At 42.1% G+C, this 144,179-nt stretch overlaps 4 protein-coding genes across 10 annotated transcripts; 3 read left to right on the top strand and 1 right to left on the bottom strand.

Annotated features, from left to right (window-relative positions):
* Positions 1-728: 728 nt before the first annotated feature.
* VLDLR (very low density lipoprotein receptor) lies at positions 729-15,373 on the top strand. Of its 2 annotated transcripts, XM_066568993.1 has the most exons (19): positions 729-945; positions 4,971-5,090; positions 6,047-6,169; positions 7,035-7,157; positions 8,480-8,851; positions 8,958-9,080; positions 9,166-9,288; positions 9,747-9,866; positions 9,944-10,069; positions 10,444-10,615; positions 10,940-11,164; positions 11,319-11,437; positions 11,811-11,950; positions 12,054-12,195; positions 12,508-12,654; positions 13,582-13,671; positions 14,057-14,134; positions 14,244-14,413; positions 14,727-15,373. In XM_066568993.1, the coding sequence occupies exons 1-19, from the start codon at positions 729-731 to the stop codon at positions 14,760-14,762; spliced, it is 2,766 nt and encodes a 921-aa protein (XP_066425090.1). In that variant the 3' UTR covers positions 14,763-15,373. The 2 variants fall into 2 exon arrangements, with proteins under 2 accessions (XP_066425090.1, XP_066425091.1); XM_066568994.1 differs by lacking the exon at positions 13,582-13,671 and having other exon boundaries at positions 810-945.
* A 34,510-nt stretch (positions 15,374-49,883) lies between these two features.
* KCNV2 (potassium voltage-gated channel modifier subfamily V member 2) lies at positions 49,884-54,968 on the top strand. Its single transcript, XM_066569709.1, has 2 exons — positions 49,884-51,323; positions 54,693-54,968. Exons 1-2 carry the CDS (start codon positions 49,884-49,886, stop codon positions 54,966-54,968), a joined length of 1,716 nt encoding a protein of 571 aa, XP_066425806.1.
* An 11,631-nt stretch (positions 54,969-66,599) lies between these two features.
* PUM3 (pumilio RNA binding family member 3) lies at positions 66,600-141,243 on the bottom strand. Of its 6 annotated transcripts, none has more exons than XM_066569108.1 (18): positions 141,159-141,243; positions 91,882-91,988; positions 89,863-90,045; positions 88,045-88,180; positions 87,220-87,295; positions 86,422-86,515; positions 86,145-86,211; positions 85,434-85,608; positions 83,715-83,818; positions 83,138-83,216; positions 81,317-81,415; positions 80,186-80,239; positions 78,542-78,622; positions 76,515-76,657; positions 75,621-75,843; positions 74,497-74,584; positions 72,539-72,629; positions 66,600-66,852 (listed from the first exon to the last, which is right to left on the bottom strand). In XM_066569108.1, exons 2-18 carry the CDS (start codon positions 91,976-91,978, stop codon positions 66,723-66,725), a joined length of 1,920 nt encoding a protein of 639 aa, XP_066425205.1. In that variant the 5' UTR covers positions 91,979-91,988; positions 141,159-141,243; the 3' UTR covers positions 66,600-66,722. The 6 variants fall into 6 exon arrangements, with proteins under 6 accessions (XP_066425205.1, XP_066425203.1, XP_066425202.1 ...); XM_066569106.1 differs by lacking the exon at positions 141,159-141,243 and adding an exon at positions 92,317-92,391; XM_066569105.1 differs by lacking the exon at positions 141,159-141,243 and adding an exon at positions 92,345-92,387.
* Positions 113,125-115,963, top strand: LOC136569361 (acrosin-like). Its single transcript, XM_066569757.1, has 5 exons — positions 113,125-113,228; positions 113,868-114,110; positions 114,443-114,708; positions 114,999-115,144; positions 115,610-115,963. The coding sequence occupies exons 1-5, from the start codon at positions 113,125-113,127 to the stop codon at positions 115,961-115,963; spliced, it is 1,113 nt and encodes a 370-aa protein (XP_066425854.1).
* Positions 141,244-144,179: the final 2,936 nt, after the last annotated feature.

The raw sequence follows: 144,179 nt of genomic DNA, 5'->3' as shown, positions 1-144,179 counted from the left end.
TAAAAGGTTAAGCTTGTAATTACACGATTTTGACATATCGTTTTGTAAAATTACTGATTAACTACGATCCTTCAATCGGATTAAGCAGAAGTAGTGCTTTTCTTCCTCTACAGCCGCGTCTGCTTCGTTGTAAATCAAGTTCCGCTACAGAGGGAGGGGAAAACCGCACAAACACGCGAGCATGTGCGCATGGGGCGGTGAGCACCGCGTGGAAGAAAAGCTTCTTCGGAGGCAGCCCGGGCGCAGCGCGGGTTCCGGCACGCCCGGACCGGGGGAGCCGCATCCCCCCTTCCCGCGGCCGGCAGCAGCGGCTCTGGGGAGACGCCGAGGAAACAAAGCCGTCGCTGCCGCCGCGCCTCCCGACCCTCTCCCGCCGGGACTGCGCGCTCCGCCGCCCCGGTGCAGGGTCTGGCAGCAGGGTCGCACCGTGCCCGTCCCCGCCCTGCGGAAGGAGGGCCGGGCGGGGGGGCGCGGGGGCTCAGCCCGCAGCACCTCACCGCTCCGCGCCGCCGCAGCGCCACTCACCGCGCCGCCCGTGCCCCGCCGAGCCGCGCCGAGCGGTGTGCGGGCGCGCCGCGGCGGCAGCAGGTGCCGCGGAGGAGGCAGCGGGGGCGGGCGGTGCTGGCGAACCAACCGGGGCCCGGCGCCGCGCCGTGAGTCACTAGCGGGCGCGCAGGGCGGCCGGGCGGCTGCTATAAGAGCGCCGCGGGGACGGCCTCCCCCCGTGCATGTCTCCGGCTGCCGCCTCTACTCCTCGGCTCCCCGCCCGCAGCGCCTGCCTGCCCGCGCACCCCGTCCCCGGCGCGGCGATGTGGCTGGACCGGCAGCGCGGAGAGCCCAGCGCCTCGGCCGGCGGCAGGCGCGGCGCGGAGCGGAGGGGGGTCCCGCGCTGCTGGGCGCTGCTGCTGCTGCTCGCCCTTGGCTGCCTGCGCGCCGCCGCCGACGGTGAGTGCGGGGCCGGGGGAGTGGGCTGGGGCCCGCACCGCCGGGGCGGCTCCCGCCGCTGCCTCCGCGGCGATGCCGTCTCCCACCGCCTTTTACTTTTGCCTCGCTCTCGTTATTTTCTCCCGGTCTTTCGGACTGCCTGCCCGCTGCCCCGGGGGGAGCGGGGCGGGCCCAGGTGAACAGGGGGGCGCTGCCGCCGCGTCGGCCCCGCCGCCCCCCGTGCCGGGCGAGGCGCCGCCTTCCCCCCGGGGCCCCGGGCGGCGGGAGCGGTGAGGGGGGACCGAGCCCCGGGAGCCCCCCGGCCGCTGCGGGAGGGGCCCGCCTTCCTGATCGATACTAAGGAGGAGGGTCTGAGGGGCTGAGGATAACGCGAGAGGGTCGGGGAGGATTGGGGCTCTATTGTGGAGGGCGAAAGAGGAGCGCTTGGGAAGCTCGCGGCGTTAAAGGTGCTGTCAAACTGCGGTGCAACTTAGGCTTTGTGTTATCCAGCGGTGTTGGCATGGCTCTAGTTCAGGGTCCGGGGTAACCACCGTGAGGGTTCTCCACCTGGTGGCAAGGCTGGGTCCTGCCGGCGCCGGGTCCAGGCTCTCGGCGCTGGGCGTTCGCCAGTAGTGCTGCTCGTGGCCAGCTCCTGGGCTACCGCCCGGCGTAGAAGCTGTTTGCCCGTATTGGCAGGGGTCCTGCACAATGAGCCAGTTGGATGGTCGTTTAAAAGTATTTTACTCTTAAATGGAGGTAGTAATCATTTGGCTGACTCTTTTCTTCCCTGAGGAGCTGAGCTTCAGCCTGCTCTCCTAGGTAGGAGGTGGGCAGTTGGAAGTCTGCATTGTCGTATTGCTCTTAAATCTCCTGACTGTTGTCCTAAAGTAGGCCTAAGTGTCTGATCTTGGTAGTGTTTCCTATAACAGCGCGTGGTAGTTCAGACACCAGGTATGTTGGGTAGAGCCCTGCCAGCATGTTGTTGTATCCAGTATTCATACAAAGAGAGGGAGGAGAAATGTCTGCCTAGTCACCTCTTGTCTCCCAGTCCTGTAGGTTGCTCACATGCCTGGTCACAACAGACATGGTTAAATAGTTGTAGAATGAAAGATCAAGCTGGCTGTCACTGAAAGTGCTACTTCAGTGTGCTCAGAAGTCATCACAAGAGATACACAGTGATGGTAATTAGTAGGCTAGCTAACCAAGTTATTCTGATTGTTCTTTCAGTTTGAGTTAGTGGCCCCATCAGCTTTCTTCTGCTACTAGTTGTAATTGCCAGGGTCTGGGAAAAGTCTAAGCTGGTTCCTATATGAGCTCTTACAAGGTTTCCCAATCACGGTTGGAAGCTTTTCTGGGACTTGGTGTCAGATGACAGTACACAAGTGTCACATGTTTGAAGCTGCCCAGACAAGTAATCTGGCAACTTGCTTAAGGGGCTGAGACTAACAGTGATAGCAGAGATATGGAGAAAGGTAGTTTAACTTGGGTAGCCAGTGTAACTGTGCTCCTTCACCCTACACCCATTGCTGCTTCTAGTAAGTAGTTATCTGGGGAACAGTAAAATAGTATGTGTTAGCAATCACAGGCTCTGATGTTACCGTTCTCAACGTTTTTCAGCCTAAGATGTATTCCAGTGACGAGAAAATGTGTGAAGGTGCTTCTACTGTAAGAAGAGCACATAAAGAGAAGCTTTACATTAGTGGCTAATTGATGCTGATCCAAAAATCATTAGGTGTCTAGTGAATGAAGCTGCAGCTGAGGTATGACTCCATTGCTTCAAATAACAGTGGATTAGACTGGTAGTATCTAACTAAATTGGTTACCTGGCATTGTAGAATGGTGCTTGTTGTAGGACAGGGGATCAGAGTTACTGGCTGTAACTAACCATCTTAGCTGGAGCTCATTTCAGGTAGCTGTTAGAGTCTGACAGACATCTTCAGAAGCAGTAGCAGATGCTGACCTCTACCTTTGTGCACCTGTGTAGATGTTAGGTCTTGTCGATTTTTTTTACTTGTTTGTGGGCTAAAAGTAGTTGCTCTGACATTTCACTTGGTATCAGCTGCAGAAGCAATGATATATTCTTGGAACAGTTTGTTGCTAGGATTGTAATTGTAAAGTTACAGCTGTTGCTTCAAGCTCAGCTCTGGTTTCTGTTAGCCTTGTGTGTAGCTTCCCTGTAGCATTTGATCAAAAATGGTGTTACATTTGTAAGTCACAATGTACTAGGCAGCCTTAGCAATCCTTTTCTGGTTATTCTAGCTTGAAACAGAGTAACTAAGGGCCATGGAGTTATTTTGGGATCTCCTTAGTGGCAGGCTTAGTCTAATATCTCTGTATGCTATTTTGGGAAAGGTTGACTGTTCCCACTCTGAACGCCTGGATGAGGAAGTCCTGAAACTAGCAGGAGTCAGTTGTTGCATATTTTATTTCATGCAGTAGTACAGTAAAACCTGAAATATGTCACCAGGGCCCACAACTCTAAACTTCTTTTAGAGGTTGCTGGACAACAAGGTATCAGGCTTACAACAAGCTTCTAATTGTGGCATCTACTCCCACTCTTAGGTGGCTGGGTGTGCTGTCTAGCACAAGGCAAGCTAATTGACTGGCAGCTCATGACCAAGTAGTAGTAGCAGCTTTACAAAGCCACGCTATTAGAAAGCACATGCTGGTGTAATTCCCAACCAGAAAAGGAAACAAGGGAATGGAAACAGTATACACAATAACTGATGTTCTGATTTTTGGTACTTTTTAAACACAGTTCCCATAAATAAAGTTGTTAACTTTGTTCTTACAACTGGCTTACTGCTCTACTCCCCCAATAAGACTACTAAAACATTAGCAGAACTCAGTAAGGTGCTTTTTCACATCCTTGCTCATGGATTTACATGAGACATTCAGCAGATAGAATTGCTCATGTTCTTGCTTGTCCTGTCCAGCATTTGAGTACCTCACACCTCATGGCTAGCCAATATAATGTACAATGGCTGAGTACCTTCCTTCTGCTTGGAAACTGTCTTGCATTTTGCATGTCATACTGAGAGGATATAAAAATAGTAAATAATACTCTACTAAAATTTGATGCCCTTTGAATGCCAGGACAAAGCACCCTCACTAAATGATGCAATAAACCAAGAAGGATCAGGAGTCTTGCATCATGCTCTGGGCAGCCAATACTGATGCACAATCTTACACACTTGCCTGTGTGCATTAAGTGGAACAGCTCTGGCTTAGCTGCTGAAGATGCAGGCTGCTGCTTTTAGTGACAGTTATAACAGGACTTCCAAGACAAAGCACATTCCCTTGAGGGATGGGGTCATACAGTTGTAGAGCTGAAGATACACTGGAAAATGCATTCTAAGGATCTTGCAGAAAGCAGTACCTTACTCAAACATACTAGCAAACCAAGACTTACCAGTTGTGAGACAATGGACTTCATTCCAGAAGGAAGTGATGAATTACCTTGCTCTTTTAGCATCACACTTCTTTTGATGTATACCAAGGAATGTCTCTGGATGCCACTTTTTGAGGGGTAACATAAAGCATGAAAACTTGCTCAGCTACAAAGCAGTTATCTAAGCTACCTTTACAGATGTCTTGGGGATTCTGCTGTAATGTGTTAGCAGCAGAGCATTGAAATGCTAATCTGGCTTGACATGAATCAAATTTAAACCCAGTTTGCTTAAAGTTTGAAGAGTTTTGAGAATGTGATGCTAGTTGCGAGGCAGCAAAAGTAATTGTGGGCACGCATTTTTGTAAGCTTGACCCTGCCTTCCAGAGGAAAGCTGAGTGAGAATAACACTGAGACTGTTTGCTGCTGTTTGGCAGGTGAACGGCTGTGGTGCTTAAACTCTGCTCTTGTACTGTGAAGGAAAGCTTTTGGCTTTACTTTCATGATTGAATAAGGTGATTGCAGAAATTTGGAGCTCAGATCTGGTTTTGTGTTGATGTTATGCTCTTGATTAGGCTGGGTAGCTTCTTGATCAGTGGGGAAAGCAAGAAGGAATTGCTTAACAGTATTGAGGTGTAGGTTCCTTTTTTCATTGAAGGTGCGAGAGCAAAATGTGAAGAATCCCAGTTTGCATGTGGTAATGGACGCTGTATTCCTCAAATCTGGAAATGTGATGGTGATGAAGACTGTTCAGATGGCAGTGATGAGAGTGCTTGTGGTAAGTAATCAGAATAATACCTCTGTAGTAGTACTTGCTAGTTGGAAGTGGGGACTTAACAGTAGATAGCTGGAGAGATACTTTCCTGCCCAGTACTTCAGGCAGTTGGAACACAAGGACAAATTTCTTAGAATAACCACTATTGATTCCTTGTACCCATCTGTGGCAATTGAATTTTCCTGAGTGTTATCTAACTCTCCTGAAATTGGCAACTGAGACAAAGCTTGTGACCAAAATTCTTCACTTGTGAGAGTGATGACTGACAGGAACAGAATATAAGCCTGTTCTCATTTGTTTCTTGAATACATAATAGAAAATGTTTGCTATTAGCACTCTGCTGTTGGCTATTCCATGTCTAAAAGCCCTGTTTTATATGTGGAAGTGATTCTGCTGTGTCTCCTATAAACATTAAGTCTAGCTTTGGCTGCCAACCCTTGCTTTAAGCAGGCATAGAAGCCAAGATAGATGACTAGATTTACTTGGAGACCAGGCAAAGCATACTCTATATCCATCACTGATGTGGTTGAACTGCCAGTCTCCTCAGGCAGGCCTAAACTATTACCCTAGAGTTACATAGTACCATGCTTTGGTAATGACAAATCAAATGCCTTGACTATAAACTCAGAGTTCAAAACCTAAATATTAATATCAGCAGACCTTATTTTAACTTAGGTCTGTTCAAAGCAGCGGCTAATATAAACTAACCTGCTTAGTCTCCTTAGCAATAGTGGTCCTTCAGTGCCTGATTAGATGAATGTAAATGCTTCTCTGTACACAGAGAAATATTTGACCACTTCCTACTCAACAGCACTGTTTACTAGGTTGGTGGGGGGCAACACCAGGCATCCACAAACCAAGGACATTGAATAACTTTCTAGGGCAGCAAAGCTGATCCCTGTTAGCAATAAATAAGCTAAGCTCTGGTACCTAAACAAGTGTCTTTTTCTCCCTTGCAGTGAAGAAGACGTGTGCCGAATCTGACTTTGTGTGCCTCAGTGGTCAATGTGTGCCTAACAGATGGCAGTGTGATGGGGATCCCGACTGTGAGGATGGGTCTGATGAGAGTTCCGAACTGTGCCGTAAGTGAACCTGGCATGGTGTGTAGCCAGGCCTCTGGGGAGGAGCATTTTGACTTCCTGCCTGCTTGCAGTCTGGCTTTCCTCCTGAAGCAGGGATGAACTTGTCTTGGGGAGCACCTTCCTAAGTGCTTGGCCTTGTCGGGGTCCTGAGGAGACTTTTTACTGCTTAAAAAGATGCAGAACTGAGTGGGCACTCTTGCACTTGCACTGGTAAGAGATAGCAAGTACCAGGTTTTCCCCACAGTCAGAAGCAGCAAGGAGGACACGATAGGCCTGTCACTGTGGCTTGTCCACCAAGTGATTGCTGTTCTCCAAGGCAGCTGCTTTGCAAGTGCAGCCCCAGTACTATAGAGCTAATGTAGGGACTGGGTATCTGACTACCTGTTGGGTGTGGGAAGCAGTAGTGCAGAGGCTTGACTGTGAGGTCTCAGGATTAAGGCTCTGGTCTGAAGTATCATAACTCATCAAGCAGTATAGATCTATAGTATAGCAAGTGTCATTTTCCTGTATCAGTAGGATCCACAGTGGGGAATATTTCAGCCCAAGTTCTAGTGCACTTTGGCATTACTCCTCCCTACTACTACTTGTTGTAGCTCAAGGTGCTACAGTGTAATCAGCATGCAGTCACAAAGCTACACCACTACAAAGGTACCCTTAAAATATTAATCTCTTAGGAATTAGAAATATCTTTTTTAACTGAACATTACAGAATAGTATAGCCTTTTCCATCAATTTATATAGATGTTGGCATCTAAATAATTGCAACTTTGTCCAGACCTGAAGCCTTTCAGTCTCAATTTTCAGCACAAATGCTGATACCCAAGATCAGTGGCTCCTAGATTGAACTAAAACTTTTTTTCAATAGACACAAGAACATGCCGGGTAAATGAAATAAGCTGTGGTCCTCAGTCAACTCAGTGTATCCCAGTGTCCTGGAAATGTGATGGTGAAAAAGACTGTGACAGTGAAGAAGATGAACAGAATTGTGGTAAGGAGAGAAATGGCGGTTGCATAACTCTATTTGAAATTGACTTGTCTGGAAAAGAGCTACCTGGGCAGTACATCTGGGAAGATAAATATTTGATAATATCAATATCTCTCCTACATTAATCTTGTTTTGCAGCTAGTTAAAGCAAACTTTTTGTAACAATCCTTTATCCTGCCAAATTAAGAGCTACAATAATGTAAGCTTTTTAATGTGTGTTTTTTTTCTCTGCTAATTTTGGCAGTAGCCATAGGTATGTTTAGTCACTTGGCAAGCCAACTGTCAGAACTTGTTTTCTGGAGAGTTCCTGAAATTGCTGCTTATATTAACAAATTGTCTCCTAAAAGTGTAGTAGCAACTTTTAGCAAAGAGCGTGGCTAATCTACCTTATAGTCCTAACCTGAAATATCTGTGGAGCTGGATTTCTGATGTTTGGGTGGCTGGGGTGGTGGAGACAGAACTTCAGGCTGGTATGCAAGTAAAGCTGCCATTGCAGCATTGGAGCCAGCATTCCTGGCTTATTCAAAAGAATTTGCATACATATGAGTTTTCTGAGGTGTCCTGAGACATACTAGCTGTAACCAAAGCCACAGGGCTGGCTTCCATCAGAACCACCTTGCGTGGATGACCTAATGAGACACAGATCTCCAGAATTTTGCTATGTGTCTGTGGAGTTGCCATCTTACTCAACAAACTAATGCCTTAATCTACAAGTAAATCTACAGTGTTTCTAATGAAGCTGATAAAACTATGAACCTAGGCGTACTGAGCTATTAGCTACATTGCTATTAAACCAGCATAATTTGTACTGACATAAATTGCATGGGTGTGCTTAACCACAGGATCAACTCATGCAAGATCTTGGTCTGTTATCCCTACTGGTCCAAGCAAATGGGGCACTGCTCTCCTGGGGACCAGTACAAAACACTTTAATTTCAAATTACAGTACATGCTGACCATCAGACTACCTTAATCTTAGTCCATACTCTTGAGTTAGCATTTCTTTTACCTTCTGTCTTTGGTTCACAGGGTTAGACCCTGTTTTCTGAAAGACTTGCAATCTGAAGTGCAGGACAGCCTAGCTACTTCAGAAGGTTATTTTCACTCAGTAGTTCTAATCTGATGCCTATCACTTACAATGCCCAAAGGCAATGAGGATGGTCTGTGCAACTCAAGTGTCCTGTAGGTGGTCATTTAGGCGTCCCTATTGCCTTATACAGGATGCTGATATTGAGTCAGCTAGCAGCTGAAAGACAAAGTATCTTCACACAAAAGTCAGCCTTCTTGTGACAATGTACTAATCTCTCTTACTCCCATTACCCCAGGCAATGTGACTTGTAGTCCAGCAGACTTCACATGCAGCAGTGGGCAATGTATTTCCAAGAGCTTTGTCTGCAATGGTCAAGATGACTGCAGTGATGGTAGTGATGAGCTGGAGTGTGCACCTCCTACCTGTGGAGTTCATGAGTTCCAGTGCAAGAGCTCGACTTGCATTCCCCTCAGCTGGGTGTGTGATGATGATGCTGACTGCTCTGACCACTCAGATGAGTCTCTAGAGCAATGTGGCCGCCAGCCTGCACCTTCTGTGAAGTGCTCTGCCAGTGAGGTGCAGTGTGGCTCAGGTGAATGTATCCACAAAAAGTGGCGCTGTGATGGAGATCCTGACTGCAAGGATGGAAGTGATGAAATCAACTGCCGTAAGTTCACTTGGTCCTTCTCTAGGAGGTACTGCTTGACTCCTCTTTTATTTCCTTTGCTTCAGTAAACCTCAGGAGTAAAAGTCTGTAATGACTGTGTCCTCAGCTTCTCGGACCTGCAGACCAGACCAGTTCAGATGTGAAGATGGGAACTGCATCCATGGGACTAGGCAGTGCAATGGTGTGAGAGATTGTCTGGATGGCACAGATGAAGCAAATTGTAACAATGGTAAGTGTGGAACTGAGCAAGAATAAAGTCTTTGCAGAATATCTGTTGAAGTTGGGAGTCACCCTCACAATCTTCTTTATGTCAGTTATTCAGTGCTCTGGACCTGGCAAATTCAAGTGCAGAAGTGGAGAATGCATAGATATCAATAAAGTGTGTAACCAACAGAGAGACTGCAAGGACTGGAGTGATGAGCCCCTCAAGGAGTGTAGTAAGTGAATAAACTCTTTGCACAATGCTGATTACTAGATATGCTTAGATATAGCCTCTGAGTTGTCAGATGTCAGCTGGAATGCCCATTGGCACTTCTTGGTGGCAAATTTGCAACTGAGACCAACCTAGTTAATAGGCTAGTTTTATCTTAGCCAAACTGGCTGATAGGATGATTTCTTTGTAGTCAGGAAAGCACTTGAATGCATTAGAAACACTGAAGCTTCAGGAACCTCAATCTTTATTGCTGCCTGCTTGTAACACAGAGAAAGTGCTGGTAGCTGAGTGAACGTGAATTTGAGGGGGTTCTCTTGTATATGACTTTGGGTGCCAGAACAGTTTATCAGGTGTGACAGGCATTGTTAGAAAGTGGATGTGTACCTGGAGAAGTGCTCCATGGCTAAGACTATAAAACTAAACAAGAATGCCTTCTCAGAAGTGGCCAATTCTCTCTTCTAGACATCAATGAATGTCTGGTGAACAACGGCGGATGCTCTCATATCTGCAGAGATCTCATTATTGGCTATGAATGTGACTGTCCAGCTGGGTTTGAGCTTCTGGACAGGAGAACCTGTGGAGGTACGTATCTAGTAGTTTAACATGGACTCTACTGGTGATATTGGAAGTGAGCATAAATTAAATTTTTGTTTTTACAGATATTGATGAATGTCAGAACCCTGGCATATGTAGTCAGATCTGTATCAACCTGAAAGGGGGCTACAAATGTGAATGTAGCCGTGGCTATCAGATGGATCTTGCTACTGGGGTGTGCAAGGCAGTTGGTGAGTGTTGACACGACTTTCATATCCCCACTTTAAAATGAGTCAGCAAATGATGCACTGTTTATACTACTGTGGATTTTACCCTAGCTATTATGGTGTTACTGATCACTACTAACACTTCAAATGATGCCATGATACAGTACTTAAAGCTACCTGACATAAACTGCTTGTGTCTGCTCCCTGGGCAGGAGGATCCTCCCCATCAAGTTGTGGAGGGAGAAAAGGATGAGGTATGGTACAGCCAAGACCTCTGTCAGCATCTGCTAGCAAGTGTGGAATGGCAAATACTAAACATGATGACTCTTAAAACTTTTTGTAAAAGAAAAGTATGTGACTGAATATCCAGAAATACAGATAACAAACTCTTTTCACAGGGAAAGAACCAAGTCTAATTTTCACCAACCGCCGGGACATAAGGAAGATTGGCCTTGAGAGAAAAGAATACATTCAGCTTGTAGAGCAGCTAAGAAACTCTATAGCTCTAGATGCTGATATTGCTGAGCAAAAGCTTTACTGGGCAGACTTCAGCCAGAAAGCAATCTTCAGGTAAATGGACTTAGCTTCTGAACCTAGTGTACTTCCCTAAAGCATCCCATGGTTTTACCCAAGCTCTTTCTCTAGTCTCTGGTAATGAAAACTAGATTCCTGGTGTCCTAAAGACAAAGTTCAGTTGATGCAAACTCCCACAGCTACCAATGTGTATGCCTGTTGCACTTCCTAGTAACTGCTGCTACATTTGTACAAAAGGCACTCTGTGGAAAGTCCCACAGGCATCTTCTGCCTGAAATCTTGTGCAGTATTTGCTGAGGTGTGCCAAGGGATAGTATCTGCAGTGGAAGTGGTTAAAAGCAAGTAATTCTTGTCTTCCAGTGCCTCTATTGATACCCGTGATAAAGTTGGAACACACATCAGAATCCTGGACAACATACACAGCCCTGCAGGAATTGCTGTTGACTGGGTTTATAAGAACATCTACTGGTCAGACTCAACTGCAAAGACCATTTCAGTGGCTAGCCTAGATGGCACAAAAAGAAAGGTTTTGTTTCTCTCTGAGCTGAGAGAGCCAGCTTCTATTGCTGTAGATCCTATTTCTGGGTGAGTATTTGTCCAGGTTCTTTTAAAAGAGTGCACCTACCAACTACATGTTCTGATAACTGACTTAGGTAGCCTTTGTTAGTTATTGGTCATAATAAAGAGTGATACTACACAGTACTATAGTGCATCATACAACATAAATTCTGCTTCACAGCTTTATGTACTGGTCAGACTGGGGTGAGCCAGCAAAAATTGAAAAAGCAGGAATGAATGGATTTGACAGACAGCAGCTTGTGACAACAGAAATCCAATGGCCTAATGGAATTGCTCTAGGTATGTGAACTTGTCTCTGCCAGAGGTATTCTGGAGGTTAAGCAATTTTTTTGCTACAAAAGCCAAGGTCATTCTTCAGAGAAGTATTTTCAGCTTCTAAGAAAGGGAAGCTTCTGTATGCCTGAAGACACTGCAACAGGCATCAACACTTCTCAGATACTGAAATACTAACTTTTCCTGAACTGCTGTATATTATAGTTGAGGCACAGGCCACATAGGCATCACTGCAGCAGCTCTCTCTATGCTGGAATGGTAAGAAACTAGGGCAACACTGCCACCATTCTCAAACCTGTGCGTGTTTCAATTCTTGCAGCAAGCTTTGGAGGTTTCCTCCATGTGGACACTAAATGTATTGGTGTTTTCCCCCTCCTAGATCTTGTAAAAAGCCGCCTGTACTGGCTTGATTCCAAACTACACATGCTGTCAAGTGTGGACTTGAATGGCCAGGATCGTAGAATAGTGCTGAAGTCACATATGTTCCTTCCTCATCCTCTTGCTCTAACCATTTTTGAGGTAAGAATGACTTCCTATAGTCATTGTCAAAGATCCTCTTCTTGCTGGTATGGGGCTGATAAGCATCATGGAGGTAATGGGATGCAATGACATTGTCTTCTAGGACCGTGTGTACTGGATTGACGGAGAGAATGAGGCAGTCTATGGTGCGAACAAATTTACTGGAACTGATTTGGTTACCCTTGTGAACAACCTCAATGATGCACAGGACATCATTGTGTATCATGAACTTGTTCAGCCTTCAGGTAATTTCAATACAGTTTATAGTTCAGTGAGTGCATACTTGTAAGAAGCCTGCCCTGCCTGGATGGTGGCAAATGGTATCCCTTCACTGTACAGCTGTCCATTCCTACTCCTGCTCTTGGAGCTTCTGATATAGGCAGCCACATGGGGGTTGAGAGGTCTAGTTGCAATTGGTCTTTCTTGGGCAGAGCAGATATAAATCTATAACCAGCTGAGACATGTAATTTTACTAAAACAATTACTGAGCAAATACTTCTGCACACCTGGAGCATGAAGGCTTACTCTTGTTCACTCCTGAATTGCTGTACCAACAGGTAGGAACTGGTGTGAAGAGCACATGGCAAATGGAGGCTGTAGCTACCTGTGCCTGCCTGCTCCTCAGATAAATGAACATTCTCCAAAGTACACCTGTGCATGTCCTGCTGGGTACTTCTTGCAGGAGGATGGTCTGAGATGTACAGGTACTGTAACACAACTGAGATCTTTCCTAGGATGAATGGGGAAGGAGTATGAGAGTATTGAACCATTAGGGGGAAGGAAATACAGTGCTATAGGCTACAGCTTTGCTAAAATTAATCTGATGTAATTAATCCTGGAGGGGAGGTCCTTATGCATTAATATGGCCCTTAGAGTCTGTAGGTGCTGTTCAAAGTCCATGCTTTGCTTCTGCGTCATCATCATCATTTGCAACAAGATCTTGTACCTCCATGGCTTTCTGCAGACAGCAAGCACAAGGACAAAACATACTCAGCCTCTTCCAAAACAGGGGTATAAACTAACATGGCTGTACCTATTAATACACAGATCAAAAGGTGATTGGCTAATGTTGCTGCTCGAGGAAGCTTGTACCTCCCTTTCTGTCCAGATGAGCATGCTGCTGTACTAGAGTTGTCACTACTGACTATGCAGCAGGCTTGCTTTGTCCTGTGGAGTGGAACTAGAAACTCCAAGGTGCCACTGACTGTATTGCATATTGATTCTGACTGCCACAGAGTGCTAAATCCCAGGATGCTGGCCTCCCTTGGCTGCTCTAAAAGGCTGCTATGGGTATCAAAGGCTGTACCTAACCAGTAAACTTGTAAAACTAAAATCTTATTCAGAAAACCTTATGGGAGGGGTGGGATGGCTTGTGACTGTTGTGACTTTAAATGCCTGTAATTCATTCCTGATTAACTGCCTGGCCTTGTTCTTGGAACTACTTTTCATCAAAAACTCTCTGCTGAGGGTGTGCTAGTGAAATAGTTAAAGTCAGTGTTCCCAGTTAAGCTAACAACCTGCATGATCATTTTTGCCATCTGCTGAACCTTCACTACCATGGCTCTCATAGCAAAGCCATTGCAGAACTTCAGGATTAACTGATCTATAATTAGTTCTTGATCTATAATTAGTTTCAGGTACTGGAACAACTGTGGCTTACACTGAGGCTAAAGATACCAGCACAACAGAAAAATCTCCAACTGTTGGACTAGTTCCTGGAGGTACTGGTCCCAATAACTCACACTGCTAAACATTAGAGAAATTAAATGCAAACTGACCAACTAGCCCACATGGAAGCTTTTTCCTTTGCATGCAAGTAGAGAACAGAGGCCAGATCACTTGTGTAGTGTAGCAGCTGGAGCATGTGTTAAACAGATTTAGTTCGCATAGGACAGTGTGGAATCTGTAGGTTCCATGAAATCCCAGGAGTGCTCAGAAAAGGCAAGCAATAAAGAAAGCTTCCAGCTAATACAGGATGAAGCATGTTAGGCTGTTCTAGCAGAGAAGCTAATCAAATAGGAGCTTCTGGGTTTGGGAAATGCTTGCATATGACACTATCTGCCAGCCTGTCAGTATGCAAGCTCACTGCGTCAAATTCTCATGCAGCATTCAACACTAGTGGTACAACCTCTGAAGTAACTGCAGCTGGAAGAACATCAGCAGTTTGGATCATTCTTCCTGCTGGTGAGTAGAGCATTTACTAGCCTTTTGGACCCCATGTCATGGGACAAGCCACTCTTAGGAGCTTGACCTGACTCTGCTCCATGTTTGCAATCTCTTTATCTCCTTGCAGTATTGCTGATGATGGCTGCAGCAGCTGGCTACTTCATGTGGCGTAACTGGCAGCGCAAGAACATGAAAAGCATGAATTTTGATAATCCAGTTTACCTAAAAACCACAGAAGAGGACCTCACAATTGATATTGGAAGACACAGTGGTTCAGTAGGACACACCTACCCTGCAGTAAGTAAACCTATTATGTCTGAGACTCCAGGTTTAATAATTGGAGTAGGAAGACTGCCAAATGATACCTGAATTGAATTTAGGAGAGGTCTCTGCTTTTGATAGCTGCTGGCTGCAGGCACTACTGGGCTGAATCAACTGACAACTTTACCCTATAATTAAGGTTAAAGTTCTGGTAGGTAGCTAATGTCTGTACCTAGGATGGAGTAATCTGTGCTGAATGTGGTCACTAGCCTGCAGAATTAGCAATGATGTGTGTTGCTTTGTCTTCTATTAGTGCAGCTGTAGCTAACTTGTACTTACTTTTTTACAGATATCTGTTGTCAGCACAGATGATGATATGGCGTGAGCACTGGATCAGCAATCACTTTCAGTTTACTTGTGTCTTACACTCTTTGGGGATAGTAACCAGGTTTGTGGCTGAAGGACTTCCTCCATTCTTGGAAGAAAGAAGATACTTTCTGTATTTATGGAACACTTGTGTAAATAGTTATTTTCTACAGCTTAACAACTCTGTAAATACCTGTCCATAACAATTCAGCTGTTAGTGGTTACAGTTTTATCAGTAACCCTTGGGTTGGTTAGTCAGTAACATCACTGACCAAATATAAAGCACTTTCCATAGAAAGCCATATTCCAGCCACAACTTGTAACACCTGTACATATGTCTATAGGCCACTTGTAAATAATTATTGGAAAATCACTATCAAGCACTTTGAAATACTACAGATGTAAATTATTGTACACTCTCTTTTTCAATGATTGGGGCAATGGCAATAGGATAAAACGGGTTATTATGATTGCCAAAAATTTGTAAACATAAGTAATTTTATATGTACAATTGCTGCAGTCTTGTCTGTTACCTCCTAGAGGTCTACAAGAAGGAATAATCTTTAAGAAACCACTGTAAAACTCAAATGCAGCCAAGGGGATAAAAATAAAATGAGTCAAGCAGTTAAAGTATTGTTCTTGATTATTATGTTAGCACTGAAGTAAAATGATGTATCTCCTAAGCTGAAAGCTTTAGTAGGCTGCACTACCACTGCCAGCCAGATCATGAAGTATTTCTTCAATTATTTCAGCAGCATTATAGGCAGCTAAGACACTTGTCAGGTAACATGTTTTTCTTGAGAGTAATAGTCTACACAGAGTAATGGACAGTGTGGGTTTCCTGTCGGAGAAGCCCAGCTGATCTCCTAAATTAGGACTGACACAAGCTAAAATGACACAACTACTGCTGCAATATTTTGAGAGGCAGCACTGGCAGACGTGCAAGATGGAGACAGGTCAGAGCTCTCCTCTGCCAGGTGAGTGTGAGGTCCTTGCAGTGTCAGGCTATTGGCAGTTACTCCCCATAACTTTTGTAGTATGAGGTGCTACTTGACTGTTGCTAATCCTTCCCCCTTCAAGGTAAGAAAAAAATTGCTTATGGTGGGAGGGATGCAATTTCAAGGCTAAAACATAATTTGGAAGCAGTAATAATCTCTTGGTTATGCTTTAGTGATGACATATTAAATCATTCTCAATCAATCCTGTCTCTAAAATAGTAACAAAAAAAAAATCATTGAGTCAGAACTTGGATCACTTCCTAGGCTTGCTTCTAATGCCTGTTCTCATTGCAGTTACAGCTGGGGTCTGTTCTCTTAATGGTCTTCTTGTTTTGTGGACTCCTTTATTAACAGAGGAGGACAGCTGCCAACTTGTGCAGATTTAAAATAAGTTGTTTCTAGCAACTTCACAACTCTTTGGGGAGTTGAAGCTTCTAACCAGCTATCTCTGGCAACTCTTGACTGCAGGCATTTAAGATATCTGGAACTCATGTGGACAAAATTGTCTTGCAAAGATTAGGATGTAAGGAGGCCTCTATAATTTCTGGCTAGCAATACTGTCTATTTTACCAAGTACCTTTTGGGATAAAGTGCCTTTCATAGCTGCGTAATATGTGAGGTTCATTAATTATGGGGTAGAATTCAGCTTTTTCAGTTAAACTGCTAACTCTGAATACTCTGAAGTTATAAAATAAAACATAATTCTCAGTCAGATGGTTAATTATAAATTCACATGGCAGCTACTTACAGGCAAAATGCTCTGCCTTCCCAGTCTTTGTACAGAACAGCTCTACTTTTTTTGATTAAGTTCATTGCTCTTACCAGTATCATACCAAATGGTATAAGGAGAGACCAGCAAGACCAATAAAGACGTTTCTTCCTGAGGTTAATATTTATTTGATGTAGCAACTCAAGCCTATTTTGGGAACCTGAGGTAGTTTTTACAGGTGCTGTGGACTCTAGGAATTTGTTTTCTGACTTTACTCCAATGTGCTGAACAAAGAATAGTGTGCCTTGAGAAACAAAATTTATTCCTATAGTCTACAGGGGACTTTACCAGATAAAATTTACATGGCTTCATATAGCAGAGGGAGGAGTGGGAAGTTTAGGATAGTAGCAGGAGATGATACAAGATGGCTTGTACTTATTTGCAAATGTTGTTTGGTTTTCAGTCTCACTAGGTTTATTCTTTCCTGCCCCTCTTCATTTTTGTGTTATGAAATCATTGTTTACTTCCACAGCAGGCTTGGATAGTGGTCAGAGATTCCTTCTGTAAAAAGAGATCCAGCTTGCATTGACAAATACCTTCCTCTCTTTTTTAACAGTTTTTTTCCCCTGCCATCTCCAAGTGTTTGATTCTGTTTTACTCCTTGTTCTATGACTCCTTTGGCATCTAGTGAAGGTGGTATAGCCATACTGAGCACTCCTACAGCAGCACCCTGTGGCTGTGCTGGTGTCCACTGAAGGAATTCTCAGTCATCATCCCAGTCTCAGCTCCTCTGCTGCAGTCTTGTCCCAGAGCAATGGGACATTAATAACCTCTTTGGTCAGATTTTATTGTTAGGTTGGTTTTATATTCCTCCTGAAGAATTTTCTACTTATAGATACAAAAATATGACTGTAGGTGGTTGTTCAGGTAGTATCAAGGTAATGGTATAGTATTTGCTTCCCAGAAAAATAAATAAGCCCTCTGGTTCTAAATACTGCCTATTTCTGTTCAGTGTCTGCTGGCCAGTGTGACTGCAAAGCTAAATTTAAATCTTGTAAACATGCAAATTTCTCTTAAAACACTTCCTCTACCCCTACGTTATTTTCTGCCTCCTATTTGATCTGCCTTTGTTTTTATAGCACTGTAAATATTTTACATTATTGCTCAGAGGGAAATTAACATAAAGGGAATTGATGCTGCGCATGTGATTTTCTTCCTCTTCTGCACCTTGTTCCTCTACAGCTAACTACAATATGACTTTTCCAACCCAACTTGTATTTGCCTACACTTTTAATGGACATACCTTTTCCAATCAGATCTTTCCTGAAACAGCAAAGATGTATTTATCTATTTTTACGTAGGTGCTGAATCTTGCTAGATAAGAGAAGTACAAAAACAAAAACTTAGGCTGGAAGAAATAGTGTGAGAGTCCTCAGATAAAGGAAAAAAGCATACAGCTGCGGAACTTCGCTTCATTTCACAACCTGGATATAAGTGGAGGTCTGCCAGTACTTTCTGTAGGTGTGGCACAGCGTGTCTGGGAAGAAATGTGCTCGTGTTCCTTCTTTGAGCTGCCTCACAACAGTGGTTGGTATTGTCACTTACTGGAAGAAGGTGTTTGGAGAGGTTGGTCTGCTCTGTTGAAGCCAACTTAATACATTCCTTGCTTCCTGGTTTTTTGCTTTTCCTCTCCTGAAAGAGCTTTGAAATTTGCCCATATTGATGAAAAATTCTTCAGAGCAGGGGAGGGACAGACAGGCTGTGCAATCAGGCTGCTGACTATCCAGGCTGTTAAACATCTAAAATAAAGACTGCCTGTGGAAAGAATGACTGTCTTAATTCTCCTTGCACAACCCTGCTCAGGACACTTCCACACCACTGTCAAGCAGGGGAAAATGCTTCATATCATACATTAAACTTCCCCCCACCCCAAAAACCTAAACATGTAACTGAAAGCTAACTTCACTAACATACTCTTTGCTATGTAATAAATTGCTTGAAATTAGGAAACACTAAGCATTAAATCAAAACAAATGATTGTGAAAAACACATTTCACAGAAATGGATTTTTGCTGTGCAAATTGTCCTTTGTAGAAAAACTAGATGTTTTTAAGGTAATTTTTTACCTCCTTCCTAAGAAGATCTTTTCCTAGATCCTTTCCTAGAGTCAAACTTCAAAATACATGGAAATGTTTTATCATAATGTCAGTGCATATACTTGAAGCTGATAGGTGGATAGCAATGTAAAAAGTTTAACTTAACATTCAAAACACTTGTTTCTTTCCAGTGAAAGTATTTTTGAAAGGCTGATCATTAAATACAGTCAATGCCACAACCATCTGGAAACAGTGCTGTATGTTCTAATGTCCTCTTTGTGGATGTGTGCAGCTGAGAAGTGTGATTTGGTTTAGACAGCTTATTCCTTTTTTGGACCCTTAAATATGAGAGGTTATATGTGCATTTAAATGAAGACTTTCTTAAAAGTTAGATTATAATTCCATAGTGTGTTGTGGCTGCTACTGTCTAAGTTAGAAATGCTGTTAGAAACTAACTTTTTGGCTGGTGCCTCTAGTGGTAAAAAAAATTCATCCTATTAAATTTATACAAATAATGATCCTTAATGAAGCCTCAGTACAAAATTCAAGTTACATGTGCTATATTCATACAGGAGCAATGTGGTCATTCTGGTTTTACTAGAAGGTTTTACTGATTACTCTTTAATTAGACAGCATTCAACTCACTGCCCCTCTTCCCCCCACTTTTTTTTGGTGGAGGAATAAGTAAAAGTCATTTAGGGGCAGAGGGTGGATGGTGTCTGTTGAATTTATGTGTAAGTTTTTGGTTATGATCCACACACATTATCAAATTTCTGGTGCCAGGTAAAACCTGGCGATTTTGTAATTGTAGCATACATATATCTTGTCTCAGAAATAGTTTGAAGAATTGCTTGGACAGAAGTGAGTAGCTGGCAGATTGTAGCATATAAAGAGCTATTTCTTCATAACCCTTTGTCTTTTTGGCAGCCTCCACTGCTAGTTTAATTTATGTAAGTGAATGCAGAGAAAGAAAAGTTGTAAAACTTCTTGCTTACAGAGAGCATAATTCAAATGGTGTCATGAGAACTGCAGTTCAGTTTTTGATGTAGTGCATCCATCTGAGAGAAAAACCACTCAAAAAAGCCATTTTTCACCATCTTATGTTTCAGATGCAAATACCCCCTGACTGCTGAGAACTAATGTTTTGTTAGCTGTCTTTGTAATTTGAATGTCACAGGCAAGCAGTGGATGGTCCCAATTACATGATATCACATAAGGGTCCCTTGCTGACCATCAAGAATCTCTGTCAGAAGGCTGTTTAGTGCTCCCTGTATTAGCATAACAGACATGATTTTCACTAGGAGCTACCCCAATGCTTTCTTTCTGTGCTCAGCAGTTAAAAGGATCCACTCCAGAGTAGGCCTCTGCAAATGGCTGTGACGTATAGCTTTAATAATTAGACCTGACATTCATTTTGTTCTTCTCATCTGACACTTCAGTAGCAGTTAGTTAATTTAACACTAAGTAGCAGTTTTTTTACATGGTACTGTAGGGGCAACTGAGAAAATGAAACTGCCTTTAAATTACCTCAGAATAGAAGGAAGTCACACAGCCAGCCTGCTCATTAGGAGCCTAACAATCACATTAATGAATCAGTGAAGAATTGAAATAATCACAACTTATGTAAATCAGTTATCTCCAGAGCCTGTTGGCCTGTAGGGAAGAAGTGAAGCTTCACTATCTGCCTCAAGAGACAGGGCTGAGCTAGGGGTCTACTGTGAGAAGCTCAATCCTCATCAGAGACTATTCAAGTACCTCTGGTGTGCTTAAATATGTGACAGCTTCCCCTTTGCCTGCACTTCCTCTTTCACTTGTTTTTGAGAAGACCTTTGATGCTGTAAAACAAGGTCTTTAGTGTTAGCCATAGTTCACAGGAAGGAATCTGGCCCAAATTCATAACAATCAGAAGCAATCACATGGGTAAATCCAGGAACAAACGCAAGATATGCAGAAGCCCCACTGCTCACGTGTCAAAATGTAGGGCAACCGAAAAAGCAGACCAAGTCTGGGAGGCCTCCATTAGGCCTGCAGCAACATCCCTAGGCGCTCCTTGAAGGAGGAGTCACTGTCAGCAAGTCTGGGTCTTATGTAAAGTCTCCAGTCCTCTTCTGAGGGCAGCATGCAATGCCTCATCCATCTGTTGAAACAAAGGATCAAGGACTGATAATCAGGCAGAAGGACATGCTATGATATTTAAGATTTTCAGAAATTAATACTAAAAGTGGAGAAATACATTGAAGATGAGAGCATAAAATCAGTTTAAGTCAAAGGAGAAGCTGCCATATTAATTCTTCTTGCAGGGAATCATTCTCAGTACAAGCCATTAATGTATGAGCTGCATTAAATACCGTTTTCAAGTTTGACTATAAATGAAAGTCCAGAAGACCAGCTAGGTACAGATCAGCTCTTAAAATGATAAGGATTAAAAGGGCCATTACCAGGCAGTAGAAAAGTATACACATTACCAGTGATTTAATTTTGTTTCTTTGTATTTGTTACAAATAGGGAGGAAATCGAATCAATGTCTTTTCATCTTGGCAAATTTGTAGCTTGATTTGCTAGGAACTTACTGTTTGCTTTTAGAAGCAGTACACAGAGAAGTGTACTGAAAAAGTGCCCAGTTCACTGGAGAGAGGAAACAAAACTCAGAGAATCCTCAGCCTGGCACAGAAGAAAATGCCTTGTTCAGCAATTTATCTTAAGCACACAAGCTGACACAGTTAGCTATGAAGAGGAATTGTCACGGGATTCCTTGGCACTCTGGAGTTTCTGTGTGCTGGTCCATCATGTTTGATTTTTTAAGCTTCATGGACCTTAGAAGTATAGACAATACAGTCCTGTGCTTTGTAAGGAGTCACAGCTGCCTTCAGATTAGGTATGTATGAAAGGCTATTAAACAGCTCACGTGGTACGTAAGTGGAAAGTGTGTTGCACTCATTCTGCTATTTGTTTCCTCATCTAAGGCAAATCTCTTCTATGCCTCAGCATTCCCACTTGTACCAAGTCATGGGGCTATTACAAATATAAACCAGAGCTTGTAAAGCTCTAGTGGAATGATGGGTGCATGTGCTTAGTGGTATTTATATGCAGAAGCATACTTGTATGAGCAGATTTCACTCAAAGATGCCCAATGCAATGATTTAACCAAATTTTAGCAGAGACCTGAGGTGAGTTGTTCTGGTGTTCTGCCTCTGTTTTTTTTCTGGTGGGCAGTGTAGGTGATAGTGCTGGTTTTGGCCAAGGACAGGGTAAATCTTTGGCAACAGCCGAGAGTGGGGGTGGCCAGACCCTGATGTTACACCATATCACCTCAGATCACTGCCAGGGACAGGCTAAGGGACTCTCTCTTCCAAGAAGACTGAGATTTCTGGATGGGAGAAAGCATGGTGGGGAAGAGCTGGTTGAGACTCCTTGTAGCCTTTCCATGTAAATGATTTCTATGTCTTACACATTTTGTTGTTAATATGGGTTTTGTTACTGTTAATTTTCTTATCGCTTTGCTGTTTCCAGTAAATTGTTCTTACCTCAACCTGATTTTAACCTTTTGTGGCTCTGATTCTCCTCTCCATCCTGCTGGAGTGGGAAGCATTAGGGGAAGGGGGGCAGTGAATGACAATTTGGTTTGGGAGAGTCTTGGTGGGGGCATTGAACTGGGAAGCACCATTCCTAAACCACAGATGTGTACCATAAGGATGTTTACTTCTCTGTTAGTTGTAAGATTTTGCATTAAACATGCAGTTCTAAAGGAGAGAGAAAACAGAAATTACATATATATGAAGTTTAATCCAACCACATAAATTGTGTATATGTTCATTCTGCTAGACTTACTGTATTAGTAAGATGCATGTTTGAAAGAAATAGAAAGAGTAAGCACAGAATATTATGTCATTAACTGGATTTCAAATAGCCATGGAAAAATTCTTGGAGGTAATTTTGTACAGCCTACTGCTCAGAGCAGGGCTCCTTTCAAAGCTAAATCAGGCTGCTGGGCTGGGCAAGTTTTGAGTTTACAACTTAGATCAGACTTTATTACTGAGATTTGATTAACATATCTTTATGATTCTAGTTTCTTCTAGCAATGAGTTGACAAGGCTTTCTGGTACAAGGACACAAAACAAGGTATTATTCTTTGAAAAGAGAAATGGACTCAAATGCAGATGTCAGTCATCAGAGTAGTAAGAATGAGTTCTTTGGCACAATTAGCATAATGCTTTCAATGAAAAGAAATGCATTTCAGGACCTGACTCCTGAAGAAAGTTTATATGTTGACATGCTTAAGGCTGATTTTTTTGGTTAACTCTCAACCTCAGTCAGTAGCTCCAAGACTCATATTGTGCATATATTCAGGTTACATGGGAAGTTCAATAATAATCTGGATTTACTTTATGTTGTTTGGAAGTCTCATACACATGCCTTAATTAGCAGCATACATTTCATACATTAACATTAACAGCATAAAATCATTTTCAAAAGCTTCAAGCTAATAGTGTAAGAAAAGACCTTAAGGACATAGTGTTGCCGACTTTCAAATGTTTCTATTCAGTTTTATAGGACTATACCACTAAGAATATTTTTTAAATCAAGATTTCTCTTAAACTTAACAAAATTATGATACATTGCTGTGATTGTGACATTTACATCATGATAGTGCTAAACCATCTATGTCCCAAAGAAGTGGAGAATTTTTCAAAATCGTAAGTAAAAGGAGAGACAAAGGAAAGTGTGTGGGGCTGATAAGTTTCTTCATCCCAAAGACAAAAAGTAAAAATCAACTTAACACAGCTTGTATCAGTATACCATTCTGTCTTCAGGACAGAGGACTGGCACAGAAGCTGAATGTACTGTGTCAATCTGCCCATCCTTTGCTGTGTTAAAGGAGGACAGTCAATAAAATGTGGTATTAGAAAACTTCCTAGTGGCATTAAAAAAAAATCAGTAATCTTTTAGCTCCTTGATAAAGCTGGAGTACTGATCATGTAAATGGTTCCCTGACTTTGCCTGTTTTGGTTCCAATCCTGCACTGCCTTCTCCCTGGAAGTAGGCATTTTTCCACTGCAATTTGTCTTTTTTATAACAGTCATGAGGAAAAGTTTCATTTCTGGGTTAATATTGCCACGTGATGCTTTCATTTTTAATTTCTACAGTGCTGATCTTCCCTCTCAACAGACTCCTGAAGTCATTAGCAAACACAAGCAGTCTGGGATGATCAGTTACATAGGAAGCAAGACATCTGAGTCAGTATTATAGGACAAGACATCTTTCTGCTGGAAGCTATGTCACCCCTGTATTGTTGATGACATCAAAACAATCAAAGGGGTTTTTTTTCTCTGCTGAGTTCTCAAGTTTGTGCTTGAAGTGCTGAGCATTCAAGTTCGCATGCTGAAGAAATAAATTTCACTGCTAAGTTGGCAGACCACTCTCCCACCTGGCTTCTCTCCCCTTGCCCTTCTGCAGAAACACAAACGGCTCAGAGAGATGTGCCTGCAGGAGAACTGAACAATTTGGAGTGTGGTGTGGCAGGAGTGTGGTGTGGCACACTTGGCTGGAGCACTGCTGCAGCCTGGCAAACCCTTTGCAGAGTGGTCCCCTGTGGGACTGATCCTGCTGGTGCTGGGGGACTGACACAGCCCTGAAGAAGCCAAGAAACACAAAGGCTGTACGGTTGCTCAGTTCCTTCCCTTTCATCTGGGACCTGTGCCAAGCACAGGGAGCCCTGAGGATGTGTGCTGTCTCTCCCCCTCCTCCCTGCAGCAGCTGTGCACTCCAGCACCCAAATAAGTCTTAATCACTCCATGGTGGCTCTTTTGTTCAACTGTTTTTAAACTTGGAGACGCCTTTATGCAGTCAAGTTAACACAAGATTCGGGGCTTGAATCTGCATTGTTGTCTGCTTTGTGCAGTAATTTAATGGGCATGCCAAATGGTAGCTGAACAGCACTAAACCCTTGGCCAGGTTTTTTTTATCTTTTGTGTACAGACAATCGATTATACAAGAGGCAAAATAGAATAGCTTGTTTGGTGTAAAACAAGCTGCAAATTTTGTCATATTGTCATTGCATCCTTACTACAATTAATTAAAATTCACTTCGTGCAAATAAAGAAGGAGAGGCCCATACTGAGATACATTCATGACCTGGACCCAGGCATAACAATTGACATTAGGTGTAGCATTGTACACACTTACGATGGAACAATTTTTTTCCTGTATGTTCATGAATGTTTGCCCTGTTTTCAACAAAATCAAAGCAAAATTATTAGCTTTAGATAAAGGGGGAGAAAGAATGGCACAGATTACAAAAAGTACTATGTATTAGGAAGGTTTCTTAATTGGTTACTGCTTCAGTGTTAGATATAATTTCCTTTTTCACAGTAAAAGAATATAATTTTCTGTGTCTGAGATATGATCATGTGGAGTCTGAAGCACAGTGCTTCCTCAAACATCCACACAAAGCTGGAACCCTGGAACTGAAACCTGGTTTCTTCAAAGTAGCAGCTTCACAGCCAAAGCAATAGTGTGAAAGTAACAGTCAACTAAGTTCAGTAGGACACATTTTACAGAAGAAAAACCTCCAGGATCAAAATAGCCTAAATGGTACTGGTAATGAAGATATTACTGGGATTAATTGGTTAAATTTACAGCAAAACTTTTCTATCTCAATTTTCAGCTATCTTGTTGACTGCTCTGTGCAGGAAACAGCAGTCTTTGTGCAAGGGGAAAATGTCTGTGATGCTGTAAAAGTCTGGAGTGTATATTTATTGCAAAGCAATTTAATCTGCTTGAATTGATAGGGTTTGCCACAATTATACCAGCTTAAGAAACCAATGAAACTTTAAGGACACACTCTGAGTTTAGAATATCCCTTCTCTTGTAGGATAATTTTGATCTGCCTTTAAAAGACAAAAGAGAGTTTTCTTCAATTTTTTGGGTTGAGAAATCTATTTTTACCACATGGTGTTAAATGCCAGAAGGAATTCTCTTACTTGAAATTATGCAAAGAAAACATATATGACATATTTCAATAGTGACATTCTAAAATTCAAACTGCCTTGGCTGATAAAGGACATCTTCATAGGTTTAAATATTTAAATGGGTAGAATTATCTGTGTTACTTTAAAAAAGAAAAAAAAAACCTAAAAAAATCATTAGAAGAAAAATTTTATCTTCTGATGTACGCAAATGCACATGTAAATCCAGCACTGTTGTGAGACATGAACTGATTTGGGTGGTATGTCTATTTAACAAGCAGAAAGAGCCATGTTATTTCAGGGCTTACAGAAAAAAAAATGCCTGTACTTGAATATGAAGACTTATGAGGCAGAGCAAATGATTGTTTTTAAGGAAAGAATATTTTTTAATTTTTTTGGTATGTAATAGTGTTATGTGTTTTAATGGAAGAAAATTAATAAATATAACAATGTCAGCCACCAGCAGGAGCAAGAGAATTCGCACAGAGAAATAGCCTTTTCTAAAATAGCTGTTTTATAGCCTTTATTTTTTGTGCTATTTTGTGTGTACATCCACCAGAGGCTAAAACTATGATGTCATGGATACTTTCCTCATGACACGTTGTTGTGTCCACCACGGAGGGCAGCATGATAAATTTTCATCAGGCAGTCTGTCACCCAGCTGGCAGACAGTGAAATACAATACTGTCAAAGGGCAAGCCAATAAAGAAAAGAAGACAGAGACACAATGGTTTTCTGTCCTATGACCACCATTTTAGTTATGCTAATCCAACAAATTAAATGCAAGAAAATCTACTTAAAACGCAATGTTACGCTCCAGCTGCCAAAAAAATTGAGAAATTGCAGTGTGATGCTGCTTCCAAAATGTGCCTTCTGCACGTGCACATGCACACGTACACACACACACACAGAGTGTTGGCTGTGTCATGCTCAAAAGTAATGCTGAATGTTCCCTTTACCGGGAGCCAAGCAGACAAGTGAGTAGATTAGTATTGTTAGAACAGCTGGAAATGGGGTTTTCTGTCTGGCCCTTTTCAATTTGTTCTCATATATTACATTAATAGTCTGTTTTCTGCTGTAAGAAAGGGGGGAAAAAAAAGCAGCAGATAATAAATTCCTAGTTTAGCATTTCCATCGTCTTTCATGTTAATGGGTTTTCCCAGGCTCAGGGCTGTACCTTACACTATGGGGCAGTCTGTAATAATTCCTCTGAACAACTGGCTGTTATGCTTGAGTATTAATCTGTAGGCTTAATTCTGCATCAGAGGATAGTTCCTTATTAGACCATTTTCTACTCCCTTTTCACCACAGGCCATCTGTACTAACATATTTTCTTTCCTGTGATTTAAACAAACACTTGTTTCTATGGCATGGGATTCACCAAGAGTTTCCTGTAATAAGGAGACAATCTTATTTTGGTTTCTACTATTTTAATTTTAGATTATGTTTTAAAGATAATAAGTAGTTGTTTTATTGAATTAAAATAGGACTATTGTTCCTATATTTGTAGATTCTTTCCCAAGAGCTTCTTCTGTACCAGCTCAATTCTCTTGTGATTATATGTCTTAGATAAGATGAAATGTTACTAAACGGAGATTTTACTTTTTAAACAAAAGGGGTTTGGGTCCTGTAATTGGTAGCTGAGGCCAAACATTGTACTATGAAGCTGAATAAAAACCAGGCTCTCCAGGCAGTTTCCTGCTCAAGGAATTCAAAGATGGTTAATCGGACCTTGAAGCAGAAAACCTATGAGCTGTTTTGCTACTGCAAATCTGAATTTCTCAGGAAGACAGTTGGTGTACTTTCCTCCTCAGAGGGCAGGGTGGGTATCCCCTGACTGTTGGGAAAGAGTGTGAAGGGTTTCCACATACAAAACTATTTATCCACCCAATTACGGACAGAAAGAACCAAATAGACAGAAAGAATCCAGTAAACCATCATAAGAGAAGGATTATAGAGAACACATAGATTTTTGGCTCATCACAGTATGATTACAGACAATTCGTTTTGGGGCTTCAGTGGCCCTCAGCCATTCAACAGCAGCCTGGGAAAGGTCTGAAAAGGAATTGCAAGTCTTATTGAACTCACGAGCCATAAATCTTCCAGAATTAATATTTCGTAATTGCCAAGACACCTGGTGAAAAATTGCAGCTCCAGAACAATGGTCCAAGCATGCCACTAAAGACGCAAGCATGATGGCAGCATTGGCTGTGTTAGCATCACACACTGCAACTTGGTGCCCAAGAAGGTGTGAAACACAGATCCCCATGGCTGACTCCACATAGAAAGTGCAATTTCAAGTGATTTTTTAGGTTCCCCTAAACCAACCCTGTAATATCAGGCAGGTGCAGTAAGGGCTTGGAGCTTGGCACACTTCGAGGAAGAGGCAGGAGAATGCTCCGTCCACGGGGCTTAGGGCTCTCTATGCTGCTTCCCAGCAGAGGGCCTGGGAATGGCACTTTGGTTTCTCACTTCTGCCTGGTGAAAAGCAGCAGTCCCCAGAGGTTACCTGAGAAAGCACAGTACAAGGGGAAGACTTAAAACTTCTACCATGGCTCTTTCAGTGAGACCCTGAGAATGCTACTGTTAGCAGGAGGATGTAACACACCTGCCTTTGGTGTCTTTCTATCTGGCAGGCAGATAGAACAGGAGAAAATTGCACACTTGTACACTCAGGATAGCTTTAAGTAGCTTGTGTCTTAATGAATTAAAATTCCTTGGGTTACTAAGCATGAAGAACCTCCAAATTTTTTGGCCTATTTATACACCATGGCTTGTTCCAGACCTGTAAATCCAGACCTGTCAAAAACCTTTACTACCATCAATTATATCAACCATCTATTATATCCCCCAGCCTTTCAGCCATGCTTTCTATATTCTCTCAGTTCCAGTCTGACTGACACAACAGTTGCTTTCAGGGAATGTAATCTTTAATTAATCAACTTACTAGCAGATGTTTTCTGCAGGCTATAATTTCTCATCTAAAAAGATATTTTTTTACAAAGAAAATATAAGGCTGGTAAAAAAAAAACCAAATTGTAGCTGTAAAAAGTACTCATTTCCTCTGCTGTAAACTTCATCTCATCGCTCCAGTGATGAGATTTGGCAGCCAAATCTTCAGGGTCTTTGCTGTCAGTGCCCATTATTACACCTTCTGGTGAATGCTAGAGTGTTGAAGCACCATCACAAATAAAAGAAATTATGCTGCTTGTTTTTGCACAGTGATGGCTGAACCACAATAGTAGCAATAATAACCAATTTTACTCCGCAATTGACTGTAGTGAAAACTGGAGAAAAAAATAGGAGAAGAGGTTCCAAATCTTATATCAAGTAATCTAAATTGCTCATCCTCCTCTGCAAGTCTTAGTTTTACAGCAATTTACATACAGAACTGAAAAGTGTTGATGTATCCCTAATCAAATGCTTATAAATGTTAAAGCACAGCAAGCCCTTATTCCTTAGCTGAGTTTCATGTAGCTGCTATCACAGAAGGAAAACTGATCATTAACAATTTTTCCAGTCTTGAAACTTAATTTTATGGATGCATCACATGCAAGAACATCTAGGGTCCCAGAGAATGTTATGACCTTGACTTTCAATCTGTCACAGCCTGTGGCTGTCAAAGAAAACAAAGAAAGACTATACAGTATGTGTGCAGATCTATTATTAGAGTTATTGAGCTATTTTGCCTACCACATATTCATTTAGCTAAAGTCAATATCTATCTTTCTTACAAAACTCAATTAATCCAATTTATCTATATAGCTATCGGACTTTCTTGTGTAGCATTGCGAGTTTAGCCTTTTGTTTCCTTGTAAATATAATAATAAATAATATTTGGTAATCTGTGCCACATCTCCAGCACCTGTAGCCTCAGATAGGCAAGGCCCAGTGCCTTCACACACTCTTGTCTGTCTGCAAAGGGCAGCAGAATTGGGCAGCAGGAATGGGGGTTGAACTGCATGCTTCAAACTGTGGAAACAGCAGCCAGCGTCTGAGCACCAGTGGTTGCATGAAATTGTAGGTCGTAATGTCATGAGTCAGCACAGATCTGCTTTAGTGACACAGCCTAAAACAGAACATGTGGGTAGTGAAGTCTCTCTGTTTGGGGTACTGTCTAATCACTGAACAGCCAGGTGCCATTTGCATTCCTACTAGCCGCTAACAGAGAGCTGGAAAACACAGGATGTACATTTTCCTCTCATTCATTTCCCTGTCTTTCAGTCCTTTTATGCTCTGATTAGACTCAATAACATGTCCAAACAGCTCCTGAATGGGAGATCTCACATGAGAAATTCACATATGACAAAGTTATGCAGAGGGCAAGCCCTCAGGTAGCTCCTGTTGCAGTGACCAGAGTCAGAGTACTTTTACTCCCACAGGAAATGTAGAAAGTCTCAGTCTGAACTGAGAAATCACACTGGAATTCCTCTTAACAAAATGAAGCTATATCACTGAGAATTTTGTAGCAGGACACAGTTGCTTTTCCTATCTAATTCAGCACTAATAATTTCAATCCATCTCAATAAAAATGATTGGTGTTTTGTCACATCCTATCACTTTAATGTTGCTGTGTGGCCACTGTGTGGCCACATTTTTATTTGGGGCACATCTGAAGTCTGAAATTTGAAAAAGCTCGCTCTAGAGCCAGAGAGCAGCAATTAGGTAGTTAGGACATGTTGAAATCTGAGTGTGCAGCTCATTGCACAATAACAGGGAAAATTAATATAAGATTATCATCTTTATTTTAATGTTATTGACATTTAGGCATAACCCAAATCCACTATAAAAGTAGGGGCTGCACTGTACTCAATAATGAACAGAAACAGGCAAAGTGATCCTACCCTAAAGGATTTCCACTCCATTGGGAACAGAGGGTAATATAAAAAATAACATCCAGGCAAAATATACAATCATATCATTCTTGAAAAAAATGGTTTTTTCATTGTCATAATATTCATGTTTTCCATACTCAGGACTAGATCTATTAACTGAGCTGCCTATCACAATCCTCAGAGCCACAAAGTGAAGCCTTCAGGCATCATTCCAAACACCAGAGCCCTGCACAGTATTAAAATTCTTCCTCCCAAAATAGGAGGGGGAGGGGGATCTGGGCATCCATATTAGGATTTCCCCAAGCTGCTTTCCCCCCAAAAAGAACATGACAATAGTTTTCTTGAAGTTTTGTAGATTTCTTGTAATTTTAAAAGAGTCCACAGGTTAGCATAGTTTTGGTAAACAGGCAGCAGGCGAAATGGGAGCCAAAGCAACCACAGAATTGAAGGAAGCATCAGAAACTAAAGCTGGAAAAACATTTTTCAGCACCAGACCAAAAGAGTCCATAGCACAATCCAATAATGGATTTTCTATATTTGTATTGATGCAGCTGTATTTTAATGAACAGAACTGGTGTTGAGCTAACGACTTAAGAATGTGTCTTGCAATCATCTGCTGTTCAAGCAGGGAATCTGCCTGCAGGTGCAACAAGATCATCTCTTTCCTTTTGTAATGGAACCTCTGGAGCTTAGAATAGATTTGCCTCTTGAGGACAGTCCACCTACTGGTGTTAGACTTAAGAACCTAAGATTTGCTGTTAATCTCCCTGGGGATATACCAAGGTCACCGATGCTGTATGCCACATAGTATTTTCTTAATGGATTATTTTTATTGCATTATTCCTTGTAAGTTTTCTGTCTTCCCTGCTACCTTCATCTCTAAAGTTCTTCTAGCCCCTCTGTCGAAAACCTTGGTTTTGTACATACAAACCACTTCACTTTTCATAGTTTGAACAAAGAGCTGCCTAGTAGGAGCTCCACACATAGATCTGTCTTACACCCCACCCCACTCCTTTGTCAGGATTCACCTTTTCATCCACTCACAAATCTCAGCCTTCGAAACTCTTCAAAAATTAGATAGCTTTTTGTTGTTGTTGTTCCCTTTAAAAAAAAAAAGAGGGAAATAAATAGTTCTTTCCTCCTCACAGCCTGAACCTTTCTTCATTCTCTTAACTAACTTCACAATAGTTGGGAGACATATATATTCCTTGTAACCAATGGCAGGGCATGGCAGAAGAGGCTCAGTTTGTTCATTTTTTTACTTGCTTAGGGTGCCTACTGCCCAGATAGTATCCCTCTGTTGTCACAGATGAGTGAAGCAGCAGACACCAGTCCTTCTGGAAAGGTGAGATGGGTACAGAAGTACCAACAGCTCAGGTTTCAGCAGAGTAGAAGAAAACCACAAATTTTTGATTGGCCAATATGTACATTTGTATTCTTTCACAGATGTTTGAATGGTCTATACAAAGATTTCTAAATTCCATTAAGGATTTATCCTTCAGGGTAGTGCTACTGATCTTTAAAAGCAGGAGCCCCACTAAAGGATAGAAAGTAGAAAAATTTACTATCTAAGGTAGAAATGCCCTAATTCAGTAGAAAAAATTGTTGTTTATATAAATTTGTTTCTCTTGTTTCTCTTCTGAGCTCAACTAAATTACTCTGAAAAAGCTTCAGGAGAACAAAAAGCCCAATGAGAAATGTTTTCTCATTCAACTGCAGTTTTAATATGATCCTTTGTTTCAAGTTTACAACAGCCAGAAATGTTGCCATATTGCATTTTAAAATCTTTTAAAGGCTATATTAAACTTCTGACAGATTTCAAATACTGCACAAATGGACTAGCATAGGATCTACACTGTCCTATAGCTATGTTAGATATATCATTACATTATATATAATTTATGGTCCTGCAGAGATTTCAATCTCTTTTATCCTATCCCCGAGCACAGTGGCTGAATCATGAGCACCGTGACCTAAGTCCATATGATGTTCAGAAAATATACATACACCATACAGTCCCACAAGGGCTTCATGTTCTTATCCATTTCCTGCTTTACTGTGCTTTATTGTTCAGTGTTAAGGATCTGAATAGGTGCTGTCTGCCAGCTGGAGATATCTGTGATTCTGTGATGAATGAAGCAACCCATACACTGCAGGAGCCTGTTTACAGCAAAATGCCCTCAGTTTGTGTAAATTAGCTGGAGCCCTTTAAACTTAATGGAGTAGTGCTGATTTACTGCCTGGGAAAATGGAGATGTGCTTACTGTGGAGTGTGGCTCTCAGCGGCTCATTAACGAGATCTAATGGCATCATATTTTTATACCTCACAGAAACCAGATTGAACAACTCTCAGCCTTAGCTGTCCTGAGAGAAAAAGGCTGTAAAGTGTTTTGTAATTCCTGTACTAACCTCTTGTCTATGGAACTGGTGATTCAAACTTGCATGCTGCAGGATAAAGAAAGCCTGGTAATGTCAAATTCTACATATCCATTCAGTTCTCAAGGGAGTTAAAAAAATGTACACACTTCCAAGAACTTTTGATCTGCTTTTCCAATTGAAAAGGTGATGATCAGTCAAAGTTTAGATGTGACCTTAGAGGTCTTTTCCAATCTAAATGATTCTGTGACTCACAGCCAAAAAAATCCTTTCTCAAATGACAGGTTAGTTGAGATGTCAGCTAAACTCCTCTGACTGATCCATCAACATTTACTGGAATCCTTGTTCTCTTCAACCTGTTTATCATTCATCTTTAATAATTTGTCTGAAGATTGCTCAGCGCTGTCCCAGCCATAAGGATTCTTCAGGTTATGTTATGCCCTGCAGGCCCCTCATCATCCAGTCTCCTGATTCCAAATTACATTGGGAACATCCCATTTTGGCCAAAGCAAATGAATTGTTCATGACACATTTTACCTCAAGAATTACTGCATTTGAAATCCTGTGCCAAACAGGTAATTGTAGAAGGGTATTCTGAGTACACTGCTAGGATGAGTGGTGTATTGTTCTCTTCTCCAAATCCTTCATTAATGCAAATCCAAAATCTGACATACTTCCAGCGTCACAGTTAGAGTCCCTGAACAGATTGTTACTCTCACAAGTGAAATCAAATACAGTAAATTGAAAGCACTTCTGACTCCCTCTTACCCTGAGGCACACAAATGACAAGTGTGCACCTGCAGTGGGAGGCACTGATCACTCTACTTTTTTCAGTTTTGCTTTTTGAAATGCCTTCTGCCTTTTCTCCTATATCTCATCAGCTGAAAAATCTGAACCTTATTTTGATCTTTAATAGCATTCAGTGGATAAAGATGACCCTATGGCAGGAGGGAAGGCTGATAAACTGTCTCTTTCCAAAAATGAAAATTTCTTTCCTGAAGAGTAGTCTGTTATTTTTAAGGTGTAGTATGATGAAGGCACACCCTCCTGTGAATTACGTGTTTCATACCACAAGACAAGCTGAAATAAGACCTTTTTTTTTTTTGAGAGAGAGAGAGAGAGCCTGGAATTCAGAAGGGAACATTATGCAAAAGTCCCCAAATTGCCTTTTGTTTCCACAGCAATTGTGTCACTCTAGTAACAGAGATTCTCAGTGTGATGGTGAATGAATTGTTACATATTTAGGTTATGGGCTGCAAGAAGGAGGAAGGGCCATATGGAGTCCCAAGATAGCCAGCTCCTATGAGGGTACTTCAGCTGTTGAATTGATGGTACACATTGCAACTGACAGGATGGCACAGTAGGATAATGCAAGACATTGGGCTTCATTGTTCTGGACTGCTGCATGGTTTAGATTTTACATACCTGGAGATGTTTTACCTAGTCACTTAAGTGTTTTAAACCATTTGGGAGAGCTGTGTTCTCAATGCAACAAGTAAAAAATGCCATAAGAAGGACAAGTTGCATTATCATAATTACATTCAGTAGTTCTGGTTCCAGATGTGCATGCAAAACATCCCCTCTGAGCCAGGGAGCAACCCTTGCACAGAGCAACCCTATAAATCAGCTTTATCTGGCAAAGGCAAAGGTTTTCCCTTACCATTTCTCAACCAGTAGCAGCAGCAGATTACCAGCTCTAGGAGAAAAATTATATTGTGCAGGCTTAGAAGAGGAATACACACTGCTTTCTGTTTAAACTAACCCTTTAAAACACTTCATGCAACACCTTTCCTGAATATGGCATCACAGCCTACTGTACATTCGAAAGTCATTTAGGCAGAAATAGAACTGGCACCACTGTACAAGCACCAACTACAGAGGAATGTGCTGCAACACTGAGATACTTATCATTTCTCTCAACATTGTTATTTGTATTGTCTCATGGCTAGGAATACAAAATATTTCATCAAATTCCCTTGATTTTATAAATACAGAATACCAAGGCTGTGCTTCCCTCATAACTTCCTGTCAGTGGGCACATTACAGACAATAGTTACAGCAGATGGACAAGGTCATCACATGAGGAGAAAATACCAGTTGTGCCAGGGCATTTCAGAGGTCTATCTCACCCACTGTCTGCTCCCTGGCAGCAGCCATCTGTGGGTGCCTAGGGAGAATTTAAGGACACCATACAGTGATACTTTGACAGAATACATTGACAGAATGCTTTGTCACTTAATGCAGTTGTCTTCCTTCACAACTGTCCTTCATGTTTTATTCTAAGAATTCATCTAGACTCATTTGTGAGCTAGGAAAACTTTAACACACACATTGTCTTTGGGTGAGGGGCATCACAGATGATCTGGTTTTGGATGGAGTGAAGTTGATTTTCTTAGTAGGCAGTATGGGCCTGTGCTTTGAATTTTTGCTGAAAACAGTGTTGATAACATGGAGATGTTCTCATTATTGCTGAGCAGCACTTACACACTATCACAGCCTTTTCTGCCCCTCGCCCCACGCCATCAGAGAGCAGGCTGGCATGCAGGAGGACAGCTGACCCCAGCTGAGCACAGGAATACCCTCTACCATATGGTGTCATGCTCAGCACACAGAGCCAGGGAAGGTTAGCCAGGGAAGACCACAGCTTTGGGCCATGCATTTCTCCACAGAAGCTGACAGGAGGGGATTGGTAGCAGAGCAATCAAAAATGAATTTCTGACCTCAGTGTACTAGGACACCTTCAGCCTTGCACCTGGTGACCTGGCTCAGCCTTTGCTCATCTGCATCACCGACACACAGACCTGTCCACCACTGAACCCTGCCAAGTCATGCCCAAAGCTCTCTGTTTCCTGGCTATCCACACCTACAGCTGCACTTTCACATACTGCTCCCAGCTGGGGAGACTGCAAGGTCTTGCATTTTAACCATATTGCTGAATTCACTAAGGCAGGGAGAAAGGCTGTGTCTGGTCTCATCAGCATACTGAATATTACACTTTTCATGCAGAGAGCAGCAATAACTCCAGGGTAATTAATTACTTAAGGTACTCCAGCTCTCACAAACACAGTAAACAATTAGTATAATTTAACTTTACAGGTAACACAACAAATTAAAACAGAGAAAGAAATCCCTTTTTTTGGGGGGGGGTTCATTAGACAGGACATAAACTCTTATGTGAACAGGCCTGATAAATGAAATTTGCCTTTAGGGCATTACTGATGAAAAATGACAAGTGTAATATTTTTATCTAGCACTTTGCTGAGATTCTGTCAGAAAATCCCCAAACCTTGCAGTTCCAAACTACTCTAAGGAAGATTTTATTCCCTAAGTCTCTTAGAAGATCCTTCCTTCCCAAAATATGTTGGTGTTCTGACATTATGGTGTTGTCCCAGGAAATGCTTTAAAACCCCAAAGTATTGCTTCTCTCAGGAGATAAAGACTGGTTCCTAAAAAGTAATTTTGATCTCATGGGTTGATAAATGTGCTGTGCAAACATTATGCTGAAGTGCAGAGAATTTTTCAGCTAAACTGGTATTTTATACCATAAAGACCCAATGTTTCTATCCATCTAAACCATCTGCCTATTTATACTTCCAATCACTATGGCATCCAGTCACAACAAATGGAAAAAAACTCACAAAAAACCCTTTTCATTTGTTAGTCATCATTATCAGCACGTACAAGCCATCAGATCCTGTTTTCATTGCTCATGCAAGTACCCTCTACAGCTCTCAGGGTGCTGCATCTGCAGTCTGAACGTGCAGTACTCACTTCAAGCTAGAGACAGCATGCAATGCTGAATGCTTAAATGCTTTCTCCACTGGAATTTTTTTTGATCACTAGCTTTTGGAACACTACTGGAAGCTTGCATTAAAAAAAGGCTAAAAAGGGATTCTCTGTCAGTGACCTATTAACGTCTGTTAATACATGTCTTAGTATGCATGTCTTAAGTCGTACACTGTCTTGAGTTTGAAGGCATCGGTTTATCTCAAATGGGCTAAAAATCCATCATCCCATAACTTGTTAGAACTGCAGCTAAAGCAGCATTCCCTTCTGGCATGCACAATATCATGATAACTTAAATTGATTTCTTCAGACAGAGGATCAAGCTTGCAGAAGATTTGCTTCTTCTAGCACTGCTGAGCATGTGTGGGTGCAGATTTAGCTTGCCTAATCAAGTCAAGAATGGACTCTATACTCCTGAAATTCAGCTGAGTTTCAAGGGCCAGTTTAAGCTGCCTGCTTTCCATTACGACCTAACAGACCAACTAAATTATTTAGCTCATTCCAGCATTCTGACCAGACTCATGCTTCTATGGTCCTCCCCTGCACCAAGATAGGGAGTAAGATATCCCTGCCCATCCCAAGGGATACCTGAGGGTACAGGCACCCAGGCTCCCAAAAAAACCTGAGAACAACATTCCGGGCAGGGTATGGGTTGGATTTACCATGGGAAGCAGAAGGTTGCAGTCCAGTGCTGCTGCTGCTGGAGGGAGATAGTGGTGGCAGTGTGAGGCAGGTTCCCCTCTGTCCATGCCACAGGCCCTAGCACTCCAAACTCCCCCCTCAGTGCCCTGCAACTTGGACATTTAAATTAAATTGACTGATTTATGCCATCTGTAGTTAAATGTATTATGATTCTATGTTTCTTCAATTTATAAATAAGGCTGCAATCAAGTAAACTATATTCCTTGTGTGCTGCTTCACTTACCAAATGGGCTATATTATCTTTTCTGTGCTCATTACACTTTAGTCCCACCAGCCTAGGATGGGTATGCAATTGCTCACATTTGAGAAGAAAAAAGAAAATCAGAAAAAAATAATAAAAAGGGAAATCCAGGAACCAAAGATATATTGCTGAGTCAATTTAAGTTCAGGATTTAGCTTAAAGCATAGTTCATGCCAAAACATAACTAACTGCAGTTCATAATTCTGAGCACCAGGAAAACAACCTAGGACATTGTAATGTATGCCAGGTCCCTCCTATTCTCAGGTAACAAATATTCCCCCAAAATGTATGCAAATCAATATTGCAATAGAGCACCATAGGCTTCAAGACAGGCTGTGGTCACCAGCAGCAGACAGGAGCAAGAAGGCTGAAGTGAGGAAAACTAGTGGGAACATCTGAACTGCCAGTGCCTCAGCTTACAGTTCTAAATGGTGATCTAATTCTAAGAAAAATACTTTACACGATGTCCCATGCATATGTGGCAAGTTCAGAGCTGCCCTGTGATGCTTCGTGACTACCATGCACTGTCTTGCCTCCAGCAGACTCTGTGTGAACATGTTGGTTCATCTCAATGGGGAGACATGGAGGAAGAGCCAGGAAAATAGAAATAGCTCTGGCAGCCACCTCTGTGAAGGTTCAGAAAAACAAATGCTAGGAAAACAGTACAGAGAGAAACCTTCTCTTTAACATCTCTCATCTTTTAAAAATTAGGCTTTCTTCTCAAGGTCTGCAAAACCCACCAGACTTAGAAAAGGTGAAGTAACTGATGAGCTGTGGCTACTGGTTATCAAAGGATCACAACAATTTCACTCCCACTGTAAGCCTTCTCCTACATGTGCATTACTTATTTTACCTCTTGCTGTAAGCTCCAGTCTTAATTAATTTTGGATGAACCACATTGCTTTTTGTATTTCCTGGGGTTCTTCAGTGAGGATGGGTTTTGGTGCTTCTTCATCATCTTCCTTGTTATTCAGTGTTCAGTACCTCAGTATCCCTCAGCCATAAACTATCATTCCTGTGCTGATGCCCTCCACTACTGTGCCCCTGGTGCACAGAAATGAAGCAGCTTCTTGTTACTAGGTGTAGGCTTCCTTACTGTTTCCAACCAGAAAAGAAAGCAGACCAAGGTTTCTTCCTAGTCTTGTCCTCCACTGAAGAGGCCACTGGTGGTGATGTGCTTGTGTTAGTGGTCGTAGGCTTGCTTACACTGCCCCCAGCAATAGCTAAAATCCTGAGTGCAACCTGTTGCCTTTACACCGTAGAGAAGTAAAGTATCACAAAGTGGATAATTTATTTTTTCATCGCAGAAGGGAAAGTAAGGAAAAGAATGCCCTCTTTAAGCACCCTCTTTATCACTCCATGGAATCTGAGCAATTTGGTATGGTATCTCCTGTCTCCTTGCCTGCCTGACTTCCTGTTAAATTTTTATACAGGAATACCTCTGTATGTGTTGTTTTACATCAAGTCTCCTTCTTTCCTTGCTTCCTCTGGTCCTTCTGATCTGCAATCACTGCTCCCTACCATTCCACCCTCACACTTACCTCCCTCTACAATGGCATCCCACACTTTTCATAGCTAAATTATGTCTGGCAGATTATTGAACCCCTTGACCCCATGCAGACAAGTTTTGCTGTGAAGATACATGTAAAAAGTACAGTGATGAGCCAGTGGAGAATTAAACTGGTAACTAAATAAAACATTGGATGGCGGACAGTTAATGAAGTAAGACATAACCTAATGCAGCTAGTGAAGCAGAAAGGTGACAGAGAATTGTCCTTCAGAACCCACTTGTCCTAGCAGGGGATTTTAGCAAGTTACTGAGAAAGAAATCTGTATAGAACATATTAAGGAAATCACTGAGTGACAGGATATGAAAATGACTATTGGACCATATGGTCTCTGAGCAGGAAAATATCACACAGGCATGTGTGCCTGACCCATTACAAATGACTGACTAATCATAAGGTAAGGATCATGCTGGAAGGGACCTCCTGGCCATTAACTCCATACCCTTGGTCCTGTAAGTGGTACAAAAACCCATATAAAAAAATTTAACTTGGAGCATAATTACACTTGTACTGTGCTTTCCAGCTCCTCAAATAGATTTCAAACAGAGGTGCTGACAATTTAGGCAAATCCCTGTTAGCTACACTGCCAAGAACCTACATTAGATATTATTAGTTATGTATGGATTGTTTCTCCCAAAACCCCTCATTTGTGAATGAACTGTATACTGCCCTGACTGCATTTATTCTTCCTCTTATTGCTGCCTCAGATCACTCAGTGCCAACTTAGAAAATGTTTTCCTTCCTTCCTTCCTTCCTTCCTTCCTTCCTTCCTTCCTTCCTTCCTTCCTTCCTTCCTTCCTTCCTTCCTTCCTTCCTTCCTTCCTTCCTTCCTTCCTTCCTTCCTTCCTTCCTTCCTTCCTTCCTTCCTTCCTTCCTTCCTTCCTTCCTTCCTTCCTTCCTTCCTTCCTTCCTTCCTTCCTTCCTTCCTTCCTTCCTTCCTTCCTTCCTTCCTTCCTTCCTTCCTTCCTTCCTTCCTTCCTTCCTTCCCCCCTTCCTCCCTGCCTTCATGTCTCCCTGCCTCCCTGCCAATAGCTTACTGCTAAGCCATCCTCACACAGGGTGAATAAGATGCTCTCACACTTTGGACATTAGCTTCAGCATGCCCAGTTTGAGCTGCAATGAACCCACATAACTTCAGCAACCATGTCTCACCACTTATGCCACTCACTTGCACTTGCATGAGGGAAAAGCTCACTTATGCCTGACTTTTTCTTCTGATTACCTGAGGTCACTCATGATCAAATTAAAGTTACTGTGAATCACCTTTCATTATATCTTTTACCTTCCTAAGGCTACTTAGAGAGATAAAATGCAAGTCTGCTGATACTTTTTTTTAAGCTATCTAGATCCTTCATTTGTGCAATGGTTATTCACAATAGCAATGACATCATGATTTTGCAGAGTATTTTCTAAATACTCTCTTCCAAGCAAATTTCAAGAGACCATCTTTTGTACAGAGGTCTGCAACTCCAGTTTGGCAGAAAACATCTTGCAATTAACCTGTCAGTACAGCAAAATTAACATTCATAATTACAAAATAGGGATTTATGACCTTTTTTAAAAACAGCAGAACACAGTGTATTTTCTAAAAGAACAAATTTTCAGGACCATTTTTAAGCAGTATTTGACAAAGGTAGTGATTAGCTTAAACAGGAGCTTGTTATTCTGTCACATTTGAAAACCTTCTGCAGTTTTGCAGCTCTACCTATTTTTTTTTCTCTTGACAGACTTTGAGGATAGGGTAAGGAATTACTTGTTTTTTACCAGAAGTCAATATCAAAAGAATACTTTCAAGGGCATATTCATTATATCTTCAGAGACAATATCAGCTAAAGATCTTTTCTTGGTCTTGTTCACTCTCCAAACAATGGCAATTTCTGAAAACAACAACAAAAAAAAAGTTTGGAGTATTACATTGCATTGAGCAAGAGAAGTACAGAGTTGAGAATTGAAATCATCTCTAGAAAAGTTTAGCCTGCAAATCAAGCCAGTGCAGTGCAGTGTATGGCCACAGCAAGAAAATAAAAGATAACCTGTTCAAATCACTAAAATATATTTTCATGAATGCCCAAAATGCTCACTGCATCAAAGTGGTTTGCAAATGGCACATGGTTAAGATAAGGATAGCAATCTTGCTGACAGATTTGCATACATATGCATAAAATATGTGTGTATGCAAACATCCATACACAAAAACTGGCTAAAATCCAGGCTTGCAAAAGCTTTTTTTGCCCCTGAACTGATTTGTTCTTTTGTGTGCAGCTTTATAGATAGTGAGCTGTATTATAAATCTGTTAGTGTTTGGAAAATATCCCCCAGAACTTAAAATCACAATTAGTTCTGAATTAATCTCAGTAATGACTGAAATCTTTTCTTCCACTGCACAAAGTTATCTAATTTCCTCTGAAAAGTTCAAGGAGCAGCTAGTTTATTTTTATCTAATCTTTCTTGTGTGTAAGGAAATTCTAATTATTTTGCAGCATTGGTAAAAGAATTCTTTGTATTCTTTGAACTTCATCATGATAGAGCACACTACACGCTCATAAAGAAGGTGAGAGATGAGCCCTTAAGCATGCTGTGGATAGAGAAATCTTCAAGAGGAATATAAACGCCTGACTTGGAGGAATGCTGGTGTCACTGATTCTGTAGGGAGAGATGCTGCTGTAGAACAGGCAGAGAGGTGGGACCAAGGCAGTACAGAGCAGATACAACAGGTGAGGACAAGGAAGCAAGAAATAAATGTCAGAAAAGCCGAGACCATGCAGCTGTAGTCCTAAACTCAGAGGGAGAGGTGTGACGTGCATATACATGAAGCAAACAAAATTTCACAACAGCACAGCCTTAAAAAACTCACTATGGGTTATGGACTTAGAAGTCTAGGGTCAGAAAATTCACTTCAGGGAGTGTGGCCCCTTTTCCCCTCCTTAAAGGTAATGCTGGGGTGAAGCTAGATATGTCTCTGGGTGGAAGATCTGGCAGATGCCAAGTTCTTTCAGATTTCGGGTGTAGCACAGCACTAGACCTGCACATGAAGGTAATTCAGCTGCAAAGCAGCAAGTAAATGTTAAGGAGACAGATAAGCTGTGCTAATTTACAATCACTGCTACTCCTGGTGTAAGAAAGGCTCAGGAGGGCCAGTTATACCCAAGGAAACAAGAAGGAACAATGGAAGAATTTATTACAATAGATATGTTTGTTAAAGGACAGAACCTGCAAAAGTCTATTCCTGGATATGCGCCTTGCATTAAGTCCTTTCTAATTCTGTGTGATCCTGTTACAAGAAACATGCACGAATGAAGTCGGTTTTTTCCCTGTTGCTAGCTGGTTTTTAGTAAAGCCTAAGAAAAGAACAAGCAGTTTTCAGAACAGTGTGTGACACAATGCATAAATCAAAACAAAATTCTATCCAGAGGCCATGACACATGTATCTATCATATTGTTCTGTGACCAAGTCCAACACAACTCACCATTATGCCTCCAAGAGGAATCCAAGGTTAATGTATCTCTTTATTTTGCACCTCTTTTTTTTTTTTTCTTTTTTTCTTTTTTCTGGGCAAGGTGGCATGGGGCAGAGGGGAGCTGGTTGGTTGGTTGGTTGGTTGGTGGGCTGACTGGCTGGAATTTTTTGTTTGGTGTTTTTTGAGTTCTTGATTTTTGGATCACCATAAACTATGTCACTTTGAGATTTGTGTTCCTGGTGGCTGGTTCTTGCTAGAGGTGGAATGTGAACAGGGTAAAAAAAGAGGAAATGGTGACTGGAACAGTACCAGTATGACAGTTTACAAGCTCAGTAGGCTCTTTGTAATTCATAGGACAGATTGATGTCTAGCCCACCAGTGATCCAGAAATCTGAAAAGAGAATGCATGTCATGCTGCTTACTGTGCCAGGAAGGGCTGCTTGGTGCTATTCCACACCTACATCTGTGGCTTCCATTTTGTGACTTTGTTGCTGTTGATTTTTTTATTGCTTTTTTCTTTATATAGCGGCATGACTGTTTTACAGGGGCCTCTCACATTAAAAAAAAAGCACTGTATTACTACATGCTGCCTGTCAAAAGTGCCTCTATCATACATAAGGAAACAGCAAAACAAATAAAAAACCCCAAAATATAAATTCCTGGAGGAGAGAGGAAGTGGACACACTGCATAAACACATCAGTACTTCCTCCCTTTCAGCGATATGAAAAAGATTTCAAAGCAAAACTGGCAACTCTGTCAGCAAGAGGACTGTCTATTCCCATAAATCTGTAATGCTCAAAAAACATAAAGCCGTTGATTGCACAAGTCGTCCTCCCATAGCTTTAGCAATGTGTTACTGCCATGACTCAGTCTCTGCTTCCAGCATCTTTCCTGTTTCTTTACACATAGTTCATACTCATTCAGTAAATTTTTTTCTTGCTGCTGTTGTTGTGTGTTTTTTCTGTTTGTTTGTGTCCACTGCAGGGCTGGCACCAGTTGCCTGTGTGTGAAGAGCTGCTAATATTTATGAATGAGACACCACATACAGTAAGCAAGGCAATATGAAATACAGAACATACTGGTTTATTCTTCTCCTGCTTGTTTCCAGGTTATATCATTTTGTTCTTCAGCATCCCATCTGTAAAAAAGGACTATGAACTCACTAAGCTAGGGAATATGGTACTGTTGCTTTTGTGTGTGTCACATTTTCATGTGTGTTTGCTGCTGTATTGTATTGACTTGCTGTAGCACCTAAACACTGTAGGTTTACCTGTTTAAAAAAATTGCAATTTACAAAACTAAGCAGAAGTTCACTAGGAAAGGAAAGTGATAATGTAGAGTGGCTGAGGCAGAAATAGATACTGGCAAGGATACGTTGATACACAGCAGCAGTGGGAGCACACGGCATTTATCCCGGGTGCCTGTGCTCAGATATGCTGCTGCAGTCAGCTGGTACACCCCTGGGACACACATCACTGCTGCTGCCCTGGATGGCACAGCCTAAATGCTCAGGTGACAAGATCACAACCCCAGCCTGCCCTGCTGCCTCTTGGTGTCTGTAGCTGGCATTCTCTGTGCTTTTCCCTCCCAGATGAGGGCAACACTGATGAGTGAAGGAAAGGCATGTGAGCTATTCCCTGGAAGCAGGAAGAGGTTGACTAGATGACGCTGATCATCCCACCCCTTAATTAGCCTCTCTTCCCACTTACTCATCCTTTCCTAGCATTGTCTGGCTGGCTGCAGCTGCAGGGTTGGCAAGTGGGGGAAAAAGAAAACCAAACAAGCAGAAATAGAGAAAGCAGTGAGCAGGCAAGCACTTGTTCAGCAACAGCATGGCATTCTGATGGCTGAGAAAGTCTGCCAGGGTGGTAGGGTGCAAAGACACCTGAAATTACAGAGCAAAACAGATCCTCTTGCTTACCTCCTTGCATTTGAATCTAAATAACTGAACTGAGTGGAGACAAAGCATAGAGTGAATGTTAGTTCAGCTCTGCATAGATCTGGTGTTTTGGAAAAGCTCTAGCTCAGGATTAAAAAAAAAATTCCATTTTCTTTTTTTTTCTTGACAGTCCATCTTTACAAAGTACTGGTATGTGGACAGGCACACAGAAAATAATCTTAATTCTCTTACTTGCTGAGTCACCCTTTACAGTTCTAGCAGACACTGCAGTCAGTCAGTCTACCTTCAGTCCTATTACACAGCTTCTTGAGGGCCCTAAAAGGATAAACAGGACATTATTAATTATTACATTGCTAATAATCACCATTAGCAGTATTTTCCACATGGTCAACATAGCTTCAGAAGCCACTGGATCTTAAGGAAAGAGGCTGGCTGGACCCTTTGAAACATGCAAAATGACAAAATTCTGGGGTCATTGTTCAAGTAGGTCAGAACAACTGATCTTATAGGCCTGTCCTGACCTTAAAAAACTACTAATCTACGAAAAATTCCTCATGAGGTAGGAACTAATCGACTGAGCCTTATAGGATCATAAAAATTCTTTAAAGCAATTTAAATTTAAAATTTCTCTTATTTTTAAACCAAGAAAAACCACACACACTCAATTCTGAAGCCGATTTGCTCAGTGAAAGAGCATTATAACTACAGTTGTATTACTACAACAGTGCCCTATCCTGGAAAAGTCAGCACTCCTAAAAATGAAGGTTTACAAAAACCCATCTGCTCACTCCATTTTAATTACAGTTTTCTGTTGTTAAAATCCTGTTTTCAGGAAGCTGGTACCCAGAGCACTGTCAGGTTGATAGCATTGGATAGCATTCTCCAATGTTACTGACTGCTAAGGTTTCACATTTCTTCTTCTATCACAGAATCAGAGAATCATACAATATCTCAAGTTGGGAAGAACTCATAAGAATCACTGAATCCAAATCCCCACTCCTTGCAGGACTACCTGAAACTGAACCATATGACTAAGAGTGTTCTCCAGACAGTCCTTGAATTCTGACAATCTTGGTGCTGTGACCTCTTCCCTGGGGAGCATGATTCAATCACTGACCACCATCTCCATGAAGAACCTTTTCCTTATGTCCAGTCTGAACTTCTCCTGATGCAGCTTCATTCCATTTCCCCCTATCCTGTACTGACCACCAGAGAGAGGAGATTAACACCTCTCACTTCACTGCCCACCTTGAGGAAGTTGTAGGTTGTCCTGAGGACACCTCAGCCTTTTCTTCTCCAAGCCGAGGAAACCAAGTGGCCTCAGTTGTGCCATTGAGAATTTCCCCCATCTTGGTCACACTCTTCTGGACACTGTAATAGTTCCATGGTCTTTTATTGTGGCACCCAGAGCTGCCCCCAGCACTGGAGGTGAGGCTGCCCCAGTGCAGAGCACAGCAGGACAATCCCCTCCCTTGCCCGGCTGGCCATGCTGGGCCTGATGCCCCCAGGACACGGGTGGCCCTCCTGGCTGCCAGGGCACTGCTTACCCATGTTCAGCTTGCCACCAACCCAAACCCTCAGATCCCCCCAAGCCTCTCATTGTCAAATCTACATGTACATCCAGGATTACCCTATCCCAAGTGAAGAATCCTGCAACTGATCTTGTCTAGTTCCTAATGGTTAGTAGTTGCCCAAATTTCTAATCTACCCACATCTCTCTGCAGAGCCTCTCTGTCCTCAAGGGAGTCCACAACTTTTCCTAGTGTAGTAAAATCACCACACCTATTTAATGTGCATTTGATCCCTGCAAGCAGATCTTTTTAGAAAAACATTATAGAGCGCTGGTGCTAAAATGGAGCCCTGAGGAACATCTGGTCCCTGGCTGTCAGCCTGATGTAACATTTACCAATACCCTTTGAGCCTGACCCTCCAGCCAGTTACTCACACAATGTATTGTGGACTCAACTAGCTGTGTGCCAGGCAGTTTATCCAGCAGGGTACTGTGGCAGACAGAACAAAAATCTTGGTAAAATAAAACCAGTCCACATCTACCCTTGGTCACCTAGGGTTACTTTGACATAAAAGAAAATTAAATTGGTCAAACAGGACTTTTCCCTTGTGAACCCATGCTCACTGTAATGACTGCATTTTCTCTCAAACAATATTTTTCACTAACTCCCAGAAAAATCTTCCCTATGATTTTACCATGCGCTGCAGTGAAAATGCCAGGCCTATAACTTCCAGAGTATTCTTTTTATGCTTTTTGAAAATGGGGACAAATTTCCAGATTCCAGCTGACTGGGACATCTCCAGACTCACAAGACAAATTCAATATAATGGAGAGAGGTCCTGCCAAGTGCATCAGCCAGTTCTTCCATGGAAAGAATCCTATCCAGCCCCATACACCTGTATGCACCCAACTGAAACAGCAAGTCTCAAACAATTTCAGGATTTCCTGGGAATTTATCATTCCCCAATTGACAGTCTTCCAACAATGGGCTCTGAGGACCCCAGCCCATCATTGGTCTTGAAGACAGATGGCGAAGGTGGATCATTCTCTACTGTGTCTGCAATTTTTTTTGGACCTCATCAAGCAATGGACCAATGTTATCTCTGATCCTTTTTTTGCTGCTAACAGATAAAAATCAAAAAAGCCCCTTTTGCTTTCCTTCGCAGCTTGTCCTGCACAGCTTGAATTCTATCCGAGTTTTGGTCACACAAATTTTCTCTCCACAGAGACGAGCAGCATCTCTGTCATCCCCGCCATGTCACCTTGTTTCCAAGGTTCATATGCTTTCCTTCTCCATCTAAGTTCACTGCTCAGCCTAGCCAACCTTCTGCCCCATTGGCTTGGCTTCCAACATGTTGTGTTTGACTGCTCCTGCACTGTTAAAAGAGAGTTCTTGAAAAGAGACAAGCATATCACTCAGATAACTTTAAAAGAAAAAAGAGTGCCAAGAGACTTTACTAACTACTTCTTTAAACAGCCCATACTCTCATCTTCCCCGTACAAGAAGATAAGCAATTGCTACTAATGGCATTTATGAAGAAAAGCAGCACACTAAATAAGGTAGATAAGGGGGGAAAGTGGGTTCTTTCTAGTCACCTCATTTTCTTATGTGTCTAGACTGAGAATCTAGCACCTCAGAACCAACTCCCACCTGAAAATAAAGAACATATATGAAATCATTTTATTTTAGCTATTTTGCCAGCTAGAGACAAGTTTGAGCAGAGTGCAGCAGGTGCCCCAGAACTCTGTTCCCAAGAATATTTAGGTCAAAGAGATTAGTCTGAGCAGACCGAAGCTAGTGATCTTCCTTGCTTTTCTTAGTAATGATGTCCAAGATCTGAGTCCATGTGCATGAGGAGCTGGTACCTGACAGTCATGAAGTTCACCCTGTAGAAGCTCCTGTTGCTGCAGTATGACATAAGAAATTATCTCTTGAATAGTGAGCAATAAATGTTACTGGATACTTCTCAGAAATGAGGCCAGGGAGGCTGACAAAAAGCAAAATTAAATGTTACAGCAGAGACTGGCATGAGGAATATGGTTATAGTCTACCGTGGATCTTGATTAAGAAAAATTCCAGCATTTTTGGCACTAAAATGATGGCATCATGAACTGCCTTTTTCTTATGTCTGAATCACTTTGCTTAGGAGAAAGAAACAGCCTTTAAACTTGGCATTATTTGCATTAAAGTTGCTATACAAAGGACTCACCATGGCATGGTTTAATGCTCAAAGCAAACTGCAAAGCTGGCTGGTATCTCTAAAGAGGTACTGACAATCCCTATTAATAGGAGGCTTGCCTCTCTTGCATCAAGAAAGAGAACAGGCAGGGGAGACAAATTCACTCTCATGCGGAGTTAAATATGAATTACAAATAATTCAGGCCTTAAACAGTGTGACTCAAAGAAACCTTGAAGAGTTTCATGTGATCCACTCAGTAGAACACAGACTGAGAACAAAAGTATTGCAAAATGCTCAGCTATGGCATCTTCCATTTCGTCAAGAACTAGTAAATATAAATAGAAAAGCTATAACTGGAGGTAAGGAAACAGGAAAAAAGAAGGAGACATTCTCATAGCAGCAGCAGTTGCTTCACATAGGACACTACCAAAATAACAGTATTGGGGTCTGCAGGAGCAAGAACCTGAGACCAGTGCAGAAGAATGGGAGCTTGAGGACTACAAAGGGAAGCACTGCTGCAGTGCTCTGGGATACACTGTCCCACAGCCTATGTGAAAGGGAGCTGCAAGGGGAAGGCAGAATACAGAATTGCACATGGGAGGCCTTCCCAACCTGCAAGGGTGCAAGGGTGTTGCCAAAATTAGTAGTTTTCCAGTGCCTTGTCCCTTCCTGCACCAGCCTGGATACAGGTGGAATAATGAGCTGCTGCTTAGGAGTTATAAGTGAGGTGCTAAGAGCACGCACAAGGAACCAGCACTTTGTTGTGTGCATCCCCTGCTTTTCAGGAGCTCCAGCTTCACTGAAGTGCTCCCAGTGACAAGGGGAAGTAACCTGGTTTTTGGGTTGCTCATTGTTACAGGAATTGCTGATGCCAGCTCCAACAGAGCTGAAGATGAAACCTCCATCCAAACACAGGGAAAGCATCTCTCCTGTCCTGCTAGTTACTCACTGCAGCTTTATACGACACTAACACCATCTGCAAGAGAAACCAGAGTGGCTTTATGCTGTTTCTCAGCAGCTTATGAAGAGTTTGAAGCTGGAAACTCCTTCATACCTCTGCCCTTTGCTTCCACTGAATCCAGCAGAACATTAGACCTGCACTCCCAGAGTACATTCAAACCTTCAGGCACAGACTGAAATATTCCTCGGCTCTTAACCAAATGGAGGTATTCTAACTGCGAATAAAATGAAATTACTTTTATTTGCACACTTTTTGAAAACATTTTAAGAGATACACCAGTGAGTTCCTGCCATTTATCTGCATATCAATTATTCATTATTTTCATTAAAGAAAACCAAGCCATGCTATGCCCATGAGGATGAAAGAAATCTGTACTGCTCTCTTTCTCTCTGCCCCTCATACATTTTTATTTCAGATTACTTTTAATCCATATATATTTGAAATAGGAAAATGTGTGGGTTTTATTAGCAATAAAACTTTAGGGGATTTCCCCCCCTACTGATTTTTCATAGATTTATGGATCCATAATCATTCACGTCACAGCCTAAGGGAAACGAGGCTCGAACAGGATAATAGCCCTTAAATCCCCTCCTCTAAGCACTCAGATCTTTGCTGTCAGCAAGATTAAAACGGTCAACAGCAGTCTTCATGTGTCTATATCCCACACAGAGCTTTCACAACAACTGGAGTGGTGGCTGGCAGGGAGAAATATGCATAGCCGCTGCTGTGCATAATATTTCTGAGATAAAGAGGGGAGAAAACCAGGTTGCCAGCTTTTGCAGAGTTGAAAAGGACTGGTGTTAACCGCTTGATCAGGTGAATGCAAAGAGGGGAAAAGAGTAAGGAATAATATTATGTTGCAGTTTAACAGTCAGCAAGAGTTTCTTTTCCTAAAACATAAAGGCAGAGAGATGGAAGCACCAAACATCCTTCCACGGCCCAGCAAGGGGAAGGAAAAGGAAGTCGTTCATGTAGACAAGCAGAGTGGTACCTCTGCCACCACTGCCTTGAACACCCAGCCCCTACTGCAACTAGGACCTGAGGGAAATTACAACTATTATGTGGATGATGAAGATGAGGAAGATGAAGAGAAAGAAGAAGAAAATTGGCAACATGAAGATGCATTTAAGGGCGAAAGCAAGGCCTCATCATTTATTCCTTGTTCCCCTGCTCTTTCCTCGAGATCCCCGGCCACATCATCTACTCCATCCATGCTGAACATCAATGTTGGTGGCCAAAGTTACCGCCTCACCTACCAGGCAGTGGCCATCTACCCCAAGACCCGCCTGGGCCGCCTGGCTACCTCCACTGACCGCCGCTGCCAGCTGGGCCTGTGCGATGACTACGCTGCCCAGGTTGATGAGTACTTCTTTGACCGGGACCCAGCTGTCTTCCAGCTGGTGTACAATTTCTATGCCTCGGGGGTGCTGCGGGTGAGGGACAAGCTGTGCCCCCGCAGCTTCCTGGAGGAGCTGAGCTACTGGGGCGTGCGTCTCAAATACACACCCCGCTGCTGCCGCATCTGCTTTGAGGAGCGCCGGGACGAGCTGAGCGAGCAGCTGAAGGTGCAGCGGGAGCTGCGCTCCCAGGCAGAGGCTGAGGAGAATGAGCAGCTCTTCCACCACATGCGCTACTATGGGCCGCAGCGCTGGCGCCTCTGGAACCTCATGGAGAAGCCCTTCTCCTCTGTCACCGCCAAAGTGATGGCAGTGGCCTCCAGCTTCTTCGTGCTCATCTCTGTGGTGGCCCTGGCACTCAACACAGTAGAGGAGATGCAGCAGGTAGACTGGAAGAGTGGGGATAGCCGGCCTGTCTTGGAGCATGTGGAGACCTTGTGCATTGCATTCTTCACATTGGAGTACCTGCTGCGCTTGGTCTCTACCCCAGACCTGCGCCGCTTTGCCAGCAGTGCCCTCAATGCAGTAGACCTCATTGCCATCCTGCCCCTCTATCTGCAGCTGCTGCTTGAATGCTTTACTGACGATGACCAGCCCCGGGGTCGGGGCTCCCAACACGAGCATGATATCGAGAAGGTGGGACGGGTGAGCAAGGTAGGACAAGTGCTTCGCATCATGCGCCTCATGCGCATCTTCCGCATCCTCAAGCTGGCCCGCCACTCCACAGGGCTGCGTGCCTTTGGCTTTACCTTGCGCCAGTGCTACCAGCAGGTGGGCTGCCTTTTGCTCTTCATTGCTATGGGCATCTTTGCCTTCTCTGCCATGGTCTACACAGTGGAGCACGATGTCTCCAGTACCAACTTCACCAGCATTCCCCATGCTTGGTGGTGGGCTGCCGTAAGTAAACACATCTTACCTTGCTGGGTAGACAGAGACCCTCCCTTCCTTCCCCTCCTCTTCCCCTCTCCTCCCAGCTGGAGTTGCTGACAGTCTTGAAAACAACAGGCTCAGATCAGTGAACATCTGCTCTGAATTCTGAGCTTACAGGACATATGCATGCCTGCGTGCGCAAACACACACACACACATGCACTCATTCACCTCTCTGTAAGCTTAAATCAAGACTTAATCAGGCAGGCAGTCTTAAAATTCCCATATCTCCAAATGCAGTATTTTCACTTTTAAAGAAGAAGTGGTCAAAGACAGGAAAAAAAAAGCACTTCCCAATTTAGTGCCATTGTCAGTGTTGCCAAAACAATAGGAAAAAAAAAGGCATGCATTTGGCTATCTAGTTACAGGATTTTTGTTCTTATTCTATGTGTAGGTCTTCTGCAACCCATAAAACTGCATGATGATGAGACATAGTTTATTAACTACAGTCAGATCACCCACACTTTAAAAGTGAAAGCTGTCCCAGAACTCTGGCTGTTAAAAATCCACTAGGACCAACAGTTGTTTTACACAAGAGATTGTGTTCTGCTGTGCTGCAGAAGATGTCTGTATTTATGGCACCCTAGCTGAAACTAGTGGGTAGCTAGACATTGTCAATGCTGAGGGAAGGCACAGGACCCACATCTTGGCCATCCATAATCTTAAGGCTTGTCCTAGACCATTGTCACATACATTTTGTTTTGCAGCAGCTGATGCCAGCCTGCACAGTCTATTTTTGTGTGGGGCCCCAGGAGCACTTCTGACTCCTGGGCATGGCTATGGGTCTGGCTCTGTCCCAGTCACTTCCCTGGAGAAAGAAGCTCATGCAAATAGACTGGATAGGAGTTAGAACATCTCATGCTGGTTGATCAGCACTGATACTGGATGCCCCAAGATGCATATGAGGCCCACCAGACAGTAATCCCAACCCATTCAAGGTCACTTCCCCTGGTCAGCCATCCTGGAGCCCAAGGTCTGCGCTTCTGGTTCAGCCATGGACGATGAGATGTGGTGGTTTACCACACATTTGCAGTGATTCAGCACATGGCAGAAAAAAAGCCTTACAGACAAGCATAGATGCACACATTTATATGTGCACATGTGTATGTGTAACTGTGCTGAATATCCTTTATTCACTGATTTTTCCATCCTTCCATGGGCCATGTAAGGATGGAAAAATCAGTGAATAAAGGAAAGAAGGTCTTGTAATCTGACCTTCATAGATCATCTGTAAGTGATATACAAAGGCCATGAAAACACTTGTGATTCATACATTGCTAAAATACTCTGTCTTCTGAACATGCAGGTTATATGCAAAATCTTTAGGGCTCATTTTTGCAAAGTGGTGATACCATAATAATTTAGATATTCCTGATAAACTTATATGGCTAGGTGAAAAAGGCCTATTTAGCTAAGCAAGTGCCTTCAAAACAGGAGCTGTATCATGCACATTGCAATTCCAAAGCATAAAACACTTTTTATAGCCTATTTGTTCTTTAGGACTGTAAATTAATATATCTAGATCATTCGAATTTTATAAAAATCCAACAGCATTCACCAACTCACACATGCAGGAGAAGAAACATCCCTCCTAAACTGTTATGGCAATGTATAAGACTATGCCAATGGCACAGAACCTTATCATAGGATAACATTTTTGTCCTGGCTGGTAGAGATAAACATCTTGCCTTCTCAGTGTTTATTTTTGGAGATATTTATCCTGTATTATCATTCAAATCCAGTGACTTAATTTCCATTAAACCAAATCACTAATCCCTTTTATTCCACAGGAAGCACCAGGTGCATCCTAAAAATGTGCTCACCCAGTGCTGTCTCATGAACTCTAATGTTTTCTTCATTTAAAATATCATTCTAGTTACCATTTTAGAAGATGAAATACTCTACACAGTGACCTTCTGAAGACTTACTTTAGTGTTAAAGCCACAAGGGCATTACAGTCAAAGTCCTACTGTCTGTGGCTTATTTTTGTCAGAATTTTAGGTTACTGTTTAGCAGATACATACAGTGTGTTGAGACACTGTGAAAAAAAATTAAATAAAATTCACTGGCTGAAAAAGATCCCTTGCACAGACTTGAAAGTGACAGGTGACAGCAACATGCAAGTTTTACCTGCCAGGAAAAAAGTAAGTTATATTTACTCAGTGTAAAAAATATAAAACATCAAAATGTGTGCAGTGAAACTAAATAAATTAGGAGTTATCTTATGTTGACTGTTTGAGAGTAGATTTTTCAAATGTAGCAGCATCTCCATAATCAAACATCCATTGATTTTAATCTGAATTTTACAATGGAAATATTTCAGTACTTGGTGTAGCCCTGGACCCATAAAACAGTTCCCTCATATATCCATAGGCTAGAAAGAGAAAATTATATTGGCTGAGAAGAAAAATGTAAAGGTATGTAGACAGTGAGCTGGCAAAGTGTTCAGAATCATATAAAATAAATACACTAAACACCATCACTCTCAAAAAAATACCCCAAAACAAATTCAACAACCAAAGCTGAAACAATTTTAACAACCCCTAAATCCTTCTTCAAAAGGAAATTCAGCAAAAATTACACACCTGTGTACTTATTTAACACTGTAACTATACATATTGCAACCATACACTGCAAGCAAAACCTTCCAGGCTACAGTTCCTTGTAGGTATGTAATCATTAAAGGGGATTTTATCTAGTAACTTTGAAGTCCTGGATAATTTCTTCCTATAAGGCAAATAGGAAAATTCATTTCATAATTAATTGAAGGGTTTTATGTGTTTTTCACTAGTTCCTAAAATACATATGTAAAACAAAGGTAAAACTCAAAATACAAACCAGAGAATAAGTCCCAAATACCGGGTTTTATCAGCACAGTGGATTAAGAAACAGGACATCTGTTCCAAGTGACATGATGAGGGAGCACGGTTGCAGCTATCAGTGGATTTGCATGGCTGGGGAGCCACATCTATCCTCTCCCTAAAGCCAAACAAACTCACCTTCTGGACAGCCTGGTATGGAATCTGTCTGGGAATTCCCTCTGCAGGGTAAAAATCTAAAAATCCTCCTGAATGGTGTCAAACCATTGTCTTTCTTTACTCCATGAGAGGGTTTGTTGTTTTTTAAATTAGGAATATTTTGCATAAGAAAACTGGTAGACACATACACACAGGCACGCACACACACACACACACACACACGCACAAAAAAAAAGGAGCACAGAATATTTTAGACTTACAATGCAAATTAAAAAAGAGTTAACCTTGTCCCTGGTCAGTGAACATATCTGTCTATGTGCTTTGCTCAGCTAATAAGCTGTGTGTTGGTTTGCCTGTAGGTCAGCATCTCTACAGTGGGATATGGAGATATGTGTCCAGAAACGCACCTTGGACGCCTGTTTGCTTTCCTCTGCATTGCTTTTGGAATAATCCTGAATGGCATGCCCATCTCCATCCTCTACAATAAGTTCTCAGACTATTACAGCAAGCTGAAGGCCTACGAGTACACAGCTCTCAAGAAAGAAAGAGGGAAGGTCGACTTCACACGAAGAGCCATGAGGAAAATATCTGAGTGCTGCGGAGAAGGTGCACCCCACCCTTTGTCACAGCAATGATAGTTTGCGCTTCTTTGGGTATTGGGAGGAGAAGAAGCTGGAGGAGAAAGGGGAAAAACAAATCAGCCAAAAGATAAACGAAAAGGCCAAAAGTAACAAAAGTAGATGGTGAAATCTGTTTTGAAGGGGGTTGTTTTCAAAATTAAAAAGGCTCAGATTAAAACAACAGAATTTTTAAACTCTGATAGCCTGTGAGCAGCATTTGAATGCTCATCAACTCTCTGAAATTAATTCCTTCCAATTAAACACTCTGAATAAGTCTCACATTAGGGTCTAACCCCCTGCTACTGATTAGATTGACAATAAAGACCCACTATAATTGTACAAAGAGAAAACAAATTGTTGTCATTAAGGGTCAGCCACCTTACTTCTGTCATGGCAGTGTCAAAAATTAAACTAATAGAATACCCAATATACTGACTGCATCACTTAAATTGGTTTTACATCAGCTTTCAATTAGAGGAAAATGGCCTAGAGCACTTACCTAAATATTAGCAGCAGCTATAATCCCTAAAATGTCAGCCTCTGTTTCCATTGACAAATAGCTATGCTTCATTGTTCTAATTTTATTTTTCAAATGCAGTCCTGCAAATGAGCCCTCCTATTTTCATGCCTAGTCAAGCAATGCACTGGTTTTAGCATTTCCCACCACCCCACCTCTATAATCATCTTTCAGTATGACAAGAACTAGTGAAGAATTCTGGAGTCTGAGTTGATAAATCTCAATGATCAAATCTGAAAATATTTCCAAATCCAATCCTTTTTAGGTATAAGATTAAGTGATAATTTAGTTTGCAATATTTAATGTATTAAATATTGGATCACTAGTCTCGTTTTCCAGTACTTATTGGATTGTTAGAATAATAGACCTGTCAAGGAACATAAGTATTAAAGCAGTAATTTTAGTAATCAAAGGAAATACATGGGTAGCAACTCTCAAAGACTAGTCATACAAAGGATTTTATCAGCACTTCACTGTAACCAATTTTAATCATGATTTAAAATCAAGATAATTTATCTGGCACATACAGCCGTTAAGGACACAATCCTGACACCTTAGCTCACCCCCAGGAGTACCTTATATCCTAAGATTACTGTGTCCTCTTGCACAGCTGGACAGGATTTCTCATGTGTCTAAACTCATCCCAAAATTTAAATAACAAATAAAATCAACAATAATTAGATGGAATTGCAGTTTATGTATTACTTCTGAGACTATCAGGAATAATTTTTTACATAAGAGCAGTCATACCAATTTAAAAACAGTAATCTGAATAACAGATCTGAAAGAAAAAACGTGTAATGAAAAGGATCAACAGTAACAGTGCACTGATATGACCCATGGCTGTTAGTCAGCAGCACTCCTGCAAAGCATCTTGATGACAGAGATGCATTTCAAAACTCTTGAACTCTCACGTTGTGTCTGTGCTGCCTTGATGAATGCAAATGGCTGCCTTAAGATCTCAGGGCCGCATGGGACACAATGGTGTGAAGCTCACTCTGGGACAGCTGAGGGTGAAAATGTTCATTAATTTTGACACGTCCATGCGAGTTGTGTCAAGCATGGGGACATTTCTCCTTTCAGTGGTGGGAAGGTAATTAGTAACCAACTTGCTCTTCTCATTCTCTACCTCCAGACGAATGTATCATAACCCCATCTGTCATTTTGTTCTTTAGGAATGACAGTCAGAACACTGTGTGCTGATAAGCTCTGTTAAAAGCTAAACCATGTCTTTAAGGCATAGCTGAGCCCTGGGACTTCAATGTGATAGATGTTTGCTGTTCTGGACTGCACACAATGCAGCAGGCACAATCCTGGCACTCACTGAGAAGAATAGCTGCTTTGCTTTGGCTCTAGGGAATTTGCATAGCCCTTCTGCACAGCAACAACAGTACAAGAAGCTTCCAGGAACCACAGGAAACCTCCTACTGCAGTTCAGTGAAGTAGCAAGTTACAAGCATGCAAAAACACAAGTATGCTTTATTTTCAACATGCAAATTGATTTAGACCCATTAAAAGTATTTTAAACCTGGTGATTACTGAATTTTCCAAAATATAGGATACTGAAAAATCAGTTTCTTTGCTGAAGGAATTCATACTTGCATGACTATGCAGATAGGATGCAGATGCTCAGCCTTGCATGGCAGGCTCAGTAGCTTCTTGCCACCTGCAGAAATCTGGAGCCTGAGGACTAACTCTGCTGAGACTGGACTTTGTCACAGCCTCAGACTTGACAAAGATCACTAGTCTCGTTTTCCATCCCATTTGCCTCACCTGGAGGACCTATTCAACTAGATATTTTTTGAAGACATGTAATGAAATAGATTTTCCACACCAAACTCAAGCAGAAGAAAAAAGAGTCTTGTCTCTTAATCAAGAGTCAGAATTGAATGTCCTTGGCAAAAGCTTTATCTTTTCAATGAGATTTCAATGCACAAATCAGTACTGCTCTAACTGCTCAAATGCAGCTTGAAGAGGGTCTCTTGCACCCCTCCAGTTGAATCTGTTCCACTTTGCACCAGGTAAATAATGGCCCACAAGGTGACAGTAAAAGAAGACCATAAAGCTTGATGCTTCCAGCACTTAGCTGGGTGGAAAGGAGTGTATCACAGGCCCTGCTGCAAGAAAGAGCCATGAAAGTACCCTGACCAAGCAGCAAAGCCTTCCCAAACACCCAGCCTCCTCTGGCCCAAGCAATCTTTAGTTTGGAAGGAACCCAGAGTCTCCACACATGAAGGTAAAACAGACACATGAAGGTAAAACTTAAGAGTGCCTCACAGCCTAATGGCTATGGGCCAAAACCACAGCCAGACACAGAGGAGAGATTTCTGTCCCTTCAGAAGCACAAGACATTGTGACCAGTACCACCAGGTGCCATTTGGGTGCCCTGAGCACTAAGGCCATCACACTTTGGGCAGCCCAGCTCACCTAGCAGCTGCTCCACTCTCTTTTTTCTCAATGCACTTTGCCCCCTCATCTGTCATCTAGCCCCATCATCTCACAGATGGCAGATTTGGTACTACCCCAACTACTCTGTGCACTGACTCAGCACACAAATGTGGCTCTTTGGGGGATTGGGGATAGATTCTCACTTGGCTCATGACCAGGCTCAGTGCTGAGAGCTCTCACTAGCACTAGAGTTGGCACAAGGTACATATTACAAGCGTGCAGCCCAGAGGACACCCCTCTGGCAGTGAAACACTAAGCATAAGACTACAGAAAGTTGCTGCAATTTGTTTTGCAGTAACTGTCACCTCTGGTCTGCTGCAGTGAGGAGGTGAATTGGAGCTTAGTGTAGTAAAGCACTTTCCAGAAAATTAGAAGTTTGTGCTTTTTTCCTAAAGATTTGTCATTTTTTTTCCTCTGGATTATTTTATGCAGTTTTCTGCCTTTGGCTTAACTATTCTTATTTTAGGGGTGACAAGCATTAGTCTGTGCATTTCACTAGGAAAGATTATGCCTAAATTTGAGGTACCATTATAGGAGCCAGACAGTGCCAGATTGCTCAGGGCTCTGTCAGTGCCATCACTTGTTACACCTCCCGTGTAGATGGGAACTAGCAAGATCCTTCCACAAATTCTTTCCTGTTCCTACCATACAAAGGGGACCTCCAGCCAGCAGACTTTCAAGAACCTGCAGAAGGTTGTGCAAACCTGTATTAGCTGGTTTTCAAAGAGGATTAAGAATTTTTGCCTTTTTTTTCCTTTTTGACACAATGTTTCCCACAGAAGACTCAGTTAATTTATTGTACCACAATTTATTGTTCTACTTTCAGTGGCATCACTATCCCTAAATTACTCAAACATATGATGACATCCAAAAACAACACAGGAAAGTCATTATTGTCTTGGTTACTTGCATTCCATAGGGCTTTGGCAATCAAAAGGTTTTGAAATAACACATCAAGGGAAAACATGCTTAAACACAACAAGATGGGCAATACTACTAAAGATAAAGTAGACAGTCTTTTTTTATGAGATGCTAATTTGGCATAACTAAGATTTGGAGAAACAGGGTGGAGAATTCTCAGACTACTGAGAAATTAGAAATCTCTCTAAATATGGCTATGTTAGAGTCTTCTATTTTAACTAATTGCAGATATTAATGAGACCCTGAGGGAGAAGGAAAATACATTTTGTCAGTACATTTCACTACAGACTTGGCAAACATGGTGTCTCTGTAAGACAAAGAAACAGTCAGTTTATCTGGATGGCCTGGCTTCATTTTAGGAGAACCAAGAATTGTTTCTTCTACTTAATTTAGTCCTGGAAATTACTGGGGGAAAAGGGGGATGAAAAAAACCAGAAAAGTAAAAAGGAAAAAAAATTAAAAGAAAGAAAGAAGAACATTTTTGTAAAATATGGGTGGGGATAGTAGAAATGTAGAATCTGTCCTTACATGAGATAGTGGAAAGAATTCCTCTTAGAATATGCTCCTGCACAAATCCTGTCTTTGAAGAACATCACTTTTTCAGTGCATTTCAGGAGCTGTTTGCTTTTCTCACTCAGAAAGATAGCACTTAAAGGGGTAGCTACAGTACACCATGGATTAATAGACATCTGGTACTATTCCCAGGTTTCAAAGGCAAATAGCAATATTCAGTCTTTAAATATTTTAAGTAAACTAAGTGAATTTTTTAAAATATCAATTAGGAATACTTCAAGGTTTTTGATTAAATATAATTACTATCAATAAGACTAAGAAATAAAAGTCATCACCTTACTTAAAAAACCCTTTAACTGTTAAGAACATTCTAGTTTTATGTCATGCAAAAATTTGCTTATCTGCTATTACAAAACTTTTATGAACTTATTTGGTAGTATAAAAATTACATGCCTTTTGACTGTAATCCAGTCCTTTATCTAGGACTAAAATAGGGAAAGGTCAGAGGTAGAAGCTTTTTATGTACTTAGTTAATTTAATGGAAATATGCTCAGAAAAATTAAAGCTTTCTACAAGTCCTGAGATAGAGATTATCAATAAATAAAACTTTTCACAGTTCTAGTTCTACTCTAAAAAATTACTCTGTACTGTCATTCAAATTCCTGAAGTGGATTTGCTCGATTTATAAGCAAAATAATTTGACATCATTAATAACAAGATAAGCAAGTGCCATATTTTAAAGCCAGTCTTTTGCCACCACTCAGTAACCGTTCTTCAGGTCACCACGTTCACTTTTTCCTTCGCCAGTTTTGGCAGGGTCTGGTGAGGGGCTGGGGGGGGCGGGGAGGGGAGGGGCCGGGGGCAACGATGACAACACAACAAAGAAGCAAAAAAGCCCCAAAACCAGTACGTTCAGGAAAATTCAGGAAATCACAGGCAGGCAGGGTGTGACAGCACCTTCCGCTGTGCTGCGGGCCCTCTTCAGGGCAGGACAAAGTAGCTGGGTGGGTCTCCCTGTGGGAAGAACCGCTCCTGGCGTGGAACATTGTTCACTGCTGCCGCTCAGAGGTTACCGGCTGCCAGAGTCCCCCTTTCCTTAACAATATCTGGTGCCTGCTACTTGCCATGTTGGCCAGCTGTGCTGCATCTTCCTCAGGCAGTCTACCAAAGCCTGAGGTCTTGTCACCAAGGGTGGAGTGTTTACAGTAATGTAAAAGTTCAACCATTTTTAATTCATTTATTAATTTGAAGATAAGTAATTTAGACATATACCACATATCTTTAATTGATACTGCCTATTTTTTTTTCACTGTCCACTATAAAAAGATGCAGAATTTAAAAGAGGCTCTAAATCTTTTTAGCCATTTAGATAAACAGTGGGAAAAAACCATAAAAATTGAAAATGCCGACAGAGAAAAATGGGTAGTATCAATTTGTAAAACAGCCTCTGAAAGAATTTCAACTGTAAGAACAGTTGCCTTGAACACTGGTGCTATCACCATGCTGTGAAGATGACTTCATGGAAGTGTTGTGGCAGCTGATGTTCTTCATCTCACCACAGCCTGGGAGCAGAGACTTTAACAACCACAACATACTGAACTAATTCTAATAATAATAATTTATTATTCTTCTCCTCAAAAATGTTTTCTCAGAGATGCTTATAATTTAGTCTATCATTAAAATAACAAATCCTGGTTTGTTTTTTTTTCTTTTTGTTGTTTTTTTTTTTTGTTGGTGGTGGTGATGGTTGGCTGTTTTGGATCAATTTTCTTTTTTCTCCCACAAGTGTCTTATTTGTATCTGTTTTGCAAAGGGATAAAAACTTTTTGATGACTTCTTACTTCAGTGCTTATAGACCTGCTTGTCTATGTCTGTATACCCAGAGGTCCTGTAGGCTCTCTCCTCTATGCATTTTATTTTTAGTTTTACATTCTAATAAAAAATGTAATCCATGTAGACACACTCTAGTTAGAGAACAGACTGACAAGATAGCTGAATGGCAGGCAGAACCAGTTGTGGGGAGAACAGTGGAAATCAGTAGGATTTTTGCATTGTGTAAAGCATAAGTGTACTTGTAAGACACATTCTGATTGAAAGATGTACGAATCCAGCAATTAAAACCATCTCCCATGACAGCAGATGACAAGATGGTTCAATCCACTTCAGCCAGTATGGCCCTTGACAAAACTTTAATATGACTACTGCAAGAGGAAAACCACAAAGGTATATGATGTTTAGTCGGGCATATGCAAGGAATTACTGCTGATAACTGAGTTTAACTCACAAATTTTCCAATTTTCCAGCCATCAGTGACTTTCCCTTTCCTCAATCCCTCCACGCAGAACAGCGTGTAACAACCTACTGGCTGCTTTAATGCCAATGTAAAATGGGTTAGACCTTCTGTCCACATTTACAGGAAAATAATCATATTAAGTAAAACTTGAACTGCTGACATTAAGAGTTTCAGGGATGAGAGAAAAGGTGAAGGACCCACTGTGATAGATCAGAGTTTTTTAAACAGCAATTATTTCCAGGAATACCTATTCCTCTTTTATTAGATGGTTAACACAAGGTATTTACTATTTACACATCTTTAAAAAGGTTTGACATCTTAAAAGTACAGGTCTTAAAACAAGACCCACAAAACCATACAATGGTATATAAACAACAAAAACTTACTAAAAGAGAAAAAAAGAGTGCAATTTACATAATGGTGAATGTAAGGAAGCAACTCAATGCAAGAGTTTTAAACCCCATGCAGAAAACAAGGAAACCGATGGAAAAATAATATGGTTAAGGGTAAATGAACTTTGGTGTTTTCACACAGCAGCTGAGCAATATGATACACACCGAGGCAAAATGGATGGGTTTTAGCAATGATCTTAAACCTCATAATGCCAAATGTTAAATGGGCAGTACAGATTTCTTCCAAGAAACCAAAAGGAAATATTGATTAAAGCAAGAACTCTAGCAATGAATCTGTCTTAAACATATAAGAAATTAAAAAGGTACTACTTTTAGTATCAGATTATTACAATTTAATTTTTTTAGACATAACACAGGAATAAAGAAAGCACACAGTATAACTCCATAAGTAAAAAGTGGTGTGCATATGTGGGCATGGCCTTGTGTCCCTTGTGACAGTCTACAGCCCAACTAGACAGGAGATGGACAGGACTAAGAGACCAAGTTTCAGTTATGGGTCACAATGTCTCCAAACATTCCTCCTGTATTTCCAGCTAAGTCAATCACTCTGCATTTTCTGCTGATCCCACCTTTTCCCTCAGTTCTGCACTCAGAAACAAACTCAAAGTCATTGTGTACCTTTTTTTTTTGCTTTTGAAGAAACATAGGTTGGTGGAGTCAGTGGGAAAGCGAAACACTGTGTGCTCTTGGTAGATCCTGTTGTCAGCAGCAAAGACTGATTCTTCTGTACCTTAAACCAAGAGCCACTGAGGTGCAACTGCACCCATCTGCATGCATTCCAAGGTAATGGAAAATACACTCTTAACTGTAATTTATATCAATACCAAGGAAATGGGTCTTCTGTCTTCTGAGAACAGAAAATAAAACAATCATTACCACCTCTTCTGTCCTAGTGCTCACAATGGTGGTTCACCCTCCAACTTCTGCTTAGTAAGGTGAGAGGTGTTAGCTGGTCACAAGGGACAGGCATTTCACCTCAGGAAAATGGCTTTAAAACAAATGCCTCATAATTGCTGGCACAGCCTTTCTTCTGAGCAAGTAGCAGGCAAAAAAAATTACTCACAGCCTGTGCACTTCCATTGTTTTCTTGGCAATAAAAAATTACTACAAGCTATATTAAGTTGCTGGCAATAATTTGAGCACTTTGGATAACCTAAAGTAGGCAAAAAAGTACATATGAAACAAAACAAAAAGCATACATTTTTAAAAAGCCACGAATCAAGAAAAAAACACTATTATTTCAGAAACTTTCAAAACTTTACTTCTCTGCCTCCACACAGCCACAGAGACCCATGGCAGACTGGGACAGATATGGCACTGCATCCAACCACTCTCCTCACTGGGAAAAACCATGCCACTCCTTGATGTAGCTTAAGCCAGTGAAACAATCTTTCATATTCCACATATCCTGCTTTTTCTCTCCTTCCATTTAGGCCATTCTAGAATTTGTTTTCAATTGACATTAAAGACACCTTCACAGTAAAATTTGTGTTGTATCTCTGGTAGGAAAACAGTGACAACTATAGAATAACCTTAACCAACCTTAACCGATGCCTACTTAATGAAGAGAAGCATTTCTCAGCTTGTGGTAAGGAAAACTAACTGCTAGTCACTGCAAATTACTGCACATAACTTAAAATAAATTATGTATGCAGACTCAAAAATGCAAATAAACTGCCTGGTACATATCCAGCTAAAGCAACCGTAATTAAAGTACACAATCAAAGCATCAGATCAGATTCATGTAAGCACACATTCTTATACAGCTTTTTGCTGTTCCGTTTATTAGCATCTTCTCTAGCTATGACTTATTTTCATTGCTCCCTGTAATCCTCTTGGTTGGAAGTATGTCTGTACCAGATTCTAAGCATTAGTTCCCCTTAATAACCCAAAAAATTGAGAAGGGTTGTACCAGACTTTTTTTCCTCTCCTTGTTTTATTGTACCATTAATTATTCAATCACAAATCTGTTGCATATTTCATTCAGGTTGGGTTTTTGGCAGTAACTGTGACTTCTTTAGAAACAGTTCACTACAGTTTAAATTCATTATCTGCTGCTAATTAAGCCGATCTGTTTTATTGTCACAAAAGAAAATCCTGTTACAGAAACTAATGAGCTCCAATCTTCAGTAACTGAGAGGACATGTTTACAAGCAGGAACACTTAATGGCTTTGCCAATCAGAGGCTGGAATTAAGTACATTTTCTAGATGTGTATGATTAAGTCTAAATAGTTTAAAGCAGTGAAATGCACTGTTTCATCCTTATAAATAATCTCTTGCTTCTCACTGGGGACAGTATTTGTTAGTTCACAAAAAAATTATAGGATACTCAAATAGGCAAATTCATAAAAACAAATAAATTCATAAACCCAACTGTAATTTGCAGTTTACTTCGGCTACTTTGGGCAGTACATAATGTTATAGTTACGAAAATGGTTTCTAACATTGTTTGTTTATTGGCATCTGTCGATTTACTAATACTTTGCTGACTGTGCTCCCCTCTAATTCCAACTAAGTTTTTGAGTAGGTGTAAATACTTAAAGGTTAATCCCAATTAGACCTGCTTGGCAATGGCATTAAGTGTTCCTGCTTGTAAACACATCCTCTCAGTTACTGAAGATTGCAGCTCACTAGTGTGACACGATTTTCTTTTGTGACAATAAACCAGATTGTTTTAATTAGCAACAGGCAGTAAATTTATATGGTAGTGAACTGTTATTAGGAAGTCTAAGTTACTGCCAAAAAAGCCAAAACAAAACAAAATATGCAACAGATTTATGATGAATAATTACAGAAGTACAGAATCACAGAACGAGTCAGTTTGGAAGTGACTACAGTGGGTCACTTGGTCCAAACTTCCAGCTCAAGCAAGGTCATCCTACAGCACATAGCACAGGATTGTGTCCAGTTCTGGAATATCCCCAGTGAAAGGAAACTCCACAACCTCTCTGAGCAACCTGTTCCACTGGACAAAAAACCTCTTCGTCACGTTCTGGTGGAACTTCTATGCATCAGTTTCTGCCCTTTGCCTCCTGTCCCACTGCTCAGCATCAAGAGCCTGGATCCATCCTCCTGGCACCCTCCCTTTGGACACTTACAGGCATTGATGAGGTCCTCACTCTAGTCATTTCCAGGCCGAGCAGGCCCAGTTTCCCCAGCCTTTCCCCATTGGAGAGATGCTCCAATTCCTTGATCAACTCTGTAGCTCCAGTTAGTAATGATAGAGCAAAGCAGGGAAGGCAAAAAAGTCCCCCTCTCAATTTTCAGGTTACTGAGGGCAAAAACGTAATGTTTAGAACCTGGCACAAACATGGGAGCAATGAAATTAAGTCATAGCTAGAGAAGGTGCTGATAAACTGGATAGCAAACAGCCGTGTAAGAATGTGTGCTTACATGAATCTGATGATTTGATTGTGTGCTTTAACATCAGGGCCATACAGGTGCTCCCTAGAGAACGAGTCTTCTACCTCATGCTATCCATTCAAGTCTGAGTCTAACACTGGGTAATCTGGTTGTGATGTGTGCTGAGCACTGCACTTCCCAATGGAGTGCAGGACTAGTGGTGACCATGATGACCTCTGTCAGTAAATGCAGTAGTTTAGGAGACTGATTTCAAGTATGTAAAACATGGGAACTTAAACCAGTTTTCTTAACCATGGCAACCAACCACATGAAGTATTGTATACCTCATGTTGGGGTAAGTTGTTATCTTAGGAGAAGCAATGCCTAAGTATCTCCTATTACTAATGGAGCCACATCTTGTGAAGCTAAGCAACAGTAAAGAGTGACTCCTACAGCTGGAGATTTAATCAGTCTGGTTCTCTGCTTGGATCAGTCTATCAGCACAGCCTTGAGCACCAGCAGGGTGGGTGTTCTTTGCCTTATGAAGGACATTTTGGATTTTTTCCTAAATGGACAAAATAAAACATTGGCTTCATTTTTCTAAATCAAAATAAGGTACAGGAAAAACCAATAGGATACCAATTTGGTATCGTGTGGAAGTGAATTCACCCCTCCCTCCTTACCACAAAAAAAGCAAAAAACCCTCGAAATCCTTTGGGTTTATTAGGGCTTAAGAGAGTCTAGTTAGAAGACTTGAGTGAAACCAAACTGTGGTCCATTGGAACAGTCAGCTGTTCCTTCAGGACCTTCTCTGAAAAAAGTCAGACACTATTTTCATTCTATTCTTGTTAGTTCCTAGGGAGGATAGCCTCCATCACAGAGTAGGAGTGGGACTTAAGTAGTCTTCCTGGTTGGTCTGGTTTGTTTTGTTTTTAAGGAAACCAGGAGGGAAGGGGAATAAAACAAATATAGTTGCCCAAACACAGTATGTCCAGAACAGATGCCCATGTTTCTATGGTAACCGTGACACCATATGTGCAAATTTTAACAACACTTAAAACACTTTTGTGAAAGTTATCAGGAAAGACTGAATGCCCTGATTACATGTTCAGAAGTTTCCATTAGCTCTTAAATCTTGAGATTTTCATCTCTGAGGACAATGTTCTATTGTGCACAACAGAATGAATACAATGACAAGTTGTTTTAGAAATTATTTAATATACAAATGCATACACTGCTTCTTAAAACAACCATGGTACAAAATCTTACCAAATCTCAGTTGACTGCACTGATGTAAATAATAATTTTAGGTTCATTTACACTAGGAAGTCAATTTCTCCAGTAATGCTTCTATTCCTTTTACATTTTTATTCTGCTTCAGCTTTGGGATGAGCTTTTTTAATCCTTTTTTGACTGTGCTTGCCACGTTTTCATCAGTGCTTCGGAGAAGGCTGCAAGACACAGGGAAACAATGAAGGATATCAAAGGTCAGCATGCAGGTTATAGAAAAAGAAGTCCATGACAGGAAGCAATAACTATTTAAGATGACTGTAGTTCAAGCTGGACACTATCATCAGGCTATATATACTATAAAATAGATGTAAAACATTCCATAAAATATGAAACTTCAAGTCAGAACAAAACCAACAGAGGATAAATCTGCAAGAAACTGCTGACCCCTATTCAATGCACTTTATTTCAAATACTGAGTCAGACCAAGTTGTTCTGGGTTTCACCCACTCTGGGCTTCAAACCTGCCAGGCTGGGGACAGCCAGAACTCCCTGGACCCCAGCCCCACTGCTGCACCATCCTCATGGGGAAAAGGTTTTTCCTTATCTCCAGCCTAAACCCTAAACCTCTTCTGTTTAAGCTTGTGCCAGTGTCTCTTACTCTCTACTCATACATTGCTGTGAAGGGACCAGCTCTCCATCCATCCAGTGGTGCCAGACATGCTCTCAGGAGCCCACAAGCTGCCCCTTTTCCCAGCTGAAACAGACTTGGCCCCATAGCCTCCCCTTCCAAGCCAAGGGACCCAGCCCCAGTCTATGCCAGTCGCCCTCCATTGAATTAACTCCAGCTGTTGGTGCCTCTCTTGTAATGCAGGTCCTAAAACTGGATGCAGTGAAGTACATCTCATATACATCAAGCACCTTCACTATTGTACTTTCATGCTGCAGTTGTGAAGAATGATGAAGCTTTACCAGTTCTGTAATCCTTTCAGATACTACTTTTGGAAACCAAATCAGATTTCCCAGATAAATTCTCTTCCTCAGAAACAAAGAAATTCATCGTAAGCTGTAAAATACTATCAGCTTAGTAGTGCCTGTCCTTTTCTTCAGTTAACATTGAAATGTTCTTGGATTGAAGTACAAGATCTTCTGAGTTAATGACATACCAAATTTGCTACTTCAAAGTTGTGAGTGAACACTGGCAAGAATAGTGCCTCCTACAGCCAGTTTGTGCAAACCAGATCAGAACTACAAGTCTGACATACAAATAAACTAAGACTAGAAACAAATTGTAACACCCATGCACTGGTATGAAGCAGTATGATACTGCACTGCATGATACTGCAAGTTCTTACAGTCCCTAGGATTCTTCCAAGTGGCTCCCAAATTTACATCAACCTAAAAGCTTACTTCCTACCTTTTAAGCAATGATTAGACATGGCAAACTGAACTGAGTAAGACATAAAGGAATTAATGTAGCTTAAGATGAGATTTGAATTTTGTCTCCTTTAGGGCAGCCAATCCTGTGTTGGATGGCAACAATATAGGCAGAAAAGCACTGGATGTCCATCTGACAACACCACAATTTTCAGCTACTTCATTCCCAGATTTATTTCTATGACTTTACAACAACCTTTAGCAGCAAATTATGTTACACTTTTAGCTGTAACGGTACCATTTAATCAAGAGCCCTTCTTTAAAATGAGAGTGATATTTTTTCATCTCTTCTATGACTCACATGCCTCTGATAAAAGCAAGGAAGTCCAGAATCCTGGAAAAGGACGTCCTGAACACACTGGTAATTAACATGGAAAGGTATGTATGTTTCACTCACCACAAGAGACAAGGACCACACAAAGTAGCAAGCCACTCTGGACTGCATTTTACTTATGTCTAAAAATGAATGCCAGCTTCTGATAGCTATACACATGATGTTGCTTTCAAACTCATAGCAACCTCAGGTATGTCAAGACAACATTATTAATACAGAACATCTGTATATTTGATAACACAGCCAAAGACCAACATAGTGACAGAGAGGGATATTTTTAAACCACTATTCTGTAAGTTCTTACAAGGTCTAGAAAGCTGGCATCTATGTATTTTGTGGATGCAAAACATAACTTCCACAGATTACAGAAATAAAGGAAGTCAATAACACATTTGGTGAAGTACATTCTTATTCATGTTCTACTCTGATGCTACACATCATTTACAAATTTAAAAATATACCGAAAAGTCATATATAGAAATTTAAATAGGCAAGCATCTATGACATTCATGTACTTACAATACTTAGCACACATGTGAGCATGCAGAGGGTCCTCTCATTACCTTTGAGATCCTCAAGATAGTACTAAGTCAGAACAAGGTCCCATAGATTTTTATTACAATCAGAAGCAAGTAGGGCAAGGAAAGGAGAAGGTCCAGAGGATACCAGGTTACTGAGAAGCCAAGCACATGCACTGCTTATAACTGACAAATAAAGGACTTAAAGGACTAGATAGCCAAAAAAATTTCAAATGGACTCACTGAGTAATTCTGAGTTTCAGATCTCCACATATGTGACAGATGGCTTCCGAAAGCCAACAACAAAACAAAAATCAATCATGGCTTTAGGAGGAACTAGCATTGTCTGAAAATTACCTCTGTCTGAACATTTGAGATTCTTTATGACAAAAGAAGTGTGTTGGTTTTATATGGCCTGGTTTTCGGTAGCTAGGGGGCCCACAAAACTGGCTCCTGTGACAAGCTGCCAGAAGCTTCAACCATGTCTGGGAGAGCAATCCCTGATGGCTATGAGTATGGACATGGTGCTGGCCAAAACTGGGCCAATGAGAGATGTTGGTAATGCCTCTGTGATGACATATTTAAGAAGAAATTCCAAACAAAGTAGACACACAGTTTTTTTCTACCCAGAGAAGAGGAGGAGGTGAGAACATGTAAGGGAAACAACATGGCAGCACCAAGGTCAGTGCAAGACAAGGAGGGAAGGAGGTGTTCCAGGCACTGGAGCCAAGATTCCTCTGCAGGCCATGGTGCAGACCATGGTGAAGCAGCTGTGCCCCTGCAGCCCATGGGAATCCATGGGGGATCCACCTGCAGCCTGTGGGGGATGTGCTCATTCTGGAGTAGGTGGATGCCTGGAGGAGGCTGTGATCCAGTGGGAGACTTTATGGGAGAGAGAGGGCCCCTGCTTCCAGGGTGGAGCAGCCTGTCCTTGGAGGACTGTGCCCCATGGAAGAGTGACCACACCACAGCAGTTTTGGGAGGACTGTCTGCCCATGGGAGGGACTCTCAGCAGTTTGGGAGGACTGCTGCTCATGAGAGTGGACCCACACCAGGGAAGTTCATAGAGAACTGTGTGCAGTGGGAGGGACCCCATGGCCTCACAGGGGAAGGATTCCTCTCCCTGAGCAGCAGAAGAAAACCCTGAATGACAAACTGACCAAACCCCTATGCCGTCTCCCTGCACTGCCTGTGGAAAGGAGGGAGGGGTTGGAGGAGAAAAAAGTGGGGTTTTATTTCAAGGGCTTATTTTACTTCTCATTATCCTCGGCTGATTCTGTTAGTAATAAATTCACTTTCTACCTTTAAGTTAAACCTGTTTTGCACTTGGAGTGCTTTCGCCCAGCCCTTATCTTAACTCATGAACCCTTTGATAATTTTTTTTCCTCTCCTCTTCCCAGCTGTGGCAGGGGAGGGGGAGTGAGTGGCTTTCATGGGTGCCTGGCATTTGGTCAGTGTCAAACCACGACGAGAAGTACCTGGGTTTTTTTAATGAAAAGATTTTTTAAAAATCAGACATTACTTCATGTTAAAGAATCCCCTGCTATTACTTTACACCAGACTAAATTAATCACTGCTGTACAATTTAGGTAGTCTCTTGGCTTCAGTGCATGCAGTTAAACAAAAATGCGATTAATTGCTATGTGATAGTGAAGTAAGCCGGTGTGACATGAAATGGAACAAAAGGAGATGGTTATGGTTGTGTGCTCTCAGCTGCCTAAACAAAAGGACATCATGCCTAAAAAGTCATCAAGAGAAGTTCACTATAGAAAGAATTTAGATTGTGAAATAAGTGTTATTTAAAGTGAAATAAACCAAAGACTACCAACAAAATTCATCAAACATACAAACAGTCTTACAATATACTTTTTTGTCTCATTCCTGTTAGTTAAGTTTCATTATGGATGAAATACTGCCAGTCTGGGAGGTAAGATCCCCTGCATGATAACAAAGGACACTTCTCAAGGCTCCACTTGTAGTGACACGAGTAATAGCAGAGACAGAGAAAGACTGCCATTCCTCACAGACTTTTCCACAAAATATACCACTCCTGTGCCAGTTTCTTTATTGATCAATTAAAACAGTTCCCTGTTTTATCTCTAAGTCTTCAATGTCTATTAAAAGACTATTGCAGCGATCACAAACAGTTATTAAAGTGTTAAATATAGGAAAAAATCTATTCATTTACTTTACAAATGTATTTGGACAATCCCAACAGCTTAGTACATATACCAGCAACATCATATGTTAAATGAATCTGTTCAGCCTTGACTTAAAGGAAAAATATCCAAGCATTAATATAGTGTTAGTGAATAAGCCTTTCTAACAAAACTTCACTGAACACCTGTGCACAGGATCAGATAACTTAAAGACAGTAGGTGCATTTGTTGAATTCTAAAGGTCTGTTATAAGAGGCAAAGAAAGAGCATTATCATTTTGGCAGCTGAACAATCTTAACAGCCACATACATGTGACTAGTAAGATGTTGTGTGAACTGGTTTTGTATCTGGATTGCAACTACTCTTCTACTACCAGTTCTTCTCACTAGTGATCTGAGTGACAATGACTTAAAAAAAGTTAGAATTAAACTTAGATTAGCTAACAGAAGTAAAAATGGCTTTTGATTCACCTTGCAAAAGAGCACAAACATTGAAGTAGCCCTACTCTAAACTGATAAATAGCAGAGTTGGAAGGCAAAGAGCAAGGAATCTAAAAGTAACTTTAGGACAGAGAAGAGTGGAGCGGAAAAAAGAGATCAAGGGACTTAATGTTCAAAATCATGTTGTCTGTTTGAATTGTTTGCTGACTTTGCTTCAGTGAACGTCTTTATGAGATGCCAGAAGGGCAAGGCTGATACAGAAGTTCCAGAACACACACCACATACTTCAGGTTATAGGACAAAACCCTGGGTTTCTATGACCTGATACTGACAAGCAGCTACAAAGTGAAAGCAGCAATGATTAACACTGCAGTTCACTCTTGATAAAACAAAATGTTAATCTTAATCTGATCCCTGTAGGGTGTATTTGATTTCACTAGTTGCATGATTCACTGCTTCAAATTTGTGAGCCAGTTAGCTCATCATAGGCCTTTGCATATAAGTCTATTCTTATGTATGGTCTCTTCCAAACACTTCTCTGCTTCAGTGTGAGAACTTTTTAGGCTTTGCAATTAAGGCATCAACACAAAACAGTAATTTACCAAAACAAACAAAACAAAACAAAACAATTTACAGATTTTTGTATGCTGCCACCAGTCCCAGGTATTCTAAAGTCAATTATTTTAATGTAGCTATCTGTGGACTGCTCTTAGAGAGTTTTGTGCTTGTAAAACAAGACATGGTAGGCACAATTTAAAAAAAAAATTGTTTTTAATCTTCAGATTTTCTGATACTGAGCTGCTTCCTAGTACTACAAAAGATGAAACTCAAGGAATAATCTATGGAAACTCTGATTTGAATTTTTCTAATCCCTGTTTCGTTCAAGACTTGCCAGCTGCATTCAAGATAGCACACACTGAATATCATTTTGTTGGTAGAAATTTCAATTGATGTTCTCTCAGCTGTTCAAGAAATTAACAATGTTAATTTAATCAGAAGTAGTCATGCGCCACACTTACCAACAAAGAATAATGGCACCTCGATTTACTTCTGCCCAGCTCTTCAGATTCTCAATACCAACATGTTCCACCAGTGTTCTCCCAAAGGAAACTGCAAAATGTGAGAAAGAAGCAGGGAAGTAAAAAAATGAGACAATATCTTTCTACAAAGAAGCCTGTGGAAAGTTCTCTGTAGTTTTGATTTAATCAAATAGATTTTAGTCCCCCAAGTATTCACAAAGTTCTGCCCCCTCAAAATAATTGACTGTTCAATGCATTGCAGACCTTTATAGATATTAGACTGCTTCCAAGTACTGCATGGAATTTGTTAAACAACAGCAGCACTGTGTGACAGTTTACTATTATAAGGTATGCAAACTTGTTTGTTTTTTAAAAAGGGTGTAAAAGGCTATTAATATCTTAGAGCAGGCATCCAGTCCAAAGAGAGAACTCAGCAAGAATCACAGAATCATTCTGGTTGAACAGATCATGGTATTCAATATATTAAATACGTAAACACCTCTGTTGAAAAATGCTACATTTTTAAGCATCTGACTCTACAACTGAAGGAAAAGAATTTGAACAGAAGCTACTTAAAATTTCAGAGCTAGTCCTTTATTGATGCAAAAAACTTTATCTTTTTCAGCTGTACTGATGCTCCAGAGCTCTATTTCTTCAGTGGCTTCGAAAGCCTAAGTTGACTTCAGACTCATTATATTAACTTAGGTTGACTTGAAGGCCCCAGATGAATTTAAAGAACTGAACTGCATGGAAACTGTTCTTTCAACTTAGCCTGCTGAGCAAACTTATTAGTAAACAATGCAAAAAACCTCACTCAACCCCAACAAACACCAGCCTCCAAGCACTGCAGCTATTTTTCGCTGTCACTTTAGATCCCAATTCCACCTGAAGACAGGTTAGATTTTATACAACTTGCTCCCCATGTGATAGCAATTTGTTTAGGGTTTAATGACAATTTAATAAACTTAGAGCAGAAATTTTGAATGGTACTTTTTTGGAGAAAACCAAAGGGAACAGCATGTGATTAAACTGGAAATTGTACAGTTTTTACAGAAATAAATCCAGATTAAGATCATCATTTCAGATAGGCAAGTCTCTGAAAGACACAAAAGTTTTCCTTTGGACATTTTCAATGATCTGCTTGAGAAGTGGGAAAACAGCCTGCTTTCAGAAACATTTAATAAAACACAACTAACATTTTTAAAGGAAATAGTGGCCACCTGAACGTATCAAGAGGAAAAGAAATAAAAAGTTTAACAAGATCTGATAATTCTACATAGACAAAAAGACTATTACAAACAGAGAAGTTCCCTCAGATTACATTTTGCCAACCATGTGCTTTCATTTTTTGAGCTTTTTGTATGAGAAAAAGTAAGGATTAGGATAGAGTGATACACACAGAAGATTTTACAGTTATGTAATAACATAAATTTAAAAGCTAAATTAAGATGAGAACATCTGTGCCCAATATCTGCCTTATGGAACATAAACTAGCAAAGATGTCGTATTTTTGTGCATAAATTATTTTAGTAACAGTTACAAAGCATTAACCCAGCAGCACTAATGAACACAGTAAAGATTACAGCCCGGCTTACAAGGACTAATGAAACAGGGGCTCCTGTAAGAAAGACTTTACTGTTTCTATTATTATCCTTAAACTACTATGTAATTTAGCAAAGCTATCAAGACATTTTAAGCATAGAAATGAACTCTGCCCCAAATACACATAAAGTACGGAGAAGAAAACCCCAACACTGCTTGCATTGCAAAAAAAAACCAAACATAACCTTGGCATTCTGTTTCTATAGCAGCTCACAACAGCAAAAAGATAGAAACAATAACAATTTTTTCCATATACTAGTATACTCAAAGAAATAACTGCAACTATCTTATCTGAGGTCAGATAGCAAACTACTCTGAAGTCAATCTGAGAAAATAAAGCTGTATTTCCAACATACCTTCTTTTCCACTCGCTTTCATTTTTTCATCTTGCTCTATTAACCATTTCAAAACTAGATGGCCTGCCGGATGCTCTGCAATGTGGAGCTTTAAGGGCAATAGACAAACAAAAAAAACCCCAAAATTATTTCGTGATGTTGGTTCAAAATTCAGTTACATGTCTGCCCATAAATATTTCTGCTTGGTTTATTCACTCTGCCGTCACACTGATTCACTGAGTCATGACCTATGCTAGTATCAACAAGTTTGAAGTAAATTTCTGGTTACTCATTTAAATTGACCACTTTAACTCTTACCGTCTTCCCTGCAACATTTAACTTTCAGTAATATAAACTGTATCAACCAACATTTCATCTACCCTTCCAAGGACTTCATTTTTAATAAACAAAAGCTCTTGGTCTGTCTCTGCCAGAACTTCCAGACCTTTCACATTTCCACACCTGAAAATCAACTACAGTATGGTTTACAGAAAGTCACAGAAAACATGTGTAGTTCACATTAAAATTTCATTAAATGTCTATCAAAGAATGTGAAATACAGAGCTAAAACACCACAACTATGAAAATCTGGAGGTATCTATCTCAAATACAGCATGCATCGTATTTTTTTGTTTTCTAGTCTGTGGACACATATCTGACTGAGTTTAACAAAGTAGGGAAGGGGAACTCTTTGAAGAGAAGGTCCTACTTTGAAGAGAAACAGCGCTTATCTAAGATCTTTCCTTGCATGGAGATATGCATGCCTGAAAGGTAAGAGATCCTGTCTCTCTCAATGTAAACAGTCCAATGACCTATAAAACTTCGCTAAGGGCTTGACTGCACATTAGGCTATGTAACATGCTTGTCAGCAACCTTCCCACTAAGTGTTTAAAGCAGTTCTGAAGATTGGAGTTCATGAAGCACCTTGCCCTACAACTCATAGGAAATGCTGGCTCAAGCCATCTCTCCAGATGTGCTAATAATAAACTATGAATTCAACAAGTCAGAAAACAGGATCACATCTAATATGCAAGTGCTATCAGCACAGTACACTGATGACTTACATAAAGGAAATTAAGACCAGACTTCATTTTACTAATGCAGAAGATCTGCAAGATCTCAGCACCTTGTCCTCTGTACATTACCTGTCCATCACGGCCCCCTGGAACCAGCTCTTCTGCTGCTAACTTAGCAATTGCATCTAGTGCAGGCTGGATGTCACCAAGAGCTGTTCTTAAAATATCAGCAACCAAGACAAAAGTAGCTTTGTCTATCACTACTTCTTGGGTATGTTCTTGCAAATATTCTAGCAAAGGTGAGGAAATGGCTTCCAGGAGTTCATGACGACGGAGTTCAGTATTCTTCTTACTAATGAAAGAGACAACACATTACTGCAGAAGATTTGCACTGTATGCACATCAAGTAACAAGAAATTTCAGAATATATGTGCTATTTGAGACATTTAAATTATTGCTAGATTCAAATGCAGGCATTATTGTTCCCTCTGTTTCATGTACAATTAAACACATGTTGGACAGAGACTTTAAGAATGCATGGAGTGAAAATCTGTTTGAAGCTGACTGTCTCAAAACCTCTGAGTTTTTTCTTGTAAGTAACATTTACTATTTCTTTTCATTTTGTTATCTCAACTATGGCAATGTATTTTTATACAGCTTACTAGTCATCTAGAACTGCTCCTTCTTCAAAAGCTAGTAAGCATCAATGTCAATACCAGAGACTGAAATCAAATTAACAATTTCCATTCTTATTGCTGATTTTGAGATATACTTTTATGCTAGCCAAAGCACCAGTAATGCATATTACAAATTTTCTTCTACACTGAATTTGATACATGAGCTTACACACAAAATATATCACAATATTTGCCCTTTATAAAAGGGGCAAACACATATTATTTATATATATTTACATTACTTAGATTTATTATGAAGAAAAGTTGAAATTAAATCACAACAAAAAGTTGCATGACTTCTTCTGAGCTCTCAAGAAAAACCATGTAACTTTCATATCTGAGTTACCTATAGGCATTTCCATCTCCCTGTTGCAGAAGTGTGATGATTTCTGGAACAAAATGTGCAGGATCTCTAGGACTTAGCAAGTACAACAAGACCTTCTTTCCATATTTGTTGTTTATTATATCAGGCAAAGAAGCCTTTATTTCCTGTGGGAGTAAACAAACCACAACAAAACATTAATGAAATAATAGTACTTGGTCACTATCAATATTAGAACTGTGAAAAAAGTACCAGGAGAAACTCTAAATGACAGAGACATGCTATCTCTTGTTGGTAATGTATCCATCTTTTTGGAGTCCTCATGAAAAAGAGGGATTTTGTGCTGAAATCTGCCTGAATCCTTACACATGCCAGGCACTCAGTGTACAGTTCCAATCACATACAAAAGTTGAAAGCACCACAGACAGACTTTGGTCCAGGATTAAGATTCTGTGGACCTGAGAGATGGTGGTAAGAAGAGAATTTCCTTCAGAGGATTTCAAGAGCTTAAAGCCCTCCTTTACCTACTAATTCTCAGTCCATACTTCCAACCCAGACAAATGATGAATTTTGCAATACTACCAAAAAATTCCAAACCAACAAAAACACCCCCAAAACAAAAAAACTACAAAAAAAACCATTGCTTTTTCTCTGTCTCAAGTTTTACTAGTCTTTTTATCTTCTTAAAGCTGTATTTTTTTTATGGACAGAATGATCATTTCTATAAGGTATCTTTGAAGTCCAACTGCTCTTTGAAATAATTTTATAAAGATTGGTTTCCTCTACAGAATATGCTTCAATGACTGATTTTAAGATGCCCCCACCTCATCATCTGCTACTAGTTTTCATTGACTATCTGAAGAGCTGGTTTTGATCCTAAGATTTTTTTTCCCTCTTCTGCCATCCTTTCCCCATTACTGACCACACATAAGCCCTGATGGCGAATTGTGTATGTGCGAAGGCCATGTCGTGTTCTCTATTTTCTGTCCAGATTGATGTTGCAGGATGACCAAACAATAAACATTCCATTACCTCTGATAATGGATTAATTCTTGATCTCAGATGATTCTGTAATTAAATGACATCTTGGAAGCTCAGCTAAAGACACAGTATCTGAACTAATAAACTCTCCAGAAAGCAGAGTGCTTGTTACACAGTACAGGAATAGGTCAAATATCTCATACTAGGACAGCTCAGATATGTCAGAACTTACTTCCTTAGACCTTTCCCAGAAGCTATAACATTCCAGGCCTGGCTCTGGGAACCAAACCCAGCTGCAATCACAGCTGAAATCCTTGAGGAACAAAAGCCACCTCCACACGACGATGCTTCATCACCCCAGACCCATTAGAGAGGCACAATCTAAGGGCCAAATCCCTATGATAGGGTACAAAATCCCAACTGCACCCTACACAAAGTTGCACAAGGGAAAAGTTGTTCCTACTTTGCAAAACAAGCCTCATCAGAACCACTTTCTCCTCATATTCCTTCTCCACACACAGAAGATTTGCCTCATCTTTATCTCCCTGCCACTTCCCCTAAACCCACCAGCCCTTACAGCTATAGCATGAGTACTACTGCAAGCAGATTACACCACGTACGCCAACGTGAATTCCTCTGCTGAGAGGATGCAAATAGCTTAGCTTGTAAAATCAATAAGGTACCATCACCATTCTCAAGTTTTCCACCAATTTCATCTCTAGAAATACTAGTAGAGCTCAAACTTCTATGATAAAACACATTGACTTTAAAGAGACTCCGGTCACCCCTTATCCAGAATGAATGTGTACTAAAAGGGAAAATTCCAGCAAGCACTGAACCTAGCTTAAAAATTAATTCAAATAAATAATTAAAATTATGCCTGAAAGTGCTACGGTCTGCTAGGAAAAGAAAAAACTAATCATGATACATAAATATAATGAAACAGAAAAGATGGGAAGTACTTAAATAGTCTAAAAAAGCAGATAGGTTCCTAATTTCATCCTCCTATACACTGACAAACACATTGACACTATTTAATATACTATTTTAAGAGAAATTCAATTACTTACTGATATAATTAACTGCTTCACAAGTTTAGTGTCATCAATGCAATCAAATGCTGCCAGCAAGACCAGATGAGAAAATTCACCCTGCAAAGATGAGACATCAGAAACCACACGCAATCATTTTTATGAATACATTAACTGACTTATAATCAGGATTTCTGAAGGTTTGTCTCAAACGTAACACAACATGAAGCACAAGCAAATTCTGACTACTGTCAAAGAATGAGAGAAGTCCAACATTTAGGTTTCTTTTCAAAAGCAAGGCTTGTTAAAAGAAAAATGCTGTTAAAACAAAGAAAAATCTTCCATTGCAAGTGGATATACTGTTTTATCACATGCAAGCTATTAACCTAATCCTACTGTATTATCAATATTTGAAATCATAGTATTTTCCCTACAGTATCATTACATACAGACTTTATTTCTATTGTTGATTTGCTTAGAAGTGAACTAAGTCACATACAGTGTTTTTGGAGATCATATCTCTGCAATGAGCCATACAGTCTTTACTGCATTGCTGGAGATCAAGCCTCCAGTACACTCAAAAGGACACAAACAAACCAGTTCACTTGTATGTCAGTGAGGTTCTACATCGAAGTGAAACCACATCTTCTGTGCTCCAGTGTTGTGTCAGTTATTATTTACCCACTGTCTCGTATTTCCATATAATTGATAAAATTAAGCAATTCATTTATTGTAGTGGAAAATTATGGAGAGAAAGATTACCTAGACCAGTGGCCCTCAAAGTGGGCTGCACAAGACAATCCACTGTGGTGCAGAAAGAAAATATTTTTGGAATTTTATTAAATAAAAAATAAAAATAGCCTCTGGTTATTTTTATCTCATCCTTTCAAATTTTCCATTTCTATTATAATGTACACTACTATAGTAGTAAAGGCATGTGATTTATACATAAATATATATATTGGGGATATATGCCCAGGATGTGATCAAAATGCTTGAATGCCACTGATTGAGACCACAATAACTATTAGCAAATAAAAAAACCCACAGCAACGAGAAAGGGAAGTTTAAAAAGCTCTTCTTTACACCTACTGTTTTGCCCTTAGGTGTAGATGTGAAATCTGGTTTCAACTGTTACTCTGCTGGTACTGCAGACTCCAAAAACATGTTTTTAATTAAAAAATAAACCAGACTTCTTCCATTGTATGCCAATGTATTTCGAAGCTTCCTGACTTGAAAAAAATATTGAGCATCTTCAAAGAAATACACATGTTAAGAGAGCCTTTTCAGTGACATCTCCAGCATATCTTGATTTTAATTCCTCCTCTTTATACAGGCTGTTTTACTCCCAACCAAGGAGAATTAACCAATGAGCCGCATGAAGATGCAGTACAAAGTTGGGATCAACAAAATAAAAAGTAGAAAGAAAACTGAGGAATAATAATGAACTCAGCCATAATGAAGCATAGTACTACATGTAGTGCTCACAATGAAGCTTCTTGGCATGTCTTCAAATATTCCATACAGTTCAATTATTTTATATTATCTAATACATCACTGCTATTTTAAGACTGGTTTTATTAAGATCTCAAAATTGTTCCCAGTATCAAAGAACATTCAAGCTAGCCTCTATCAAATCACTAGTTTCAGAGACTATGAAATAAATGGTTAATATACACTCACCGTTGCTATTTTTTCAATATACGTCTTCATAGTTTTCACAATGACTTTCCTGTCCTATCCAAAAGGAAAGAGGAAACTCAAATGAGCCTAGAATACCAGTGATTCTGAGTAACTAAACTGCTATTTACACCTTTCAAAAAGATAATCTTCAATCTGCTTTCTAACACAAAGGCATCTATCAAAGACTAACACATATTCTATTACTTTACACCCAGAACCAGCATGGAAAGTTAAACCTGAATTGTAACTTGATCCCAGAGAGATCCTGTGATGTATTTACAAGTCCAGATCACCAATGGACATGTCAAAAAAACTTGGAAAAAACCCCAGCAAACAAAAACCCCCAAACCATCACATATGTTCATTCATATTTTGTCCATTAATTAAAGGAGAATGCATTTCATATCTTCATTTGGTAAGAAACATATTCAACAGAACTTGAAACTCTAGCTTGGTTTAAACCCCTATTACTACCAAGAATATTTTGTCAGAAAGCTCCCTCCCTGTATTTTTGGCTCTTGGAATCACTGCTCAGTCTTCTTTACATCCATTACTATGCCTAGATCCTAGGAACAACTTTTTTTTCCTGCATTCTTTAGCAAGTGGACTATTTTAATAAGTAACCTTTTTTTTTATTTTTTAATAGAGAAAAACATAGGAGGCATTACATTATTTCCAAGATGTGATGACATGTATTACACCAAAAGAATTTCTGGATACTGTATCTAATACTGTGACTAAACCACACTTCCTATAACATTTTGCAAGTCTTGGCATTCTAAAGCCAAACATGGTTTCACACTACGACTGCTTTACTGTTCCCTCCCTACTGTCAATTTCACTTATATTAAGAAACCCATGGGATAAATGAAATGCCAATAACCTTACAGTGGAAAAATTACTCCAGGCGTCACTGCCAAAACGTCTGCTAAAAATAAAAGGAGTTGCTTCTCCTATAGAAGTTCTAATGAAAGCATTTGAGTCACAAAAAGCACTGTTTAAGTTTGCCAATAGATAAAGAGCCAATTTTTAACCTTGCTCTCAAATTGTTAATTGCTTCAAAATGAGCACATGCAGAAGGACCCATATGGGCAGTCAGAGAGAACTAAGTAGAGGGAAACCAAACATTACCTTGGGAGTGCCATGCCATAAACAGTGCATTGCTACTCGGGCTCCATCATGAGTGTGTGCCAGGTAGATGACAGCCTCTCTGATAGCTTCTATCATTTCCTGGGGAAGAAAAGGTGATAAAGCAAAACATCAAAGAAAAGGCTTGAGGAACTCAAGGCAGGTGGGCAAGAAACAATTACTTCGTCTGCCTACACGATACTGCTCTACACTTCATCACTGGCTCTACAGAACCACTCTCATTTCACCGACCTATGAAAAACTGCCATAACAGGAGTCCAAAAGACTGTAAATGACACAAGCTTTCTCTTTTTAAAATTACACTGTTCATCATAATCATGCCATGAAATCACAACTATATTGAAGCTTGTCAGCTGTCCCATTACAAAAAAAATCAATAAAGGGTGCTCAGACAGAAATTAGAGAAAAAGACAACCATTAATTTAGGAAGAAAACTTTGAAGATGATGCATATTCATAGATACAGAGTATTAGCCAGAAAGTAAGAAGAACTGAAGTCATTTAAGCACCAGGTTATGTTGTAAATCAGGTATTACAAGACATAGCCAGAAGTTTTGTCTTCATATCAAAGGAATGAAGTTTTCTGAAGTTATCTGATGATACCATTGTCAGATAGCTTCAGAAAAGAAGAAAAAAGAAAAAACCAAAGAAAAAAATAAAATAAAATCAAATGACACCCTCTTGGGTTACTAGATACTACTTCTGTTACTATCCAATAGATTTCCTCAAAGTGCAGTTCCCACCTATGCCTCTTTCTATCCCTAGTTCTTCTTGCTCTTTAGCCAAAGGCTCCAACCATTTTACCAATTATTTACAAACTGTTCAGTCACAACACAATTGGTGTCACTACCTGTAAGCACAGGCAGGAACAGATCTGCAGAAGGGGTTTCCAAACCCCAAAGAGCATGTCCATATACCAGCACATTTCCCCAGAAAGCCAAGCAAGGAGATACAACCTTATTCCCCTGATTCATGCAAGCCTGCGAAACCAAAAGCATTCTCAGACATAGCATTACATAAAACCACGCACAGGAATGTTCTGGCCTCTGAAGATTTGGACTCAGAACAGGCCCCAAATAGTCCACTTCCCTACCCCTAGCTTTGGGTTTATTAACAGTAACAAAGAAGTATTCAGGAGTCCAGTCTGGCAGAAAGAAGCAAGAGACAGCAAGTTCAGAAGGCTCTGCCTGACTTGAAGTGAGATGGCTCTGAGCTGCAGAAACAAGGTGAGGCTGATGGACAGACCTTGAAGACATGTAAAATCAAAGAGGATACCAGCTTAAACCATGTCACATCACACAGACAGATTTAGGCCTGAATACAAGAATGTCTGACGTAATCTTAAACCTGCAATTCAATATGAATATAGCAAACAAAGTTTTGGTTGCTGACAGAAGGGCCAATTTCACTGTATTTTGGTCAAGAGATTTTTGGACAACCACTGCAAGTTGTTAAGAAATCACACACTGGAAAGCTTTACTACTCCAAGCAATGGTCCTCACTTTTAAATTATGCTCTCCAGCTACTGAGAAGGGTCATTTAGCAGGAAAAGAGGGAACATCAAAGTCATCTCACTTTTTTTAAAGAATTCAAATATCACAAACACTTGTGAAAGTTCACTATAGCTAAAAATCTCCATACAACACTACTCTCCCACCCTCTATCTAGAATCACCAGATGTGTAGAACTTTATTAATGAAAGATGTGTATTTTTGTCTAGTTAATTTACAACATTTTCACAAGAAGATGAAAAACCTTCCACAGAAAGGCGAAAGAAGACAAAAAGCAAAATAAAGATACTTACAGATCTTTGTTTTGGAAGAGCGTAAGTGAAGAAGTCCAAAAACACCTTATGTACCAGTGAGTGCTTTATCACCGCCTCTCTGTACATGGATAGTTGAAAATAAGCAACAAGCTCCCCACAAATAATAATTTTAAATTATGTTAGCAATACCTCATTAGTATTTTAAAAAGTTAGGCAGCGTGGTGAGCAAAAAACACACGGTCATTTTGGATTCAAATGTTTAACATTTACAGTAAGTGGAAGATTCTAACAAAACTTACAAATTATAGAATGTATTTCCTTCACTGGAGAAGCATATCAAATAGTGCATTATGGAAATATATCATAGTGCAACTTTTCTACCAATTGCCTGACTGGGACAGAGGACACTTTAACTCAGAGAAAGAGAGTTCAAAATTCAGGGAAGATACTCGTTATGACACCTGGGACAAAACCACAGACTATTCAGCACCACAGCATTACAGCTTAAAAGAGTATCAGTATCACTGTCATCTGAACTACAAATATACTATCTGTATGTCAGAAACAAACTGATTTGTGCTAGATTGTCACACTTTCAGCTGATTTTTGTCCTTACTTTTGTGCCATTGGTGTAAGAATCTGCTTCATTTCATCCAAGATAGCCTCTCTCTTTTCAGGTTGAGCTTCTAGCACTTTATCCAGTGTTGGGACAGCTGGTGTCTGAAACGAATGCACAATCAGAGGTTTAATCATACCAGTAAGAATCAGAGTTCATAGAAAATTACAATGCTTAGAACTTTTTCAATCAAATGTCAAGAATATCAAAAACAAAATTAATTTTCTGCAAAACTAACAATTTTTACAATTTTAAAAATAAAAAGCTACCTTTTCTGAGTATGTCAGAAGCTGTAAACTTCGGTTTCTACAAATTAAATATTCCTCATTAGCAAACAAAACCCACTTCTATAGCCTGAGCTGCTTTTTGCCAATCACAACTGTATTGTGATTGCCAATTACATCAGCTCTTCAAGCCAGATAGAAGGCAAAATACATAAAACTGGCATTGTGTTAAGGTGCTCCTAAGCTAAGCAGAAATCCTGCTTTAGGCACACATCAGAGGTCCACACAACAAGTTAATGAACTGAAAAGCTAACAAAGGCCCAGGAAATTCCAGTTCAGGAACAGCAGAGAGGGGGAATATATACTATGTACCTTACACACAAAAGTACTTCCTGGTAACTCTTTTAAAATAATCTGCTCTTAGAAGAAAAGTCTGACTGGATAGACATTTAGAAGAAATATTTTTTAAACCATCTCTGTTACTTTTTAAAGACTACACTGCAATTTTTTATAAACCTACATTGTGCTAAATCTTGGTTTTGCACCACAATGTATGGTTACATAAAGCACTTATGCCAAAAATACCAGAATGATGGAAGCTAACAGTGCCCTTCATTCCATGGGCTGTTCGACTCTCAGTACAAATTACAGCTCATAATCACAACAAACATACCTCTCTACTACTCAGTGCTGCAAAATGCCTAACTAAAACTTACAATAACCTGTTAAGAAAATACGGGTAGAGAATGAGCGGGTTAATTTCTTAAGACGATTTTAACAGAAATCTTGGGTATAAGGGAACAGGTGAAAAAGTCATTAGAGTGGAGTTAGTAATTGTGTAAAACAGTTTTGCACTTTGTAGCAAAATTCCTAACCCTAATGGATACCAACTTTACAAGTCAGCAAAAATTAAAAACAGAATTCAAAAGAATGGAGGTTGTAGTTTTTAAGAAGGTTCCAACTGCCTGGTGAACATCTACCACAGACCTAGATTTCAGTGGAGTTTGAACTCAAGTCCTACAGTCTCCACGGGAAAAGAAAACAAAGAGAAAAATTAAACCCAAATGGAACACTGTATGTGGATACTGGCCCATTCTGCCCACACTCAGTTTTCACAAGACACAAGATAGTTCTGACACAAGAATCATCTACAGCATTAATGAAGAATTACGCCTAAGTCTTACCTCAGCAAGGATGATATCAGCCTAGGCACTATGAGAACTGAAACTATATAAGAATAAACTGTCTCTGATGAGCAGAGCAAGCTCATACATGAACATAGCATATTTTACATAGTACAAATTAAAACAACCCACAACAATTTCATCTAAACTAGAAATGTGCAAGGAATCACTACATTTAAACATGCTAACCTAGACTGCCTTTGGACAGCTGACAGAAAGAAATATTATCAAAATAAATAGTAGGTAAGGCATTACTAACACAACACCTTATGGGCTAAATTGTCTTAAACCACAAAGTATTGAAATACCACCTTGTAAACCTGGAAAGTGTTCCCATATAGTTCTTCTGTCAGCATATTCCTCTGCTCCAGAATGGCTTTGTCATTATATGCATATTCCACCACAGCAGATGCTTCGGCATGACGGAGCATTTTTTTCACGTGGCCTTTAAAACTTTTTATTATTTCTGCAACTTGTGCTTTTGTCCTGTTTTACAGGGAAATATAAATAGTAAGAGTTAAAACTTCTAGAGATAAGCTTACCTATTGATAGTTATATTTTTAGAAACACATTTAGGTAGTAAGTTTTATCACAGAAACCATGAAATTTATGAATCTGAATCAGCCTTATGGCACTCGGGAAAATATGTAAAGAAAGCTGGAATGTGGGAAAATTTTGAGGGAAAGTAAACAGTGAATAAATTCTAGGGAATAACAAATGCCATACTGAAATGCTTAGCAAAGAAAATTTTTTAAAACCAGTGTTTTATATACACCAAAGATAACTCTGACAAAAAATCTAACCATTTTTTTTGGTCATGTTTTCCTTGACATGTACAGCATTAGCTTTATTTCTTGCAAAAGGAAAAATACTGTTAGCATCCCCCTGCCTTTACTCCATAATATTACAAAGGTGTTGCCAAAGACATATTTTTTATTCATGATCGATCCACTACAGATTAAGAAGGAGCATTCACACTGGAAATGAAACAACACTGATGAGCAAATTCACTTGATACTCACCCATACATAAGAAACTTCTTCACAATATTTCTGGAATATTTTGACTTGCTCAACTCTATTAGGCTATCTAGAAGAAGGGAGAAACATTCAGCTGGCTTATTTTTCACTACATTAACTCCATGAAATGATAAGGCATTATTTAAATAAGTATGAAGAGTTCACTAGAAATGATGCATCAGTTCAGAAAAAAAGGTAAAAATATTCAACAGAAAACAACATGGTTTGTTAAAATCCTTCCTAACCAGAATAAAAAAGCATATAAGTAAAATGAAAGTACCTTTCAATTCTTCAAATGTCTCTTGCCTTTGCTTCTCATTACCATACTGAATAAAGCACTGGATCACCCGGGTTGAATCATGTGCAAACGCCAGCTAAAGGACAGATATTTTGTTACTCTAGGCCATTCAAAAGGCAGCATGCCCCATAATTATTTTAATGTATGTGCTCTCTGGTATAGTTTCATCCCACACGTAATGCCAATTATAAAATTACAAAAGCAGTTACCTGCTTATAACAAACCAAGACTTAAGGGTTTTTACCCCTTCACAAGTACTCTATCAAAGAAAATACAGACAACAGCTGCTGACAATTAAGGACAAGCATTAAGGTTTTCCATACTGAAATAAAACCATTAAATAGTATCTCCATTTTGTTCCTCTTCTTCATAATTTCAGAGTAAGTATGATGAAACAGTTCCACTTCAGCACGGAATATGAAAAGCTCAACACGCTCCTAACTGCAAATTTATACATTTCAAGAATAAAGCAGAAAGACTGTTTAGTATGATTAAGCATGAGGACACTAACTTCCCTAGAAAACTGCAAAGCAACAGTTGTGACTAATCAAACCTCTGAGCTCCTGACCCCCAGCTCACATCAAATTTCACAGGACTAAAGCTACTTGGCTACTTTTACAACAGCCAGCTGACAGACAAAGCATCCCAAGACTACTGTCCTGAAATACAGGTGCCAAACACAGTCTTTCAGCCCTGTTTTTATTCTTTTTACTCACAGTTTCATCATTCATTAAAGAAGAATTTATGAATTTGTGCACTATGCCATTAGTATTTTCTTACATTTTTAATTTTCCCATGAAGAAGCTTCTGTAGTTCATTCATCAGCTTTTCTCGTTTCTCCTTATTGCATTTCTTCCTACAAGCAAAAAAAATCTAGTAAAACAATTCTAATTGAGGAAGCAGCTTTTTTGTAGTATGATTCACTTGTATCTATAAATTAAGAAGCAAGACAGTACAAATAAAACCAGGTTGGCTTCTGCCAATCCAAATTTATACTGTCATTCCTTAACCCTGTACAGAGATGTGATTAAGCTGTTTCAGTTTGTGGAAATCAAACCAGAATTCCACACTTTAACTTTATTCTTTTTTTGACCAAATATTTCAAAAATATTTTTTGAAACATAAACTCAAATTTGCAGTCAGAGTTGCTTACAGGTCCAAAAATCTGTAAGCATGCAAAGCACAAACACTCAGAAGAAGCAAAATTAACTTTTCTTGCTGGGGGCACCAGTTCTACAATTACACCCTCAGACAGAAATAATGAACCTTCACATAAAACTCATGCAGTAATCCCACTGCAGAATCAGGGTAAATCAGTGCATGCTCTGTATTTCAAGGCTGAAAAAACCAAAAAATACAATTTCTTAAGCAATTACTCACAAATTTATGAATTTTAGCCTAAAATACAAGTTCAATCCAGACATTCCTAGGACCACAGGTTACCATACTCTGTTTGATCTACCTACAAAATTGCATGCAATGTCACTGTTCACTCAAAGAGATTCAGTTTGGAAATATAGTTTCACAGAATTACAAGATAAGAAAGATGGTATTCTGGCAATTTATGACTAGAAGTCAACAGAGTGGAAGAAAAAAAGTCATTACCTTCTCATGCTTTCCCATATTTGTTTAGATTTTACAATTATGTCGTAATTACTTTTATCATTAATTTGTCTGGTTTGCTTTAACTCTTTCCTTTTCTTTTTGAAGTCATTCCAATTTGGCTTCTTAGAATCTGACCCTTAGGGGAAAAAAAAATATATTTTCTACAGTCAATAAATAAAAGAGCAGCAATAGAATTCTTTACCAGTCTAAACTGTGGCAGTTCTATGACTTGAATTACTAACAATTCAGGGCCTTTGCCTGCAGGTACCCAGCTAGCCATAAATCTTGAAGGAGTATGCTAAGCTAGTAATCTAGACGACTGGGAGAACAAGGCAAACAATAAATTTTCCTCAAAACTGTCACAGGATGCATCACAAATCCCTTAACAGCTTGAAAGTTGACTGAAGATGTACTTAGCACCTATGGCTACCCCAATAATTCTCCATTTTAGTTTACTTGTAATTCATGCACACCTTACCCCTCTCCCAAAAGGAGAACCCTAACTCAAAGATACATATCTGAAAACTCTATAAAAGAAGTTAAACCCTTTTTACATGCCTAATCTTTTTACTCAGTCAAATTCCTTAAGCATGGTATTTTACTATACAACCCTTGTACACTGCCACACAACAAACTGGGGCAAAATAATGTTATAAAAGGGCCACAGTTTATGCATTAAAGACACCACCTAAAATTTGTATAGCTTAAAGCACTGTTCATTGGTATTTAGCAGCATGTACTTAACTATTTTAACCAATCAAAAACTCATGTTTTCCTTTTTACAAAGCATATTATTGATTTTTATCACTCTCCTAAAGCAACAGTGACAAGAAAAACTTGTAATGCTTTGAGAACAGTGCAATACACAGAGGCTTTCATTTATTCTTACGAACAACATTTAAAGGTTTGCTGTGGGTTTACTTTTTTTAAAGCAGGCTAATAAACACATTCTACTGCTATTAGATTTTCAGAAATCTAGTGCATACATATTCCATGTGAAGCCATTCTGCAAACATGCAAGAACAGCAGTAATAAAATACTCGAGACAATCAACAGTCCTTCAAGCAAATGACATATTTCTGCAGAACTTCAGAACCCCTCATTTAAGTTCCCACTTCTCATTTTACAGCACTGATTAACTGCCCCAGTAGAGCTTTACTTTAGAGGAGAGGATGGGAAAGGATGAAGATCTCAAGCAGAAGGAATTAGTTTGAAAAAGAAATCCATTTAACATGATTATACCAGACAACTATTTAGGCTTTCTGTATAAACATCAGAAAAAAAAAAAAAGCTGTAAAACATAAAAGCAGTGTTAACACCTATTATGCTTTTTTTTCCCTTAGAGGATGTGACCAGATAGTCTGGACCACAGAAAGGAAATAGTGTAAGGGATAATCAACTTTGTTTCACAAATTTCTGTTCCAAAGCTTATAGCAAGTACTTTTAGAACAGTCCAAAACACACCATGGAAAGCTCTGTCTTTGCAAATCATGTGTAACAATTGCCAGTTTCTAGCTAACCACTTAATGCTGCCATTAAAATAAACAGCTTTAGGATAGTATGACAATTTTAAAATTTGTCACTGTGTCTTTACTTTTGACTTCCAAGAAAACTCCAAACTGTTGATTTTCATGACTTGACTAAGCCTCAAGCTTAGTCAAGTGAAGTAATTTTTCCCACAGCAAAGATTAAACAGAAAGTTAACCTGGAGTTATTCAGCCAATTTGGAAAGGCAGACAGAAAGAGGAAAATCTAGATGAAAAACGTGTTTTCCAAAACCTGGTTTCCCTTGATATCCAGGCTAAAAAATCTGCTCACCTCCCTCTTCACCATCCTGGCATTTTCTCTTCTTTGCAAACTTTTCTGGTTGCTGTTTATTCTTGAATTGTTTGACAGTAGTTTTGCCAGGTCTTAACTGTCCTTTAACAAATTTCTTGGAAATGAACTTCGGCTTTTCTTCCTCATCTCCTTTGTTAAAAACTTTCTTTGGTGGACCTGAATCTATTAACCAACACAAAAGAAATTAAAATGCTATCACATAGCTACTGTTGCTCCAAAATAAAAAAACGATTAAAAATTACTGTGACAAGAATTAAACTTCTTTCTAATAACAATTCTGTATTTAACAAAAATTATTATGTGCTTCTCAAAGCTGATGTTTTCACTGCAGCCCCTGGTTGTCTATGTTTTCTCTAGGGAAGTTCTGCCCAGGCTTTATCTTCTGGGCAGCAGTGTAACAGCTCAGGCATAAAAAGGATTATTCCATAGTAGCAATTTCACCATCCCCAACATCAAAGTCATCAATCTCCAAATCCCCACTCCTTTCATAGTTCATGATCAGAGCTGTTTCAACATCATCTGTTTTGAGGAAGCAGAGAAAGGCATTTTCTCAATCCTAACCCGCAGCAGGTTCCCATCTAGCTTCACCTCTCAGATAATTTTGTCTTAATGTAGGAACACCTAGTCTAGAATCAAAAGGTTATCAACTTCAAATTTTTAACTAAGAATATTTCAGGTGAATCAAACAGAGATGAAGGGCTTGCAATACAACCTGTTTAAAGCATTTCAGCAAATTAGCGGCTCATACAGTCTGTACAGTTTTGAACACAAGACAGAGTTAAAGAATGGCTGTGGCAGGGAGGCACCTCTCAAAGGCATCTGCTGCAACCCTCCTGCTCCCACCACAAGGCCACTCAAAACCAGGACCATGTCTGGGTGGCTTCTGACTGTCTCCAATGTGGTAAACTCCACCATCTCCAGGACAACCTGTGCCCGTGTGCAGCCAGTCCTGGAGTGTGGAGGTTTTCCTGATAGTGAGAAGGAATCTCCTGTGTTTTAGTTTGTGCCCACTGTTCTCTGGTCCTGTCACTGGGCACTACTGGAAAAAGTGTGGCTCTGTCTTTGAACCGTCCCTTCAGACACTGTACACATTGAGCAGATCCCCCTCAGCCTTGTCTTTTCCGTGGGACAGGCTGAACTGACCCAGACGTCTCAGCCTTTCCCACCAGAAGAGACACCCCGGTCCCTTCACCATCTTTGCAGCCCTTCACTGGGCTCTCTGCAGCATGTCTGTATCTCTGTTGCACTGAAAAGCCAGAGCTGGGCCACAGCACTTCAGGTGAAGCCTCACCAGGGCTGAGGAGAGGGCAAGCACACAGCCCTCAATCTGCTGACAGCACTCCTGCTAATGCAGCCCAGGATGCAGCCAGCCACCAGAGCATACTGATGGTTCATGTCCAGTTCCGACCACCAGGAGCCCCTGGGCTTTCCCCAGTATTTTCTAGTGCATGATGGAGCTGTTCCCTTCAAGCTGCAGGACTTTGCTCCTTGAAGAACTTCACTGGCTTCTGCCATCCCATTCATCCAACCTGCTGACATCCCCCTGGAGGGCAGCATGACCCTCTGGTGCATCTAACACTTGTTGCAGTTCTGTGCCACCTGTAAATCTGCTGCACTTTGCCCCATCATCCAGGTCCTCTATGAAGCTGTTGAACTAAACCCGACCTTGTACCCACTCCTGGGGTCCACTGCTAATCAGTGGTCTCCAAAGAGCACATCAGTCTCTGGACCCAGCTGTTCAGCCAGTTTCAATCCACCTCACCAACTGCTCTTGCAGCCCTTAATTCATCAGCACCTCTGTGAGAATTTCAAAGGAGAGAAGACACTGTCAAAGTCTTACTGAAGTCCAGGCAGACAACATCCACTTCTTTTTGTTCATCTGCCAAACTAATCGTTTCAAAACATGAATTTACCAAGAGAGAAAAGATAAAGAACTCCAAGTATTCCAGTACACAACCGTAACCATTAAATCAGGGCTACTACTGACGACCTTCTTACCATTATCTTTTTTAAATCTCCTTTTCCCGTGCGGCGCTTTTCCACGAGGTCCTTTCCCACTCTTGCCCACGAACTTCTTTTTACCCCTGTTCTCCATCGCGGCAACACTGCAAACGGAGCAAGACACAACATTACTGCACCGCCGCGGCTTCCCCATGAGGGAACGACAGCCTGCGCCTGCTGCTTAACATCCATGGCCAAGTCAAACTCACACAGTGGATGGTGGCGTACCAGAGGCCGCGCACAGGCAGGCAGGCAGGCTCGGCCCGGCACATCCGCCGTCCCCGCTGTCCCGGCCGCCCTGCCCCGGCACACCCGCGGTCCCCGCTGTCCCGGCCGCCCGGCCCCAGCACACCCGCGGTCCCCGCTGTCCCGGCCGCCCGGCCCCAGCACACCCGCGGTCCCCGCTGTCCCGGCCGCCCGGCCCCAGCACACCCGCGGTCCACGAGCCCGCCGCTCTCACCGCACACGTGCGGCCTGGCCGCGCCTGCCGGCTGCGTGCGCTGCTGCCGCGCGACAGTGCCGCGCTGCCGTGCCGTACAGCGCGCCGCCACGCGCGCGGCCCCCCCCGGTGCGGGGCGGGGACGGGGAGGGGACAGGGCGGGACGGGGTTGGGACAGGGCGGGACAAGCGCGGGGAGAGGCTGCGGCCCTGCGGAGCGGGAGCTGCTGGACAACGAGGCCCTCTGAGCCAGCAGTGTGCCCTTGTGGCCAGTGGTGTCCTGGGGGCACTAGGAACAGTATTCCCAGCAGGTCCAAGGAGGTGATCCTTTCCATCTGCTCAGCCCTGCTGAGGCCACACCTGCAGTGCTGTGTCCAGGTCGGGGCTCCTCAGGACACGAGAGACATGGAGCTCCTGGAGCTCCTGGGTCCAACTGAGAGCAAGAGAGGTGACTGAGGGACTGGAGCATCTCTGAGGAGGAAAGGCTGAGAGAGAGAATTCTGTTCACAGAGTCGTAGAATGTGCTGAGTTGGACAGCACCCAAAAGTATCATGAAGTCCCATTCCTGATGCTGTACAGATACCCCCCAGAATCACACCATATATCTGAGAACATTGTCCAAATGCCTCCATCAAGCTTGGTACTGTCACCACTTCCTTAAGGACCCCATTCCAGTGCCCAGCCACCCTCTTTTTGAAGAATCTTTTTCTACTGTCCAACCTAAACCTCCCCTGACACAACTTCAGGCCATTCCCTCAGGTTCTGTCACTGGTCACCACGTGTTCCTCCTCTCAAGATGTAATTATTGGCATAGGAAATTTTTTTTCTGTTGGGATTTTGTGTGATAATTATTTATTTTAGAGGAAGTACCAGGTTCGGTTCTGTGCTATTTCCTGAACTCAGGTGTATTTCATGCTTTGTGGCAATATCCTCCTTTATTAATGCTGTTACGAGTGTTTGATTAATGTACATTTGAGGATCTCCGTAGTCAGAGATCACCTCAGCATAGAAAACTACCCATAACTCTGAAAATAAGTCTCTGCTTCCCCTTGCATCAGTGAAGAAATGCTAAAGATTGTGATTTCTGCACAGATACTCACAAAAGCTTACTGTAGGAAAAAAAAAATCAAAAATAGCAATTCAAAGGAAAAGCTTAACACTAACTTTTGTTCAGAGGCCATTAAACATAAGACTTATTATCTTAAGTTCCATTGAGCCATTGAGCATTGCTTTGTTGGCAGTAGTTTGAAATCATGATCCACTGGATATCTGACTACAGACTAACCAGTTACACGAGGAACATCTAAAACCTCCTGCAAAAAAATGCTGAAGTCCCAGCAAAATCGGGCTGAAGTCTCCATTTAGTGTTGTGAGATCACATGCCTGAGAAATGGCTAATCTGGGCAGGGGCAGCCACTGAAAGATATTTTTATACTTCCCGCTCCCTTTTCTTTGTTTTCTTGACTTTACTTTTGTTTCTTTTTCTTCTGTAAATATGTCCATCAGAGTATCACTAAAATCAGTGTGGGTTCAACCTGGGGAGCTGAACCTGAGCAGTTAACAGGTATTCAGTGTCCTCTTGGATGCTTACAGCAAGAAAGTAATTTTACTGCACGACTCTCCTGTTGAACTCTTGTCCTCTATCCTGCTGACTCTCCAGCTACACTGTGACAGTGCATCTTTCCCCAGTTTTAGCTCCCATCTGATCAATGCACAGTTGTAAATATGTGTGTTTTCTAATTATGAAATGTAGAAACATGTATCTCACATGCCAGGGCTTAAGGAAGAATAAAATGCATGCAGTCTGGAGACTTACTCTTCCAACCTCTAAATGCCTTTTTTCTCCTCCCTCTTTTTTTAGTTTTTTTTTTTAATCTTAAAAAAAGAAGCAAGCACAACATGTAGAAATTTAGTTAGGCAAATTAACACCAAGAAAATGAACATCATAGTTATTTCACTGCAGTTAGACCCAGATGCATCAAAGTTGTTTTTTGATATCACAGTTGTCATAATTATTGCAAAGAATTCTTTGGGTCTAGCACACGCAACATGCAGTGAATCACTGGTTCTCTTAAATGCATTGATTAATACTATTCCTATACTATTCCTAAGGACAGAAGAGTCTAATGCCACTTGAGATAGATAGACATTCAAAATGAATGCTACTGAAAATACAACTTACCATGAATTGATATGTATATATCACTGCGTACAAAAATTTAAATGTATCTGTCTGGGGTGAATGTAAAAAAATCAACCGTATGCAGCTGATAAGCCACAAAAAAGCATTTCTTACTGCTGTAATTTATTGAAGATGAGCCTACTACATGACGATGAATCCAACCTGACAGTGCTGTCTGCTGGCTGTTGTTTTCCTCCCTCTCATTTACTTTCCTCCTTAAAAAGATGTGAAATTTTCACACAAAATTCACAGTGTAAGGTTTTTCCCCATAGAAAATAAGTGTACAGATTGAGACTGAAATGTGAGATCAAGACAGACATACAGGTCACTAGGAGATACAACAAATCTCTCAGCTGAATTCAGATTTCATGTACTCCTTTCATTATTGGCAAGGGAAACTTGCCAGACTCTCGAGAACTGAACAATGGCTGCCTGGTATTTGGATTTGGACATTCCTGGATTTGTTGCCTTCTCACAGAGGCCTCAAACCACCAATCTCTGTACAGACTAAATTTGGGAAGGATAAATAGTCAACTATGTGACATTGCATCAGAAGTCTCATTCCACTCCTTGTGCAGGGTAGAATGATAATTTCTGTTATAATTCAAAAGCAGCACACCACATAAAGCAGTATTTTTTTAATTTTATACTAGAAGTCTCTCACCTGCTGTATTAAATGCTACTAGAAATAACAAGCCAATTATTGTCTGATGCTACCTTCAGTGGTTTCATGGCCTCACCCAGGAAGCTCCAGCCATTTACAATTCCCACAGTTTTAGGGACTACTTTCCATAATGTCATAAACTGTCTTTAACAATCTGCAAATGACCTTTGACTTGGAGAAAAATCTCTGAAATTACAGCTGTTTCTTAATTATTTTGAGCAACATGTAACTTCCTCAGAGGAGGAGGGTCTGTTTTCCAGGGGCTTTTCATTCAAACCAGCCTTTCAACGGCATGTGGAAGGCTAAAGGTTGATCATGTTCTGCTAGAGGTAACACTGCAGTTATGTTTTTGGTATTAAAACTATATCTGCATTTCTGATTTCACTCTAGCTCATTTGTTCAGAATGAGGCCTACATATATTAATGTGCTAGTGGATGGCATTACATAGTGAGAGATCTCTTTAAAATCTGTTCTACAGCTCTATAGATTTCTTCATTTGCTAGGTACACAAATGAAAGATAGATACTTATATAGGTTGTACTATCAAAACTTCTCACAGAGCTACAGAAAAGGTGAAAGACAAACATATCCTGTAATTTTTATCATGCTGTGCTGGGGGGAATTTACAGATATGTTCTGTTAGACTTCTATAGGGATAGAGAAATCTCAGAACACTTATAAAGGGTATGCAAGATGGCTCTAGGTTCATGTCTCAAAATGAACCAAATTGCTGAGTCCATTGAGAGAAAATTGCAGTATTTAACAGACTTCTGTGGTGAGCCACAGGATTATCCTCACACAGGGAACTACCTGGAAAGAGGTGCTGAATTTTTAAAGCATGAATGCTGCATATTGCTCAAAGATCTTCTAATATGATACATTCACATCATGAACATGATGTGGGTTTTGTTCAATAACCTAGAATATTGGTAAGAATATTTTTAAAAGTAAGACCAGTGAACTTATGCGAGCTTACTGTAAAAGAGTAAAAACAAATGCAAAGAAATAGTTCTTTCTCTATCAAATGATCTCTCAGGAATAAAACTGAGTCTGGTACAACTGAAGTTTAAATATTAGTGCAAGCTAAATTTCAGATTAAAGAAAGGAGCTGGAAGGACAATATTCCCTTCTCATGTGACTCACATACAGTGATGCACAGCTGCAAACTGATTTTATACAACTAATACAACTGATTTTATACAACCAGTAGGTCTATTAGTAACCTCTGTTTTCAGATGCTTCATTATGATATATTATATCCATATGTATAAATGGATGAAATAATAAAGTGCTTCTAATAAAAGTATACAATTCTACAGCTTACAGCACTAGCTGAACAAAGTAAACTTAATAAATTCCAATATATTTTCTATTTTACTCTGTAGTAAAAACTATTGTAGTAAAAACTATTGGCAGCTTTTTAGTACTTAATAAAGAGTTTTATGAAATTGAAAATGTAAGCACAACACTCAGCCAATGTGTGTCAGAAAAATATCACTGGAATAAAGCCAGGAAATCAGTTCTCTGTGGTATTACTGAATTTGTTAAAAAAAAAAAATTATTTCAGATTTGGATTGTAAATCTTTTCATCTTGATTTGCAGCTGTGCAAGCAAGTGTGAAATGCTGCCAAATCCACTGTTGTTTACTTTGCAAAGGCAGAGGCTTTCTTTTGCTCTTAAGTATAACATCTCAGACCATTGCCTTCAGGGAAGTGAAAGGTTTCACTGCCTGGTGAAGTCCAATCTTTTCTTTTTACCTTATGCTGTAAAATTAGTAGGGAGTTGTTTTAAATCAGAAAAAAAATGTCCAGAACTGCCCCTTCCCTACTATCCATCCAGTGGTACAGACGTAAATATTTGCATCTGTCAGGCTGTATGTGTTGGCAGAATGTCCCACTGTGTACAGGAATTAACGTGTCCTAGTTTAAAACCTGTAATTTTTTAAAACCTTACAAATGCTCTGTAAGTTATCTCTTGCTATTGAATATGCCTTTTTTTTTTTTTCTTTTGAGAAGTATTCCTTGCCTTTGCTTTTTCTTTCAGAGTTCTGGTAATTGTTATGGGAAGGCAGGGGATGAATGGAAAAGAATCAATTCAAAAAAGAAACTTAATGAAGCCTCACAAAGAAAGTCTATTAAATATGGTTAGTGCTGTGGCAGGATTTCACAACCAAGCACTCTAAGAACTAATGTATATAAGAAAGGTAGTCAACATTGTTGAACTCAATATGGTTAATTGCCTAGCAACTATGAAAAAAAAGTTATCCTTTACTTTCAATTTTCAAACCAGAATACCACTTCATATAACTTAGGGTATTTCTAGATGTAACACACAACTTGAACATTTTACTTGGTGCTTTCTTACAAACAAGTGATAGCACTCTGAAAGTGATTTCTACTTCTTTTGTTGCTTCAAAACTTACTAAAAATTTCTTTTGCTTGTAAATAAATAGACTTGTATCATCTTTAAAGTCACTCATGCAATGGGTGCTGAGAATAAGAACAGAGATTTTAGAAAACAGTAAACTTGCTCATAATTATCCTCACAAAAAGCTTTTAGACTTGAAACCACCATTAGCCAAAGCAAAAACGTAAGAAAGCTAGGCACTGTCAATGTCACTGGTCAGATCTAAGGAAACTGATATTTTTTAGTGCTGCACTTTTGATATGCCGATGAAAATTAATTAATTTTCATCAGACTCCATGGGTATTTGTTTTGTAGCATTACTGTGAATTTTCATATATGTCTGAGTCAAAAATACAAAACAGGAAACAATTAATGTGTTTTCCATTGGTACTTCAGAAAAAAAATTAGCTCCACCAGCTGTATTTGCATATTTTTATGCTAAATACAGCATAAGAATGAGAATAGAGCACAGCCTGTTTTACTTATAAATCCTCTCTTCTTCTTCTTCTTTTGGAAGAATTGATGGGCTCCTTCCTCCTGTTTGTTTTGATCTGTAATTAACAGCTTTTCTTATAAAATATGCTGCTGTAAACACCTAATTAAAGTCCCTGCTCAGTTGGAAGGGATTGCAGCAGGTAGATTTTTTTTCCTCCATTTGCATTTAAAACAGAAAGGACCGTGTCCTTCATTTCCAACGCCAATATACTCACTTAGCAGAGTGCATCTTGGCATACTGCGGATTCCTCCAGTCATGCATAACAAAAGGAAACAGCAAGGGATGTAAGTACATATTAGTTCAAGTAAATGTCAACTATTTTGTCACAGCACTAAATCATTACCGAAGTTATATAAAGCTTTTGTCTTTTGCTCTTTGTCACACAGCCTAAATAGAATTTTGACTTACATAAGTAACCACTGCTAATACAAAATAACAATGCCTGCACAAATACAATAAACTGTAACTGTAATAATAAGGTCAGAAACCTGTTCTTCTACAGTAGGTGTACTTTATTTCCTGTCCTACAAGAGCCGACCACCACTGTAAAATACAATGGTGTATTTTAGTGAAAATAATTTCTTACCTAGAAAAATTGAGCGTTCATCTTCTTTTGCAATGATATGACATAGAATACTAATTTCTCTCTCCTCTTACCACTCAGGCAACTTCAACAAATCAGGAAATCACAGGAAATGAAAGTTTGTCTTTAATGTGAAACATAATTCTTTACAATAGAAGTTTCATCCTTAAATAACACTCACCAAGGTGGTCCTATACTTAGTTTTCTCTTCCAAGAGATATTTCTGGAATATACTGAAAAGGTCTATAAGTGCAAAAAAGGGATAACTCGGATATTATGGGGAGACAAATTGACTGAGATTTCAAAATGTTAAGATAAAGAACTCCCAGAGTTGTAGACAGATGAAAGAACTGCTGATTAACAACTGCCTACTCCAAAACGGAGGCCTTCTCAGTAGATAGTTTAAGTCAGTTCTTCAGTCTGCCGTTTTCTTAACTGTTATAACTGATGCAGATTTTCTGGTTCCTTTTTTTAATATTAAAAATGTTACTATCAGCTGTTAAACTAAATAAAAATGCACATATGTCAATTTTCTTGTAATGTATGTACTATCATCAATTCTTGACACTTCTAATTTCAAAGACTAATAAAAGGGAATTATCAACACAAATTAACGGAAGTGCATTTCAGAACTTATTGATAAACATCACCCCTCTTGCAGAAACATACCATAGAATCAGCCCTCACATAGGAACATGTTAGTTCCAAGAATCACTGACATATCTGATGCATATTTTACAAATCTATCAAAGACTGTTCTATTCAGGCAAGAAACAATAACTTTTGTCCAGAGATTAATCACTCAGAGAAAATAAACAGTGGGTTTCTTTGACTTAGAGGTTGCTCTGTTTATTATAAGATGAACACATTTTAGTGTCCTCTTCTGCAATGCTCATTTGGGTAAGTTGAGCTAAGAAGGTATGGAAATATTTGAAAACTAAATGAAGTATAGAAAGCAAAATTACTTAATACAGGTTGTCCCTAGAAAAAAGTTAGGAGTGGTCAGCCAGCAAATACAATCTTTTAACTTAATTTTTCATTCCTTAATCATGTGTCATAATCCTAGTCTATCATTGCTCACAAACTTGCTTTTAAGTCAAGCAAACTTAATGTAAAGTCTTGTATCACATTGCCCCAAGTTAACCCATTAATAATTAATATCTAGCTACAGAAAAAGGGTGAAGTGTGGAGATGTGTGATTTTTAAAAGAAGCAACAATTTAATTATATTATTATAATAACTGCTTTTATTGAGCAATTCATTCCTGGTCTTAAATGGAAAAAGAATCTCAGCTAAGAAATCAAAGCCAAACATGTACTTCATTCAGTATGCAAGTGTGTGCTGCAGTCCTAGGGATTACTCTATTCTCTAACTGAAAGCTAGGGAGCCAGAGATCCAGAATGGCTGTGCTACAGTCAAAGATAGGCTGAAATTTATTTTAAAAAATGAGAGTTTTCTCTTATGCATTTCTAGTATCAAAAGCAGTAGAGTGCAGAAGGTCATATCAGTAATCTGATGGTCTTGCCAGATTTCTGGGCAGGTTTTAGGGTCTCCATGCAACAGCAGCTGGTATTGCTACTTAAACTACTTAGCCTAAAGATAGCCAATATTGGCTGTTTTTTTCTCCAGAGTGGTAAGAAAGATTTTTTTCCCCACATTCTTCCTAACTAGGTCCCCCCCCTAGATTTTACTGAAAAGAGAGATGAATACTGGTGGGTGCTAAATCCAAATGACAAAAAAAGAAAACAGGATCTTTACATATTAAAAAAGGGTTGTTTCATTATACAGAAACCTGCTCATTTGGCTCCTTTCTCTTTTCCTTTCATTTATGGATGGCAAGAGAAAAATCAAGGTCAAGTCACTTGTTTAACAGACTAGAAACAATGAGGGAAGCTAGCTGCATGTTAGGAAGACAGTTGTTCACTGTGGCACCCTCACCCAGATCAGAGACAACACCAAGCTGGCTGAGCCCAGTGGTGTGAGGTTCAAGGCCCAGTGCTGGGTCCTGCCCTTGGGTCACAGCAAGCCCAGGCAGTGCCACAGGCTGGGGCAGAGTGGCTGCAAAGCTGCCACAGGAAAAGGCCCTGGGGGTGCTGGTGACAGCAGCTGAACATGAGCCAGCAGTGCCCAGGTGGCCAAGAAGGCCAATGGCATCCTGGCCTGTGCCAGCAATGGTGTGGCCAGCAGGAGCAGGGCAGGGATTGTTTCCCTGTACTCAGCACTGATGAGGCCGCACCTCAAATCCTGTGCTCAGTTTTGGGCTCCTCAGTACAAGCAAGGTACTGAGGTGCTGGAGTGTGTCCAGAGAAGAGCAATGGACCTGTAAAGGGTTCTGAATACAAGTCTCATGCAGAGCAGCTGATGGAGCTGGGGGTTTTTAGCCTCGAGAAAAGGAGAGGAGGCTTGGGGGGGGCCTTATCACTTTCTACAACTACCTGAAAGGAGTTGTTCTGAAAGGAGGCTGTAGCCAGGTGGGGGGTCAGTCTCTTCTCCCACATAATAAGTGACTGGATAAGAGAAAATAACCTCAAGTTCTCATGGGGAGGTTTAGATTGGATATTAAGGAAAATTTGTTCACAGAAAAAGTTGCTAAGCATTGGAACAGGCTGTCCAGGAGAGTGGCTGAGTTACCATTCCTGGAGGGATTTAAAATTCATATGGATGGGACACTTAAGAACATGGTTTAGTGGTGGACTTGGCTGTGCCTGGTTCATGATTGGACATGATGGTCTTAAAGGTATTTTCCAATCTAAACAAATTGTGATTCTCTGATTCCCAATGTGTTCGTATTTCTAGGCATCTGTTATTAACAGCAAAACCAGAAATATTACATGCAGTGTTGCAGTGTGTTTTGTTAAGTTATTAGGTTGGTTTGTTCCAATCCCCTTCTGTCTGAAAATGGTTCTGCCCCAGTTCTCCCTTCCCGCCTTTGGAGCTGTCTGTCTTCCTGGCTCCACCCCAGCCCACAATGTATCCCCTAAACTCTGCCCTGGTTTCCCTGGAAACCCTTGTATCTTTTCTTCTGATCCCGCCCCAGTACCCCGCCAATCACTCTCACTCCCCACCCTTACTGCTAGAATGTTCCAGCAGGGGAGTTCGATGGTTGGCTTAGGGACCGGGGCCCCTCCCCAGAATGTTTCCCGTTGGTGTTACCCATGTGTCAATCCCTTGGACCCCACTCCCCACTACACCCCCATTGGCCCGATGCCTGGCACCTCCCTTGTTCTCCCTACCCCTTAAAAACTTGCTGTCATCCCCTCCCCCCGTCTTCTCCGGTCGGTCCCTCTGGGATTCATTAAAGCCCGGATTAAGCCACAGTTGGAGTCCGCCTTTTTCTTTCCGCTGGTTGCAGCCTTTACTGGACTCCGTCCTGCACAAGGTGTGCCTACAGCCGCAAGCTGGGCACTGCCTTAGGCACTATCCCGAAGCCAGCTATCGGGAGAAGTGCCCCCTCGTGCTGCTAGCAGTGCTGGTAGCTAGCCGGACGCTGACAATTGAGTTGCACTGCTGCAGTTCCTAGCACCCAATGTCGGGGTCCGAGGACATCGCTGGACCCTGTGGACGGAATTTTCAATTCCACTGGCCGCCGGACTACCCCTGTGGGAGCAGACCCCTTTTTGGTGGGTGGCGCTCCAGGGGACTGGGGACGGCAGCTCCTTGCGCCCAAGGAGTCGTCCTTGCAGCGGAAGCCGCCACCCTTGGATTTCTTTTGGCCCTCGCCAGGATTGGTGAGCATTTCTCTCTTTTCCCTGTCTTTTTAACTAATTTGTCCCCAAGTGGACCCTCGCTCCTTTTCTCGCTGTGCAGCTCTTTCTCAGCAGGGACCGGTGGGGGGCTCTTTCTTGTTTTCTTTACCCATTCTTCCCGGGTGGTGTGCACTGCGAGCTGCAGATTTTAACATCTTTCACCATGGGCGCACGGTTGTCTGCGGCGCAGAAGACGGCTTCTGCTCAAGTTGTGGGGATCCTTTCTGGGAGGGGTTTTGTTGTTCGTAGAAAAGTATTAAAAAAGTCAGTGAAGTGGATATTTTCCCAATTTCCTGATGCTTCCCCGGAGCAGTTTCGTGACTCCGCTTTTGGGACACAGTTTACAGCAAATTACAAAAGGAAATTAAATCTGGGGATTCCTCTCTAGCTGAGATCAATTATTGGGTATTCCAAATCAGGCTAGTGTTAAGATCTTCGAAATTGGGAAAAGGTTCCACGAGTTCTACTTTGTCCCCTTGTTCTCCCTGCTCTTCTAACCCTCCCCCTTCTTCCACTCCTAACCCTCCTTCCTCCCCTGCTCTTCCTAAAGCTGAGATCTTGAGCAGCTTGCCCCAGCACGGCGCAGGGTGGCCACCATTCCCCTGGCTGCTCTCAAGGCTCCCGATCCCCCCCCCCGAGGAGTCCTGGCCAGACTTCTCGGGGTTCTTCCCACTCCCCCGCTACCCAAGTTCAAAAAATCCCTGTTAAAAAATTCTCTGTTCAGTTTCAGGTCCCTCCACAAGATGGCTCCTGTGGAGCCCAAGATGGAGGGAGCCACATGGTCTTTCCCGCCTTTTCTCCTTCTTTCTCCCAGAACCCCTTCCTGTCCCTCAACCCCTCCCAGCTTCCCTCTGCCCCTCCTCCCTTGTCGGTCCCTCCCACCCCTCTTCCCTCTTACTTAACCCTGCCCCCTGACTCCTCCCTTGGGGTGGGAACTTTGACATTTATATTTCCCGCCCAGCTTGCCCAGTCCTCCGCCCAGTCCTTTGGCCACTCCCCCTCCTCTCCCCCTTCCGGTTCCCATGCTCCCCCTTCCGGTTCCCACGCTTCGGCATCTGGGGGGGAGGGGTGGGAACCCCTGAGCCAGAGCCTGCTCCTATTCCATCAGCAGCTCCAGTTACTTACCATCCAGAAGGGGAGAGAGGAGTGGTGGCTCAGTGGACTCCCTTCCCGCACCATCAGATTAAAGAGCTCTGTAAGGCCCAAAAGGATTTCTCCCGGGAGAGTGAGTACTTCCGGGGGATCCTGAAGGCCACAATAGCAGGGCCGGAGGTCACCCCTAGTGATCTCCGAACCCTTTTCTCCTGTCTTCTGAACCCAGCTGAATTATCTATATGGGAGACAGTATAGAGAAGGGAAGTGGTAGAGGTGCTACCATCGTTGTGGGAAAACCCTCGCACTGGGCGTGACTCAAATGGGAAGATCATTTCAATTGATCATATGTGTGGCGCGGGGAATTGGGAAGACGGGCACACTCAGGCGAGGGTCATCCCTCCTGAGGCGTTGCGGGAAAGCAGTAAGGCGGCAGAAAGAGCCTTCCTGAGATTACCGTTAACTGCACCCCCCATTTTCTACTCGATAATTAAGCAACGGGCAGATGAACCGTTCATTGTATTTGTGGAAAGGCTTCGCAAATCTATTGAGTCGCAGGTGAAAAGCAAGGGAACCAGAGCGGAGCTCTTAAAAGAGGTGGCCCGTACTAACGCCAATCCCGCTTGCAAGGAGGCTATCCTTAGCCTCCCACCAGATCCTCCGCCGACCGTGCAGCAAATGATTGAAGTCTGCACACACCGGGTCACCATAACAGCAGGAGACCTGGACCAGAGGGCCCGCATGCCACCTCGCCGAACAGCTGCTGCTGCTGATACCCTGGATGATTCGTTAGTAGACGCCACTCCTGTCAATGACCACCCAACACCCCGATCCGCCCCGGGACCACATGGGAAGGCAGTCTCTCCGTGCCACCTGTGCGGCAAGCTGGGGCACTGGATGCCAGACTGCCCCCTAAGGCGGGAGTTCATGGATTTTAAAAGGGGGAAATCACAGAGGGGGAATCCCCCACAAAAAAACTAAAGACTAAGCGCAGCCCCCTCGTGCGCTACAATAAAAATAAGTTCAATAACATCTTGTGGGGAGGGGAAAGGGGGAGAACCGCCTGTGACCAATGCTATTTTCTAACCAGAGTTGACCTGTTTAGCCTGTCTTGAGCCACAGCCTATTCTGACCACAACATCTAAATCTAACCTCCCTATAGGTTGCAGCTGACTCAACCTCTGCATCTGAAAAACACTGAGTTCCAGCTGGTGACCGTGTGCCCAGAGTGCCCCGGCCAGTGGAGAAGGCTCGGACGTTGTGGGTATGTCGTTGTCGGAGACACAAAATTCACTCCACTCGAGATCAATGTCATCCTGGGCTTGTTGACAGCTGACCCAGGGAAGTTCTTGATGGGGCTGTACTGTGTCCTCCCTCCCCTCTTCCTCCCCAAAGGCCAAGTGGTGGCACAAGCCATCCCAGTGCCAGAGCTGAAGCTGAGTCCAGAGTTACTTTCACCATCTTAACAGACTAGCTCTCCGACGGTAGCCTGGGCTCAAGTCTTGGGGAGAGAAAAGCCCCGAGTTACTTGCCAACTCTCGAGGGGAGGGGACCACAGATCAATCAGAGGTCTTCTGGACACAGGGGCAGATGTGATGATCATGTCCTCTCGGGAATGGCCGTCACATTGGGAACTGCAAGACGTGGCTGGTCGCGTACAAGGCATTGGGGGTATGCAATTGGCCCGACAATCTAAGAGCATCGTCCGAATTCGGGGTCTGGATGGGCAATTGGCGTCAGTACGCCCATTCATTTTAGACTACACAGAACCCCTGTGGGGGAGAGATCTCCTTGCCCAATGGGGAGCCAGAATTGATCTCCCAACGGCTCCCCAGATTTTTCGGGCAGCGGTCACTGAAGAGCGCTCTACCCAGAAACTGAATTGGAAATCAAATGAACCAGTGTGGGTAGAACAGTGGCCGCTTAACAAACAAAAATTGAAAGCGCTCAATGAGATTGTCCAGGAGCAGTTACTTAAAGGAAACCTGGTGGAGTCCATGTCAGCTTGGAACTCCCCAGTGTTTGCGATCAAAAAACCTAATAAAGACAAGTGGCGGCTCCTTCACAACCTCCGCAAAATTAACAACATCATTGAAGATATGGGACCTCTCCAACCAGGGATGCCGTCCCCAGCGATGCTCCCACAAAATTGGAATCTGGCTGTCGTAGATATAAAGGACTGTTTCTTCCAAATTCCCTTACACCCTGACGACGCACCATGTTTTGCCTTCACGGTTCCTTCCATCAACTGTGAAGCCCCAGGGAAACGCTACCATTGGCGTGTTCTTCCACAAGGAATGAAGAACAGCCCTGTCATCTGCCAGTGGTATGTGGTTTCCTTGCAGTCCCCAATTCGTACAGCCGTGGAGGACGTTATCATCTATCACTATATGGATGACATATTAGTTTGTGCTCCGACCGATGACATACTTGCCCATGCGCTTGACCTGACAATCAATGCATTGATTGCTGCAGGGTTCGAGCTCTAACAGGACAAGATTCAGCGGATGCCACCCTGGAAGTACCTGGGTTTGGAAATCACCAAGCGGACAATTGTTCCGCAAAAATTGGCTATTAAAACGAAGGTAAAGACCTTAGCGGATGTTCATCAACTGTGTGGGTCTTTGAATTGGGTGAGGCCTTGGCTAGGCATTCCAACCGAAGACCTAGCCCCCCTTTTCAATTTGTTGAAAGGGGGAGAGGAGCTCAGCTCTCCCAGGTCACTCACCCCAGAGGCCCAGGCAGCATTGGAGAAAATCCAGGAATCCATCTCGGCCAGGCAGGCCCACAGATATCAACCGGGTCTGCCATTCAGGTTCATCGTTTTGGGGAAACTGCCACACCTACGTGGCATGATCTTTCAATGGGACAAACCAGTTAGGGGCAAGGACCAAGGCTTGAGAGACCCTCTTCTGATTATAGAGTGGGTTTTTCTCAGTCATCACCGGTCCAAGAGAATGACACAGCCACAGGAGCTGGTGGCAGAACTCATCCGCAAAGCAAGATCGCGGATCAGGGAGCTTGCAGGCTGTGATTTTGACTGCATTCACATTCCCATTCAATTGCGATCAGGCCAATTCAAAAAGAAAACCCTTGAGAGGCTGCTTGAGGAAAACAAGACGCTACAATTTGCACTGGACAGTTACACTGGTCAAATTGCTGTTGATTGGCCGGCCCATAAATTATTTAATCAGGATGTCCAATTCACATTATCAATAAAAAAGGTTCAGAGTCAAACCCCTTTGAAAGCCCTGACCGTTTTCACTGATGCGTCAGGAGCATCCCATAAGTCCGTAATGACTTGGAAGGATCCTCAAACTCAGCAGTGGGAGGCTGATGTTGCTAAGGTGGAGGGTTCTCCACAAGTAGCTGAGTTGGACGCTGTCGTCAGAGCCTTCGAGAGGTTCTCTGAACCATTCAATTTGGTTACAGATTCTTCATATATCGCAGGTGTAGTGTCCAGAGCAGAGAACGCAGTCCTTCAAGAGGTGTCTAACATACCTTTGTTCAATTTGCTCTTAAGGTTGATTACTTTAGTCTCCCACCGAGAGCAACCTTTCTTTGTGATGCACGTCAGATCACACACTGACCTGCCGGGGTTCATCGCAGAGGGCAATTGAAAAGCTGATGCCCTTGCTGCCGCAGCCCAGATGGCCCTATTCCCTGACATATTCAATCAAGCAAAGATTAGCCACCAGCTGTTCTATCAGAATGCCCCTGGCCTCGCTCGTCAATTCCAACTCACGCGAGAGCAGGCCAAGGCAATTGTGGCTACATGCCCCCAATGCCAATCTCATCAGCTTCCGTCCCTCAGCTCTGGGGCAAACCCCAGAGGCTTGTCTAGCTGTGAAGTGTGGCAGATGGATGTGACTCACGTCCCCTCCTTTGGCCGGCTCAGTTATGTTCACGTCTCTGTTGACACTTTCTCTGGTGCTGTCTATGCTTCTACCCAAGCAGGGGAAAGAGCAGCAGATGTAAAAAAAGCATCTTGTGCAGGCCTTCGCTGTTCTGGGCATCCCTAAGGTCATCAAAACTGATAACGGCCCAGCGTACAAGTCCAGGGAGCTAAGGAGCTTCCTGCAGCAATGGGGAGTAGAGCACAAGACCGGCATCCCCTATTCCCCAACAGGCCAAGCTGTGGTAGAGAGGACCCACCAGAGCCTGAAAAGGGTACTCGAACAACAACGAACGGCTGTGAAGGTGGAGTCCCCTCACGTCTGGCTGTCGAAGGCACTCTTTGCCATCAACTTTTTGAACTGTTCATTTGATAACTTAAATCCCCCAATTGTGCGGCACTTTGGTCACCATGAGCAGCTGCACCTAAAGGGCAGGCCTCTGGTTTTAGTCAAAGATCCGGAGACCTGGGAGACAGAAGGGCCATACGACCTGGTCACCTGGGGAAGGGGATACGCCTGCGTATCCACCCCCTCAGGTTTAAGGTGGGTGCCATCGAAGTGGGTCAGGCCCTTCCTCCCTAAGCGGTCAAGACAAACCGGCAGTGCGGCACAGGTGGAGGAGGCCTGCTGGAGAAGGAAGCGCAAACCCTCCTATTCCAAACCTCACCCCACTCTGAGGGCAGAACCAAACCTCAAGCTTTGTTTTGTTAACTCTGTTCTCTTGCTGTTTTAGTTATTCCCTCCAGATGGCTCCCTGTTCAGTTATGTTCCTGCTGACCTTCATTCTGTGGCCCGTTATCCCACCTGTGAGCCCGTGGATCATCCCCCAGCCAAGGGCCAATGTTTGGAGAACTCTTGCCAACGCCCTCGGCCAAGAACACATTTGCCTCAGTATGACATCAGTAGAGGATGCGATGTCGACCTGCCTTGTGGGGATTCCTCTCTCTCCCGACGAGTTGCCCTCCCCTTTCAACTCTTCCCTTGTCCCATTCGTGACCCAAACCCTTTCTCACCGTAGGAATCCCAGCAATGTCTGGAGGGACGGAATCAAGGGGCTGGCCCCTTTGACCTCCGAACCTCCAGAACTGGATTTGCTCGGCTCCGCTAATGCCTCGCTTTGTTTTCTGTTTTGGTTTTCCCCAGCCCCCTGGGACAGCAGGTATACTCGTATAAAACCAATAAAGAACGAATACGTTGCTGCCCAGTGGTGTGAGACGGCCGTTGAAATACCCATTGCATCCACCCTGGGAAGCTAGCCGCTGTCCCTGCCCCGGGGAATTTTCTTTATTTGTGGAGAGCAAGCGTGGGCAGGCATCCCCTCTCGCCTGGTCGGAGGTCTTTGTACTTTGGGTCGGCTGTTGCTGTTTACACCCAACCTGACCAAAATTAATGATTGGAAGGTGAAAAGAGCCGCCCCGGAATCAGTCCGGTCCAAAAGAGACCTTAAGGATCTCGATCCGGAGTGTGACTCTGAAATTATCCATTGGTCCAAGCCAAAAATTGTAGCTGTCACCTTGTTTTTACCTTGGGTGTCGGTGGCTAAGTCACTAGGAGAATTGGCTCGCCTAGAGTGTTGGGTTGCTAAGCAAGCCAATCTTACATCAGCCACCTTATCAGACCTCCTATCAGACGAGGAAATGACGAGGAAGGCAATGCTCCAGAATAGGGCAGCAATTGATTTCCTGTTGCTTTTACATAACCATCGTTGTGAAGAGTTCGAGGGCCTCTGCTGTTTGAATTTATCATCCCGGGCCGAAGACGCGAGAGCCTCCATTCAAAAAATGCAGGACATGGTCCATCAGATCAAGCAAGACACATCGGATTGGCTGGGGGACCTTTTCAAAAACTGGGGCCTCACCGGCTGGATTGGCTCAATCTTAAAGACAGCTTTGCTAGTCCTGTTGGTTATACTTGCAGTTTCGGTTGCGTCAACGGTTGTTTGGAGATTAGTTAAAGGACTTTTGGTTAAGTTGACGTCCCCCCCTAATGTTAATCAAGTGTCGGCCGAAGAAGACGGACAGTCTATTGAGTTACAAGAATGCAGTAGTTAGCTTTTTCCAGCAGCTCTGTTCACACTTGTGGAGTTAATTCCTGGCTCTTTATTCAACAGCCACTGTGTTCTGTTAAACAAGGAGGGTACTGTAGCTGTAGGATTTGGGGAAAGAGAGGGAAAAACAAGAAATTAGATCCCAGACATACAAACTTACCACAATAGGTTGTCGAAAACACTCATCCACAGCTGCACTGCACAAGCTGCACAGGTTGATCCTATAAAAATATTTCTGGCATCTAGAAACGCATAAAGTGTTCAGGGAAAATTTGGTTTTTTCTGCATTCCAACCAAATGCAGGTATCCTAACTGTAAATGAGACCTGTAAATGGCAGGTGAAGTGTGGCTAAACAATTATTTCCCTTTCTTCTGTCTTCCAAAAGGCCAAATTTCAGCCTTCCTAATCTTACTTTACCTTTTCACAGACACACTATACAGCACTGGGGTGTCGTTATCGCCTAGAATCGACATATGGAAACATTTCACACTATATCTCTGCAAGAACAGACACACCAAGCAGAAAATAGGAAGAAGGGCTGAGGCACTCTTAAACTACTTTTGTAATCTTGAGCTTTTCAGAATTGGGAGTGGACCTTATATAAATCAAAATAGGGATGAGGGCACCTCTTCTACAGGTCTGTTATTTTTACTGATATCAAATAAGAAAAGACAGGTCAATATACATGCTTGAAGTAATCTTCTTCCTGCACATTACCCTCTTATCAATTAATTGAAAAGTTTCATAGGTGTCTTTACTTCCAGGTAACATAAGGGGAAACAGAAAGGAAGCTCATCTCCTTGTCCCAGAAGTGTGGTCTAAATACAAAACCATGGTCAAGCCTTCTAACTTTTCAAGAAGCACTTAAAAAGGGTAACTTTGAATGTTTGTCCTCATTGTTACATCATCATACAAATCCTAAACTGAAACAACTTTTTTTCAACGTGGATAAATTAATCTAGACCCTTCTGGCAATATTCCTTAATAAATTCTGCATTACTAGTTCTAAGCTAATTGTATAAAGGAAAAACGTCCAGCTGGCTGTGTGTCTTAAAGATCTCTTAGAGGACATCCTTAAGGAAAAAACTCAAATGGACACCACAGAGAATATCAAGTGACACCAGTAACTGAAAGTTACTTTTACCCCTTTCCATATGTTTGCTATGCTGTACTAGCACAGACCACCACTAAGCCATGTTCCCTATAAGCATCATGTTTTTGTGGTTTTTAAATACATACAGGGATGGCTACTCAATCCCTTCCCTGGGTAGCCTGTTCCAAAGCTTGACAAGCCTTCTGGTAAAGAAATTTTCCTAACCTAGACCTTACCTGGAGCAACCTGAGGGCTGGCTCCTTTGGTTCTACTGCTTGTTACCTGGGAGACCAGCCCCCACTTCACTACAGCCTCCTTTCAGGGAGTTGAGTAGAGCAGTAGGGTCTCCCCGGCTTCCTTTTCTCCAGGCTAACCAACACAGTTTGCACCTGCTCAGGACCAAACTGTGCTGGGGATCACTCACCCCTCACACACACGGCACTGACAGTTACAGAGTCTGGGGCAGGAATGAGAGAGAGGAAGATGTCTTGTTGATTTGAGATGCAGATCTTTCTGCAAATAACTTTAAAATTGAAAGACGGGTTCACAAAAGGCATACTCTTATACTTGCCAGTTCAATTCAGTCAAGCAAGGCAAATAATGTATATTAAATTTTTTTTTTTTTTACACTTACTGGATATTAATGAATAGACAAACAATATTTTTTAACACAAAACTCCTTTTTTTGTCAATTTTAAAATGTTACGGTATACTTCCCAACTCTTCCTTTCAGAATCTGTGATTTTAACATATTTTGATCTCCAGTTGATCATTTCTGTACTTCCCTTTGGTATATTCATGTAAACTGAAGTACTTACTTCAGTTCACTTCCCCCCCCCATCTTTTTACTTTATGTATTACTCTACTTTTATATTTGCTTTCATGTCTTCTTGTCTCTCCTATCAAAATAGATATACAAAACATTGTGTGAGTACCATTTACAGGAGCAAAATATCGGCTCTTCAGAAATATTAAAGAAGCAAACTTTCAACACTTAGAGGAGCAACAGATGAAAAATTTCATCCCAAAATGAGATTTTTTTTAAACAATCCTCATGTTTAAATATATTCAGTTTAAATATTTTTCCTCCAAAACCTTTCCAAGCAGATCACCACATGAGAACCATGTGGTGCTTGCACAAAGAACCCAATTATGGTAGAAGGCTTAGAGAGGGATTACAAAGGATGGGCTTAGGGTGCTTTGCATCTATGTGATGCCTCAATAGAATTTGCATCTCAAACTGGAATCAAAATGACCTAATTCTGAGTATGGAACTGCCTGGGCAGACTTTCTGGAATAGTTCACACCTGGGCCATCAGGACAGCTTTGAAGCAAAATCATAAAGTTGCATTTGTCTAAGCCATCTGCTTTGGAATGATCTCCTGGAGTAGGGCTGTACTTTCCAAAACTCAAGACCACTTGGGAAAATGTTAGCCTTTTCTTTAAAGTAAACCAGCAGAAAAATTATTAACCCAAGAAACGATGGTGCTCACCAGGGTTCAAATTTATTTGTCCCTGACTTACTTTCACAAGCTGCCTTAACAGTAATTTCACTTACTGGTAAAAAATCAAAACAACAAACCTCATCTTGCCTTCTGTTTGAGCATGCCTAATATCAGCTAGATCTTGTGAAGTATTTTTTGCCAGGCTGAAGTCTTCTTTAGTACCAAGCTTGTGTTCCTGATCCTTCACCTTCTCCCTGAGAAGTTAACCAGACTGGGTTTCTCATCATTAGGCCCTTTTGACCACCTCTCTGTTGTGTTCTCATGGCTTTTCTCTGCAACCTTGCATTGGATTTAAGTGGCAAAGTCTTGTAAAGGGAGACAAGGTAGAACAGCACAGGTGGCTTCTGTGAGAAGACACCAGAAGAGAGACACTGTTTCTCCCTTCCAGGGAACTAACTCTGCTCAGCAACTTCAATAGATACGGCTGGCTCCTGCTTTTCTACCATGACTGCCCTACACTCCAGCAGGTGAACAAGGCTGTAGCAGCCAAACTGATGTGATGAGACTGGTATGGGATTTACCAAAGCCATGGAGATTAGCATGTGGGGCTGAGAGCCCCACAGGACCATCATTCCCTGTCTACCTCAAATTGAATGTCCTTGGCTACAGCCCAGATGCCAAAACCATCCTTGTCAGTGTGGGCCCAGAACAGCAATAGAAGCCATAAACAGCAAGGACACAGAGTCTGCCAGATGGTGTGACTGTAGCTGGCATGGCCAGCATGGACTGTGCTGCATCTGTGTTTCACTGTGCTTTATGCAGGAAGGCTGACACTGCTTGCGAGCACTTGGTTTATTGGGCTTGCACTTGGGCTTACACTTTGTTGCTTACCCATCACAGCTGTAACTGGATTGGATGTTCAGCACCCAAACCCATGCATACTGCTCTCTACTGAATGTTTTTTGGAAGGACCTGTTGGCAAACTGATGCAGAGAGCAAGGTGTCAGTGAACTTTCCAAAGAGGCATATCCCATGGGGTATATTTCTGTGAGCTTTTAACAGGCAGTGCTGGAAGCCAAATGTTGCTACCTGCCACAAGGCCTGCACACCCTCATCCTACCAGCAGAGAATTCACTGGGGCCTGTCAGGAATGTCCAGTCCCACCTTCTGCCTCCCTTCCTGCTTGGAACTTTCGTGGGTGGTGGTGAGGCTGTCTAAAGAAGCTGTTCTATCCCTGGAAGTGTTCCAGGCCAGGTGGGATAGGGTTTTGAGCATCCTGCTCTAGAGTAAGATATTCAGGCAGGGGAGTTGAAACTAGATAATCTGCATAGTCCCTTCCAACCCAAAGAAGTCTATGATTCTGTGATGCTACATTGCCCCTCCACTGTCCACGCCCTAAGGCCACTGTGACCAAAACACTGAACCAGCTGCTCTGTGACATCAGCCCTGGGGCCAAAGGCACTGCATTAGTTGGTGGCTGCACTAAATGAGCCCTCACTCCTTCAGCACATGCCAAGGCAGTGATGCATTTGCTGTGCCTCCTTGTCCTACTGGCCATGTGTAGGTCTGTGCTCAGCACATGGCACACCTGTGGGTAAGTGGCCTCAGGCTCTTGGAGGTAGTTTAGACAACATTTGAGGGGTGTTCCCTGTCCCCTCTGGCCACATTACAGTTTTGTGAGCTCCATGCAGGAGCTTCAATTCCTTGACAGTGCCCAAGCTGCAGCACAACTTGTCTATGGAGGCTCAAGAAGAAACAGGAGTGGACAGACACATGGCCCATGGGGTTCCCTGGCTCTGCTGTCCATGCAAACAATGCCATGTGGGGAGGGAAGCTGGCTGACCTTCAACCTGAGCAGCAGCAAGCCATCAAGCAATGACTTTCTGTTTACAGAGGGACCTGTGGTCTCTGGCCCATGGCTGCTTCCTATGGCCCCATGGCTTATGACTATGACCCCATGGCTCCAGACTATGGTGAAGTGCATATCATTGGTGGCACAGATGTCCAACCAGGAGCCTGGGGCGGGATTGTCAGCATCCAGGATCCCTGGGAACCAGGCACAGGGCACATCTGTGGAGGGTCCCTCATCAGCACAGAGTGGGTCCTCACAGCTGCCCACTGCTTCATCAATGCCAGGTAGGGAGCAGCAGGGAATGGGTCTGTCTCCACTACACCAGCAGGTACCCTGTTGGCAGCACCATGGGCTACTCCCATCCTGTCTCCCTGCAGTATGCCCAATGTCTGTGCACTGCAGACCCCAGCTGAGACACTACTCAAGAGAACACTCTGTGATCTTGTCACTGCTTCCTAGAAGCCTCTAGGTCAACGTTCTCAGAGCCTAAGTCATGCTAGGGCAGTCATACACGCTGCTTTCTTCTCTGACTTGCAAAGCAGAGGATGGGGAACTCCTGTGCTGCTGCAGCACATGGCTCTGCTCCCTCTCACCTCCTTCTCCATGTCCTTCTTAGGAACACCAGCACATGGCATGTGGTGGCTGGAGCTACCCGGTTGACTCAGCTGGGCCCTGAGGTGCAAGTGCGCCAGATTAAGCAGCTGCGGGTTCATGAACACTATATTCCTGGTGAGGAGAGGAACAACATTGCCTTGCTGAAACTGGACCAGCCTGTCGTGTGCAACCACTACGTACAGCTGGGCTGTGTGCCTGACACCACATTGAAAGTGTCAGAGCTGGAAGCCTGTTACATTGCTGGCTGGGGTACTACTACTACAAGAGGTGGGTTCACAAAAGGGACACATGCCCTCAGGGCAAACTTGGTACGTAAGGGAGGTGGGTTGGGCTTCCCAACAGCAGAGGCCAAAGCCAGAGTCAGGCTGTAGGATGTCTGCCTCTGGAGCGGTAGTCCTGGACCACTCCCCAAAGCCAGACAGAAGGGGGAAAGCAGAGCAACATGGTATTTGCCTAGGGAACCCCAGGAAAGCCCTAGGGACCAGGGATTCATCCACCAACAAGAGAGGAGAATGACCAAAGAACTGCTGTTTGCTCATTTCTTTCTGTGCTCACAGCTCAAAGACCAAGTGATGTGCTGCAGGAGGCCAAGGTCCACCTCATAGATGTCCAGCTCTGTAACAGCAGCCTCTGGTACACAGGGGCCATCCACACTCAAAATCTCTGTGCTGGTTACTCAGTGGGTGGCATCGACCCCTGCCAGGTAGGAGCGTGAGACAAGCCACTCAGCCCCCAGCAGCACAGGCAGCCTGAGCAGCACCACCCCACCACAGCCCAGGGCCTGTTTTGCGGCCAGTCACTCACAGCCCCAGCTGCCCACCACTGTTAGGGCTTCCCTCCCCTTCCCCTTGCCCAGTGGCCCCATTGTCCCAGGGACATTACAGCCAGAAAGCATATCTAGTGCTCTTGGCTGTCCAGAGGTCTAGATGCTAACTCTGGAACATCCGTGCTCTGCACATCCGGGATTACTGTGCAGAGACAAGAGACAACCCTACCATACAAGCCCCTCACCTACTCCCAGCCAAGGTTCTGGAGGCTCCAGCACCTGGGCTGAGACTTTCTCTACCAGGAATACAGCTCTGTCAAGAGCTGTGAAAGAGAAGGAGACAGCTCTAGTGCTGGCAGCAGCTACCCAATATTACCTTATTCCTCTCTTGCTCCACTGCAGGGTGACAGCGGTGGTCCTCTGGTGTGCAAAGATAACAATGCTGCCTTCTTCTGGCTCGTTGGTGTGGCCAGCTGGGTGAAAGGCTGTGCGGGAGCAAACCAGCCTGGCGTCTACACCTCCGTTCAGCACTTCTATGACTGGATCCTGGTCCAGATAGACCCGCAGACAAAGAGAAGGGCATCAAGACATTCTATGACTGCCCCAACCCCCCCTCAGAAGCCAAGACCAACACCAACACCATTGGACAGGTTTAGCTCCTCTCCATTTTCCCTCCAGAGGTTGGTGGAATTTTTTACTCAGGCACAGGAGCTCCTTCAGGTCTTAAGGAGAAAACTGGCTAAAGAAGCAGTATGAACAGGATCCAGTGCAGGCTGCAGTGGACCATGACCATTTTCTTTTGGAGCAATGTCTGCTGATCCAAAGGCAGCCTCAGTGTCTAAGGCCTGCCCTATCCTGCTCATGCTTCTCCTCTGTGTGCATACAAATCCTGAATCTGACTTAGTTGTGGAAATAAAGTTGTCTGGTTTCACTGTTAACCATGTTTTCAGTTCCATTCAGTCTCCCATGCCAGGCAAGGATTTCCACACCTGGTACATGCTAAATCAGGCTGAGGACAGACATCAGGCTCAACAGAAAATAATCAGTTCAAAGGACTGAAACTCTGCTTGGTCAGAGAAGAGGGCAAGGGTGCAGTAGAAGAAGGGAATACAGCTCACAGAGCAATGAGATCCTAGAAACAGCACTTGGAAGTCTAAAGTGTCTTAGGCTGCCTACTGGTGGGACAAGTCTGTGTTTTTGCACAGTGCACTAGGGAAAAAGTGGACTCTTTCATGGAGACATGGTTTGTAGAAAGAACCAAGCTTTGCACCAAGGACTGGATAAGGAACTTGACATCCAGTCACAGATAGTACATGGATAAATTTCAATTAATTTCTATACTGTTATTTGAGGAACATGCTGTGCTTATGACTATAGCGAGTGAAGGTGTGTTCATGTTTCACTAGAAAACATCCAGTCCAGATGACCTGGAAAAGCAGAGAAGGACTGGACTGTGCTCATATTCATGGAAGGGGTGGTTATGGATACTTGGGTGCCAGTAAAGGCATTGCTCTGTCTCTGTCAACCTGGTTTGTTGTTCACAGTAGCTGTGTAAGTCTCTGTGTCTGTTTCTCTGTCAGTGTACCTTGCTCTCTGGAATGCACACAAGCACAGACACACAGTTTTGTCCTTTGGGAAGCAGAGCTATACCTAACAAATAGTTCAGAGCTATCAGCTACCACAGACACTACTCATCTCTGATGTTACTTCCAAACTGAATTATTATTCCAAAATGAATTATTGTACCAGCCAGGCAAAGTTTATCCATCTCAAGAAGTCTCATCATATATAAGCCAAGTTAAGAATTCTTTGTTATTGTTATGAAATGCAGAATGAGTAATAAATTGCCATTATTATGGTAATGATATCATAACTAGTGGTTCTTAAGTAAAATATTAACTTGAGTAATAGAAGAACTATAGGGCTGAATAGCGCTGAATTTTCATTGCTATTATCTATGCACTGAGAAAGAAAATTCCTTTAGGAAAATTATGACTAAGACCTTTTCAAGAGCTTGCATTTCTTAGCAGTTCTCACCTTCCTTTCAGTCTCATAAATACATGCAGTGTGAGTTGTGAAAAAACATGATGACAATCAGTTTTCCTAAAGCCAGACTGATATGATTGCTCTAACATTTTTATTGCAGTATAAGGATGGAAAATTTCAAGCAGAAAAAAAATAAATCTAATAATCTATTCAGAGGAACCATAAACCACCATTATCTAGCAGTATCACTGAGATGCCTCTATAATGCAAAATCCATAGCAGTAAGAGTGATGCCAGACTGCATTTTCCTTAAGAAACTGCATTTGCGCTATAAACACTCTGCACATCTTTTTGAGGATATCCTATTACCACAGGAGATAATGATCAACACTTCATACCTTCTTTTTTGAAATGATACTAAACAGTAAGTTGCAGACTAAAACTACTAAGATATCATTACTTGCCAGAGATGATTGTTCCTTGCAGCTTGATGATTTTTGTGTTTCCTACAGTATATTTTCTTATATTAGATACTTATATAATGGCATTTCTGATGGACATGAGGAACTGTATGTAATTACATGCTCTTCTGTTGTAATTTGAACCCCTGGGAACTGTGTTAGTAATGATATTTTCTTTATCCACTGTTCTTCTATAGTTTTCTTCAAAATTAATTCTTTCCCCAATTTCTTTAGGGAATCTTACTTCAAGCATGGTCTCTACTAAATACTGTTAATTTAAACGACCAGACCTGAATCATAAGAAAGGTTAAAAACAAAGCATGAATGCAGTAAGATTTATTATTTTTTCTCTCACACTACATTTGCCTGTGCTCTTGGACAAGTCTCTGAATTGCCTTTCTAGGGTATTTTCTAAGCTATTGTTATATATACTTAGCAGCAGGACGAAACACAGCACTAGCTGCTGAGAATAAAATCCCAGCCAAAACTGGGACAAATGCACTACATGAATTATCTGTTCTTGCAACAGTGAACAGTGGGAATTCAGAACTGGAACTTAAAATAGTATTAATTTTAGGTGCAAAACTACCATGTTTTAAAGAAAAAAACTGCAAAGAAACAAAACATGCTACATCCTTCAGTAACCCACATTGATAATAAACATGCTCAAAAACCAAGCAGTTTGAACTGGACTATTTCGTGCCACGACATATTTGCAATCTGAGATGCCTATATACTTTCACTGCATAACCAGTATCAAAAGAGGCCTCTAGGTTTTACAGTGCTTTTGGTACAGGCAGGTAGCAAATGGCAGGGCTGAGGAGTAATGTGCTCTGTTGATATGTGAATGGTGATACAGAGCCAGAAGATAAAGACATAGAGTGAGGGGATATGAAATTCATAATAAAACCAAGGATGGGATACTTTTTTAAGAAAAATGTCTTATTTCTGAAATGACAAACTCTCATTTAGCACAGAACAAGACAATAACGTGAAAAACATCCCTGGTTTAAATGTTCCTTGTACTGAAAAATTGTATTTAGCACTTGTGCACTGACATACATTTTCTTTTCTGAAATGTCCTGCTGTTCGTGTTAGCATCTTTTTCTAAAACTACAGTGGCCTTGTTTCCTTACTGATGGATCTTTACCAACAGTAGAATCCCATGGGGTATTAACTATTCCAGTAGTTAATTTGAATGTCTTTGCACAGTGGCTCCAGGTATGGTCCCTGATGATAATCTTTTCTACTCCCATCTTCACAGAATCACAGAATTGACTAGGTTGGAAAAGACCTTTGAGATCATCGTGTCCAACCTATGACTGAACACCACTTTGTCCACTACACCATGGCACAGAGTGCCACATCCAGTCTTTCCTTAACACCTCCATGGATGGTGACTCCCCCACATCCCTGGGCAGCCAATTCCCAATGACCCTTTCTGTGAATAAATGCCTCCTGATGTCTCCCCTCCCTAACCTAAACCTCCCCTGGCACAGTATAAGACTCTAGTCTCTTACCCTGTCACTGGTTGCCAGGGAAAAGAGCCCAAGCCACATCTGGCTACACCCTCCCTTTGGGGAGTTGTAGAGAGGGATGAGGTCCCCCCTGAGCCTCCTCAACAACCACAGATCTCGCAGCTGCTTCTCATAGGACTTGTGCTCCAGAACCTTCACCAGCTTCATTGCCCTTCTCTGGACATGCTCCAGCACCTCAATGTCCTTCCTAAATTCAGGGGCCAGGAACTGGACACAGGATTTGAGGTGCAGCCTCACCAGTGCTGAGTACAGGGGGACAATCCCTGCCCTGCTCCTGCTGGCCACACTATGGCTGGCACAGGCCAGGATGCCATTGGCCTTCTTGGCCACCTGGGCACTGCTGGCTCACGTTCAGCAGCTGTCAGTCAGTATCCCCAGGTTCCTTTCTGCCTGACCACTGCCCAGCCACTCTGTCCCCAGCCTGGAGCTCTGCCTGGGCTTGTTGTGGCCAAAGTGCAAGACCTGGCACTTGGTCTTGTTGAACCTCATACTGCTGGATTCAGCCCATTGATCCAGCATGTCCAGGTCCTCCTGCAGAGCCCCACTATACTCCAGCAGATCAAAACTCCCCTCCAACTTGGTGTCATCTGCATTTGCCTGTGGTGGACCCTAACAACTCAGCAACTATGATATTGCAGCCTTCCTTATTAGAGGAGATGTGATATCTTGTAATATTATCAAGGGGGGAACATTTTTAAACTAAAACGGGGTAGGTCTAGATGAAACATGAAGAAGAAATTCTTTACTGTGAAGTTGGTGAGACACTGGAACAGGTTGCTCAGAGAAGCTGTAGATGTCCCATCCCTGGAAGTATTCAAGGCCAGGATGGATGAGCCTTTGAGCAACCTGGGGTCTAGTGGAAGTGGGGATGGACTAGATGGGTCCCTTCCCAACACAAGCCATTTTATGACTCTATGAATGTGATTAAAACTTTCAACATTTTGCATTTCCTCCTATCCAAATAGTAACAAATGTTAAAATGTTTAAAAAAAAAACTTCGTACACTTCTAGCAAAAGGGAATGACATTAGGGAAGAAGAATAGGTATTTGTTGTAATCTCACAATTTAAGCAATTTAATCTTTCTTACTTTTACTAATCCTGTTTCCAGGATGGAAATCTTGGCAAAAAGATAGAGAAGGATGTGGGCATTGAGGTTTAGGAGGTACAGGGAAAGGAGCAGGTAGGGAGTCACGTGCTGCAGAGTGATTTCAGCCAATGATAGCTCTTTGGGGACACAAACCAAAGTGCCAGTACTGAAAAACTGGCTATCATTCCCCAGGGAATGGGTCTCTGGGGGGTAGCTGGAGAAGCTGCCTCCAGAGTCTTGGAATGGCACTAACTCAGCAGGGAGCTGGGGGAATTGCAGAGAGGACAGGAACACCAAGGATGACTGAAGCAGTTGGCAGTGGGAGGGCACTTGCCTGGGACAGAAGGGGGAACCCTCATGCTAAGGACCTGCATGCCTTTCAGGGACAGGGTGACATCTATTGAGGGGACAGGGTTGGCAGGAATGCTGGGCTCCCATGGCCCTGAGGGTCCCACCAAGCCCTGTTCCCCCAAAAGTGGGGGTTGTGACAGCTCTGGGGCTCCTGAAAAGCTCAGGAGCCCCCTCTCTGGTCCCAAAGAGGGGTATCCCAGAGACAGGGATGAGGTATCACAGACCTGATGGTCCTGATGAGCCCAACTATCCCTCTCAAAAGATGTGTCATTACCCTGGTTGTCCCACAGAGAGAGGGTGTCACTGCACCATGGTCTGAGGTAATGGGGGGTGTGTCATTGTCCCCAAAGTCCAACCAAACCCAGCATCCACAGGAAGACGGTTCTCATGGAGTGGGATGTCCAGGGCCATGCTGCTGCCATTCCACCACAAAAGGGCAGCCGTCAGTGGGCCAACACTTATCCCTGCTGGAGCCACCATCCCCTGAAGGTCTGGGGGAAGTAATCATTCTAGCCCTCTCCGAGGCCAACTGGTCTCCATTTTCCCAAGCCTGCACATCCTGCCAGCCCAGACTGGCATCTACCTTACAGCCCCAGATTAGGGAGTACCCACCCCACGCAGCCAGCATTGTAGTGTAGTGCAGCACTGTGTTGTAGTACTGGTCAGGGTCCAGGCTTGTTCTCTCTCCAGAAGGAGTTATACTATCCGTGTGAAAAAACAATCATAATAAAGAAGACGAAAACAAGATGCATTCCCACACTGAGGAAACACTTCCCACCCTCCAAGCTTCAGGGCTAGGATGAAGTCCCTCCTGTCCCCTGAGGTTCAGCCACAGTGGGAGGTGTCTCCCCAAAACCTCAGAAGTCCTTGAGGTGGCTGTAAAAATCCCACCTTCTGAGCTTGCCCTCACAGGTGAAGCCTTTGAAGTAGAACTTGCACAGCCCCTCCTTGAAGTCCATGTAGTCCGTGGACCCATAGTCTTGTGGTCTGCAGCGTCGAGACACCCATGGCCCTGTCAGCATCTGCAGCACAGCCCTCAGCCCGACCCATCCGGGGCACCTGTTGCGTTCTGCTGTAGTGAACTGCGAGGACTTCTTTTAGTAATGCATTTTTGGGAATGAAATTAAGCCAAACGAGGCAAACATTGTATCTGTAAGCTGTTTACGGGAACAAAACCGAAAAGGAGCTGCCCAAATGAAAGACGAAATAGACAGAAAAGGAGGAAGGAAAACGGAGAAGGAACGGCGGAGCCGGGAGAGAGAGAAGACAGAGAGGAAAAGAGGGGGTTACCCCGAGCGAGCCAGGGAAGCGCTGTCGGCGTCCAGGCGGCGGGGCTGTGCTGTGCTGTGCCTGCCTGTGGAGGGGCCGCGCCAGAACGGGCGGGCGCGGCTCTCGGGAGGCGCAGCCCCGGCGGCACCGGGCGGAAGAGATGGAGCTGGTCAGAGACACAGGGAGGCAGGGCAAACGCGGGGGCAAGCAAGAGCCGGCGAGGGCAGGAGAGCCAAAAGGCAGGTTTGGAGCCAGGGCAAAAAGCGTAAGACTCAAAAAGCCCCCACTCCAAAGCAAGTTTCGAAAAGTCTCAAAAAACCGAGCCTCAAAAACAAAAAGCACAGTCTCAAAAAAGCCCCGGGCGCTTGTTACGCAGTTACTTTTTATGCCCTGCCCCCTCCCCAAGCCTGCCTGCCGTCAGGAGACTGCTGGTCCAGTGCAGCCTTCGCCACCCGAGGGAAGCAGCCCGTCTGGGGAGGTCAGTGTCCCCTCTGCCTGTCCCATGCGAGGTGTTGCCAGGCAGAGTCTTTCCCGAGACAGGGCTTTTCCTCCTCACCTCCTGCACGTGCACACGTGCAACCCCTCCCCCATCTGCCTCTGACATCCGTTGTGAAGCGTAACAGAACTAAATTGGCTCCTCACAGCATCCATGATGTCGTATTCTGTCTTCTGTCTTTGATTAAAAGGCAACAGCTCTCAATATGTGTATTTCCGTCTGTTCATTCAGAGCCTTTGTAACCTTTGTTCTGCGTTAGGACTCCACTAGTTTTACTGCGCAACTAACAGCTTCAGCAGTCAGTGGAGTAAATTTACACTATAGTTTGCACTGCAGGACTTAAATTTTAGTTGCTTTAAAAATATTAAACTTTTTGTTCTGGAAAGTTCTTTGGTATGTATTCTCGGAATGTGTACACAGACTGGGGATTCCCAATGCTCTCTATTCTTGTCAGAAATGTCTTTAAACCCCACTGGTAAGATGTCCCTTCCCACTCAAATTATACTTCACCACAGTATGGCAATGGCCTACTGCCCTCCAATTAGTATCCAGTTCTGGCAATGGTGACCATGAGCTATTTTCCTTACTGTGATTTCTTTAGGCTAAGCAGTGAGATGGATTTTTCTTCCAGTGTTTTTCTTGGATGCAAACTTTCAATGCACAAATTTCAACATGCCTTCAAATTCTCAGAAGCTGACTTTGCAATTTGTAATGATACTGTTTAATGTAGGGGCTGGACATAATTAAATGTTTACAGTAAAACAGATAGAATGTCTGAAAGAGCTTACATTATGGCTTGTTTCATATGTCACCCTTAAACTTTACTTGCTGTACTGTTTTATCCCCTTACAGGGCCATTAAGAAGTGTGGATAAAAATGTTTTTCTGTTCCTACTCTGTTAGATGTAAGTGAATATTTATCCATTATTTTTCTAATCATAATGCTGATAAACAAATGTAATAACAGATTTATAAATAAAGACAATAGTTAACTAAATTACAGTAAGATATCACAGGTGCAATTACAGAAAATTCACATAACTGAAGCAAAAGCATAAACACAAATAAGATCTAACCAGTCCAATGGCTAATACTAATGAATAAAGAAAAAAAAAAGCCAACTATTTCAACATAATTATTTGAAATATTGATCAAGATGCTAAACAGCATTGATTTAAAGCTAATGAACATTTGGAATTCCAGTTTGGAATTCCAATTTGGCATTCCAAATGTGTTCTTAAGAAACAAAACCTGCTGTTATGATTTTTACATTTCAAAAAAAAAATAAAGACAGTGCAATTATGCTTCATTCAAGGGGGACAGTCAAATCTTGGGGAAAGTCTATACTCCTTTTGTCATTAGGAACATTGTAACATAGTTATATCCTTCCACCAGCTGGATTCCATGGCACTTTTACTGATGTCATGCACACATGGCAGTGAAAACACTAAGCAGTCCAACAATTTAAAGAGTTATATTTAATAAATGATTTATAAATGGTTTACAGGTTGAAGGTGAGAATTAACCTTTTTGAGTCTTGTAGCATTTTGGCCACTGACCTTAAGTAGAGCCAAAATGTCACTGAGTCCATTCAAAAACACTGTTCTCTGCTGTAAGTCGGCCCATGATGAATGGACCTGCAGCAGACAGGTCAACAACAGACTGTTCCATTAGAGTACATGCCAGCTTCTTCTCTGGCACTTAAGGATGTTTCTTCATGTTGCTCTTATCCCTGCTGGCAATTTGTCTAAACTAAGAAGCCTTGCCTGTTACAGACGTCCAGGTGTGAGTTCTGCTTCTGCTCCTTCATAGTGTGGTGTGCAGGTATGTCCCTGCTTCTTCCTTTGCAAGCCTGACAAACTCCTCCTGACCTCCCTTGTCTTTCTGTCTTGTTGTTTATCCAATTTATGTCTCTCTTTTCCAGGGGGAACACATGACCACACATCAGGTCGGCCACTGGAAATGTCCTGCACAAAGATTACCAAAGAGTCAGGTCCTTTATCTACAAGCGTTTACTGCCTACATTTTGATTCTTGCTCCTGGGAGGTAGAAAACCTGAAACAGGATCTATTGTATGCTAGCCAGTTTGGGGGTTGTAAATGTCTTAATTCAAATACAGAATGCACATTAAATGATGTTTCCAAGGCAACACTGTGACTGCTCCATAAAAAAAAAAAAAAAGAAAAATCTTAATGTTTTATGTTCTTAGGTATTTGGATTTTCTAAACTTGGCAAGTTTGGCAACAGTTTTCTGGCCACACCAATTGTTTTTTTTTAAATCTTTCACTAGTTTTTTCATTTTTTAAACTAGATTTTCAGCTTTTTGTAAAGAAATCAGTGGAACTGCAACAGTTAATGGCACCAAAGAACAATCCCTTTCTTTTAAAATATAGATTAATGTCTAACAGTTTTTCTTCCCTCTGCATTTTGGCAGAAGGTCATTTGGCTCTTCAGATGGTCAATATGCTTTTACAGGACTTCAGTGTGCTGGAATGAGGCTGTTAGGAATGGAGAAAATATTCTATTCGTTCTTCTATCCATCCATCCATCCATCCATCCATCCATGCATCCCTTGGGTCATTCACCTATTAGCCTATTTTTAGATCTCCAGTTACAAGTTTGAGCATACACTATTACTCAGAAGTGGCTGACCTTTAAGAAGCTGAAAGAAAAGTAATTTAAATCAGCCAACAAAACTTGAATTTGGCACTGAATGAACCATTGTGCTTCTGCTTCTCAGTAAATTCATAGATCAGTGGCAACTACAGCTTGTTTGCCACAGAGATGCCATGCTGGTGCCTTAGCAGCAGTATAAAGACATCACAATATGCAGTGATAAGTACTATGTGGGATCTCATTAGGCAGAACAAGGGACAGGGACATTGCATCATCCCTAAGCAACCTGGTCCCACAGGGGGTCACAGGTCGAAGTGAACTCTGCTCACTCTGCAGTGTTACAGGGACTTGGGTGAATGGAAGACAGTAACGTCACAGCAGTGACAGTGACATCAGCTTCAGAAGAGGCACACCATGCTTGGCAGGCAGTGAAGCAGAGCAGAAGTTTTGCTGGATGGCTGCAGCCCTAGACACAGTATAGGGCCACCAGTGTCTCTTTAAATTTATTTCAATTCAGATAAGCATTTCTTCTTGTATGTGTCTGATTTGCCTCAGTTTTTAGAAGATGCTTTCCTTCCCAGGCTTCTGGGGTTTCTGGAGTCTGGGCACTGTCTTTTCTCCTCTTCTAGCACTGGCTGTGCTCCCTCTCTTGTGGCTGTTGTCCTGTCATGATGCTTCTGCCCCCTGAGCAGACAACTAGGATGTTTCCTGTGGCTGTAAGTGGTCCCCTGCACAGTGAGTTTCCAAGATTCTTTAATGATATTACACTTAAAATCTTCTAGTAACTGGTGGTTTTTATTTTTAAGCACACTTCAACTATACTTGCCAGTTGCTGTTCCCACTTGCAGCACAAAGTAAGATGATATGTATTTGGTGAGATGACAGTATACAGCATTTGTCATTTTGCATTTTCCTTCAGACATCTCTCTTCTGTGTGCTTTTAAAAAGATTGAGAAACCCTCCCATTCCTTCCCTTTCTCTCTACCTTAGAAAATATATTTGCATTAAGTACAATTAAGGTCTGACTGACTCCCTCAAAAGAGGAACGTGTCTTTAGGAATGTAGTTTAAATGCTTCACATGTCAGAGGCACATTAACTGTGGTTTATGATCATTTCATGGAATTCGTCTTCTTCATGCAGAGGTTTACCATGGCCACTTCAAGTAAAATATAGAAAGACAGTGTTGGTCAGAATTTACAGAATTCACAGAATCACTAGGTTAGAAGAGACCTTAAAGATCATTGCGTCCAACCCATGCTCTAACACCTCAACTGAACCATGGCACTGAGTGCCACATCCAGTCTTTTCTTAAACACATCCAGGGACGGTGACTCCACCACCTCCCTAGGCAGACCATTCCAGAACTTTATCACTCTTTCTGTAAAAAACTTTTCCCTAATATCCAACCTATATTTCCCTTGGTGCAGCTTGAGACTGTGACCTCTGGTTCTGTCAGTTGTTCCCTGGAGAAAGAGACCAACTCCACCTGACTACAGCCACCTTTCAGGGAGTTGCAGAGAGTGATAAGGGCCCCTCTGAGTCTCCTTTTCTCCAGGCTAAACACCCCCAGCTCCCTCAGTCGTTCCTCACAGGGCTTGTGTTCCCAGCCCCTCTCCAGCCTTGTTGCCTCCTCTGGACAATTTTTTCATTTACGTCCACTATGAGGACATTGGGGGAAAAAACCCCAAAAGAAGTCAGTAATTTACAATTGATGAACTGTGTGTTGCAACAATTAAACTTCTAAATCTTTATTTAAAGGAGCTCATATGTGTGGTTTTTGGCTCTGATTCAGGGGAGCTGAGCCCAGAAAGCAGCATTATGATCATCTAATCTGAACCCCAGAATCACAGAAGCCATAGAACCGTCTCTCATAGGTCCTGAACACATTAAGTTTTAAATAAATTGCTCCAGCTTTTCTTTCCATGTATGGCACAGCAACTGTGACATCTGAAGGACCCATGGTACCCTTAGTACCACGACTCAGTGAGTTGCAGTAGTAAATTTGTGGAAGGACACCTGAGGCTGTGAATTAGGTGCCTGTTTGGGTACTGTACTTAAACCTCTAAAAAAGCCTTGCAAGTTTGAAGTGGTATGTCTTACTTCACTTAGTTTCATTTGCTCCTCACTATTATGAAATGTTCTTAAGAGGAGAGAGATGACAACACAGACAAGATTTGGGTAGGAGCTGTCCACCCAGGTGGAGCAGACAGCAATGAAGTAGTGCTGACCATGTGAATCAGACACAGCCTTTTTGCACAAGCTTTACAAAACTCTAGGCTTTCTGAGCTCATTCACACCCCAAAATTAGGAAGATCTTCTGGATTATCTCATCTGTTTCCTCTTGTTGTGCTAATGGAGGGCACCAATGTCACATCCTCTCTGCTGGGCTGCATGATGATCACTATCCTGCCTATCCTCAGCCGTCCCAGTAATGGCCCAGGTAATCGTGCTACTGTTTGCCATGCCCTGGGCTGGGGAACTTTTCTTTGGATGAAAGCTGAAAAAGGTCTTTAAGATATCTAAGGTAGGCCTCATGTTAGCACATCTTAGTGTTATCAGAAAAGCAACATGGCCAAGAGCTATGTAATGTGAGTCATGTGAAATAAGATCAGAAGCTAATTTCAAACAAAATAAACAAAAAAGAGAGACAGAGCCTGATGAAATACTATTTGTAGGAAAAGGCAAGGTTTTGAAATTTACAAAGTATCCATGAATATATTTTCAGTTCATGTGAATGAATGTTACTTAACCATTCATATTTTAGAAAACTGGATATGTGTTGAATAATAGTTCTTAGCATATTGCATCAAGCAACATTTTATTGAGATAACTGACTTTTCTATGAACTTTTTCCTGAATTTGAGAATATTGAAAATTACTCAATTTGTGTGTGTTCCTAAAGTAGATCTCAAAGTCTTCCTTTCTCCTTTCCATTCTTCTCTATATTGTATATGGTTTCCCACAGCTGAAAATACAAGATGCAAAAAGCAGAACTGCTGCAGTATTTTCTTTTGATTGGCCTCTTCATTTTCAAAGCACACTGAACTTGTGTTTTGGAGAACTTTTTTTTTTTTAATTACAAAAATTTTAAACATACGAAAGTATGCATGTTGCACCTTTTATCTAAGTACAATTTGGTGTGTATATTAGTTTTAGGTCCTTGCTGGCAGTCTACAGGCACACTGAAACACTGTGAACCGTGTCATTCGTTGTAGATACTACAAGCAGGACCTGTGAGTTACACAGTGAGAGGTATACAGATATTCAGATACATATATTGATATTTTTGTATTTATATATAGGCAGCACAGTTGTAGCAATTTATAATTATATTCCCTCTGTTTACTGGCAGCAGATCTACCTTCCTAAAGAACAACCCTTTTCTTGCACCGTGTGAACAAAGCAGTCACCAGCAAGGGCAAGTGACTCGCTCCCCCCAGGGCAGTGCCAATTTTCTAAGCCCATGCCACCCCCAGGCCGACCGCGGCCGCCCATGACCCGCCCGTCTCACCAGTCCTTCCGACCTCGCCGAGGGACGTGGGCCACAGCAGCAAGTCCCCTTCCAGTAATGTACTGCAAGTCGTCGGGCAGGCGGCTGGTCACCTCCAGGCCAGCGTCCAGCTTCTCCTTGTTGGCCTTGGTCAGTCTCTTGATCTTTACGAGGAGGTCGGGGCGGCCGTAGCGAAAATGCGGGTTCCAGAAGTGGTGCAGGGGCCCATCAGCGTAGCTGGTATCGCCCCTCGGCCTGGACCCGACCGTGCTGCTGGCCGGACTCACCGTCAGCTTGTGGAACCCGTACAGGTTGAGTTGGCGGACGATGCTGCCGAAGTTCTTGGTTTTGAAGAGCTCCTCCTCCCCGGCGGCGCTGAGCCCCACGCCCAGCAGCTCCTGCTCGAAGAGCCCCTGGTCGATGAACAGGCCTTCGCCGCGGGCGTCCCAGCGCACCGAGTGGACGCACGGGCTGTTGACCAGCAGCCACAGCTTCATAGGGAAGGTGCAGGGCCGGGGGATGACAGGGCGGGAGCGGGGCCAGAGGGCGGCGGAGGAGGGGCGGGAACCAGCCGGCAGCTGCAGCTTTTCCATCGCGCCGGGCGGCAACTGTCGCGACACGCGGCATCGCGCGCCCAACGCACCGCCGCCCACAACGGCCGCCGCGCGAGGGCCGCTCCGCCCCCGTTGAGCGCTCGCACGCGCCCGACGCACGACGCGCGCGAGGGCCGGCCCCGCGGGGACCCTCAGCCTCGCGAGCCTCGGCCCCGGAGCGCGCCGCGCTGCCCACAGCAGCCCAGGGCCCTGCGAGCCCTCCGGTGCCCTCAGTGCCCCCAGCCCAGACCCCGCTGCTCTCCGCGTCACAGAAAGAATACAACTCTCTAGCACTGTAATTTCACTATTGGAAAGCAGGCGTTACTTAATTTCAGCGCTGGGTGCACGGGGAGGGGCGGGACGGACCGCTCCTCCTAACACACGCCAGCACAGTTTTCCAGAATTCTCGTCCCCCTTATTAACGTATACAAAGCTGTACACCTTATAGCTTGGGCATGCGCACACAGTTTGGAGAACAGTCTCAAGAGGGTCTTTGGTGGTTATTTGGAGAATGGCCCCCACCTTACTTTATCCTTTCATGGTCACAAGTTCCCCTGAGGATGTGACATGAATTGGCTCACAGTCTGCTGTCTTGGTTGAGCAACTTCTTTCCTTGGTAAGAAAACTTTTTTTACAACTTATGAAACTTTAAATAATGGGTCTCAATTTCTCATCACAACTGAGATACTGCAAACAATAGGCTTTTTGAGCATTTACATCATCAGTTTCCTCATGTACCCTCAGTGTCCCCAGTACACACTGTAATGTCTGCAACCTCTGCCCCTGCCATCCCTCAGCCCTCCAGCCTCTGCCATCCCCCTCAGCCACCCCAGACCCCTCATACCCACTACCTCCTCTCAGCCCCTCAGCCCCACCTTCCCCTCAGCTGCCCCCAGCCCCCTCGGCCTCCTGTCCCTTCAGTGGCTCCCCAGTTCCTTCAGACCTGACATCCCTGAGGAGGCCAGTGCTGGTGCCACCAGCAGCTCCCATTATTCCTGTGAGTGACCTAGCTGAGGGGGTAATGCAGGGTGGATGGGGGGACCAGGTGGGAAGGGGTTCAGGGGACATGAAGAGCAACCCTGGTGATGGTGAGAGGGCATCCCTGCCTGGGCCATGGGCATGACAGACTGGCTGTGCTCACTCCGGGGAGGCGCTTGGGCACTGCCTGGATCAGTGGTAGCACAGACCATCAGCCACTCCTCAGACCCAAAGGTCACCTATGCCACGTGCATCAGAGAATCGCTTCTGTCTCAGGAACCCATATTGAGCAGTGCAGGTCAGTGACTGTAGATCTTCAGTAGCAGCAGTAAAAAAATAATGAGGAATGTTTCATGGCAGAAAAAAGGGAATAGCAGTGCTGTAGTCACCCTAAAATAGGGTAAGGGACTTCTGCAAAAGCCTCAGAGACACTTTATGCTCTTGACTCAGAATGTGAAAGGGAAGTGGTGAAACATAAACCAGAAGCTGGTTGCAATGTCCTGGGCACAGTTACGTTAATAAAATGCAACACAATGGCTGGAATGCGATATGGATGACTAATTGCCTCTGTTACAATGCCGTATCTACTTGCTAGGTGCTGCATATTTACCAGAAACTACGCAGGACCCACAATTATGAAATGCTGAAGAAAGGCTCATAGACCCACATTTTAATATAATTGCTGTGTGTTGATAATCAGAACCTGGTTTTATGCCTTGACCCTTTAAAAGGTCCTTAAATGATTTTCTTTTTTAGTTGTTTTTGGGGTTTTTGCATGCATGCATGCATGCTGACTAATGCATGCTCCTTTTATAATATGGGGTATGAAGGAGACTGATTTTCAGTCAGCAGTACATCAGGGAGAGACAGTTCAGCCATTATTTGTCAAAAGAGAAATAGTCTTTTGTAATATGGGGCAATCTCTGGCTGAAATTCAGTAGAACCAGATTATCTAGCCAAGAAGCTATTGAAGAGTAAAGGGATTAATCCTTTGGTGCAGTACTGTATAGACCTTGGGATCACTGTCATTGCAGATTGCTTTTCCAGCAAAAGAGGCCTATGTGCAAAATAGCAAGAGAGATGGAGACAGCATTCCCTCTGTCACTTGCAAATATTGTGGTTTTCTGCTCCATTTAACCTTAGCTATGGATACTTGCGCTAGCTGTGTGATTAAAGCTTATAGAAAAATACTTACCCAGCAGTCTGCCTGGGCCAGCACTTCTGCTCTTGCCCTGAAAAAACAAATTGTTCCTTGGATTCACAGCAGGAAAATCAGCCAAAACTGAAAAAATGTTACTGACTGCTGACTTTGGTCAAGGTTGCAGCCAGAGAAAGAGAGGGGGTTGATGCTGAATAAACTCACAGACCAATGCTGGACCAACTGTACATGATGGTTTTGCCTGCACATGTGGAGCAGGAAGTACAGTGGCTCTGCAGCTGGCAGGAGTGAAGTGGAGCAGCAGCCAAGACTAGCTGTGTCAATTAAATTTTACTAGAAATAGTTGCTCATATGTTACAAAGCAGGTGGCATGGCACTGGGCCAGCAGAGCTAGAGCTTTGCTGTCCTCCCCCTAAGCCACATCACATAGCTGCTTGCAATTCACTGTCCAGCCAGTCATCTCTGTGAAGTTGATCAAAGAGAAAGGTTCCACTTGTTTTTAGGAAATAGGCCCAACAAATTGTCAGAGGTCACAAAACACTATTTTGTCACACTGGAGTTCTCACATGTGAGGGCTTTTTATCTTTAGCAAAATACTCAAATAAAATAAGTGAACCAAGCAAACTCGGTCTGCTCAGGCACAAGCTCATATTTTCAATGGCATTGAAGCATCCAATGCAATAGTCTGGAAGCAATGTCTGAGACTTTTTCTAATGGCAAACCAAAAATCCATGATTTGCAAACTGTCTCAAACAAATTGCTGTTTACTCAGGCAAAAGTTTGAAAACTGATTGCACATTCCTGTGGTAAAGCTATATTCAGATTTACTTGTGGGGGTCATTTATCACCTCAGCTAAAGCTGCAGAATCAGAACAGATGCCTGGAATTCTAAAGTCAGATTAACTTTACTTATACCATATTTCACAGCCTTTCAGCAGTTCTTTCTTCCCATGTGCCCTGGTACCCTTTACTTGTCATTTCACAAGAAAAATCAATCACTGGTCTAGTGGCAGAAGGGTCCCAAAACCAACCTTCTTATTATAATGAGTAGTAAGTCATAGCTGTGCCATCCCTCAGTTTCTTCTATGAGACAGGGGTGGTGGCATTTTCTTATTTATTAAGGCAGTTGAGCATAGGAAGAAGTGGAAATACTCAGATGTTACGAGACTGCACAAGAATATTTTCTTGCTGCCATACCAGACAGACTCTACATTTCAGGAGTCTGCAGAACTGTGAAAATCCCTTACTTCCATGAAGAACTTCCACTCTGAAAATCTTTGTGTTTAGCCACATCTGCTATAGAATAGATAAAACTTGATAAACATACGGTCATGTTTAAGAGGTCATGTTAATGCCTGGAGGAATCTAGAGGTTCTGGATAAGGCTTTGATCTATCTAATTTTCATCAAGGATTGCAAGATGTGGTTACTCAAAAGCCTTGCAACGAGGTCATCCTTGGCACAGTTAGCCCAAGCCACGCTCAGAGCACATGCAAGAGCTGCATGCCCATCCTGCTGCTTTGCCTGTGCTGCTCACACATCTCTTATGACCCCTGCTCAGCCTTACCAGATCCAAATTTCCCTAGACCACTGCCTTCTGGGGAGAAAGGGGGAGGTTCATCTGTACTGGAAATGTTGGTATAAAATTGATTATGACAATAGGGAAAGCAAGAGTGGAGTCCCTTATCTCTCCTATATCTGTGTCATTCTCTCTTTGTCCCACATCAGATGCCTGCAGTAAGGACATCAAAGAACAATAACAAAGGTGTTGCCAGAGGTGTTGTGCAGTGTGATGCTCCCAAAACACCTGTGCTGGACTTGCAGGCCTCTTGCAGGCAATGCAAGCTCTGGACATCTGAAGCTGTGGCTGTTTTTAAGGGGGGCCCGGCTGAAGGGATTTAGAGAGTCCAGCCACCTTCAGCTACACCGGCACTCCCCTGGCACGAAGCCAGAAGCATGTGCCGACCGTGGGTGGGGTGAGAGGAAACAGTCACCGATATTGAAGCAACCACGCCGCAGGAGTGAAGAAAAGAGACGGCCCTCCTCTGCTGGGTGAATTAACTTGGTTTAATCCAGGGTAGGGGAAGTGCAGGGTGGCCACCCAAAGGTGGCGAGCGGAGGAGGAGCCCCGGGCCCCTCCGGGGACCAGGTTTTACAGGGAAGGGGTGGGTACACAAGAAACCAATCACAGAACGAAAATTTGCATACATTGAAGACTGATGGGTGGTGTGGATCAATGGGGATAGGTCAGGGGAGGAGCCCAGGCCTACCAGCCAATCACTCGACACCCTAGCTGGAAGATTCTGGAACTTGGGGCGGGGTGCCGGTGATTGGCAGAAGGCCTGGGGAGGGGATACAAGGACAAATAAGGGATAATGAGGGAAAATGAGGAGGGGAAAACCGTGATTGACATAACTGGGGGTTTGAGCCAGACCAACTTGCCAAGCTAGGAGAGGGGGGAACGGAACAAACCAAACACAAACCACAACAGACATCTAAGAGCAAGTGGCAGGGATTGCCAAAAGCAAAGGCACCCCTGAAACTTTCAGTGTTCCTGAAGTACTTAAGATGAATACAGAACAGGTATTTGTGAGTCTAGACTGCTGTTTGCTGTGAGAAATTAAACCCTCCTGAGATGTCAGCACTGATCGTTTTTGCAAGCTTTAGAAACTTTCTTGTTTTAAACAATTAAACACCAGTACTTTCATACTGTTCTTAGTATGCTTCTTTATGAGTAGGCTCAGTACTCCTAAATGTGTGAGCTATTGAGATACCACATTCACTCTGTTCCAGCGCTGACATAGTCCTGCTGCCTGTGATGAATGAGAGGGCAAGAGCCCAGGCAAGTCCTGCCTTTGGTGGAGATTTCTGAGAGTGGCTGTTTGAGGCGGCCTGTGCCAGACTGCTCTCACTCACAAGTTCTTAATAATGGTTGATTAGGTCTATTACAAGGTGAATTATTTATTGCATTAACAAAATTAACAGTCATAAGACTTTATACAGACTACTTACTACACATGAATAAAACAAAAAGAACTACTAGTAGATAAAATACAGTGCATGATAAAGGTACCTCTATTTACAGCTAGCAAAGAAATAGTATAGATTAGGATTCAATGTAATTTACCACTGAATTGGTGATGGAGTACACTATAATTCTTTCACTCAATTCCCAGGGAAGTATCCAGCAAATTTGCATACAAACCCTGCTTGAGAAGTCCCACACGTTTCCAGGGTGTGTGTAGGAGGTTTCTGCCTCCATGAAAGTTTGTGCAGCTTTTATAGTTTGTAAAGTAGTGTCTCTCAGTCAGGAATATCCACCTTATCTCCCCACATGTGTTCTCACACTCAGGTGTTTATTGGGAGTTCTACCCCTGGTGCCACAGAGGGAAATAATTCACTAGCAAGTGACAACCTACAAGTCAGAGAGCTGGCCTGGGTCATCTCATCACGCCATGTGTGGGGGGAGAATGTCCAGAGCTATTGCACCAGAGCTATTGCACCAGCTGATCGACAGAGCAGAAAAGCTCTTCTGTGGTTGGGGGATGTCCTGCCACAGTGCCGTCTCCTTGATTCCTCATAAATTCCCTCTCAAATTGCACATCAGTGCATGCTCTAATCCCCATCAATACTGCCTTTCTTCAAAATCTGCAGGTGTCCACAGTTTTCCACAGGCAGTTAAAAAAATCTCCAAATAGCCAGACTGAAGTTTCATACTATAGTGGTATTATGAGGCCCACTTTGAGAGCAAAGCAAGCAAACCCTATATATATTCCTGGTAGGTCACAAGGCAAATGTCCATGATAAGGGGTGGTCATTTACCTGAAACACAGTTTTGGAAGAACTAGAAATAGCCCAAAAGACTCAAGTATCTGATGCTTGAATAGAAAAGAAGCAAGCAGAATTCCATCTAGAGGCTTTGGTGAGCAGTATCTGTTCTTAAAAGCCTATTCTTTTCAAGCCACAATAGATAAGAGACCATTTAATGAGTTGATTTCTGGTACTTTTTCCAGTGGGAGCATCTGATTCATTGTACAACTAGCAATGCTTCATTGAGCACCAGAAAATACATTTCTGAGGGTGAAGAAGGGCAGTATCTACTGTCAAAGATATAATTTCCAGTACCACCTGTTCCAACTACATGCTCTAGAAATGCTTCCTTGGGGTGCTGCAAGAGGGCTTTTATCTTTCACTAATCATTCTAGTGTGATTTAGAGCAGGATTTTTCCTTTTCTTCTATTTTGAATAACTTGTTTGCCATGCAGTAGTATACTTACTTGCCCTGCTTCCTTTTTGGTAAAATTGGAAATGTAGCCTTTTCAGTGAATTTTTAATATTGAGAGACCCCAAAGCCCAATGTTACCTAAAACCGCTCCAACAACAACCACCAGAAATTATGCACCTCAGCCACTTTATTGTATCCAGTTATAACTCCTGCAAAACCTCATACTGCTATTTGAAATTTGATTGTACGCTGTTCCTGTCTACTCAACTTGACATTTAATGAGTCAGTGCACCTCCTTCGTTATACAAAAAAAATCTTGGAGGGCATGAGCCTTGTGTAAAGTTACCAGATTTGCAGAGAGAAGGCCACACTCCTTTTCTAATTATGGAGATATTTATTTTTACTTTATTTTTGCTAATTCCATGTCCACACCCTTCTGAGAATATCATTACATTTCAACTATAGTTTTATGTGAATAAAACTTGAAGAGAATGAGCTACCATAAAACAGCGAAGAAAGAGTTGTGATGATGATACATGACTTCTGATCCTTTAGATAACAATATAAGAAGACTGAAATTATCAGATCATCATAACCTCAGCACAGATGGTTTGCTCTCCAGATATCTGTATTAAAGAGCTGCCATTTGCTTTCGACACAAAATAACATAATCATATAAACACATGCAAGTGTAATGCCACACATGCACCTTCCAGGTATATGGCAAGTGAAGTTAATGGCAATAAATCACAGCAGAAAAATTATTAGTATACTTTTTTATAAGATGAGGATTTGTGCCTGACACATTCAAAATTATAAACCTCAGAGAGGCAGGTCCCAAGGAAGATGTGAAGGATCATAAAGAAATACAAGTAATAATATAAATATGTGATAAGATACAGCAGACTTTCCCTGGGGCTTTCACTAATTTACTAACTCTTACAAAGTTCATCACCTTCCGTAAATGAAGACACCAACAATCTAAAAATAGTCATTTTTGCATATATAATGCCCAAATTTTACTCTCTGTCTTGACTTGACCTAACACATATAAGAACCAAACCACACATTTATTACAGATTTCCTAACCTTTTTTCAACTTAAACTAGATAAAGAGAAACTAATCTGCCACCCTCCCAGTTTTTAGGTTTGTCATTTACAGCTAACAAGACTACTGCAGATACTGTTACATGGAAGGTAAGGGGAAAGGAAAAAAATCAGTATTTCAAAAAAGACTGTTCACTTTTCAAAACAAAACTAAGGACTACTCTTCCAGTTTCTTCTAGACCATCTTATCCATGTCCTTTAAATAAAAAGACAGTTTGCAAAAGCAGCTTACCTAGGCATTGGTGAGTTTGCTCTGTATATAACTACAGAGCAAAAATGCTTTATATTTTAGGCTGCTGTTGAATTTTGTCAAAATATCTGCTGAATCAGAAAAATACTACTTTGTCGTCCCTCCCCCCGCTACACTTCAAACTACTAGTAACAGCTAATAACCCTTTCCTAATACCTTTCAAATGTATCAGGGATTTTGTTTCCTAGTAACCTCGGCAAAACAAATAATGAGTGTAGAGCTAGTGTAATAGGCCTTTGTCCAGAACTTGCACTTTAATGCAGAAATACATGGGTTCTGCAGCTGTTAGCTGTTAGTTCTTCTTTTCAGCTTCGGCAGATCTAAACTTTGTTTCATATTAAAATTGCCATGACTGAGCACAATGTTATCTACTTCTGCTAGGTACAGCAAAGCTGGATGTGTTTTTAGAAGCTTAAATCCTGATGTGTTTATATCCTTGATACTTGTAAGGGACAAAAAAATACAGTAATAAATCAACAGAAGAAACCAATACCACTACAAGATTCCAAGGATTCTATGCTTGTGTGTTCAAGAAAGCTTATTTTGTTAGATAAGGTGGAAAAAAATACTTCAGACCAACTGCAGCTAATGGTCTTTCAGAGCAATTAAGCAACAGTATAACTGAATTAGAGCTGTACCATATGCCAAAGTCTGAACTTTTCAATAACTTCACTGGTCTCAGTTTAAGTCCACCAAGATCAGTTTACATACCAATTTACACAGGATAGGGAATTCTGGAGAAGCCACCAGACTACTATATTTGCATCTTAGGACTCTGCTATCTGCTCTTAAGTTTCCTTAGATCCAGGTGGGTTGCAGCTCTGGATTTTCTCATGGCCTTCTGGGAACACTCCCTGGACAAGAATTTCCTACTTTCTTCTGAGAAGTGCTCACTATTTTTACCAGTATATTTACTTTTGCAATTCTGTTATGATCATTCCATAAACCAGCTACAAATTACATTTTTAGTATCACACCCCAAAGCAATGCACTGTATCAGAGAGGAGGATTTCTTCTGTTCAGCACCCATTAAAATATTTTGACTGAAGGTCCGAGTCCTCTTAGTAGCAGCTGCCTACCTTTCAGGAGTTGTTTTGCAGATTACATTTTCATTTCCAAATCAGCAGTGATGAACTGTCCCAGACAGTAATTCAGGCCAAGTGATCATCTGTCTTATTGACAATGCCTCTCTTCCACAAGAGGCCTCAAGAGGCACAAGAGTCTGCAGCTCTCCTTGGCTTCACAGCTCACCAGAATCCATGGTTTTCCTGATGGATGCTCCTCCCAAACCAGTGCAGCTCCAGCTCAGAGCCGGTCCCTCTGCATCATACTCAGAAGTATACTCACCTGCTGCCTGAGGCACCTGTACTTGGTTCTTCTTTCTCCACATATATGAATACTGCATTGTGGCAATTATTGCTGTCTACTGTCCCACACCTGAAACAGGTCCATTGTCTGATAAAGCATAATGACCTTTTTCTGTGTTTTAATATCTTGTATTTGTCAGTCTTTGCAGGAGCCAGTTATTCCACTTAAGGAGAAATTCTACTGGTTCAGCATTCCTTTCTGGGTAACAGAGTGGTTGTACTTACATCCCTTGACTTTAGACCCTGTATTGCTCCAGCATGCTCCTTCATGCTCCCCATGAAGGGTAAGTGTTTAAGGCCTGAGCTGGTGGAATTCTTACAAACAACTGCAAGCAAGGAGCACAAAGTCCAGCAGCCACTCACTTGTTAGACTTTAAAATCACTCTGAGTACCAGTAATAAACTGTATACTGTGTATTATGCTATGCAATGTAGTCTGCATTCTTAGTTAGCTCTATACTTAGTTATGATTATTAAATTACAGACAATAACACAAAAGAATCAGACAAATGCAGTAGTGATACATGAAGTATAAAAACTATAGATAAACTGAGTGCTGTAACAACATCCAGTCCTGATGGATCTGAACTTGGATTAATTTTTGACCAGACAGTTTGACCAGGAGTATTTTATCACTTGAAAACACACATAAAAAGTGCATGCTTTATTCTCTACAAAAATATTTCCAGAAAATATTTTCTTATTGGTAAAGAAAGAAGATGGTTTTCAAAGGTAGAATTTTTTTTTCATTTTGTTGTTTTTGTTACTTAAATGACAAAATAATTTAGGTTGGAAAAGAGCTCTAAGATCATTGAGTCCAACTATTAATTTTTTTTCAAGACTTATCCAATACATAGTTTGGGGACATATATTTAGGTAGGAAGTTTGAAAGTAAAGTAATTTTCATCATTTCAATTTGAAGTAGGGAGGGGGAGAAAAGTCAAGATTTCAAATGATGTCAATTCCTTTTATTGCTTAAATAACATATATCTAACATATGTAGTGTTTTTTTCTAGTACTAGTGTCTGCTTATTAGAATGATCTTACTAATGTTTGTATTTTCTCACCTACTAGTACATTAGCAGTATTAATAATAGGCTGCACCATCTAGCTATTTGCAGACTTCTTCTCTTACCTAACACACAAAGTATTCAAGCACCAAGTTGCTGAACTACCAGATACCATTAAAAAGTTTTGTATTACCCATAGGGTCTGATAGGGCATAACTTGAACATCTTCTTATGAAAGGAAAAGAAAAAAGAAGACAGCCTGTACCTCAAAACAGGTTTGCAATATTCCTCTCTTTTAGCAACAATGACACACTGATGCACCCTCACCCAAAACTTACAAATGTGGTTTTATTAAACTGAAGCCCAATGTTGCTGGACACAAAAAACTCAGTGTACACACACTATAGCATCAAATTTTCAGTTGTGTTCTATGTGAGCCCTTACGTTAATATAAAAAAAATTCCCCAAAACAAGAAATTATTAACTTTGAATTTCTCTCTGCTTCCAGTAGGTCTTTCACATGCAAAAATGTGTATAAAAGGAAACACCAAGAGAACAGTAACTATAGATCAGTCCTCTGAGTAATACAATGCAAGACAGAAGCTTGTGTCAGCTGTGATTAGTGGTCAGTTAATGTCACTCATGCCTTCTTAAATGACATGTTAGATGACTGAAAACCCAAGTCCATATGCCAGTACTAATAGTGATTCATTTACATTGCTGACCAAAAACCAAGCACAACTCAGCACAAGTAAAATATCTATTCCATCAATCCATTCAGAAGTTACTGAGAGATCCATTTTGAAAAACCAAAGCCACAACAAGAACTGCATGTCTAGAACAGTTCCAGATTGGTCTCATTCATCCACCTCACTAACTACTTTCTGTACATACACCAATTTCAGGTGGGGTTTTTTTCACCATCTTCCCCCCACCTAGATTCAAGCAGTTGGTTTTATTTTAAAATTTCAGCTGTGCTATTACCCTGTAGAGACACAAATTTGAAAGATTGCTTTCAAGAAAGTCAGTAAAGACTTTCCATGTGACATCACTTCTGCATCTTAAGCCAGCCTACCTACAAATAGCAGAGCCAGAGAGAATTACTTCAGGGCTAAGCAGTACCCTTCTGGTGGACCAATTTGGACTTCCCCAGCAGCAACAGTGCATCCCAACACACTGCTGTGCTCTGCTGCCATCTCAGCACAGCAGTCCAACTAGCAGCAGCAGCAGAAAAACAAATGTAGTTATGTTCATACAACTACAGACTGGCTTCCATTACTTCCTATCCTTTCTAGCTGGTTATTTTCTCTCTCCCATTTGGCTTCATAGCAAGAGAAGACCCTGTGCTTCAGGTAAGGGGGAAAGACCTCTTCTGACCATCCCTGCCTTAAGTTACAAACTCAAGAAGAAAGGACCGTGACACACCCCTCTGTACCTTCCCCGACGGAGCAGCTCCCTACGGCCGAGAAGCGCTGCCCCGCTGCCGCTAGCCGGGACAGCCGTGCCGGGCAGCGCCCCGCGGGGTCGCGCTCCCAGCGGCTGCCGGCCTGACCCTCCGCCCGAGTGCCAGCTGGATCTTCGCCAGCAGCACCAGCGCCGCACCCGAGGAAAGCCGCTCACACAGACATGGGCTCCAAGGCCTGAAGTGACCCCGGCCCGGCCAGGGCTGCCGCTGCCGAGCCCGGCGTTCCCCGACGCAGAGACGGAGCCCCAACCACCGCCCCGCTTAGAGGCCGCCGCCGGCACTTGGGGAAGGCGAGGGAAGACAGCGGGAGCTTCTTGCACCGCACCGGGGCTGCGCGCAGTGCTGACAGCCCGTGAGCCACAGCAGCTCTTCTCGCCGAGCCGTCAGCAAGGAGTGCCCGGGGCGCTTAGGGACCAGCTGCTTCCCGGCCGGGGAATGCGGGATGCGGAGCCCGCCCTGGGCGGCGACGCGCGGCAGGAAAAGTCGGGGAGCTTCGGTACCTACCAGAGTGTCACAGTGACGTCCGCGCACCCCTCTCTCCAGCTGCAGGACGTTCTGGCCGGGGCTGTCGAACAGCAGTCCTACCGGCATCTCCTCCCTAGCGTGGAGCATCCTCACGCTTCAACGCTGCGGGTGCGGAGAGAGCACGGCCGTGATCCTGTGCCCCCCGCTCGTCCCCCCGTTTGTGTCGCTGCGCCCAGGGGAGGCAGCGGGGCACGCGAGGCGAGGAGGTGGTGACACCGTGACACCCTTCCTCCCTCCCTCCGTGTCTCCCTGCTGGATGACCACGGCCCTTGTAGGCAGCCCTGTGTTGAGACCGCAACCTGAGGTTCGTGGCAGCGATGGAAGGGAGAAGGTTCGCGAGCCCCTTGGGAGTTTAGCTTTCCCCTCCCTGGCGTTTTCACCTTCGCTTTATTTTCGAGGAGCATAAGGGTGCAACTGTGATGTCCAGCAGTGGGTGTCGCTGTTTTGCTATAAAAGTTTTTCCTGGATTGTTTGGTTTTTGTTGGGCGTTAGGTAGCGCCAGCCCCGCCCCGTCGTGGTAAAAGGAAAAAAAAAACAAACCCCAAACCACTATTAATTAATTTAGCATGTACGCCTCTGTGCCGAAAATACACTATGAAGGTTAATTAATCAATCTTTGAGAAGTGCTCTTGGGTTTAAAGTACCGTGTGGATTTAAAATTGGCCTCAGCTGTGTTTCCAGACATTTTGTAGTATCTATGTCAGTAATCTGTGGACTCAATGGTTACTTCGGCTGTCCTGTATGGAAAGGAAGCAGATGTATCCACCCTGAATGTATTCAAAGGATGCTGTGGTTGTACAAAGTGACAATCTCCTGCTACATAGAGAATGGTTCATCCAAGAATTGTTCCTTTGAGCTTTAGCCACAAAATGTGGAGATGTGGCACACTTTGCTGAACCTCTGTTTGCACTGATGACTGAGAGGGTTCATCTATAACAATAACTTCTTGATTATTCCTGTGAGGGAATTTGATGTTACCCCTGGATGAAGGAGGAACAGGGATGTGCATGTGCCATCAGGTGCACAGTGCACTGCATACAGTCAGTACTTCAGCACTCAGCAGGATTACTTAAACCCAAACTCAATTCCACAGCCTCTTAATTAACACCTACTCCAAATAACAGAGGTTTCTGGGCTGTCAAATTCATTCTTGCAACAAAAGGTTGAATAAACACAGGTAAGGCAACACAGCATTTATTTAGCACAGAAGAAGGTATCTACAGGTAGCTGAAATACAGGGCAAATGCCAGCTAAGAGTTGTAGAAATCTAGTGGATAAGCAGGAAAGTGACATGCAGATAGATTTTAGCTCTCCTAGATGTGAGAACCTGATGACACACCAGTAACAAAATGGAGCAACAGGCAGGATGTTGCTCACAATGCTCTGAAAAAGATGGTGGCAAGGCTAGTTTGGAGGGGTAAGTTTTTTCAGTGTACAGGGAGACAGAGGAATATCTTTTTTTTTACCAGGATCTTTACTGGATGACTACCTCACCTCAGTAGAAGTGTAACACTGACCACCTAGTCCTTGGCAGCTTCTCATGAGCATAAAACACAAACAGTGTCCCACAGAAGAGGCCAACTTCAGGCAATGGCTGTTGCTGCTTTTACTGCCTCAGCTTCAACTTGCAGCCTTGGTTCCAACTTCAGGCCCCACCATTAAACCACTAAACAGCTATATGCCTCTGGCTCCAGTGCACTAGTTTTTAGCTGCAACTGTGAGTCTAAGGTAGCAAGCTTGCTTCCTGAAACAAATATATGTGGTTTTGAGGAAGGAAGGAGGGAATGGGGACTTGCAGGGAAGAGTTCTGAGATAATTTCTGTGTTGCAGCCCTTTATCAAACATACACTGGGCAAATACGTTTTCTGAAGGCATAACTTAGTTTTAATTATCAAATCAAATAAGAGGACAATGTGTCTGAAAAAACTCACCTGTATTCCTGAAAGTTTGAACAACAACAGGTAGTATGAACTTGAAATATTGAGGACAGGAAATTCTGATCCTTCCTTTTAGTTTTTAATGCATATGTAAATTGTTAGGTGAATCAGAAAAAAAAACCTCAAAAAGACCAAAACCCAAGTAATGATCAATTTATATTCTGCCTTTGTAATTTCCGATGATTTTCCTATCCAGATTTCCATCAGTCTCTTTAAACTATGGTGTTATTCAAGAATGTGAGGAAATAACTACAAGGGTTATTGCTCAAACAAGTCACTACCATATCCCTCATGCGGTGAATTCCATCAAAATTTGACTGTAAACACTCTGCAAGATGTTGCTCACCTGAAACTGCCACCTGGTTGTGAATGCCTTCTTGTGTGTGCACCATTGTGGTTTCACAACTGATCTGTGGAAGTAATAGGAAGTAACCAGTTTTTAATTCAGTTTTGTCTTTCATTGGCCATCAATAAAGTTAGCAGTATCTGCACTATCCAGTTAATGCTACCAATGAGCTCCTCACTAATTATATAAACACTAGATTTTCAGTATCTCTTGGTAAATCAAATATTTTATACTTAAAACCAAATTTAAGTCTAGAGGTGCAACAATATGCTCTGTTAAACATTATTGTTGAGCTGCTGCTTTGACATTGAAGGCTAAAACAGATCGACCAACACTTGTTCCACCAAGCATACCTGTGGCCGCAGCTCTCTTCACAGAGAGCAGCAGGCACAATGTTCCCAGGATTTTCCCTGGGGAAGGCAGTGAGAAGCTCAGAGAAAGAAAACAATTCTTATCTCTATTTGCTGCTCCTGTTGTTTGGCACATGTGGAATGTGTTATGGATTGTTTACCAAAGAGAGATTTCTTAACTGGACACTGGTGATGGTTGTTTGGATTGATTGACCAGTTAGTTCAAAGCTGTGGTGTGACTATAAGGGGTGATGGGTTTTTCTTTAGTTTCATATAGAGTAGTAGAGTATAGTTTTGGGATAGTATAATATAATACAGTATAGCTTAACAAAGCAATTGTTCAGCCTTCTGAATAATGGATTTTCCA

This window comes from Molothrus aeneus, chromosome Z (genome assembly GCF_037042795.1).
Source record: "Molothrus aeneus isolate 106 chromosome Z, BPBGC_Maene_1.0, whole genome shotgun sequence".
Lineage (NCBI taxonomy): Eukaryota > Metazoa > Chordata > Aves > Passeriformes > Icteridae > Molothrus > Molothrus aeneus.
Note: the sequence above shows the minus strand (reverse complement) of the source record. Positions and strands in the feature narration are given on the sequence as shown.

Coding starts and splice junctions, on each gene's coding strand:
- VLDLR (XM_066568993.1), top strand. CDS start 729: ATGTCTCCGGCTGCCGCCTCTACTCCTCGGCTCCCCGCCCGCAGCGCC. Junction 11,951..12,053: donor TTGCTCTAACCATTTTTGAG/GTAAGAATGACT, acceptor ATTGTCTTCTAG/GACCGTGTGTACTGGATTGA. Junction 12,655..13,581: donor GGATGGTCTGAGATGTACAG/GTACTGTAACAC, acceptor ATCTATAATTAG/TTTCAGGTACTGGAACAACT.
- PUM3 (XM_066569108.1), bottom strand. CDS start 91,978: ATGGAGAACAGGGGTAAAAAGAAGTTCGTGGGCAAGAGTGGGAAAGGA. Junction 75,844..76,514: donor GGAGATGGAAATGCCTATAG/GTAACTCAGATA, acceptor CTCTTTCATTAG/TAAGAAGAATACTGAACTCC. Junction 74,585..75,620: donor CAGGGGGCCGTGATGGACAG/GTAATGTACAGA, acceptor TTGCCCTTAAAG/CTCCACATTGCAGAGCATCC.
- KCNV2 (XM_066569709.1), top strand. CDS start 49,884: ATGTTGCAGTTTAACAGTCAGCAAGAGTTTCTTTTCCTAAAACATAAA. Junction 51,324..54,692: donor ATGCTTGGTGGTGGGCTGCC/GTAAGTAAACAC, acceptor GTTTGCCTGTAG/GTCAGCATCTCTACAGTGGG.
- LOC136569361 (XM_066569757.1), top strand. CDS start 113,125: ATGTCCAGTCCCACCTTCTGCCTCCCTTCCTGCTTGGAACTTTCGTGG. Junction 113,229..113,867: donor CTGGAAGTGTTCCAGGCCAG/GTGGGATAGGGT, acceptor TTCTGTTTACAG/AGGGACCTGTGGTCTCTGGC. Junction 115,145..115,609: donor GTGGCATCGACCCCTGCCAG/GTAGGAGCGTGA, acceptor GCTCCACTGCAG/GGTGACAGCGGTGGTCCTCT.